Consider the following 144,179-nt stretch of genomic DNA (forward strand, 5'->3'; position numbering starts at 1 on the left):
TGGCACCTCCTCCCTCTCTCTCTTGCTCCTACTCTGGCCATGTGACATGCCTGCTCCCTGTTTACCTTCTATCATGATTAGAAGCCTCCTGAGGCCACCCCAGAAGCAGATACTGCTATGCGTCCTGTAAAGCCTGCAGAACTGTGAACAATTAAACCTTTTAACTTTATAAATTACCCAGTCTCAGGTACTTCTTTATAACAATGCAAGAACAGCCTAATACACCTGTAAAGGAGATAAATGGGAGTGACGTAGAAGAGAGTGACTGGGAAAATAAAGGTAGGCAAAAGGTAAGCCCACCATTAAAACCTGTGACCTGTCTGCTCGGAATGCTGTGCTGCGCTGGGTGTGAAATGGAATTAAGGCCTGGGGATAGGCTTTGACCAGGACCCCATGGTGTCATGGGAACTGTAAGATCTACTAAAGTGATGGATTAGTTGCTAAGGAAAATACTGGGAGAATAAACTCTGGACTAAGAGTCAGGAGACCTGGATTCTGATCCTAACTTTGCCTCTAATTTGCTGTGCAACTTTGTGCAAGGTGCTTCGCCTTTCTGGACTTCATCTCTTCAATGGTGTATACCACTTCCTGACAAGGAGAGTAATGTAAGAAAAGCTCCTCTGTGCCTCTAATGTGCCCCAAGATTCTAAGACTTCCTTTTTCCCTCTCAGTTTCTTTTTGGACTGACCAAAGAGTCTCTCTTCATAGCAGGCTGGGAAACAGGTCATGGTGTGTGCATAATGCTTGCTTTTCCCATGGCTGCCCTAAGCCTCACTCTTCCCGTCCTTTTGCCCTGGTGGCACTGGGGACGCCCTCTCTGCTGTCACTGATAGCAGCTTGATATTAAGCTGCCCCTTTGTCACAGCAGCCTTTAACGCACTCTCCGTTCTTGGCACTCGGTGGCCTGGGAGTCCCCGGCTGCCTGGTCCTCTATCAGAAGTCTCCACACTCTCCTCTCTTTGTCACTCCAATTCCTCCTCAAAAGCTCCGAGTTATCCCTTTTGAGCACATGTGCCCCTTCAAATCTATTTCCCCACTGGCACCTTTTGCTTTGTTGAGAGCAACCTGTTGGTTTTTCCAAGAAGGCTGTACATTGTCCCCGTTGCCCCATAACCTTCCCCACCCCTTGGTCCCCCACTTCCTTCTCTAGCTTGTGTGTTGTAAGAATTCCCCAGGTGGGATTTTTCATTTTCTGCTGCTGCTGGGGCTGGTTCCCGGCTGATGTGTGCCCCAAAAAATCCTGTCCTACTTGGCATTCTCTTTCCTTCTACTGACTTGTCCTTTGTTGTGAACTCCGTTATAGACAGTGGGGTTTTTCACATTGTAATTTGCAGACTTCTGTACTGCAAATTCATATGACTCAGATTTCTGGGCAGGAGCTTTGTGATGTAATGTGTGTGTGTGTGTCTCTGTGTGTGTGTGTCTATAAGAAGGAGAGAGATATAGAGAGAGACATAGATAGACAGAACTTAAACATTAGTGTGTGGATACATGTAAAAGCATTATCTCAGAGCTTAATAGAAATAAAGGGCACAATTCTGTCACACACCTCCGTCACACACCTCCCTAATCCACCATATATAGAGTAAATCACTCCCTCTAACATGCTTTTGAAATGCACACCTCTGTAGTTACACAGTCAACGTGTTGTGGAGCTTGCATTTAGACCTAGGTCTTTTACTTGCTCAATAAATATTTATTGAGCACATCTAGGATCCATGTGCCTTATCTTGCTCCTGTGGGAGGCTGTCTGTTGATGTTGGTATAAGCATACATGTTTTCATGTGTGAGCAGGAAGGAGTGTGGCTCCAGATCTCAGAGCATTGTAGGAAGAAGGGGCTTGCCTGTGCCTCCCACCACACAGACTTGTACATTCTCTGCCATCACCACACATTCACATTCCTGCACAGATTGATGCTCACCCTGGATCTTTGACATGCCAGACTCCCCAATGCAACCATCGATTTGCTGAGGGCAAACATATCTGTATCCCAGCATCCAGCTCTGTAGCTGGTTATGTAACACGTGATTAAAAATTGATGACTTAAAGTTCATACTAAAGAGACCAGAATTTCTTCATTTCTGTACTATTCTTTGAATTCCATAGCAAGAAAAATATTCCAGCATGGGTGCAGTGGTTCACGCCTGTAATCGTAGCAATTTGGGAAATCAAGGTGGGAGGATCGCTTGGGTCCAGGAGTTCAAGACTAGCATGGACAATGGAGTGAGACCCCTGTCTCTACTTAGGAAAGAAAAACACCCTCTAAAAAAATAGAAAAATATTCCAAGTGGCTTCTCTGGCCACTTTACTATGACTAATAACCTGAAACATAGGGATTTAAAGACTTAAGTACTTAGTGGTAAACAAGGCAGACTTGAACACACCCTCATTTAAATATTTTCCCTTCTAAAACTCTAAACTAAAGGAATTAAAAAAGTAAATACTCCTAAGGACAAAGAGAAAAAGAGAGTAGATCATAGCAGTTGAGAGATGGCAACAATTATTTTGAAGATGCGGAGTGAACAGGTAAACAGGAATTGACTTAGTAGAGAAGAGAAAAAGTTGAAAACTGCTCTGTCAGGATGGGGATAGAGTTTGGGGAAGCTATCATGAAGCAACCTTATTCCCACAGCAGAACCCCAGGAATTCTTTGAAATTGTAGGCAGCGGGTTCCTCTGAAGGTAAAAGTGAGGAGCTTTAAGTAGTAAGACATGAAGTCCTTGCCCATGCCTATGTCCTGAATGGTATTGCATAGGTTTTCTTCTAGGGTTTTTATGGTTTTAGGTCTAATATTTACGTCTTTAATCCATCTTGAATTAATTTTTGTATAAGGTGTAAGGAAGGGATCCAGTTTCAGCTTTCTACATATGGCTAGCCAGTTTTCCCAGCACCATTTGTTAGATAGGGAATCATTTCCCCCTTTCTTGTTTTTGTCAGGTTTGTCAAAGATCAGATAGTTGTAGATGTGTGGTATTATTTCTGAGGGCTCTGTTCTGTTCCATTGATCTATATCTCTGTTTTGGTACCAATATCATGCTGTTTTGGTTACTGTAGCCTTGTAGTATAGTTTGAAGTCAGGTAGTGTGACGCCTCCAGCTTTGTTCTTTTGGCTTAGGATTGACTTGGTGATGCAGGCTCTTTTTTGGTTCCATATGAACTTTAAAGTAGTTTTTTTCCAATTCTGTGAAGACAGTCATTGGTAGCTTGATGGGGATGGCACTGAATCTATAAATTACCTTGGGCAGTATGGCCATTTTCACAATATTGATTCTTCCTACCCATGAGCATGGAATGTTCTTCCATTTGTTTGTATCCTCTTTTATTTCCTTGAGCAGTATGGTTTGTAGTTCTCCTTGAAGAGGTTCTTCACGTCACTTGTAAGTTGGATTCCCAGGTATTTTATTCTCTTTGAAGCAATTGTGAATGGGAGTTCACTCATGATTTGGCTCTCTGTTTGTCTGTTATTGGTGTATAAGAATGCTTGTGATTTTTGTACATTGATTTTGTATTCTGAGACTTTGCTGAAGTTGCTTATTAGCTTAAGGAGATTTTGGGCTGAGACGATGGGGTTTTCTAGATATACAATCATGTCATCTGCAAACAGGGACAATCTGACTTCCTCTTTTCCTAATTGAATACCCTTTATTTCTTTCTCCTGCCTGATTGCCCTGGCCAGAACTTCCAACACTATGTTGAATAGGAGTGGTGAGAGAGGGCATCCCTGTCTTGTGCCAGTTTTCAAAGGGAATGCTTCCAGTTTTTGCCCATTCAGTATGATACTGGCTGTGGGCTTGTCATAAATAGCTCATTATTTTTGGATACATCCCATCAATACCTAATTTATTGAGAGAAGGACTTCATGTCTAAAACATCAAAAGCAATGGCAACAAAAGCCAAAATTGACAAATGGGATCTAATTAAACTAAAGAGCTTCTGCACAGCAAAAGAAACTACCATCAGAGTGAACAGGCAACCTACAAGTGGGAGAAAATTTTTGAAATCTACTCTCATCTGACAAAGAATCTACAAAGAACTCAAACAAATTTACAAGAAAAAGCAAACAACCCCATCAAAAAGTGGGCTAAGGATATGAACAGACACTTCTCAGAAGAAGACGTTTATGCAGCCAATAGACACATGAAAAAATGCTCATCATCACTGGCCATCAGAGAAATGCAAATCAAAACAACAATGAGATATCATCTTACACCAGTTAGAATGGCGATCATTAAAAAATCAGGAAACAACAGGTACTGGAGAGGATGTGGAGAAATAGGAACACTTTTACACTGTTGGTGGGACCGTAAACTAGTTCAACCATGGTGGAAGACAGCGTGGTGATTCCTCAGGGATCTAGAACTAGAAATACCATTTGACCCAGCCATCCCATTACTGGGTATATACCCAAAGGATTATAAATCATGCTGCTATAAAGACATATGCACACGTATGTTTATTGCGGCACTACTCACAATAGCAAAGACTTGGAACCAACCTAAATGCCCAACAACAATGATAGACTGGATTAAGAAAATGTGGCACATATACACCATGGAATACTATGCAGCCATAAAAAATGATGAGTTCATGTCCTTTGTAGGGACATGGATGAAGCTGGAAACCATCATTCTCAGCAAACTATCACAAGGATAAAAATCCAAACAGTGCATGTTCTCACTCATAGGTGGGAATTGAACAATGAGAACACTTGGACACAAGAAGAGGAACATCACACACCGGGGCCTGTTGTGGGGTGGGGGGAAGGGGGAGGGATAGCATTAGGAGATATACCTAATGTAAATGACGAGTTAATGGGTGCAGCACACCAACATGGCACATGTATACATATGTAACAAACCTGCACATTGTGCACATGTACCCTAGAGCTTAAAGTATAACATATATATATAAAATTAAAAAAAGTAGTAAGACAGTTCAAAAGTCTTTATAAAGGTCAGGTAGACCTTGCAATTTCTTCTCCCATTCCATGCAGCAGTCAACCAGCCCTGCCCTCCTCCAGCAGTACAATGGAGGTCAACGCTGAAACAAAGAGTGGAAGGACCTCTAACCTGAGGACACCAGCAGTATGAAGGGGTTGCCATGTTAAGAATAGGGAATTGAGGGGAAGTCTACGTTTTGAACAATGAGACTCCATTCTTACCCATCTCTCTTGTGCCACTGAGCTTCCTGAAAACTGGCCTCCAGAATTTGCGCTACCCAGCAGGAGTTTGGTTTTGCTAACTGAAACAACTGACCAATTATTGAGGGATCCTAATAAAAAGTTGGTTCAGCACATTTTCACCTATAGTGAAGTCTTCCCCAATATACTTCATTCATGCACACAGAGCTTCCAGTTGGCTTCCAATACCAATCACATAAATGTGGATAGCAAGCCAAGGATCACCACACATGTAAACCTCTAATATGAATGCTGGATAAAAGAAAATGCAGGAGCAGCAAAATTATAAAAATTAATACAATCAGTGTAATAAAGTAGATTGCATCTACAAAACAAGAACAGGAGAGTATAAAAAAGAACATCCAGAAAACAATAAGGAGCTGCTGGGAATTAAAAATGGAATCATAATGTCAAAAATGTAATAGAAAGTTTGGAATATATATTGATGACATTTCCATGATAGAAGAAGAAATATACAAGGAGATGAAAAATAGGATAAATATAATCAGTCAGGATGTCCAACATTTTATTAATAGGTTTCCAAAACATTTGTTTAAAAAGGAAAATACAGTAAAGGGAAGGGAATCTTCAAAGAATCAACACTGGAAGTTTTTCTAGAACTAAAGGACATAAGTTTCCTGATTGAAAGGGTCCATAGAATGCCCAGTACACATACACACACACCACACAACACCACACCACACAGACCACACACACACACACATCACATACAGCACACATCATGCACCACACACACACACACACACACATGCACACATGTATACACATGCACACATACATGTACATACCAAGAAACATGAATGTTTAGAACATTGTGCATCAAGATGGAATCCTAGAATTTTCCAGAGCAAGAGAAAAAAAATCGAAATCAGAGTGCAGATAGCAAGTCACAGGTCAGAAAAGCCCTTTGATTATTCACCAGGATGTGGCCTCCTGGAGAAGCCAGGAGTCATGAATGAGAAAGATGTAATCTGTGGATTTTTCAATGAAGGGAAAACTGGCCAATTATAATTACTTTCTTATGGACTCACCTAAAAACCCTGCTCAGAGCAAAGGTGCTAAGAGCCCCAGAAGGTCATGCAGTGTCTTCAGTGTTTCCCCAAATAGGCTAAATTCATAGTGTGGCCTTCACAGCTCCCGTGATTTCAGTACTTAGTCATTCACTTGTCATTAACTAAGTTTGGAGGTAAAACATCTCTTTTCTCTGAGGAGGATTTTAAAGTGAGTCCATGAAACAATATTATAATTGGCTCTTTTGCCCTGTAACTTGTGCCCTCATCAAGTTTCAGTGTGAAAAGGTGTGGCTTGGCCTTGGCCTTGCCCTTGAAGCAGGGGCTGTCTGCCCGGTGACAGCAGACTTATTCACAACAGCTGCCTGGGTGCTCCTTACAGAAAACGGACGCTGACGCTGCCGTCGTCCAACCTGTCTTCAATCTACTAGCCCAGGGAGACTTGGGGAGGGCGGGAGGGCAGGGAACGCGTCTGGAGGTGTCACACTTCACCAATGCAGGATCTATGTTTACCCAAGTTCGCCAACTCCCCTGCCTTTGTGGCTGTTCCATCTCAAGAGTGGAACCTTGTCCCCTTCCCCTCCCTACTGAAGATAAACAGGGGCTCCCTAGGTGGTGAACCTAGAGACATGGATCTGAAACTATGCCCTGCCTTTTGCTGTGAGCACATTGGATAACTTTCTCTGAACCTGGGTTTCTTTAGTAGCAAACAGATTTCTAAGGCCATTTTCAAGTCCAGGTCTCTGTCAGCCCTGGGTATTTATAACGAACACGACACAGACTTTTTCTCAAGGGACTCCTAGACTTGAGGCCGAATCAATCAAATAAAAAATTACAACACTTATATGTGACGGGCTGGAAGGGGGAATTCTGGGGGAATGTGTGCCCCCAGGTGGGAAGCACCTGATCATTGATGGGGGGCAAGGCATGCCAGAGGATGGGGGTACCCTGAGATGGATCTCAAAGAGTGAAGAGGACTTGGATGGCTTTAGCAGGATGCTTCTCTCTCTGGATTTCATATTCATTCATCTGGATATGATGTTAATGCCTCATTTAAAGAGGTGCAGTTCTCCACGCTTGTCGACAGTTATCCCTCAGCTGCATTCAAGAGATTTATTTTATTGAGACAATACAACTTATAGTTCTATCTTGTTCTCTGGGCCTTTGTACGTGCCATTTCCCTTTTCTGGAATGCCCTTCCTGTTGAGTTTCTAATTATCCTTTCTGACTAAGCTCCAGCTAAATGTTCTTTGGGAAGGCTTCTCTTAACCCTTCATACAAGTCCTATAAGCATGTTTTGAATGAGTGAATAAATGGATCAGTCTGTGACATCAGTCTGGGAACTTTGTGTTTGTAGGCAGTCATGCCACCTGCCACACCCAAGCTTAACATCATCCTTACCCTATTGGTTAAAGCTCTCTGAAGTTACCTGTCTGGCCCTTATCTCCACTGTCGGGCTTCAGAAAAGTGAAAAGCCTGCTTCTCCAGCTCCTTCCTCTCAGCTCTGAAACCATGGGGCCCAAGAGAGCTGTACCAGCTGTAAGATGACTTGTTAGATCAGCAACTGTAAGAGAAAGAAACATCTGTTGGTACTCTCTGTCACGAATCATTCTCACGGTTTCCATCCCGGCTGCTGACACCTGCAGCTGAGCCCAGAGTTCTGTGATCTGAGGTTGGTGATTGGTAAAATGCCACTTCAAGTCTATGCCTGTCAGACCACTCAATGTCTGCTGCATGGTCTGGCCCCAGGGCACGTGAACAGGCAGGCAGCTGACACAGTTGACGGTGGTCAAATCTACGTCCAGTGTGATGAGCAGGGCTCCTCATTCTCTTAAGTTTTGAGTGATACATGAGGCTATCTCCTGACACCATGTGTCTTTGTTGCCAACTTACACTCTGACAGGCTGTGTAAAGTGACAAGGTTTTAAGGATGTCACCAGAAGAGCAGTCACACCTGATTTATGAACAGCCAGAGAAAAGGGTTAAGATGTAAACATTGGAGAGTCTGTAATCAAAAGCAAATTTCAGTGAAACAAATCTGACAAAGGATTATAGCCTTCATATATAAAAAGTTCTTACAAACCAATAAGAAAGCAATACTACAATGGGAAAATGATCTAAATACATAAATAACTTTATGGAGGAAGAATTATAAATGAACAATAAACATAGAAACATGTTCAACTTTGCTAATAAATACACATACAGAAATTAGAAAATCTTAATTTTCACCTATCAAACTGGGAAAAAGCTTTAAATAATTATCCTTAGTTTTGGTGATAGTGGAATAACATGATTACACATTATTTTTGGAGTGCAAACTGGCATTACCTTTCTGGAAAACAATTTTTCAGTAGGTACCTAGAGACTTCAAAACATTCCTAATGCTTGACTCATAATTTCTCTTCTAGAAATGTCTGCCAAAGAAATAGAAACTGGGACAAAGATTTATGTACAAAGATGTTTATCTGCAAAGTTATTTGGAAAGACCTCAAATGTCCCACCATAGCAGAGTGGCTAAGTAAACTGTTATATAACTACATAGAGAAATATCATGCAATCATTAAAATAATGCCTTTGAAGAATTTCAAATGACATGGGAAAATACTCATAAGATAATTTTAGGTGAAAGAATATGGATAGAAAACTATCTGTACATTGTAAATTCAATTATGTAAATACTGCTCCCATTTAAATTCTATTTTTGGGAAAAAAATGGAAGAAAAATACAAAAATACAGTGGTTATCTCTGGATCATGAGACTGTGGGTAATTTTAGTTTTCTTCTACTCATTTTCTGAATTTTTCAGACTTTCTACAATGAGCATATTTGTAACTTATCCACTCATTCATTTATTCACTCATTCATTCATTCAACAGATTGGTTGGGTGCTTACTGTAACTCTTCTAGGCACTAATAGTAATAATAATAATAACCCTACAAACATTCTGCTTATGTTTGAAGGTGCTGAAAGCAGATCACTGGAATTTAATCCTGGTTCTAATGCTCAGGTCCTTCCTCCCCCTGTGCCTCACTTTCCTTAAGAATAAAATAAAGGATGGTACCAGTACCTTTATCATCCTGTGCTTGTAGGGATTAAACAAACGTGTGATAGAGCTTGGCATGGTGCCCAGGGCACACTAAGAGTGTCTTAACCCCTGGGAAAGCCACACATACAGAGCTCCTCCTCCTTTTCTCTACTTACCCAAATCCCACCCAAAGAATGCAGAATCAAGGGGTGAAAAGTGGGCTCCCCTTCCCCATCTGTGCCCCTCCCTCTCCACACTCACAATCCCACTCCTGTCTGCAGAAGAAACCACAGGAAACAGCTTTGTTTATTTATCCTTCCAAAACATGGTTCCTCTGCATTTCCACAGGCATGTAGATGTGGAGTGCTACAACCCCCTGAGGCAGATCTGATCGTGCCCATTGTCCAATAAGGAAGCAGAGGCTCAAGGAGAGCAGAGTGTCCCCCTCACACTGATGATCACAGCCAGGCCAGGAAGGCTGATTTGATCAATCTAACGCTGGCGCCCGAGCCTTCTGCACTGGCCCTTCAGCTCTAAGCCCAAGCCTGGATGGGGTCTTCAGCTCATAAAGAACGTCACCCCAAGGAAAAACCAGGACATTGGAAACCCAGGACTCAGTATTGCAAACATCAAAGCCACTTTGTTTCCCACTGTCACTTGCATCTTGCTCAGTGAGGGTAGCCTTTCCTTTTGCCCCTGAGGTCAACTTGGCAGACCCTCAACTTTTGTCCTCAATTTTAGTTGACGAAGTACTCCCCCATTGTGATCACAAGCCCAGTCACAGTTGAGGCATTGAGTCTTCTCTTCCCGCTCAAGGACAGGGGAGGGGCTGCTTCTCTCCACATCTCCCCTGCAGCTCCTTCTCCAGCCATTAGCTCTTGTCTCCATGGATCCTGGGTGTGGGAGCAGGAAGAAGAGGAAACAGGCTATGAAGTTTTTTAGTTTCCTGAAGCCTACTGACTTCAGGCTCTTTGTATTTGGCAGATGTCTGTAGCTGCCTCTGGCTTTGGTGGGCATTTTGGGATTTCTTGAGGGACTCCCTTGCTGGGCCCCTCTAAACATCCCCCTAGCTTCTTCAAGTGGCTGCCCTCACATCTCCACAAGGCTAAACTCTTGGGGATGATCCATCCTTCCTTCTTTCCTTCCTTCTCTCCCTCCCTCTCTCTCTTTTCTCTTCTCTTCTCTCTTTCTTTCTTTCTTTCTTTCTCTTTCTTTCTTTCTTCTTTCTTTCTTTCTCTTTCTTTCTTTTTCTTTCTCTTTCTCTCTTTCTTTCTTCTTTCCTTCCTTCTTTCTTTCCCTCCCTCCCTTCCTTCCTTCCTTCCTTCTCTCTCCCTTCCTTCCTTCTTGTCTTCCTTCCTTCCTCTCTCTCTCTTTCTTCTTTCTTTCTTTCCCTCCCTCCTTCCCTCCTTCCTTCCTTTTCCTTCCTTCCTTCCTTCATTTTCCTTCCTTCCTTTTCCTTCCTTCCTTCCTTCCTTTTCTGGGACCAGGTCTCACTCTGTTGCCCAGGGTGCAGTGCAGTGGTGGAATCTCAGCTCATTGAAACCTTCGCCTCCCAGGCTCAGATTGTCTTCCCACCTCAGCCTCCTGAGTAGCTGGGACTACAGGGGTGTGTCACCATGCCTGGTTAATTTTTTGCATTTTCTTTTATAGAAACGGGGTTTCGCCATGTTGCCCAGGCTGGTCGTGAACTCCTGGGCTCAAGGTATCCTCCTGTCTCGGCTGCTCAAAGTGTTAAGATTACAGGCTTGAGCCACAGCACCTGTCTGAGAATCCACTTCAATATGGCTCTAACATTCTCTAGTAACCCAAGATCTCCCCCCAGGATTTATTATATGTATGTACATATGTATGTGTTTGTCTGTGTGTGTATCTATATATTTTCTATTTTTTGCCATGGCAAGGGAGGGCAGCACATATCTAAATCAGTCACTAACAAGGGGATGGAGCATCATAATTGTTTCAGGTATATGTATTTGCTGGGTCTCTGATACATAAATGGAAGAAATGAAAACTCAGAAAGGTGAAGCATCTGGCATAAGACCTTGTGGTTACTTAGTTGTGAAGTCAGAACTCAAACTCAGGTCGTCTGATCTCCTACAGCCAGAACTGCCTCCCTTAAATTACTCCTCTGGCTGATCTTGTTCACCAAGGCTAAGGATCATGGTTGGCTTCACTTTAGAATCACCTCAATCCCAACTTTTGCTGATTGAGGGCCACCTCAGTGCCAAGCACAGGGCTATCCACTTTGTGCATATTATCTCTAAGAAACAACAGAGGAAAAATTAATAGTAGCTGTTGAGAAACACAGGTGGACAGTTTGAGCCTTATCTTCCAGAAAGAAATCAAAGAAAAGGACCCAAATCACATCTGTAATCCTAGGACTTTGGGAGGCCGAGGCAGGCGGATCACGAGGTCAAGAGATCGAGACCATTCTGACCAACATGGTGAAACCTCAGGCGTGGTGGTGCACGCCTGTAGTCCCAGCTATTCAGGAGGCTGAGGCAGGAGAATCGCTTGAACCCAGGAGGCAGAGGTTGCAGTGAGCTGAGATTGTGCCACTGCACTCCAGCCTGGAGACAGAGATGCTCTGTTTCAAAAACAAACAGACAAACAAGCAAAACCATTCATGAACAGTAGCATTATACATAATAGCCAAAAAAGTGGAAACAACCCAAATGTCCAACAGCTGATGAATGGATAAATAAAATGTGGTTTATCCATGCAATGGAATAGTATTCAGCCTTAAAATGGGATGAAGTATTGATACATGCTATATAACATGAATGAATCTTGAAAACATTATGTGAAGTGAAAGGCAGACATAAAATGACAAATATTATTTGATTTTATTTCTATGAAATATCTAGAATAGGATAATACATAAAGAAAGAAAGTAGATGAGGTCTTCCCAGGAGCTGCGGGGAGGGGAGAATAAGGGGTTACTGCCAAGGAGTTTCTCTTTGGAGTGATGGAAATGTTCTAAAATTAAATTGTAGTGACAGTTACACAACTGTGTGAATATACTAAAACCATTGAATTGTACACTTTTAATTCAATGGGTGGATTTTATGGTTTGTGAATTATATGTCAATTTTATGGTATGTGAATTTTAAAAACTCCAAAAAACCCAAATGGCAAAGCCATGAGGATTTTACCTGGCCTGCTTGCCAGGAGACCCAGGAAACCAATTACAGTGAGCGTGTGCTTGTGGTTCTAACAGTCCATCCCTTCTCAATCTCTGTGTTAGGACTGAGGCCTATTAGCTCCATATTGGAAGTCTAATCTCCTGGTGAAGATGTGAGAATAAGTAATTTACTTTCAGTCAATCAAATGTGTTAAAAAGGAACTCTTGAGGCAGCTAAGAGGAGGAGGGATTATTTTGTTTTTCTAGTGTTATTGAAGGCCCCGCAGAGCAACTGGCTGCCTTTTGCCAGCTGGGTGAGGCCTCACAGCAGGCAGCCCAGTGGGCTGGAATCCTCAGCAAATCATCCTGACTGTTGGAACCATGAAATCCAGCCAGACCCCAAAATGGTGACCCCGCAGTCCCCAGCGCCCTCTGAAGCTCTCTGGATAGGCTGGCTTCCATTTCTGGCCCAGCCTGGCCACTGAGGAATGCCAAACATCTCCATGCCTGGCAGCCACAAGGCCACCAGGTGTCTAGGGCCAACACAAAGGTTTAGGGGTAGGGAGGTGTTTCTTCTGCTTTTTTGCCCTGCTGCTCATGGAAGCTTTCCCCAAGCCTCCCACCTCCAACCCTCTCCTATTTCCGCATGAAGCTGGTTCAAAAGTTTGGACAAAGCCACGGCTCTCTCTGTAGGTTGGGGGAGACCGACGCCCATCTCTTTGGGGGTATCATTTCTTAGGGAAATGTTTGGGCTAATTGGAGACAGGTGTCCCCAGGTGCTAACATGCAGACTTTCCCTGGAGAAGTGGGTGCAAAGTGAAACCACATGGGCTACTTACAAATAAGTGAGGTGCGAGCGGCAGGCCCTTGTACCTTCTCCTTCCTTCTCCTGCCCCCGCTCCTCTCCCTGCAGGCTGAGGGAGGAAAGCCCCTGGACTCACACGTCGGGTGGTATGGTTGTGGTTTCCGCACAGTGCTTTGTTAGGTAGAGAAGAGGGAAGGGCAAAAGGCATCCCTGAGCCTGTTCCCTGGCAGGTCTTGAAAGTGGGGTCGTGTAGGGGGATGTGCCTTCTACCTTGTTACCAGAGCCAGAATCCCGAGAGGAGCTGAGGACAGTGAGTGGAAGTGGATCCTTTGAGAAGAGGCCCAAAGAATTGAGGCTGTTTGCTTCAGGAAGCCTGGAGACCCTTTGCACACATACTTGATGAATCCATTTGACCAGTGGGTTTGGAATTTTGAAGAAAAATGCATCCTAATGCTTTCAAGATATCAAGCCCTCCATTGGTATCCAATTTTGCTCTCCATTTTCTCTACGAGAAAACTGAGGCCCTGGTGTGCCAACATCATAGGGGCAGAGCCAGGATAGGAACAGATGCCTGTGGGCTCCAGAAGTCAGGGCTCTATTCTGACTGTGAGTTGAGTCTATGTGCCTTGAAAGACAGGCATGGAGTTCTGAGATAAGATACAGTTGACATGAGGGGAGACAAGCTCTAGAGGATGCATAGCAGAGAGATGGGATGAGTGGGGTCCTTTATTGAGCTACTGATCCAGCCTGGTACCACAAATGCAATGTGTCTTATCCCAGATATGATTAAAATGTCCTAAAGGCCTTTTTTGTTTAAGCTATTCTTAGGCAGGTACTCTATCACTTGCACTCAAAAGTCCAATAATTCTGTATATGTATGATCCATATATAGATGGTAATGAAAGTCTCTGGGGATGGAGATGTGTGTGTGTGTGTGTGTGTGTGTGTGTGTGTGTAGATATATATATTTGAAATTGTCTTAAATTTGTTTGTTGTGGGAATATTAGCTTCTACTACTCCCTTATACTAATTTAAGCTCCAGCTAAACTCAACTCCCAAGGGAAATTTGGAGCTACAATGCTGAGCTCATCATTGTCTCCCTGAGACCTGACCTTTCACCCCTGTGAATGGCACCGTGGGCCAGCCAGGGGTCCACCCAGGAGAGGACCTGGGAGTCATTCTTGCCAGTTCTCTCCATCAGGGCCCCCATCCAATCTGTCTTCAGGCCCTGTACCTTCACCTCCCTCCAACTGGTCCCTTTTCTGGACTTCCACTTCCCTGATGTGGTTTTGGTAATCACTTTTCTCAGACAGATTAGAACCCCGGCCTCAGGGGTGGTTTCCCTGACTCTGGACTTTGCCTGTGGGCCCACCTTCCACTCTGCAGCTAGAGGCACCTTTTGAAATAAAATCATTATCATGCCACTTCCTTGCCTAATCTCTCTATGGCTCCCATTGCTAGTAGAAGGAAGTTGAGGCACCTGTACAGGCTTGCAAGACCCCCATAGCCTGGCCCCTGCCCACATCCCCAGTCTTGTCTCTCCCCCTCCCCTCCTTCTACTCATCTGCACCCAACTGGAATTATTTTTTGTTCCCTGACAGTGCCCTGTGAGTTCTCACTTTTTGACCTTGCAAATTCTGTTCCTTCTGTAGGTAACACTCCCCCTACTCATCCTTGAGCACAGGTAGCGTCTGTTTGTGGGCACTGAGTAGTGTATCCTTGTTGTAACCTCTAGTTGTTACCTATGCACCTGCATTTCTTCCTCACTGGACTGTAGCTCCTGAAGGTTGGGGGCTTCCTCTTTTTCACATACACAAACACACATGCATACATACATATACACACATGTACACACACATACACACACATACACACTACATGCATGTACACACACATATACATCTTTAGCATCTTGGAGTGCTAGCTAGGTCTCTTTGGTTGCAAATGTCAAGAACCTATCTCAAATTAGCTCAGAAAAAGGAAGGGCCTCTTGGTTGGTATTGTACACAATGAAATAAAGAGTTGAATAGTCACCCCTAACGATGCCTGGGTGAGCATGTTCTATGTGAGGCTGGCTGACATTTTCTCTACAGTTAGAAACAGACTCTGGAGTTTCCTAACTGCTCTTGGAGAATGAAGACCTCATCCTGTTAACCCTGTAATAGAACTAATGTAAAAATAAAAACAGATGGTCTTCCCAGAATTCCTATCAGCATCTCAAGTTCTGCATATCAGGGATTCTCCTTCCATGTGTTTTAGGTGGGAGGTGTCCTCTCAGGGGGATTGAGGAGAAGCTGGTGTATATTGGAATGGGAAGATCCTGGGAAACCCTTTCCAGTGGGCAGGAATCTCTCTCCTTGGTCCTTTGGGAGTGCTGGGAATTGGATCCATTACAGAGCCACTTCCTTGTGTTAAGGAATTGCTGTCTCACTACGATATTCCTTCCCTCCTGCTCTTCCTTCTTTCTTATTTCCTCCCTCTCTCCCTCTTTCCCTCCCTCTTTCCCTCCCTTCCTTCCTTCCACTAGGTAGTTATTGAGGGCATTCTATATGCCTTGCTGTCTCACTAGGCTATTCCTTCCCTCCTACTCTTCCTTCTTCCTTAGTCCCTCCCTCCCTCTTTCCTTCCTTCCTTCCACTAGGTATTTATTGAGGGCATTCTATATGCCAGTAGGCTATTCCTTCCCTCCTACTCTTCCTTCTTCCTTAGTCCCTCCCTCCCTCTTTCCTTCCTTCCTTCCACTAGGTATTTATTGAGGGCATTCTATATGCCAGTCTTATGCCAGTCACTGTGGTGGTAATTTGAAACAGACAAAGTCTCTGCCTCTAAGAAGCTTACAACTGAGTGGGTTTGGTGCTCAAGAAATGTAAAGAACCCTAGGTGGCCTCCATGCTAATAGTAGGTGAATGAAAAAATGGATACAGGTAAGTTTCATTGTTAACCTGTTCTTAGGGGCTGAGAACTAAAGTGTGCTGTGCACTTACCAGAGCTAGTCAGTTTCCATACATGTCGTATTTAATTCTGTTGGGTAATTATTATTCTTCCCATTTTACAGATGAGAAAACTGAGGTTGAGGCAGAGTGGTAACTTTCCAGAGGCCACACTGCCTGTCACCTTTCTGATCACCCTTTCTGATGGCTGGCTCCCAAGGGCTGGCACTAGGTCAGCATCACCCCGATTCTCTGGCACGAGTTGCAGGTGAGGCTATTAGACCTACTAAGAAAAGAGTTTCCTGGTCAAGTAACTCTGGGCAGAACTGGGTGAAAGAAAAGTTAAACAGGATTCTCTACTGTAGGACTCCTCAGAGTTTTAAATATGTGTATTAATGAGGCCCTTTTGGCTCAATATAACAGAAACTCCATGCAGTTAGATCGAAAACAAAAAACAAAAAACCCTGCAACTTAGTGTAGAGGGAGAGGCTGAGTGAACACGAGAGGGCCCGGGGCAGAGTTGCACGGGGAGAATCTGACTGGATCTTGTCGGGTCACATGCTTCTTGTGGTCCAATCAGGCACCACCTACTGTGTGGCAGTGCCACTTCCTTCCCGCTGAAGCGGAAAGCGGGTTACTCAAGAGAAAGGCTTAATGAGAGTGACGCAGACACTTTCCACAGTGTCTATTTTGGAGTGTTAGTGAATGTGGGTGAATCTCCCAGAAGGGACTGTGTTAACTTACATTTTCAAAACTGTTTTTGATCACGGAAGCTTCTTTTCATTGGTGCTTTATCACACAACTTGAGAATCAGAGTTTCTTGGGTAGAAAAGGGAGCTGACTAGGAAGAGAGGGGCATTACTGGTCGGGGCAAGTGGTGGGTGGCCTCCGGTAACCCAGGGTACACAGGCAGCTGGGGTGGGTGTTAACAGGGAGGAGGTGGGGGTGGGGTGGTTTATGCACCTGCCTGTGTCTGACTTTGGACTCCATCAAGAAAAAGGTAGTCACAGGAGGCCCCGCCCCTTCATTCCTTCAGTAGCAGCTAACTAAACTAATATTATGAAGACCCTTATGTGCAGGCAGCGTGCTAAGGGTTTTCCACACATTATTGTGTTTAATATTCATAGCACCAGGACATAGGGACGTTTATATCTCCATTTTACAGGTCAGGGAACTGACTCCCAGAGAAGTTAAGTCACTCCTCCAAGGTTCCCCAGCTAGTGAGTGACAGGATGAGGGCTCGCTCTGAAGCCTGAGTGTTGAATCTTGCTGCATACTGTTATAGAATTGGAATGTAAAGGGCTGCACCTTGAAGAATGAGCTCCCGTAAATAAGAATACTGAAGTCCCAGAATGTCAGCACCAGAAGGAAGCTCAGACATCCTCTGTTTCAGCCCTCTTGATTCTCTCTACTTTATCTTTCCCACTAAGCTTTCATTCAAACTTTGCAGCCACCTACATATCACATAATTCTATCTCCGTGTAGAATCTTGGTCAAGTAACTTTATAAAAATCCAGATTGCTGGGCCTCAACCCAGGGATTCTGATTCTGTAGTTCTAGGGATGGAGTTCAAAGACCTGCTCTGTGAGTGAGTCCCCGGCACCACCGTCAGCCATGAATTCTGGTCTGGGGATCCCTTAGACTTTGCCTTGGGGGCATTGCCCTCATTTATGTAGTCTATAACCACAAGGACCTCCAGACTCTCAAGCCAGAGACACTTAAAACTAACAACTGCTCATGTTTAAATGCTCCATCCCGAGAACTACAGAATCAGAATCCCTGGGTTGGAGTCCAGAAATCTGAATCTGAATTTTTTGTCTGTTTTTGAGACAGGGTCTCACTCTGTCACCCAGGCTGGAGTGCAGTGGCATGAATATGGCTTGGTGCAGCTTCGACCTCCCAGGTTCAAGTGATCCTCCCACCTCAGCCTCCTGAGTAGCTGGGACTACAGGCACACACCACCACACCTGGCTAATTTTTGTATTTTTAGTAGAGACAGGGATTTGCCATGTTGCCCAGGCTGGTCTTGAACTCCTGGGCTCAAGTGATGAGCTCAACTTAGTGTACTGAGCTGTTTTCGGCACCAGCCTTGAGCTTCTCCTCCAGTGGGAGAAATAGGGAGAGGATAAAGAGGGTGCGCCTTGAGCACAGCTCCATGGGGAGGTGTGGCTCAGACCTCTCAGCATGACCTGCAGCTTGGCATCAGGCACCATGAGCTAAATGTAGAACTGAAGAGCAAGTGTCTGGAAACGTAGAGCAATTTCATTCTGCTATGGCATCCAAGCATGTGGTTAGTGGGCTTATCTTATTGAATGGGGCATTGACCAATTTGGGTATTGTGAAATTCTGTGCTAAGTGGCTGAATTGCACGTAGCATAAGTTGCACATGGCATACGGAGGAGCATATTGGCCGTTCACTACAGGTGGCTGGGAGGTTGTAGGGCCTATGGGACTATCAGGGATTGGGTTGAGTTTTGTTCCAGTGTGCTTCTAGGAGAATTAGGATTGGGTGTGATGGGAAATCTTTGTCTTGCTTTTATTTGCTATAGTGAGGGATGGATGGTTGACTCTGAATTGTTAAGTCACAGGTTGTAAACTTGGGGCCCACAGGCCAACTGTGGCCCTTGAACCTTCTTGCTTAGCGTGCAATTGTTGGTTCCCATGGTGTTTTGAAAAATTTGAATCAGATTTTAATATTTTCACATGAAAACAGGATGCTGGCTGTCTTGAAAAATCAGTTTACCTGGCAAGCCCAAGCCACATTCCAGCTTGTCTGCAAGTGACTGATGCTAAACAGTGGCTGCTCCTCTAAATAGGGTGTATGCCCCTCAATTTGCCTCCGCCCTATTGCCCTTGTGACCTGGTCTGTTACACTAATTTACATTGCCAGACTTGCCTCCTTAGGCTTTTTGACATGCCTGACTTAGGTCAATTCAGTTTAATTCATTTGAAATTTTAATCAGGCATTTGTTTTGTGCCTGGTACTAGGTGGTTATTATTATTTTAAAATCAGGTACCTATTAAAATCAGGTTCTGTGGAAGATACAAAATAATTTTTTAGCATAGTCTCTCTTGCCAAGAGCATGTAGTCTCCCTCATCAGGAGGTGGGTTGTAGATGTGGGATGCACCAAGAGTCCCAGGCAAGAAGGTAGATGGTGGCAGCAAAAGATACTTCAGAGAAAGGAGCAATTAACAGTACAAATTCATTTATACTTGTATAACATTGCACCTTTTCAAAGCCTTTTTCTACACAGTGGTTGCTTTGATGAGCCCTGGTGAGAGAGACAGGGCACTCATTAGTCCCTGTAATTTATTAAGGAAGATACTGAAGCCAAGCAGTGACTTGACTGAGTCTCCCATCTAGGAAGAAGTGGAAGTCAGGCCTCTGCATTCCCATCCAGTGGTCTTTCAATCTAGTAGACAGAGAGCATCCAGAAAAGCAAGCACGTGTCTTGTGGTAGATTCTACTGAAGGCAAAGAGGGCTCACGTGGTCCAGAGACTGTGGTTAAATGATGATTTCAATATGTAAAAATCATCCTGCCAAGAATAATTCATCAAAGAGGGGAGCAGTTCAGGAATGGATGCACCCAAACTGTGTCATCACCTAGGGAATGAGTTCTCATTTTTCAATACAGGGCATGCCTTGGTTGAGAAGTTTGAGAGAAGTCATTTGGCCTGGCTCATTTCCCGCCATGTGAGGTTGTTAAGTGTCACGATTGGGTGGAAGTCTTTGCTAGAAACATCCTATGTTCCTAAACCCCAGAGAAGTTGATGGAATGGATACGGTTTATGCCAAGTACCTAAGAAAATGCAGCAGGATTTGATGAGCCAAATCTCAAAGGCAGCCAGCTTCTCTCTTTTAGCCCTAGTTTTTCAAGTCAACTTTGAGCAGCTCACTTTGCCTCTCTGAGCCCAGCCTGAAAAATTACCACCAGGCTGCTGCTTCCTCTTGGGGAGGGAAGATAAGCTCAGGAAACTATGTTCCAGAGACAGTTCTCTCAGTTTAGAGGCAGAGAACGCTAATAGCTGGGTAGTCACAATGCTGGAACATGAATGGAAAGGCATACAGGATGATCCACCTAGCAAAATATGTCACGTCTTAAGTGCTTACCTCAAGTGACTTTCTCTATGTATATTATAGATATATGTAATCTCAATTTAATTTCAAATAAATCCATTGAGGATGGTGTGAATATCTCCATTTTACAGTAAAGGAAATAAAGCTTCTATAAGATTAAATATTTTGCCCAGGGGTGGACTCTAGGATATGAATGCCAGGTTATTTGATTCCAAAGTCCTTATTTCTCATCTACCATCCTCCAGACCATGCTGTGTCTCCTGATGGATGATGGAAGTTCAAGAAGTTGTGTTACTTGACCATTTCTCTCTTCCACCCACGTGACACTTGTTTGGAGGAGTGGGTCTAAGGCATTGCATTACAATAATCAGACTGTAATAACAATACAAAAAATATAATAATTAGATTGTAACACTGAGCCATTTTTGTATCTATAGCCCTTATGTTTGTGTCTGAAATGGCCTATAGAATTGAAGATGAGCAGGAAAGGAAATAATTACAAGTTATCTGAATAAAATTTGCAAAAAATTACCTATAAAACTATAACTATCCAAACAGGATGACATTTACTTTATAAGTTCATGACTTCCTTACTTTAAAGTTTGCTAAAAAGAGAGCAAAGTAATTACAGTTCTCTTCTGATTGATTAAACGTGACATATATGCTAATATGAAAGTAACTCTTGTCCTTTGTTACTCCATTGTCTGGCTCACAGCAATTTAGAAGGTAGCAGATATAGTCATTTCAAAGCTGCCAGTCTGGACTTTTTTTATACTAAGATTGGAATCTTGGGTCTCCTTTACTTCAACCAAGAATTCATACTCCCTCTCTGAGTTTTAAATTTTGTATAGATGTGAAATGATGTTGCAGCTATTAAAGCCTGGGTTTTTTTTCCTCTTGTACATCAGAAAACGCATGTTACCACTGGAAAAAAAATTTACCTGCTAAGATTTACTTTAAAGCAATTATGTAGTTAGTAGTCTGTCAGATGGAGTATTTTTCACTGTCTGAATAAAATAATAAGTTAGACGTGACTGAGAAAAAAACACAAAATGTGGGACATCAATAAATATGCCACTTGTCAAGTTATTGGGGGATAGTATTCAATTTAAAGCAGCAATTATTTGAAAAATAGGTTACAACTACATCTGTCAAAATTAGTCTGTATTTTGAGAAGACTACAATCACTAATATGTAATTATTTTTAAAATTCATAAAAATGAAAGCATTAGAAAAAATATAATAACAGCATACATATATTGCGCTTACTGTGTAGTAAGCATTATTCCAAATACTTTGCACCTATCAACTAGATTAGTTCTTGTAACAACTCTGTGAGATGGATACCATGACGAGCCCCTTTTTACAGATGTGGGAAGAGAGGCACAGAGAGGTTAAACACTTGTGAAATTCTAGATACCCACTTATCTTCATATCATGCTGCTGGAATATTCCATGGAAGGAAATAATCACATTCTTGGTTAAAGAATAGATTCTTTACAGAAAAGTAATGTAGTAAGCCTCACTCTGTAACCCTGCCTCATCCTGGAACAGGATGGCCTATGGACTTTTAATCTTCCCCTGGCTTTGGTAACCCCCAGGAGCCCAGAGACACCTGTGCCTGCAAAGAACAGAGAAACAGGGTAATGGGCCAATAGCTTGCGCCATCCATTCAGGCTCATGGCCTGACCTGGTCCCTCGGGGTTCTCTGCTAAGTTGCATCTCTACCCCAACCTCATCTTTTTTTTTTTTTTTGAGATAGAGTCTCGCTCGCTCTGTCACCCAGGCTGGAGTGCAGTGGTGCGATCTCGGCTCACTGCAAGCTACGCCTCCTGAGTTCACGCCATTCTTCTGCCTCAGCCTCCTGAGTAGCTGGTACTACAGGCGCCCGACACCACGCCCTGGCTAATTTTTTGTATGTTTAGTAGAGACGGGGTTTCACCGTATTAGTCAGGATGGTCTCGATTTCCTGACCTCGTGATCCACCCACCTCGGCCTCCCAAAGTGTTGGGATTACAGGGGTGAGCCACCGCGCCTGGCCTACCCCAACCTCATCTTACTGGATTTTTGGATTTTTTGCTGCCCTTGTCTAGTTGGGCCTGCAGAACTTGCACATATATCATTGACTTATTTGGGGAGAGAAGGTGGCTCAGTGTGTCAAACACACCCTGAAGAAGATACATTAGGGTCTGAGTCCTAGATCTGACAACTACTAGTCTCTGGGTGACTTTGAAAACATTTTTTCAGGGCTCTGTGCCTCAGTTTGCTCATCTGTAAAATGGGGATTTTCAAGGTGTTTGTGAAAATCACATGACACAATGTGTGTCATGCAGTGGGCATGGGGCACATGCTGGAAAGCTAGTTCCCCTTCCCTCTGTCCCTCCTTTTCTTCCTTCTTTTTAAAACTCACTTCTCTCTGGACTTCAGATTCTTATTAAAGAAAGGAGAACTTGACTGTTGACAATCTCTTCAGTTTTATATTCTGTGGTGCAAAACAGTGATTACTGAAGAATCAAGGTATCTAGAGGTCAGTTTGTATTCCAAAGACCCAGTTGTGCCCAGAGTGATGTATCTTTGCTAGATAATAGTTGAGTAGTGAATTAATTTAACACACATACACCAAGTGTGCCCGGGGATGAGACAGACAAACTGGTTTTGCCTTTTTGGAGCTCATAATCCAGTCATGAGGAGCAGGCTTCAATTTAACCTGTCGCCCGCTAGAAGACAGGCCTGTCCCAGGTGCAGTGGCACCGAGGAAGGAGCACTCAGCGGGTGCCTTCCGTTACCTTCGATGCTGCGTCTCCACCCTCCACCATCCTGTCCACTTTGCACAACTTCCTTCTGCAGGCTCTGTGAAGGCAGAAAGCTGAGTGGGATTAGAAGGATTTCCTCAAAGAATGTGAAGCAACACCTGAGTATAAAAGGCAAATAGTGAGAAATTAAGTCCCCGGAGTTGATTGTGGAGAATGACACTGATGCCTGAAGATGCCAAGAGGCCCATGACCTCTAGCTGGAAGGTGAAGGCCATGTTCTTGGCCCCTGCACCCCTTGCCAGTCAGGCCAGCTGAACTTCCTGAAGTCAGCTGACAGAGTGGTGCAGGTTGGCCCTTGAAGAGAGGTGTCCTCTGATTCCCCTTTCTCTGCCTCCTTTTTCTCCAGCTTCTTTGTGAGCCTTAGGGCTCTGTGCAATACTCAGGCCCCCCCCTTAGAACCTGGGGCATCCTGGCCTTTTCTTTTTACTTTTCTAAGCTGCATGATCACTGCCATACATAATTTTTGGCAAATAAGACTCAGGTAATAATAATGATTGCTACCACTTTGACTTTATCTCTATTACATCAACTCTGCATGATTGGAATTAGGGAGGTAAAGGAATTTGCCTAAGGGTCACACAGTTGGGAGGGTGGAGTTTGAAGTTCTATACTCATTCATTTATTCAACAAATAGGGAATAAGAGTGACTACACCCCGGGTACTGGATGGGAGAGGGACAAAGATGAAAAAGATAGGTCTGCTTTGTTGGTCATAGGCTTGCAGAGAAGATGGAGGGGTGGTATTACAACAGGGGCAAGCATAGGTTGCAGCAGCAGCAGGAGCAGCACAGAGGCAGGGAGTTCCGAGAAGACGCCCGGAGGAGGTGCCATGGGACTTGGGAGTTGAGTTGTGGAGAATGGACAGATTTTCAGGTGAGTGCAGGGTGGGGAAGGGCATTGTGGTTCGAGGAAAGGGGAGAGGCAGGGACTGTGTTGGCGTGTCGAGGACACCACAGGCAGCCAAGGCTGGTGTGCCACTGCAGTAGAAGAGGCACGTCTGAGATGATCTCCTCACTCCAGGTAGCTCCTGGCCAGGATGGCTGAGGGCTGGTTCACCGGGGACTGCTGATCAGAAGATTTCCAGCATCCCTCTAGCATGGAGCTCTGTTAAGTCCCTGGTCTTCCTACACAGTGGCTCATGCCTTTAAGAAGGAGTGGTCCAGTAATTAACCAGGACACTGCAAGTCCTTTTCTTACACACTCTTGAAAATCACAGAGGCTGGGTGTGGTGGCTCATCCTATAATCCCAGCACTTTGAGAGGCTGAAGTGAGTGGATCATTTGAGGTCAGGAGTTCGAGACCAGCCTGACCAATATGGTGAAACCCCGTCTCTACTAAAAGTACAAAAATTAGCTGGGCGTGGTGATACATGCCTGTAATCCCAGCTACTTGGGAAGCTGAGGCAGGAGAATCACTTGAACCCAGGAGGCGGAGGTTGTAGTAAGCTGAGATCACGCCACTGCACTCGAGTGTGGGTGACTGAGGGACACTCTGCCTCAGAAAAAAAAAAAAAAGAAAGAAAATCACAGAGACATTCTGCCATATGCCATTGGTCAAGCTCATCACAGGCCCAGGGGGATCAAGAGGGGACAACATAGACCTGTCTCTCCATGGGAGGGTGCCAAAGAACTTGTAGTCATGTTTTAAAACTGTCACACCTAGTAAAACCCACAGGTCCTGAGACCCAGTCTTTTAACTCTGGTGTAGACTCTTATAAACATATTAGTTCAAGATCTTAATGGTATTTTTAACATCAGTGATATTTTAAAATTTCTTTTTCTCTAATGAAAGAAGAGCTGGTGCCATGGTAGGTAAGGGCCCCTGCCCGCCAGGCTGCCCAATCATAGCTTCTTTGCCCCCTAAAACCAGTCTCTAGGGCCCTTTCTTGGAATGCTAAAGGATCCAAGGAGCAAGGTTGCCAATTTACTCTTTTAAAGTGCTGTTTGCCTTTAATAAACACTCCCTGACCAGGCGCGGTGGTTCATGCCTGTAATCCCAGCACTTTGGGAGGCAGAGGTGGGTGGATCACTTGAGGTCAGGAGTTTGAGACCAGCCGGGCCAACATGGTGAAACTCTGTCTCCACTAAAAATACAAAAAATTAGATGGGCATGGTGGCACATGCCTGTAATCCTAGCTACTCGGGAAGCTGAGGCAGGAGAATCACTTGAACCCGGGAGGTAGAGATTGCAGTGATGTGAGATTGTGCCAGTACACTCCAGCCAGGGCGACAGAGTAAGACTCCATCTCAAATAAATAAATAAATAAATAAATAAATAAATACTCCCGTGGGGGAGAGCTGTCTGCAGGTGTAAATCCAGGCACCTTGAGAAGCCCAAGAGGATCTTTCTGGTGTCTCCTCAATTGATGCTGTTCAGGCCAGGGCATATCCTGGTCACAGGTGGGGCCGGCATTGTACAAACCCACAACAGTTGCCTTCCATACTACATTCTCTCAGACCCCTTTTTAAATTTCAGATTTCATTTTTTAAGTTTTTCCCTCCACTATCACCAGCCTTTCTCACTCTTATTTCTTTCTCCTTTTGCTTCACCCTCTTCTGATGCAGTGGTGTGCTACCCTATGAGCACTATGCCTTTCCTCTTTCACTCCCAGGCCTTGTGGGGGCTGCTCATGGTGGTTCTGTCTGCAGAAGGCTATGGGGGCAGCCTTGGCAGACCTCTCACCCAGGCACTCACAGGCCACAATGTGAATAGCAGTGACAGCTCTTTCTGCCCCAGGTCTGTCCAGCCAACCTGTGAATGGCGAAACTTGCAATATTTGTCAGTGTCGTGGCAGGGTGGTGGGAAGCGGTACCCTGAAGGTGGGATTATCTAGGGAGAGGTGAATGAGGAGACTATTTCAAAGGTGTGGGCAGGGAATAGAGAAGTCACAAAGGGAAGTACCATTACCAGGAGGTAGAAACAGAGAGGTCTGTGTGGAAAGGCCCAGCAGGAGTGATGATCTCCTCTGTTGGGTGCAGTTAATCTGTGGGACCCCACGGGGAGGGAGTCTCAGGGAAATGGGTGTCTCAGCCGTACTCTCTTCCCTGCCTCCCATCACCTGCTCACACTTGGCCATCTGTTCACCTTTGGCCAACACAGCTGAGAGTCATGGGCAGGGGAAGTCCTTGCTGCAGGTCAGGCTTCTGGAGCATAGAACGGGGGGAAGGATGGTGTGGTGTGGATCCAGGGGCAAAACAAAGATACCTTGTATGCTCACATGTTTTGAGTGCCTAGCTTGCCATCTCAGGATGGCCCTGGAAGGTGAGGACAGGGGTCTCCATGCTACAGATGGCCACCTGAGCCTCGGAGCGGGTGAGTGCACACAGAGCCTTTCCAGGGAGGTGAGTGGCAGCGAGGTGCTCACTGCCAAGCACTTGGACTCTGGGTCCAGAAGATGCTCCACAGTTGCCCCACAGTTGCCCCACAGCTGCCTCCCCAAAACATTTCCGACACTCATCAGTCATAACCAGATCCCTGCACCAACCTGCTTTCCTAAACGCATGATTTCTCATTTGCCAAGTGTAATTAACATGATGCATTGACTTAGGGCAGCGCTAACAAGCACATATTAATTTTGAAAAGTCAGGAAATGAGTTACTGATGAACACCTACCACAGGAGTTTAAAATGAGTTACTGATGAACACCTACCACAGGAGTTTAAAAGTGCAGGAGCAGGAGTGGGTAATTATGGGCTGGCACAGCCCGCAGGTCTGCGCTTCTGCCCCCTGGAAACACCCTGACAGTGAGTGATGGCTCCCCGCCTCCATGAGGGGGGTGCTCAGGGTCACCCCAGCATTGCCTCCCTGATGCCCAGTCTCCTTGGCTCCCCTGGGGAGCACCGTTGTTCAGCTGGTTTCTCGGTGCAGTTATCTTCCATCAGAACCGGTACCTGGAGCTGTTGTTTGCCTAATTGCTTCCCCTGACTTGGATATTTACACCCCCTGCCAAACCCATCCTTCTAGGGACCTAGGTCACTGGGCAGCCCTGGGCAAACCATGGAAGCAAAACAAAGATGCTTGGATCCTTTTCTGCCATTCACTCAGGGGCTCCTTGACAGCTGGAATTTCCTTTAGAACTCTGGTTTCATGAGCCAGATGTTTCAGCAAATTCCCCTCCCAATCTCTTCTCCCAGTGGGGAGAGGAAACTTCTCTACACACCTTTCTGTACTAGGGTTGGACACCAGGATGAAAACAGTTTTCCATCATACTGCTGTCTTGGTATGTGGGGAGACTGTTTTGCCATAGGGTCCCATTCTGTTCTGGGACCCTTTCCCTTGTCCTGGAAAGTCCACAGGAGAGTCAGGACTGGGGTAGGAACCAGTTCTGCCACCTTCTAGCCCTTTACCTTGGATAAGAGTGTGGGGTCCAGGGGCTGCTGCGGCTGCCCTGACATTGGTATTTCTTGGGAGATGTGAGGAAACCACTGCATACATCTGTTTACATACTGATTTTGTGGTTTCCTGGGTTATTTATAGAGCCCTGCCTGTTCTCTTCCCCACCTCTTTCCTCCTCACTTCATTCCCACTCCACGTTGCCCATGTTTTGCATCTCTCCTTGCAGACCATTGTCCCTAAAGGATGGTGGATGCCTGTGAGGGGCCTTGTTTCGGGTCCTGTGGTCTCAGATGATCCTCTTTATGTTGACAGGGGTCTCATGGCTGAGTTCCTGCTGAATTTTTTTCTCCACTGGAGCATTTTCCCCTTCAGCAGTAAGGAAGGCTTGCTCTGCTAGTGAACCTCTTCCTCCCTGCTCATTTTCCAACCCCATCCCCAAAACTGCTTTTCTCCTTGTGCCTGATGAGGCCAGATTTGATGACTGAGCCTTGACCCTTCCCAGCAAGATTTCCAATTCTGGGTTACTGGTTGGAAATTTTTTTCTTGTTACCAAAGTTAACTCCCTCCCAACTTTCTTTATCTTCCAGCTACCTAACCTAGCTTCTCTCTGTTCCACTTTGCTGTTCTGACAATCCTTCTTCACTGAGTGCCTCCTAATATAATGAACCACTTAACCTTATTTTCCAAGGACTTCAAGGACTTACTCTCTATCTGGCTTTCTGTTAAGGCCTCTGTCCTTTGGTGGAACTTCATTAAGGCTGGGTTCCGGTTCAAAACACAATTCTCAAGCCTTGGAAATGGGCTTGAGCACATTTTCTCCAGACTTAACATCCTTGCATTACTGGCAACCTCATCTCAGCTGAGGTCTGAGACTAACCTTTCTCAGAGGATCCACTGGGTAGGAGAGAGGGGTGCTGTGGCTTCTCCAGCCAGTGGAGCTTTGGCTCCATCTGAGATTCCAAGGCATGGATGCTGACATTCATTCAACTTCTCATCTTTGTACTGGTTCTGAGGACATGTGGGAGTAGAGTATGACCATTAATTCTTTTAACTCCCTTGCTTTAATAGCTATCAGATGGAAACTGGTTTGTTTATTAAACTAGACTGGATGTCACCCAGAGAACTACTGTACTGTGTGGTGGGAATTTCTATCCCAGATTCATCTTGTTGGTTGACTCCTTTTCCCCATCTCGGACTCAGTTTTAACAGCGGCATTCCCAGGAAAGGCAGCCCACCAGGCTGGTTCCCAAATCCTCCAGCAAATCATTTGATAGAGAAAGCATCTTGAGTCTTAAGTCAAATTTGGAGAGAGATTCTGATCACACCTTTAAGAGACTGCATTTTAATTGTGCTGAATTTCATCAATTATTTTGAAAAATAAGCAGCCGCTGTACTGAACTCAGAAGACAGAGTTTGCAACAGGTTTCTTTGCAGCCTGTGTGGCAGAGGCTTTTGTGTTCCTGCATTGTGAACACATGAGTCTGTCTTGTCTTTCTTTTCTTTGAACAACCCACTTCTCATCTCCCGGCAGAGGTGATGGCAGCATCATGCCTACTCCACAGTGCCACCACCTGCCTGCCCCATTGCTGTCCAGGGGGCACCAGTGGGGCTGAGAAGCCTAAGGGTCAACATGTTTATGCCCAACAACATCAGGGCTTTTCAGAGGGGAAAAAAGAAAGGAGACTGGGTGCAGTAGCTCACACCTATATTCACAGCACTTTGGAGGCTGAGGTAGGAAGATTGCTTGATCCCAGGAGTTTAAGACCAACCTGGGCAACATAGTAAGACTCTGTCTCTTTTTTTTAAAAAAATTAAAAATTAGCTGAGCATGGTTGCATGCACCTGTGGTCCCAGTTACTTGGGAGGCTGAGGCAAGAGGATCACTTGAGCTCAGGAGTTCAAGGTTGCAGTGAGCTATGAGGACACCACTGTTCTCCAGCCTGGGTGACAGAGTCAGCGCCAGTCTCAAAAGAAAGAAAAGAAGGGACACCAACTTTCATAAGCATGCCACTGTGCCAGCCACAGTGTAGGAAGCTCCATGTCTGTGATCATTTTCTCCCCACGAATATCCCTGCAGAAAAACCACTGCTGCTCTGTCTTTACAAGTGGCGCTTCGTGGGGTTGGCATAGGTTCTCCAAAAGCAAGGTGCTGGAGTTTGGGGTGCAGATGTTTGTTGGAGATCAACACCTGAAAAAGGAAGAGAGAAGAAACAAGGAGGAGGCAATTGCAATGTAGTTCCAATGAAGCACTGGCCAAACTGCATAGTGCTTGCCCGTAAGGATATCTTAAGTCAGGCTGAAATGACTAGGTCTTTGTATCCATACCTAGACCAGTTACCAGATGTGGTTGCCCCAGGAAAGGCATGACCCCCAAAATCCTTCTGTGAAGTGGGGTCTTGGTGGTGCACCTCTCCATTTACCATGAAGGTAGCTAAGCCAGACTTTTAAATGCTGGGCCTGGAATTCCTACCAAGGTCTGATTGCCGGCAAAAGCCACACTCTCTCCACTACATCAAACTGAGCCTTCCTTGAGGATGGAGAGTGAATCTTCCCATTGGGTTGGAAGTTATTTGACAATGTAAATTGTAGTTTTTCCTTCCTTTGCTCCCCAGGTAGGGAGACACTTCAACTCATTTTGGGATCTCCTGATAGAGTGGTCAGCAAGAGCTTGGCAAGGCACCCAGAACTATCTGTTAACTAAGGGACATTGCTGAGGGCCAGCCAGACATTTCCATTTTATAAATCTAGTGCTGGACTCAATTTGAGTTTCCAGGCTACAACAGTCGAGTCCCTCTACCCACCATGGAGTGTGCCAGGAAATGCCCACTAGCTGTCTTAGTTTTCTTCCACTTTCAATCCACACCTCCACTGTTATTTCCCTCCCCCACCCCTCCCCCCCCCATTTTGGTGTTTCTAGCTGTCTTCAGCACAGATCACTCTGTTCATTTTAAAAAGTCAGCCATTCTTTTAGTGGGCCACGGAATGGAACATGAACCATCAAAGTAGCTATGTGTTTGCTGATCGATTGATTAGTCATCAATAATGTGAGGAGGGTGCTGGAGAGAATATGAGGGGGAGGCCTAAGAGTGCTGCTTTCAAGATGTGCTAGCTGTGCCCTGTTAAGAGGACATGGGGTTAATTCTCTTTCCTCTGAAGGGAATATAGGAGGAAAGATCTTCTCCTATGGACTTTTGTTTACCCATATTGCAGCATGAGTGTTTTATACTGGAAAGCACAGTAATGGCTCCCTTGGGTCAGCCTCATGGATATCCGGCTTCTTGGGTGAGGAGGGACTCCTGATTGTTCTGCTATAACTTGGTTTGTGACCTTGGGCCTGCCACTTAGAATCTCTCGGCCTTGGTTACCTGCATTTACTTCCACAGCACAATAGGTAGGGGCAGTATATTTGTTTCCCAGGGTTGCTATAACAAAGTGCTAAAAACTGAGTGGCTTAGAATAAAAGAAATGCATTGTCTCACAGTTCTGGAGGCTACAAGTCTGAGATTAGGGTGACAGTAGGGCTGATTCCTTCTGTGGGCTGTGGTGGAGAATCTGTTCCATGCCTCCTGCCTAGCTGCTGATGGCTTGGTGTTCCTTGGCTTGTAAATGTGTCGCCTCATGCTGCCTTCATCATCACGTGGCTTTCTCCCAGCTTGCATGTCTCTGTGTCCAAATCTCTTTTATAAGGACACTAGTCATGTGGGTTATAGCTCACCCCAATAACTTCATTTTAACATGATTACCTCTGTAAAGACCCTGTTTGTAAGTGAGGTCACATTCTGAGATAATGGGAGTGAGGACTCCAATATATCTCTGGAGAGGACACATTTCAATTCATACCACAAAGTTAAATGACATGGCATCTTTAAAAGGCCATCTCAGCTCTCACACTCTGGGTTTCTGTCTGTAATTGAAGCACCCAAGAAAGACGTTGGGGAGAACACAGTGATCCCCCTTGATCATAGTCCTGGAAGTTAGCAATCTGTTCCAAATAGCCATATGGCTCTGCCATCCCCGAACCAACAGAAATTTTTCTCAAGTAGTCATGCCCCCATGGATACATACTTTGGAGATCACATAATTGTCTTGGTTTCCCATTCCTGATAACTATCTTATTGAAATCTTAGGTTATTAGACAGGGTGAGACAATAGCAATCTAGCAATCAGCTGGCGTTGTGGTTTTCAAGTATTTTTGAGCTGGAGAACTTTTCTCTCATACATAATTGCTTACAGAATCCTCACCGGTAAAGCAAATAAAACTCAAGCTTCTCTTACTAAAGTCAAAGCAGAGGTACTTTGAAGGCTGAAGGATTAGCAGGAGAGATTCTGCTGGGGGAGTTTCCGATATTGGGATAAAAGTTGTTTTAATGATTTCTTTTTCTTTGCGGGATGTTGGTGACATCAGTTGTATCAATCACTTTGAACTTTAGCACTTGACAAGGGATGAGGGGATTTATATGATGTCAAAACATTGGCCATCATGGATGTAATTGAAAGGTTTTTAAAAACTCGGCCATCAAAGCTATTTTTTTAAAAAAGTAAAAGTAAAGGATGGAGCAAAACAAAATCACTTTTTTTTTAAAACTTATTTTAAGTTCAGGGGTACATGTGCAGGTTTGTTACATGGGTAAATTTGTGCCATGGGAGTGTGTTGTACAGATTGTTTCATCTCCCGGGTATTAAGCCTAGTACCCATTAGCTATTTTTCCTGATCCTCTCCCTCTTTCCAACCTCCACCCTCTGATAGGCCCCAGTGTGTGTTGTTCCCCTATATGTGTCCATGTAGTCTCATAATTCAGCTCCCGCTTATAAGTGAGAACATGTGGTGTTTGGTTTTCTGTTCCTGCATTAGTTTGCTAAGAATAATAGCCTCCACCTCCATCCATGTCCTTGCAAAGGATATGATCTGATTTTCTTTTACGGCTGCATAGTATTCCATGGTGTATATGTACCACATTTTCTTTATCCAGTCTACCATTGATCTGCATTTAAGTTGATTCCATGTCTGTGCTATTGTGAATAGTGCTGCAGTGAACACACATGTGCACGTGTCTTTATACTAGAATGATTTATATTCCTTTGGGTAATGGGATTGCTGGGTTGAATGGTATTTCTGTCTTTAGGTTTTTGAGGAATCGCCACACTGTCTTCCACAGTGGTTGAACTAATTTATATTCCCAGCAACAGTGTATAAGTGTTCCTTTTTCTCCACAGCCTTGCCAGAATCAGGTTTTTTTTGACTTTTTAATAATAGCTATTCTGACTGCTGTGAGATGGGATCTCATTGTGCTTTTGATTTGCAGTTCTCTAATGATCAGTGATATTGAGCTTTTTTTCATATGATTATTGGCAACATGTCTTCTTTTGAAAAGTGTCTGTTGATGTCCTTTGCAACAAAACCATTTATATAGTATATTGTGTTTGTGACTTAATTTGCTTTGGCTTACTTTTCATTATGGAATCATCTGATCTACAGTTTGGCACTTATTCTTTTATTCAACTAGCATTTATTTGGTATTAACTGAACATATAGGACTGATGAACACACAGAGAGGGTTGAATTGTGTTCTTTTATAAACTTTCTCTCTGGGGAATTATTTCCTTTTTCACCTGTCTACATCCATGTCTTTGTCTATGTCTTCATCTATATTTATAGTGAAAGGGCACGTTAAAGGGAAGAATTCACTTCCCAGGGTATGTCACACACCTCTTTTGCATCCCTTCTGAGCCTCTGGGCCTCACCTTCTTCTTGGTCCAGCCTTGTAAGGGTCAGTAGCATCTGGTCCCTGAGAGGTGGTTCTCACCTCTCGAGTGCAGTGCCAGTCTTCCCTATTGATATTTTCTTGGGAACATCAGTGCTCATGCTCTGTGCTCATGACCACACACGCACAAACCAGAGTGCAGAAGCAAGTTTTCTATCTAAGGCAGTTGAGGTCCAGTGGATACATTTGTCCTCACTTCCCCCATTAGAGATAGTCTGGAGACCAGCCTATGTGACTTCTAGGGGTCGCAGTCCCATGGACAGAGCAAAGCATCAATTGGCCCCTTCATCTTAGTGATATACCTACATATGTACTGTGTCTCCTTTCCCAATTTTATCTCCATATCCCTCCACTCCTGATCCCTTGGGTTGCAGTCTTGGTAAAGCAATAGCCGGTAAGCCTTCCCCTAGGCTTACCTTTGTGGAGAACCCAGGCTAAGACTTAAGGTAACTTAGTGGGAGAGAAGAGCTGGAGCTGTGCCCTAGTGATGGCCCCAGGTGTGTGAGTCCTTCACCTTACCTCGGTGTTCTGGCCAGGTGGGGCTTTGTTTGAGTTTTTCTGGGTTGGATGTGGCAAGAAAGAGGACTTACAGATCAATTCACTTGTCAAGCTGGGTTAGCAATCTCTGGACTTTCTTTTCTGGTACAGCATGGAGACCTCTGTCCCTCCTTTTTCCCAATGGTCATCTTGGGTGAAGCAGGAGAGGAAGGAGGACTGGGCAGGATATCAGGAGCCCTGGCCTCTGGGCTTTACTCTTCTACTAACAAGCCACGTGACCTTGGCTGAGTCATGTTACCTCCTCACATGTCAGTTTCATATCTGAACGATGAGGGGCTCAGCCTAGATTATTTCTATGATCACTTCCAACTCTAAAACCTTATGATAAACTGTAATTCCTGCCACATTAGCTGCATTTGTAGGAAAGTTACCTCAATTCTTATTCAAAAGGTCAAAACTGAGGCCTCTGTGAGAATTTTCAATACGGTAGTTAATGCAACAACATGTTTTATTGGTGTTTTCTAGAGAAAAAAAGAATTTGGTCAGAGCCACTCTTACTTGTCCATCACAAGGGAGAAATGGAGACTCCGTGCTGACAACTCACTACTTTCAACTCCAATTGTGGGTCTTTTTCTCTTGCAATTTAATCCACCACAGCTGAGGGCTGGTTTAGGGACCAGAGCTCAGAGACAACTGTAACTGGAAGGGAAGAATGGATCTCTCCCCTCTAACACATATACCCACACTCCCCAGCTCCATGCCAACGTACTATTCACCTCTTTCTGCATATCCCACTCTCCCCTCCCCTTTGTGTGGGAGAGAAATTTCTCTGTGTCTAAGGTCAAAGCCATGATCACACCCAGCACTATGACCGCAGTGGGCGATGGGGAGAACTTCACATCCTCTTTGGGAACTCATAGAGGTCATTGCAAATCACTTTTGGTCATTGCCCAAACTAGAAAGAACATATTTTCCCCAGATTATTATTAAGAATTTTATATAATCACACACTGTCTTCTCTCTCACATACAGACACACATTCCCAAAGAGAAAAACTCATCTCTGAGTATTGGGTCATAAATTATATGAGGTACATTTCATTATAAAGCACATTTCTTTAGTCTTTATGAATGCTCTCCATTTACCCCAGGGGGGTTGTAATGTACACTGACATCTTACTTTCTTCCAAGAAGCATTCCCTCATTTTGTTTAGTATGTGGGGCCTAGCTGGGCAAACAAATCCTGCGCTGGAGAATGAAGGCAATCGACTCGTATATAAATGGGAATACAATCATGCGTCTATGCCTGGGCTCCAGGGAGGTCACATATAATCTTTAGGAAAAGTGGGTAAGTAAACATCAGTGAAAGAAATGTCTGATGGAGAAGGGGCTGCATAAACAGTGCAAATGCATAATTGCCATGGTCCGGAAAAAATTGGAAACCAAGTGATTCTATAGTCAGAGAGACGGGAACAAGTATTTTATAACAAGTCAGTCCTCATTATTTCTGATTTTTGATTTTGATGCTTTACCATCTCAGTACATCCTCCCAGCCCCCATCCAATTCTTCCTAAGGCACTTTGTTTTTTCATAAGTAAAGAACCAGGGAAAAGTAAAAAGTTGAGCAAATTAGAGACAACATTGCCGTGTCTTCATTTTCTTCAATTGACAAAGCCAGCAGCAGCAGCAGCAGCAGCAGCAGGGTCTTTAGAGCACTGGGTTTTTTTTAAAGCTTCAGTTTTACCTTGCAGAAGATCAGAAACCAAAGCTCATAAAATTGAACTCAGATGAAGAACACTGCCGTCTTTGGAGTGCTACTAAACAATCTGCAAATTATTTAAATTAAACCAACCCGGCCCTCAACATCTGCACACAAAATGCTTAAATTCCAAGTGCGACTTTACAGGCATAAGAAAATAATAAGGGGAGTTCAATTTGTGTCAGCATGGCTCAGGAAAATAAGATATCATGTCTTGCTGTCTGCTTGATGTCAACTTCTCAGATGCGAGCCCTAATGCCTCATCCTAGACTGTCCGCACCAGAGCCTGCCAAACAGAGAAGTTCAGCCAAAGTTCACCAAGCTACTACCAAACAGCGTTTTTTCCCCTCCTTTTTCAATCATTAAAAACCTTCTGTTTTATATTGTGCACACGTGATTGTATCTACCACTTAAAACATATATAACTCTATTAGCGTCTCCTATTCTCTGGGAATACTGTAAAATCTTTTCTGGGATGAGTTTGTTCTCTGGCTTACAGTTATTCAGTGTTTTAACTTTCACTGTATATACTAGATTCTATCTGGAATTCTTGGTTAGGATACCCAGATAAAATCTGTAATATTCAAAATGATTTTAAAATAATTCCCTTTTTTTTGGAAAACAAATACATAAAGTGAAAAAGAAATAAAGCAGACATTGATCAATTACTCTCTTGAGATGGACTCAGAAATGCATTACTAGCTCTGTTTCCCTCCTTCTGACCCAAATTAGTGGCTTAATCAGAGTATGCCAGAGAATCTGCCCTAAAACTAGCATCCACCCCTTGGAAATATCCCCAGCTCAGACCTTAGTTCTAATCTCCCCTTCAGCTGGGATACTGAGATGACTAAACAGGGCAATTGCACAGGCCATTTTTCTCATTTTCCTTGTTTAGTCTTGATTTACTTTAAATGGCTCGCAACTCTTATTCCTCCCAGTGAAATTGTGCACCCACACTTCTAATCATGCAAAACCAACATTTTAATGCTGCTGGATGATATATCAATTTAGGGTCCTGGGATTGTCAAAGAGCTAGAATTTCACTAATCAGCAGAAATACAGGTTTAGTAGGTGTGTGAAGACAAAAATAAGTGCAGTGGAGTCTTTGATCTACCACGTGGTCTTCACAAATACCTTTCCTATAGTGTAACGTGTCACATTTAATCTATGTTCCACCTTTAGCATCTTTTTTCCAGCCATAGCTTGGTCCCTTTCAAAGACCCAAACACCAGTGCTCAAAGCAGCCTTGTGGAAGGGGAATTGTCTTGTTTCCATTTGGTGGTAGCTGTCGGGGTGGGTGTGGAAAATCCCCACCCATCAGGAAAAAGAGCCTCAGTATCCTAAACTTGTAAACTCATTACTAGGCCACTGCCTTCTTACAGCCATAACTCTCTCAAAACCAGTTAAAATATGCCAAAATTCCCATTTTGGGTAAGTTGCAGCTGATTATTGTTATAAAAAAGCTTCCTTTACATTTAGTGATGATTCAGATAACCTTCAAACTCATGCTAAATGTTTGGTCACCAATAGCTGAGTATGGCTTAATGAAGCAATGTGACAAGCTATTACAAATAAACCTGGTCTGAATACAAACATTAAAATAAAACAAATCCTAAAATATAGGAATATTCTTGTCACATAATGATCACTATTATCTTGATTTCTTTTCATCTTTTATATCATAAAATAACTCAGCTTATAGAATGTCTTTAAAGAAAGTTGTCTGTTGATTCATATTTCAGTTAATCTGGTATCAATTACTGAAATAGATTTGGAAATTCAATGTCTGTGCAGATGAAATGCTTTAATACCTTAGATAGTAGCTGGTTTCTGGATGCAGCCTAAAATGGCATAGTCAGAAAAGTTTAAAGTATTTTTGCTAGATTCAAAGACGAGCAAGATTAAAAATTCCCAAATGTGTATTCTGGAATCCTTCCAAAACATTCCATCTTTATTCATTATTGGATATTGTCTTGATTAAAATTCCTGTTGGTTTGTTCTATGGTTAAGTAGTAATCTTGTATCTTAGCATTTGGAATGTATTGGTATCATGTGACGTGCACAGAGCCCAAATGAATATAGAGAGATCTCTTTCAGAAGTCAACAAGGAGAACTTACAGCGTTCGGATTTCAGCAAAGCTGTTTGGGGGGAGAAGGGGGTTATTTGTTCAGCACATTCTTTCAAACAAGTGAGTCAGAAAGAGCTGTTCAAAAGCAAAATGATTTTTCCTATAACACCAGTGGTCCTGAATCAAGGCAGATTTCTCTGGAGGAAATAAGAATTTTTTCTTTTTTTTTTTCCCCCTTTCTTTATATCTTTTTGTTCTATTTCTAGCATTTGGTGCCCTTTATTGCTAACTTCACCCAGTAACATGTGAAAAATGTACTCGACAATGCAAAGCAGATGACGCGGTCACCATCTTCTGAGTCACCGTCCTTTTCTCTGCATTCCTGCAGAGCCCTTTCAAACCTAGAGAATGATTTGGTTAGGAGCCACTGAGAAGGGAAATAAAAATGAAAAAATGGGCCTGATTATGCAGCCACACAGATACTTTCATGGCTTATCCCCTGCTGCAAGCTGCTTGATGCTGGGCATCCCCAGGGATTCCAGGCCAGGTCTTAGAATATGGACAGACCTAGGGGGCATGGGAGGCCACACAACTTTGGCAGACTTGGCTGGCTTTTTGTTTTGTTTTAGCTCATAATGGCCACTTGGAAGTAAACCCTGTGGCAGAGAGGAAAGGGAGAGGATGCTGGCATAGGTCGGGGCCCTTGAGGTGATATAATTTGTCACCACCTCTCATTTGCTGGAAATGCATCTGTCACTTAGGAAAAGTCAGGAGAGCTGACTCAGAACCACACTTAGGATAAACCCAACTTTGGGGCAAGCTGTCAGGGACACCAAGTCACCTCCAAGTCCTCCCCCATGGTTGGTGGGGGCACCGTATGGGACTGGATAAGCACATGACCCCAGTGACCAAGTCTCCTGGAGCAGAGTCAGATTGCTATAGTGGCCGCAAAGGAGTCCACGGAAGGCGCTTGCTACCTTTCTGTGCATCAGGGAGCATGCCTCCCAGGGATCTGATCTTTGCCTTGGAGAAAGTGAGTGGACTAGAGAGTGTCTGGTAAGGCCAAATCACAGGATGAGTCTTCTGGCTTTTACCAATGAAGTTGCTTACCCTCCACATGTGGAAATACTGACCAAAGCCAAGAAGCTGTCCAGTTTGTTGAATGGAAGCTCTCTGATGACCAAAGCTTTGTTTGTTTTGTTCACCACCATATGACCAGTACTCAGAACAGTGGCTGCACATAAATATTTGTGAATGAATGGATAGTATCATATGAAGATTCTGAATCAAAAATCAATTAATGCAATAGTCGAGTGGTTTTTGAGCACAATGATCCTAGAAAAACAGTCATTATTTTAACAAATGAAATTTTAAAAAGACTAGAGCAAAGGAAGGGAGAAAACTAACAATTGTTGATCCCTTACCGTGCAACAAGAAATTTCTTGTGTGCTGGATGAATAGGTATTGTCCCATTTTTAGGGTTAGAAAACTGAGCCTTGGAGAAGTTAAATCATTTGCCTAAGGTCATGTGGCTAACGAGTGGCAGAACTGTGGTTCAGACTTAGGAATCCCATGTTGGAGTGATTTTAAAGATTTAATTATTGTGGTACTTTATTATTACAGATCACTGCAATAGCATTTTGAGGTTTTAGACATGTGACACTAGAAAAAAAATTGATTAATTAATCTTCATGGGAAGTTTTTAGAGTTTTGAGATTCAAACCAGATTAAGTAGGTGAAAGTGCTTTTTTAGACTGCTTAGGTAGACACTAAAAAATTTGTGCTGAATCCAAATCCCATGTAAATGTATTAGCTTTTTCTAGCCAAGAGCTTACAGAAGCAAGAAATCAGTCAACATGGCTTCAACCCCAGAGGGTGAAGTGGGAGAGTAAGATGGATGTTTGATCACAGAGAGCTCAGACTTTAGTAGCAACCCCATTGTTAAGCAACTGTGTGATCTTGGGTAAGTCACTTTACCTCTTATGATTTCAGGTTTATGGGTGGTTAAATAAGGGACTAACTCTTGCTTTGCTTACTGCTCAGATATTATTGGAATCAAGAGAAATAGTTGAATTAAAATTCTTCGCAAAATTTATAGACTCCAATTGACAAAACTTTTATGTTTGTGATGAAATTGTCCTATATTCTGTAATGACGGGAGTTGAGTCTTTCGCCATCTACCTACCTAATTTTATTAATATAATTTGCATCTTAAATAACATACTTTTCTCACTTATAATTTCACTCACCTTTTCATTAAGTTAAAACTTAATGAAACTTTGACATCTGTGAATATTTTCCTGATTTTTAAAAAGGTTTAGATCAATAAAGATTTACTGTTTTCCTCTAAGACAAGTTTTAGTACCTGCATTTACCTCAGAGGGCACAGAGAGTTGTGTCATTTCCCTCTGTACATACATTTTTAGGGTTGGCCGAAAATATGAAATATAATTATGGTGCTCTCTTGTCTGATACTAGACAAGTCTGAGGAGGCCTGGAGTACATTCCTTGGGCTCATGAGTAATTATAGTGTTGATGATAATCAGCTACTTTATAAGATCTCAAGCTGCTGGGATTCTGGTTTTTCTGTAATGCATACATGCCCCATGAATTTAATTATCACTGTTTTGGTGCCTGACAAATATGCTTCACTTATAAACCTTTCATTTATGTTCAGATAGAAGTGGAGTATGCATGTTATACTCCCACTACATCCCAGACATTCAAGAAAATAGTCCTCCAGATTCAGAATGGCTTTTCAGTTTAATGATCCATGTATTTGATATTATTTTCTTTGTTTGAAAATTATTTCTCAAGTTCTGTTTTCTCCACCCCCTATCTTCTCCCTTCTTGCCTCTCTCTAAATTTTATAATGCTGTGTTTCCTTTTAAAAGATTAGGTAAGAGGGAACACGTGTGTGAAAGTCATGGCCTGCTCCCATGTGCTGGGGGCTGGTGAGATGAAGGCCAAAGGCCAAATGACTTCAGCACCTGAAAAGTGTGTGGATCTCATTATGGCCATTGAGTCTGGTGGGCTTTATTAAAAAAAAAAAAAATCAGTGGACTTGCAGGAGTCATGGTCAACATTTGGTGAAAAAGCAGGTCTTCAATATAATTGCTGAGGCCTTCAAAATAATTGCTAAGGCCTTCAAATATTATTTTTGTCTCACAGTTGAAAATTTCCCATCTATCCCATATATTTAGTGATTCATAGAGTTTGAAGAAGCATTTGAGGTTATCTCATCCAATCTCTTCATTTTGTAAATGAGTAGCATGAGCTCAGGAAGGAGAAAGAGAGTTCCTCAAGGCCTTATCATCAACCAGATTGTGTGACTCTATTCCAGTCTCCCTATTTCACACCTGCTGTCCTAGTCTCAACCTGCATATCCACATATCCAGTGAGGACCTTTGAACACTTGTTCTGTACTTGGCGGTAAGCTGCTTGATCTTTAAAGCAGTGTTGGTCTTCAAGGAATTTGTTAGCAAACTGGGGAGTCACACAGACACAAGATCCTCATTATAGTAAATAGCAGCTTATAGTTCAGAGGTGATGTGAGTGGAGCAGTGGACCAGTTCCTCAGAACATCAGAGTGTGCAGAACCTGGGGAAGTCTGGTTTACTTAGAGGATATGAATGGAAGAAGTAGAACTTAAAGCAGGTTTTGAAGGTGCAGAGGTTTGAAATTCCAGGAAGGGAGTCGGACTTGAGAAAGGCTCAGAAGCCTTAAGGAAGAGCATGTGAGGAGGGTGTAGGGTGAAGAAAGAGCAGCATCACAGTCCATGTATGTAAAGTGTGGGGATGGAGTGGCCTGTAGGGAAGGGGCACAATGCAGATGGCCTTTAATGCCAGCCTAAGGTGTCTACTTCCTCACGCAGGGGATGGAGCTCCACTGAAGATTTAAAATAGGAGAGTGAGGAGATAAAATAAAGATAACTTGGTTGGAAGAAGGATTGGAGGGAGTTATGATCAGAAACAGAGCGCCAGTTGGGATATTTTGAAGAAAAGTCCCAGGATGAGATGATGATGTGGATTGCAGTGCAGCAGGTATCCAGGGAGCCCCTCAACTCTGCAGGGGCTGCCTGGAAGGGAGTGAGGTCTACGATGCCAACTCCTGGAATGACTAACATTTTTGCCTTCAAATATCTTGAGAGGTTTACCCTGGTTGTCCATGTGGCTTCTCCACAAGAGCCAGTGAGAGATATGATTCTTCACCAGTTAGAGGGGCAAAGCTTGAGGCAAGGAAAGAGAGGTGGCAGCCCCCCGCCAACCAGGATGCCTCACGTTTACACCAAAGTGCCCATTGGCTGGGTAGAGTCTGACTCAACCTCTTCCTAACTCCAAGGCTTTGGCCAAGCTGCTAACATATTCTGAACCTCAGTATTTGCATCTGCACTTTACAGGTATAATAATGCTTGCTCTAGCTACCTTGTTGTGAGGATCCAATGAGAAAGTAGACATGAACCACAAATAAACTATCATCATTATCATGTCACAGAGCTCTTGCTGCTGGGGTGGTGGAATATCTGATGCAGGGAATAACCACATAAGAGTAAGGACAGATTTCCTTCTAAGAAAGATATCTTAGAATACCAGGAAGGGAGCAGGGCTTAAGGGTTGTCCCATAGGGTAGCCGAACAGTGCAGATGTCTTGTGCCTTGTCACTGGGAGCATTCTTTGACATTGTATTTTCACTTTTTGTTTTGTTTTGTTTTCCCTTTAAAGAAGACATGGATATGAAAGTAGTTTGAGGATTCTGTTCAAACTGATTACTGGGAGCCACCCTAAACCAGAACTGATCAGACTGCTGCTAGAGACTTTACAACTTGGGTGGCCCCATTCAAAGCTGAAAAATCAGCAAAAAGGCAGAAGATGGGGTGAGATGCTTATCCCTGAATAAAAGGGTGATGGTTTTAAAACTATATTTTTAATATATTTTCTAAATTTGATGACAACTCTGGCTTAAGCCATAGCCATTTCTGAGGTTCTCTGAGTAGCGTTTCCCTTGGAGATTGGCTTGATTATTGGTTTAGGTCTTGACTCCTTTCTAAATGTATATAATCAGTTCTTCTAGAACTCCATAAAATCCCTCTTCCCAAAGGAAGAGGTCTTTGCTGGAAGCCGTGATGGGCTGCAGAGAGAGACAGACTGGGAGCTCTGTGTCAGGAAACTCCCAGCCTAATTGGACAAAGGAAAACATTTGGAACATATTTATGAGCACCAACAGGTCTAGAGGGTGAGAGATAAAAATGTGTGTGGAAGGGACATTCATTGAATGCTTGCTATGTGCCAGAACTTACTTTTAAATTTGGGGCAGAGGAGGCTAGGGACAGAAGACCAGTTAGAAAACAGTAGAAGTCCCTTGAACTAAGGCAGGGGCAGTAGGGAGTGATACAATTTGGGAAATAGTTTATTGCAAAAGCCCTTCAGAAAATGATGCGCATAGCTTTTGGTCCCCATGAACCCAGCATCTGGCACTTATGAAATGCTCAGGCTTTTTGTCCTGGAATTCTTATTGATTAATTGCTTGGTTCAGTACACATCCTTAGGAAAAATTTTACTGTTTATTCCATTCAGAAATCTGGAGCAAAATGTAGCTATAAGGATGTTTATCATAATATGTTTTTTAATTGAAGTATGGGAAAAATATGTCAAAGTAGGGGATGGCTCTTATGTTGGATGAAATGTTTGCAATTATTAAGAATTATTTTTTCAATGGACACTTCATGACAGTAAATTCTCTTGACATAACGTTAAGTGTAAAAATAATACAAACTAGGCTGTGTGTGTTGGCTCCTGCATGTAATCTCAGTACTTTGAAAGGCTGAGGAGTATGGATCACTTGAGGTCAGGAGTTCAAGACGAGGCTGGCAATGTGATGAAACCTCGTCTCTACTAAAAAATACAAAAATTAGCTGGGCATGGGGCACACGCCTGTAGTCTTAGCTACTCAGGAGGCTGAGGCAGGAGAATTGCTTGAGCCTGGGAGGCGGAAGTTGCAGTGAGCCGTAATCGTGCCACTACATTCCAGCCTGGGCAATAGAGTGAGTGAGACTCCATTTTTAAATAAATAAATGATAATAATAATAATGCAATTACATATAAATGGTATTCTCCTGATTCATACCATTAAATACTTTTTAACATTCTGTGTTAAAAAATATACACAGACAATAAATAAGAAGATACATCAGCATGTTAATCATAATTATCTTGAGTTTTAAGAGTACAACCATCATTTATTTTCTTCTTTCAACATTTTTATATTTTCCCGATCTTATACCATAGAGAGGTAAAATTTTTCGAATCAGAAGAATAAAAATTATTGTGAAAAAAAAAAAATCCCAAGAGGAAACCACTTAAAGGTTCAGAAGATTATGCTCAAGTGTTAGTGTTGCCTTATGATGTAGGTAAATCACTTAACCTCTATGGTTCACAGTATCCTCATCTGTAAAATGGCCATAATGACATCTGCTTGGTAATTATCAGGCTACTGTAAATGTCAAACAAAATAAGGGATGTGAAAATGCTTTGTTACTAATAAGTTGCTTCAGGAATGTGCAGGATCCTGGTTGTTACTATATTTGCTCCCCTTAATGAGATACAAAAGTGGATGCTAGAGGTTACCTCAGGTAGGTGTGGGCAGCTGGCAACCTAATCTGGAGAAGGAGGGAAGGAGCTTCTCCCAGCTTGAAGCCATTTTGTTTGAATGGGGACTAACAAGTCTGGCCAAAGATAATTTCATTGTGCTGAAGAGAAAAGGAATAAAGCTATTCTGGGAAAGATAAAAAAGTTGGAGTAAGAGGGCCCCAGAAAGTATAAACCTGCTGAGATGACACTTCTCATTTTCAGTCTGTCTGTAAGACTGGATTCTCCTTCCAGCACTGTGACTTCAGTCTTCAGCAACCTTGAACCAACCCTGACTTCCTCTGGGATCCTGGTTCCTGTGGAGCCAATGAAGGCTTTTAAGGGCTGGTCTCTAAGCTGCTTTTCCTCAGCACCTGTTCTTATGTTCTATGGGTTCTTTAATCAGCATTGTAATAAAGAATCGATGTGAACAATTCAAATGAAAGAAGATGAAGGATATGAAGAGAACTCACACAAAAAGGAGTGGGGTGGGAGGAGAGTGGGCAAGCCAAGGGATGCATATTACAACCAACAAACATATTTTGTGCCTGTATTAAATGAAGGTGCTCATGATTCATGCTGAGAGTTCAAAAGCATTGGTCATAGTTCTTGCCTGCCTTGGAAGACATGAGAAAGACATGCTCAATTTCTGATTGCCAAGAATGCATCCAGGGAGTGAGCACCCAGGAGATCTGAGCAGGCAGGTGAGGGCTCGGCTGATTAGGGAAGGTCTTAGACGTCAGGGAGCTGGGTAAGGTCTCCTAAACTGGGAGAGAGCAGGAAGCACAGGAATGAAAATATGATTAGGGAACAAGAAATAAACAACTTCCTTCAGTTTGGAGGCTTCTCATTGAGTTATCTTGAGCAAATCACTTAAATCAATTTCTGTTTCTTCAGTTGTGCAAATGAGGTTAATACTACTTCTTAGGCTGTTGGGTTGATTAAATGAGGGAAAAGAGATGAAGTTTCAGGAATATAGTAACTATTGAAAAAAATATTAATTTCTTTTCCTCTTTTTTTTTCTTCTTTTTATTCCCTGCTATCCCTGCTAGGTAGATGATGTCTAGTCTGGAATTAGACACGATTGCAAACTGGTGGCCCATGAGCCAGACTTAGTCTGTAGATATGTTTTGTTTAGATCACAGGATTCTGGCTTACACTATGTTTTAAAAACATTTCGAATTACTTGGCGACACTTGAAAATTAGGAGATTTCACATAAAAATCCAGGTTTCTGGCTTCTCTTGAAAAATCAGATATGGCCACTGGGGGTCTGTGTTACCACTTGGCACCTACTGGCTGGCGCTGAGTCAGGGCTGCTGCTGTGGGTGGGACTTGCATTCCCCACTTCTCCACAGTCCCCACAATTCCCTACTGAGCCCCTGCACTGAGGCAAGTGTCAGTTGCAATTTATCATTGTTTGAACTATTTTGTTTTTATTCTTAAATTGAGTTAAAAGTTGAGTGAAATTTCTTTTTATAGCAAAAGCAGAAAAATGAAAGGTTGGCCAAGAATGTCATAAGTTTCCAAAACAAAGAGAAAAGGAAAGGAAGAGGGCATATTTCTTTGGGGAAGTGAAGAAAATTCCTGTGTGTTTCATATCCAAGCAGCGCATGACTGTTATCAAAAGAGTACACTTGGCTTGCTTCACTTTTTATGTTACCTGCCTGGCCTTCGCAGTCATTTGGCTTTATTGCTGTCAGCTTAGACCACTTGCTCTTATCAGTATAGGCTTGTGGAAAATATCAACCCCTCATTGTAATTTTCTCCCAGCTATGAAAAGGAAATTCAGGCAGAACTGAAGGGAACCACACAGACACCATTGGTGGTTGACATGAAGTCCATCGAGTTGGCTACTGAACAAGGCAAGAGGCCTTGATGAATCTATATTAATTTTCTATGCAAGTGTATACTCTGGGCCTTGAGATAGTTGGTCCTTCAAGAGCTTCCTGGTAACCATGCCCAAAGACCACAGGTAACTAAGCAGTTGAGGTGACAGTCACTGGCACTAAGGAAAAGTATGGTTTGGAAAGGCACTGGCCAACAGAAATATAGTGTGAGCCACATGTAATTTGTACTTTTGTGGCAGCTACATTGTAAAAAGTTTTTAAAAACCAGTGAATTTAATTTTAATATTTTATTTTACCCTATATATCTGAAATATTGTCATTTTAACATTTTAATATGTAATTGATATAAAAAATAAATGAGGTAGTATTACATTCTTTTTCTTCTCAAGTAGGTCTTTGGAATTTGGTGTGTATTTCACATTTACAGCACATTCCAGTTTAGGCTGGCCACGTTTCATGTGTGCAATAGCCCCTGGTGGCTAGTGGCCACCTGATTGGACAGTGAGGATTTCAAAGATAGATGGGAGCATGAGCATTATGGAAGCTTTACTGGCTTGCTTCTAGTCTTTGCTGATAGCTGGCCTTGATTTCCCCCCTCTCAGGTACCCTAGAGCTGTATATCAGTCAGTGACCACCGGCTTGAGAGAGGTCTTACATTATTGTCTGTAAGATGAATCTACAGCTTTCTTCCTGACTTTAACAGTGAGCAACTTGAAGACAATCCCATTTTTTTTTTCTTTTCTTATAAACTCTCCTGGATGCAGGATGTATGGGACACCATATAGCAGGTGCTTACTATATTTTTCTTGACTGGCTATGCTTTTCTTTCAAATAGAGTTTGAGTTCTTCTATAGTAGAAAATTCACAAGGTTGAGGTTTCCATTTTGATACATGATATTGGCTTTTTCTCCTCCAAAATCAATATCCAATTGAATCTGACTTTGAGTGTCAACAGACATTCATTCATTGGCTCACAGGTTCATTAACCACGTCAGTCATATTGCTAGGCACCAGGAATTCCACAGATCACAAAAGCATATTTATTACTCAATAAGTATTACTTGATATATATATATATTTTTGTTATATATATAATATAACACATACATTTTTGTTATATATATAACATATATATTTTTGTTATATATATATAACATATGTATTTTTGTTATATATATATAACATATATTTTTTTCTTATATATAGAACATATATATATAACATATGCCGTTCAGTATGACAGATCTAGTAATAAACGTAGAGTGAGAAAGAGTGAAAGAGTGAGGGAACAAATGGAGAAGTGGCCCATTTGTGTAGAGAGATTAGGGAAGGCTTCACAGAGGAGGTGATGTTTCAGCAGGGCCCTGAGGAATGAGTATTCATCAGGCAGGAGGAAGGGCATGAACTTACACTTCTGTGGCCAGCACATGCAAAATTCTGGAAGACAGCCCCAAATAAGGGCTGATGGCCAAAGCAGATGCCCCAGCTGTGTCTTTTCACTGTGGGTTCATAGGTGAGCCTGCAGTCCCCTAAGTTTGATATTCACTTAGCCTTCTGTTTTATCCTGACTTTGTCACGATGCTGCAAGGTGTGAAATGCCTAACTCTATGACCAACTTCAGAAGGCTTCCATTTCCCCGGCTACCTCACAAAAATTTAGACAACTTTACTTGTTTTTACACAAGGACCTTTTGGGCCCCAACTAAAAGCCACTTCTATAGAAGTATCTTAAATGGACTTCTGAAGAACCTTCAAAATTAACTACCATTAAACCGTAACCAAAATGTACACGTGGATTTGAGATGTGTCAGCATGTGTTTTGCATCTTTCACTTGTGAAATTTATGTATCTTTCATGGCCTTTGGACAGACCCCATGTGTTTCACATATGGCTGGTACATTTCTTATTAGGAATGGTATAAAGAGGGTCAGGAGAATCAGACTACTGTATTGGTAAACATAAGGTTTGAGATCCACTGATAAAAAATGGCTTTCAAAACACCCGCTTTAATGGGAAGAACATTTATCTTGGGAACATAGAATTTTATGGCTGGAAGGGATCTTAGAGAGAACCTGGTTCAACCCAGTCATTTTACACATAGAAACGGAGACTGTGAGGGGTTAAGTGAGTCACACAAAGTTCCCAGATATTAGTGGCAGATCAAGAATGAGAACTTAAGCTGTCTGATTTCCAGCCCAGTGCTTTTTACTATTTTTCACCCTGCTTTGCTGATGATTCTCATTAGAAGAGCATTATCATTTTCCAGTTTAAAATGATTTCTGGATAGCAGTTCTGGAAAGTTCTCCAGATTCCAACTATGAAGACATAAGATGAAAATTTGTGGGAACAGAGGCATGCATTGTTGGCTCAGAATTGTAGCCCCAGGGTCTAGCACAGTGCTTGGCTCATTGTAATTTCTTAATTAGTATTTGGGGAATGAATGAACCACACCAACAACAAAGATGATAGCCAATGTACTATCAGAATCTGTGAGAGTACCCACAAAGATTACAAGACCTATAAAACTAAAATGAGAACTGCAGTTGGGGACCAACATATGCTTTGCCCGTGAAAACAAAGGAACCCTGATCTCCTGTAGAATATGTTTCTATCCAGGGGTGATATTCAAAATATTTAACGACCATGACCACACAGTCACCAGCCCTCAAAGTAGAGGCTGCTCTGAACAATCAGAACCGGAGCCCACCACCTAAACACCTATCTCTTCTCCTCTTTGACTGTTCTTTGAGATGTCAGAATGTGGTTTCCCTCTTCTCCCACCCAATAATTCTCCTTTCCATGTCTCCTGAGAGAATAAAACTCCAGTAAAACTTCAGAGAAGGAAGGAAATATGGATAATGGATGTTTATATTATTACATGGAAGAAGTAGTTTCAGAGAGTAAAGCTCTGCAGGTAGGAAGAACTAGTAGCATTGCATGCTGGACTTAATTTGGGCATACTTCATTATTTTAGAGTCTTTATGAGCCAGGAAATAGAAAAATGGCATTTCTGCAGTATGGCTGTACTAGGTGAGCATCTGCTACACCCATGGAGCTCTGGATAGCTGTGCATATTTTCCTGCCTTCTTACTATTTAATATATACTAGGAAGGGATTTTACCAAAATCAAGGTTGTCAGCAAGTGGGGTGAAGGGAATTACACACACCACACCTATTGTCAAACACTAAGTCTGGATGCATCTCTTTTAATTTTAAGACTGGAGAACAGGAAAAGCCCAACATGGAACATATTAAAAAGATTGCATAAGAAGTGATGTGGAATAAAACATTGAGAAACTTCTTGAAATCCTCTGAAGGATGCATGAAGTTTTGGCTTCCATGAAACAGGAACAAAAATTACGAGGAGGAAATAGCCTGAAATGGTAATAATGAGAATGCAAAAGAAATTAAACATACAATTGAATAATTTAATCCTCACTGAAGACAGAAAATATCAAAATTGACAATGCAGAAGACTGAAGCAATGATATTGATGACAAACTAGTTTGTTTTTTCCAGATTAGAGAGAAAAAAGGACACAGCGATAAGTAGAGAATCAACATAGGTAGAATCAAGAGTATGGACTCTGAAGATGTACTCCCTGGGTGCAAATCCTGACCCTATTTACACTAGCAGTGTGACATTGGGCTAGTTACATAACTTCTTGGTGTTCTCAACTGTCAAATGGGACTAATAACAGTACCTGCCTCAAAGGGATTTATATTTAAATTAAATCAACTACTATTGGTATAGTGCTTAAACCAGGGGTTAGCATATAGCAAATGCTATGTTTGATAAATACATAGAAACAATGAATAAGAAGATTACAGACATGGAAGACAGAAGATGACAATTAAACTCAAGAACTTAACCATCAGTAAGAAAAAACTTAAGTAATTAGATCAGCAACAATCTTAAATACAATTACTATTTTTAACTTCCCAGTTCCAAGCAGCCTACTTTGTTCACCACCAGCTCTCCAGCCTAGGGCTTATGTTTCAATGGTTTTCAGTGTCCCCATCTGAGAGAGTACTGCTGCTCTCATTACTATCTTTTCCTCTACTCTCTTCATTTCCCTTCATCATTTATATCCCCACTTGAAATTATATAAGTTACTGTTTTGTTTACTATCATTTGAATATGAGCGCTGTGAGTTCAAGGCCTTAATCTCTCTTTGCCATTGTCATAGACCCTAAAAAAATGTCTTGGATAAATGAAGAAACTCCCCTGCTGAACAGAAATACTAGAATGGACATATCAGAGGGGCTTGCAGTATCCGGTAACATTAACTAAGAAAGCCATTCTTAGATATGTATTGCCAAACTTTTGGAAATGAAATATCCGAAGGCATCCATACCTTACCCCCACACAAAATAATCAGTTTTCCTGACTACAAGTAAAAAAAATTTTTCTGACTTCATCCTTATTCTCTGCTGTAGTGGATGACAGAAAACAATGAACAATGTTTGTACATCTTTTCAAGGAAAACATTGTAAGTCAAGAATTTTAATGTCCATGTACTAGAGAAATTAGACAATATAACCACTGTGTCTTTCTTTTAAAAAGCGATGAATCAAAAATAAGACCTTGGTAATGAGGCAGTCAAGATATAAAAGGAGGTTTTGGGTATTCATACTCTTTTGCTGTGCTTTAAGGGGCATCCTTATGGACAAGACTCCCACACTGAGATCTCTGGCCCTTGTAGCAGGCTGAATAATGGTCTCTGATAGATGTCCATTTCCTCATGCTTGAAATTTGTGAATATAGTACTTTATTTGGTAAAAGGGACTTTACAGATGTGATTCAATTAAGAATTTTGAGATGGGAGATTATCCAGGCCTAATGTAATCACAAGGATCCTTAATAAGAAGGTGGCAGAAGAATCAGAATGAGCAAGAGTAGTAGGAGATGTAACTCAATGCAAGCAAGAGGTTGGAGTAATGTGAGATACAGGTCATGACTCAAAGAAATGTAAGCAGTGTCTGGAAGCTGAAAAAGGCAAGGAAATGATTTTCCTCTAAGAGCCTCCAGAAGGAACCAGCTCCTCTGACAACTTGGCTTTAGCCCAGTGAAACTGATTTTGGACTTCTAACCTCCACAACTACAAAATAACAAACTTGTATATAGTTATTAAAAATTGAGATAAAATTCACATAACAGTTAACTGTTTCAGAGTATATAATTAAGTGGCATTTAGTGCATTCACAATACCATCTCTAATTTCAAAACTTTTTCATCACTCCAGAGGAAAATCCCTTGCCCATAAAATAACAGTTCCCCATCTTACTGTCTTCTACCCCTTGCATCCCCTAGCAACCACTAATCTGCTTTCTCTCTATAAATTTGTCTATTCTGGAATGTTTCATATAAAAGTATTGATACACTATGTGGCCTTTTGTGTCTGGCTTCTTTCACTTAACATAAGGTGTCTGAGGCTCATCTATGTTTTACCATGTGTCAGTACTTTCTTTCTTTTCATAGTTGAATAATATTCCATTATATGTTTATACCGAAATTTGTTTATCCATTCATCCATTGATAGACATTGGAGTTGTTTCCATCTTTTGGCTCTTATGAATAACACTGCCATAAACATTTATGTAGAAGTTTTCCTGTGGACATATTTTTATTTCTCTTGGATACATACTCTAGGAGTAGAATTGCTGGAGCATAAAATAACTATGATCCATATGCTTATGCTTATTCTTAACTATCTCTTTACTTTTTGAGGAACTGCCAAGCTGTATTCCACAGTGGCTGCATTATTTTACATTTGGCCAGCAATGTACAAGAGTTCAAATTTCTCCACATCTTTGCCAACACACGCTATTTTTGCTTCAGTTTTTTGGATTATAGCCACCTTAGTAAAAGTGAAGTGATATATTATTGTGGTTTTGATTTGCATTTCCTTAATGGCCAATAATGTGTAAAATGTTGAACATCTTTGTGTGTGCTTGTTGGCCAGTTGGAGCAATGTCTATTCAAATTCTGTTCATTTTAAGTTGGGTTGTTTATCTTTTTGTTGGTGCATTGTAAGAGTTCTTTATGTAATTTGGATATTAACCCCTTATCAGATATGTGATTTGCTAATATTTTCTCTCGATCTGTAGTTTGCCTTTCACTCTGTTAATTGTGTCCTTTGATGTACAAGTTTTTTCATTTTTATGATGTCCAGTTTATCTACTTTTTTCTTTCATTGCTTGTGCTTTTGATATAAAAATCTAAGAATCCATTGCCAAATTTGAAGTCATAAAGATTTATTTCTACATTTTATTCTAATAGTTATATAGTTTTAACTCATATTTATATACTTCAGGGACAACAGGACTCACCGGTCAAAGCTTTGAAGTAAACCTTGCTTCCAGGGAGAGAAACAAAGTCCAGGCTGTCTCTGGCAGTTCTTCCTTAAGTCAAGATGTTATCTTTCTTAGGAAGGACATGAACAAGGCTGGGCTTTTTCAGGTAGTTCCTGCTTCTCTCAGGATATTGCCATTTCTAGCACATTCTACATTTATTCTGAGAACTACATATATGAGGGAAATAAGGAGGAAAACCAGGTTGGCTATCTGGGGACTATCTAGAGTTAATTTTTGTATGTGGAGCAAGGTAGGGGTACAGTGGCATTCTTTGGCATGGCATTATCTAGTTATCCCATCACCAGTTGAAGAGATTATTCTATTCATGAATAGTCTTGGTGCCCTGGTAAAAAAATCAACTAGTCATAGATGTTTGGTTTATTTCTGAACATTAATTCTATTTCATTGGTCTATATGTCTAGCCTTATGCTAATATCACATGGTTTTGGTCACTGTATTTTGGTAGTAAGTTTTGAAATCAAGAAGTGTGATTCCTCCAACTTTGTTTTTCTTTTTCAGTGTTGTTTTGATTATTTGGGATTCCTTGCAATTCCATATAAATTTGAAAATTAGCCTTTTTATTTTTGCAGAAATGGCCTTTGGAATTTTGATGGGGTTGCATCAATCTACAAATATGATTATTTTATCATTATTAAGTCTTCTATGAAATTCATATACCTTTCCATTTATTTAGGTCTTTTAAATTTTCTTTTGGAAGTGATTTGTGGTTTTTAATATACAAGTCTTTTACCTTCTTGGTTAAATTTATTGCTAGGTATATTATTCTTTTAGATGCTATTGTAAATGGAATTATTTTCTTAATTTTCTTTTTGGATTGTTCATTCCTAATGTATAGAAGAACAACTGATTTTTGCAGCTTTGCTGATTTTGTTGATTGCCTATAGTATTTTGTGTGTATATGTCTTCTTTTGGATTTTCTATGTGTAGAATCATGTCATCTATAGGTAGAGATTATTTTGCTTCTTTCTTTCAAATTTGGATTCCTTTTATTTCTTTTTCCTGCCTAATTGCTCTGGCTAGAACTTCTAGTAAAATGATGAATAGCAGTGGTGAGAATGAGCATCCTTGTCTTATTTCTGATCTTATGGGAAACACTTCAGTCTTTCACTATTAAGTATGATGTTTGTTGTGGGGTTTTGATATATGCCCTTTATCAAATGGAAGAAATTCCTTCCGATTGCTAGTTTGTGGAAACATTTTTAAAAACCACAAAATGGTGCTAAATTTTGTGCAATGTTTTTTTCTGCATCTACTGAGATGATTATGTTTTTTCCATTTAGTCTAACATATTGTGTTACACTGATTAATTTTTCATTTATTTAGAGATAGGGTCTCATTCTGTCACCCAGGCTAGAGTGTAGTGGCCTGAACATAACTCACTGCAGCCTTCAACTCCCTGACTCAAGTGATCCTCCCACTTTAGGCTTCTAAGTATCTGGGACTACAGGTACTGCCACCATATCTAATTTTGAAAAAAAGGTTTTTTGGAGACAGGGTCTTGCTATGTTGCCCAGGCTTTTCTCAAACTTGAGGCCAGCCTCACGCAATCCTCCTGCCTCAGCCTCCTAAGTAGCTGGGACTACAGGAGCACACCATCACACCTGGCTTGATTAACCTGTCCTTAAGTTGAACCTGCCTCACATTCCTGGAGTAAGTGCTATTTGGTCATATGTATAATCCTTTTAATGAGCTGTTCAATTAATTTGCTAATATTTTCCTAAGTCCTAGATTTTTCATTTAGCAGAGGTTTTTAAATGCTAATTTTGATTACTCATTCAATGTCTTTGCTTATCATAGGTCCTTTGATATTTTCTATTTCTTCTTGCATCTGTATTGGTAATTTGTATGTTTCTAGGAACTTGTTATTTCCTCTAGTTTATGTACTTTTTTTGGTCCCTAATTGTTTATAATATTCTAATTCTTTTAGTTTCTGTAAAGTTAGTAGTAATATCCTCACTCTAATTTTTGATTTTAGTTATTTATGTCTTCTTTCTTTTTTTCTTCATCAGTCTAGCTAAAAGTTTGCCAAATTTTTATCTTTTCAAAGAACCAGCTTTTGTTCTTATTTTTAAAAAATCCTCCCTATTATTTGCCTTTTCTCCATTTCATTTATATATGCTCTAACATTTATTATTTTCATCCTTCTGCTGGCTTGGGATTTAGCTTTTTCTTTTCTTCTAATTATTTCAGGTGTAAAGTTAGGTTGTTGATTTGAGATCTTTCTTTTTTAATGTGGGCATTTACAGCTATAAATTTCCCTCTGAGCATTGTTTTTGCTGCATCTCATATATTTTGGTATGTTGCACTTTCATTTTTATTCATCTTTAATTTTCCTAGTATTTCCTGTTTGACTCATTTGTTGTTTGAGTATGGTTTAATTTTTATATGCTTGTGAATTTTCCAGTTTTTCTTCTGTTATTGATTTCTGGCTTCATTCTATTGTGGTCAGAGAAAATGCTTTTTATGATTGTCTTTTTAAATTAATTGAGAATTGTTTTATGGTCTAACATATAGTTTATCCTGGAGAATGTTCCATGTGTACTGCAAAAGAATGTGTTTTCTGCTGTTGTTGGGAGAGTGTTCTGTATATGTGTTAGACACAGTCAGTTTATAATGTCTTAATTCCTCCATTTCTTTCTTGATCATTTGTCTAGATGTTTTGTCCATTATTGAAGTGGAGTATTAAAGTCTTTAAACCCTATTGGAAGAAAAAGAGGAATTACAAACCAAAAGTACAATAATATTAGCTTTATTTATCTATGTATTTATCATTATCAGATCTTTATTTCTTTACGATATTGAGTTACTTTAGTGTCCTTTCATTTCAACCTGTAGGACTACTTCTAGCTTTTCTTATAGAACAGGCCTACTAGCAATAAACACCTTTAGTTTTGTTTACCTGTCTTAATGTCTCTTTTTAAAAAAATTTCTAAAATTGACAAAATTATACATATTTTTATGTATATGTATATGTATGTATGTATATGTATATACTTCAAAAAGTATATACCTGCATAATACCTAAATAAAACTAATTAATATATGCATTAGTTTACATACTTACCTTTTTCATAATGAAAACACTTAAAATTAATTTTAGTGATTTTCAAGAATACATTGTTATTATCAATAATCACTATGTTGTACAATAGATCTCTTCAAATTATTTCTACTCGCTTTCATTTTTGAAGGATAGTTTTGTCAGATATAGAATTCTTTGTGGACAGTATTTTTTTCTTATAGCACTTTAAATATATCATCCCATTTCTTTCTAGCCTCCGTGACTTCTGACAATAAATTTCACTGTTAATCTTACTGAAAATCATTTGAACAATATCATTCTCTTCTCTCTTGTGCCTTTCAAGATTTTTTCTTTGTCTTTGTCTTTTGACAGTTTATTACAATGTGTATTGGTGTCAATCTCTTTGGGTTTATTGTACTTAGAGTTGTTGAAGTTCTCTGACATGTATATTCATGTCTTCCATAAATTTGGAAAGTTTTTAGGCATTATTTCTTTAAATATCTTATCATTTCCTTTCTCTATCTCTTCTCCTTCTGGGAGTCTCAAAACCCATATATTAGTATACTTGATGGGTCTCATAGGCTTTGTTTATTTTCTTCATTCTTTTTTCTTTCTACTTCACATATCAGATAATTTTAATCACCCTATCTTCAATTTTGATGATTCTTTCTTTTGTTTGCTCACATCTGCTGTTGATCCTCTATAATAATTTTTTATTTCAACTACTGTACTTTTAAACTTAAGAATTTCTATTTGATTTTTTAAATAGAAATTTCCTACTTGTTCATACCTTGTTTTTCTAATTTTGTTTAGTTCTTGTCCATGATTTTCTTCAATTCTTTCAGCATATTTAAGACAGTTAATTTAAAGTCTTTGTCTAGTATGTTTAATGTCTGGGCTTCCTCTGGGATATCTTCTGTTGGTTCCTTTTTTTCTTATTTCTTTGTATGTTTTGAATTTTTTGCTGAGAACTGGACATTTTGAATACTGTAATGTGGTAACTCCGGAAATAAGACCCTCCTTTCCAGATATTGCTGATGTTGCTTGTTAGGGAGTACAATTGCACATGTGTTTAGTGACTTTTCCAAACCATTTTTGAAAGGACAATATTTCCTCTCATGTGTGGTCACTAAAGTCTCTTTTCCATGACATCTGCAGTCAGCCAGTGACATGATCTAATAAGAAAAGAGAAAATAAATTTGAAACATGTTCTGTCTTTTAAAATTCTTGAATAGACACTGACCGGGAAGCTGCTCAGCCCATGGGAGTTGGAATAACGGCCAGTCACTGTGCCAGCTCCTCAGTGAGCCATCAGGCAGATTGAAACACACAACACTGCTTCTTAGAGATCAAGGTTTTTATTGCTCAACCGGCATCAATAAGCTGCACTAGAGATGCCAGCCACCATCCTCATATCTCATTGTGCTTTGACCTTATTGTCTTTTCTTCTTCTTTTTCTAAATTATGCCAGGCTGTCACTTACTCCTCCGTCCTGGAAGTTCTTCCCCAGATCAACACATGACTGGCCCTTTTTGAGAATTCAACTGACTGCTCAGATACTATCTTCTCAAAGAGGTTTTCCCAATCATCCAAGTTAATGACACTCTAGTTCTTTTATTCCATTATTCTGGGATTTTTTTACTGTTGTTGTTCCTTCACTGCAGTAATCATTAGATAGATTATTTTGTTAATTTAATGCTTATTACAAATATATTGTCCATCTTCACCAGAATTTAAGCTCCATGAAGTCAGGATTTTGTCAATCTTGTTAACTGTTTTATCCCCACTACTTGGTCTATAGTATGCTTTCAGTATATATTTATTGACTAAATAAATGAATTCATGCAATCAGGTTTAAGTAGCTTTTATAAACCTCCTGGCAAAACTGAAAGAAAATGTAAAGAATGATTGTGTCTAAACTCAAGACTATATAAAAGATTGGAAAGTGGAAGTGGGGTGCAAATTCAAGGCAGTAAATACATAAATTTTTTTTTTCTGAATCAGGGAGTCAAAGGAGTAAAAATATTAATACAGATGCTTGACTGTTGTTATTGAAAACACTAAAGTGTATGTTTGACTTATGATATTTTCAACTTGCAATGGGCTTATCCTGACCTAACCTCATCATAAAAAAGGAGCGTACTGAATGCTATATTTTAATAACTTTCAACATCGACTACTAATTGGTTTATTTTAGTTTTTATTATGTACTTATGGTATGATTGTGTTATTTAAAATCAAGCTAAAGTGATATAGCTTTCACACCATTGTAAAGTTGAAAAATTGTAAGTTGAACCATTGTAAGTCAGGGACCATCTAAAATTAGAAACACATATAGTGAAAAGATCGTCTAAAAAACGGTTAAAGGTAACTATTGATATAAATAAAAATAGCATGTATATCATTTATAATGTACTAATTATAATATATAATCCTAATAACAAAAAGTTTTTCTAAAAAGTTAAAAAAAGTGTAATCCTAATAACAAAAAAAGGGAAAGAGTAAAGGGAATGCAAAAGCAAAAGCTGAAGTGTCTGCAATGGCAGATGACAAAGCATATCATTTTGACTATAAAAATAAATGACCTACCTTCTATTAAAAATAAAATATCATCAAATAAAATTAAAAAAGGGAAAAGATTTACCAGGGAAATGTAAATCAAAGGAAATCAGGGTGGCAATATAAATTTCATACAAAGTAGATTGCAGGGCAAATTGTGTTACATGGGATATAAAGAGTCCTTTTATAATGCTGGAAGGTGAAATTTGCAATGAAAATATAAACGTAACATATACCAGTATATACCACATGACTGTTATGAACTATAAAAAGCAACAATGGGAGATAAAGTAGAGGAACACAAGTTTCTAACTGTGAGAAATGCTTCTTCTAGTATTTAGGAGCTACTGTGCAGTACAAATAAATATATTGAAAGTCTTTACAATTTAAAAGACCACATTAATTTGTATAATAAATGCTTTTATACCTTACCAATAGGTTGCATCTTCTTTTTAAACATGCATAAAACATATCAAATTGATCATACAATAGGCCCTTCAAAACAAAAATAAATTAAAACCTTCTCAAAGGCAAAAATTTTGCAGTTACATTGTAGAAAAACTAAAAATGTAGGAAGAATGGGGAACACACACAGAAAGAAATATGCAACCAAAACCCTAAGCTAGCAACTGAAAAAAAACACATACATCTAAATAATTATTTATTCAAAAAGGAAATCAAAGCAGGCTATTTAAAAAATAATGAACAATCTTTTTAGAAAATAATAAATATGAAAATATTGCATTTCAGAATATAACATGACTAGTTTTCTCTATAATGATGAAAGGTGAAATCTACAATGAAAGTATAAAATATGTACCAGATTATGAATGACATGACTGTCATTCATGGCCTTAAATAACATAATAACAGCTAAATTACATAATAAAACTAAGCTAAATCAATCAGTAATCAATGTCAAAAGTTATTAAGATCTAACAAGTAAAACAGCCCAGGAAAGAAAGATTATAGGATTAAGAATGAATAAAAGACACGAAAAGTAAATATAATCGCTTGTGCTTTAAAAAGGAGACAAGTTTCTCATAAACATAAGTAATACAAATAAAAGAAAGGTGATAAATCAAAGGATACAGATATTTTTTAAAAGATTAAGCAAATATTGTTTATATTTCTTTGTCAACAAAAATCTCAAAGAAAATGATAATTTTTTCAGAAAAATATAAAAGGTCAACTTTAAAGAAAGGGAAAATCAGAAGAGCTCAATAAACATGAAAATAATTTCTTAAAATACTATTTCTTAAACAATGGGACAAGAAACTTTTACCAGTTTGATACTTCAGTCTTTAAAGGAGCATAATTCTCATGTTATATAAACAATTCCTGAGGGAAAAAAAATGGGAAAGCTAAGTAATTCATTTTATGAAACTAGTGAATATATAAAAAACCCTGTAAATATAATACATAAAAGAACCACAAAATAATATCATAAGTGATTACATTTTAAAATGCCACATTAAAGTTGAACAAACCAAACTCAACAACATAATAAAATAAAAAGCACATTTCTCCTTGAAGTAGTAGAGCCCATTCTTAATGGTTTAATATTGAGGACATCTATCTCCATTCTAAAATGTACCTTTCTTTTTCATGTTTCAACATGTCTGAAATTACAGTGTATTTTATAAATCAAGGAAACATGACAGGATAGTATTACTTGTGCTAATCTCACTAGATGTTAAGAGGTCAGTAGACAAAATTAAACAACGACTTCTGCTTTAAAAATATTTAGGAAGCCATGAATCATAGGATACTTTTTAATATTATAAGAATACCGTGCTAATACCAACATTTTATATCAGTTAATAACAAAGTACAAAAAACATCTCCATTAAATATCAGAAATAAAACAAGAATGCCCACTCACAGTGTAAGAACAAAAACAAACAAAAGAAAGTAGTGGAGTAACAATCTGATAGGAGGAGGCGTACTAACCACCGTTTGCAAATGGTGTGATTACATGGCTAGAAAACTCTAGATAATGGATGGAAAATCTTTTAGAATTAATAAGAAAGTTCAGCAAAGTTGCCTTATATGACACAAATTGGCAACAATCGCTAGATTTCCCAAATGCTAGCCATATCCTGTTAAAAACATATAAAGCAATTAAAAAAAAAAAAAATCTCAGCAGCAGAAGGAAACAGGGTCCTATGCTCAACAATAACAAGAAAGGCCTGGGACCTATGGGAAGAAAACTACCTAATTTCATGGGGAGATGTAAAAATTCTGAATAAACCCTATGGTTTTGGATAGAATGATTATACATGACAAAGATGTTCATTACTTTCAAAGTAGCTCCTAGTTTTAAAATAAATCTCCTTTTACAAAGGATAAATGTACATAGATATAGAAGACTGTGAAATGAGAAAAAATATAGACAGACATTTAATTGATGTGGGAATCGAAAAACTTTTCTTAAAGTAAAAAAATAAAAAATAAAAAAAGCAAAAAGAAAAAATTTGATTACATGGAAAATTTGGAAGACAAATGACAACTTGAGCAAAATAGTTTCAAGATTATTGAAGCACGAATATTTTATATATAAGAAAAGCTTTTAAAATTAGTAAGTAAAACATTAAAAATACAATAAATTCTTAGGCAAAAAACATGACTGCTATGAGGCTAGGCACCCACCTCCTCCTGTAATTCCAGAGTTTTGGGAGCCTGAGGTGGGAGGATTGCTTGAGACCAGCCTAGGCAATATAGCAAGACCCCATCTCTACAAAAACTTTTTTAAAAAAAGTTAGCTGGCCATGGTGGTGCACTGCTGTAGTCCCAGCTACTTGGAAAACTGAGGTGGAAGGATCGCTTAAGCTTAGGAGTGCGAGGCTGAGTGAGCTATGATAGCGCCACTGCATTCCAGCCTGGGTGACACAGAGTGAGACCCTGGCTCTGGAAAACAAACAAACAAAAACAACAACTTCAAAGAGCCAGGTTGGGTGCGGTCACTCATGCCTGTAATCCCAGGAGTGATTGGGAGGCCGAGGTCAGTGAATCGCTTAAGGCCAGGAGTTCAAGACGAGCCTGAGCAATATAGAGAGACCTTGTCTGTACACAGTTTTTTTGTTGTTGTTTTGTTTTTTTAATTAGCTGTTCATGGTGAAATGCACCTTGTAGTCCTAGCTACTCAGAAGGTGGGGCAGGAGGATTGCTTGAGCTCAGGAGTTTGAGTCTGCAGTGAGCTACGATCACACCACTGCACTCCAGCCTGAGTGACACAGCAAGACCCTGTCTCAAAAACAAATAAAAATATGGTTACATAATTGGTGAAATAAATTAAAGGGACCAGATGCACATATAAAAATGTCATTCTTGCTACTAGTCAATGAGATGGAAATTAGCACAGAAGCCAAATACCAATTTTCTTTTTTATACTAGAAAGAATAAAATAATCTGTCATATCAGTAATGCAGGATTGAAAGGGCATTATCACATATTGCTAATTGAAATAGAATGTTGTACTTTTCTCAAGTGTAATTTCTTCACATGCATCATGAGCCTCAAAACTTTTTATATCCTCAGGTAATTCCATTGTTTAGGAATACTGCTTCATGAAATAATCACAGACACAAAGGCTTATGAACAAATATTGATGGCAGACATGCAAAATGACAGACATATACAAATAACAGAGGGAAAGGTACAACTGAAGATGGAATATGATACAGCCAAAATAACCAAGTTCTCTTCATGAAAATAGGACACAAAATTACATATACAGCATGTTCTCAATTTTGTTAAAAATATGTGTGTGTGTGTGTGTGTGTGTGTGTGTGTGTATAAAGCGGTTTCCTCTTATATTCTGGGGATATTTTCTAAGGGCCCCAGTGGATGCCAGAACCCCTGGATGGCAATAAACCCTATCTATACTATGTTTTTCCTATACATACATATCTGTGATAAAGTTTAATTTTTAAATTAGGTACAGTAAGAGATTAACAATAATAACCAATAATAAAATAGAATATGGAAACATATTGCAATAAAAGTTACAAAAATGTATTCTCTCTCTTTATTTCTCAAAATATCTTATTGTGCTATGCACTGTAACTGAAATGTGGATAAGGGCAGACTATTGTATGCAACATTGTATATGTAGAAACAATAAAGTTCTGAAAGGAAATATACTGAAGTATTAACAATATTAATTTTGGATGATGGAATTATGAGCAAGTTTTATTTTCATTCTATTTCTCTGTGTTTTCCAAAGATTCTAGAATAAAACTAGAATGGTTGTAGGGAACCCAGAGAACACAGATAAGGAAAAGCCATAGATCACTTTTGTCTCTATTCCTGCCCACTTCTTCCCTCTACCTCCCTATCCATGGAAAAAGATTAAAAAGCAACCTATATTTGTTAAAGAGAAACATAACAAAATGACTTGTCTTCTATTCTATTCCTGGGAGATCATTAAGCACCAGGTGGCCTCCAGAGTATGGGAAGACAGCAGGACCCAACTTCAGCCTTTTGTCCCTGTCAGGTCTTCTCAGCAGGTAGGGAGCTCTGCTCAGATGATGATGTCCCACCCGTGCAGAGCATGAGCTGGGAATGGGGCAGAATATGTACCAGGAATGGAGCCACCCTCATGGGTGGGCCTAGCTCCAACTGACAAGCCAACAAAGACAATTCAGCTTTCCAGGAGGTATTAGCTTACCAAGGAGGTATTAGGAACAGGTCTATTTTCTGCAGTCTGAAACGTTTCACAGTGACTTTCTTATCATTGAAATTAAAGATCCACTCCTTTCACTTTGAATGCATATTCAAACCCTTAGCAAAGGCAAGAACCACTCTCCACTCACAGGAGAGAATGAGGGATAAGAGAGTTCAGTTAGCCAAAAAGAAGCCAGTTAAGGAACCAGGAAGAAAGGAGGACACACTCTTTCCATAGTTTACAGTACAAAAGAAACTTGAAGCCAGGGGCTTTCTGACCTGGCCATTTTCCCCCCTCATTCAAATTGAAAAAAACCTACTCTGTCTGGAAATCAAAAGGTTTTTAAGTCTGGAAGAGTCATTAAATATTTTCAGGTTTGAGTAATATCAATTTTTCAAGATGAAAAGACAAAAAAACAGAAAAAGAAAAAAGAGGTCCATGGTCTGATACATTTGGAAAACTTTGTATACAATATTGTCTTTTTGGAAATTTCCCATAAGCATTTTAAAACCTTTGAAAATTCCTTCAAGTAAAACAAAGCAATCAACCTCTTTTCTTTGTTTAACCACTTATTTTCTAAATTTCTTTGATCACTGTTGTAGATTTGTTGATTATTGGCCATTAATGATCCCTCTTATCCTTCTATACTCAGGACACTCCTCCCATCATGAGTTAGACTCTCCTCTACACTTAAACCTAGACCGACCATCGGGCAGAAGTGACACTGTGTTCGTTCTAGGCTGTGCTCTTGGAGGCCTGACAGCTTCTGCTTCTGCTCCTTTAGAAGCCGCCTGCTATTTTGTAACGAAGTTTGGTCTAGGTTCCTAAATGATGATGAGTCAAATGAAGGGAGGCTCTGAAGGATAAGAGGTCGCCTTGGGTGTTCCAGGCCCAGCCACATTCCCTGGTGAATGTAGATACATATACAACTGGAGTCTCTCATGAGGCAGAAAAACTACCCAGCTGAACCCAGCCAATCCACAGAATGTAAGTAAACCAAATCATTGTTATTTTAAGACCTGCCTTTCATCAGGATTTATTACTCAGCAATAGATAACGATACAACCTTGGAATTACTTTTTTGTCTCACATTTATTATCATCGGTAGATCCCACTGCAGACCCACTGGGAAATGATGATATAACTCATCACCTTTATCGTATACAGTTGACCCTTGAACAACATGGATTTCAAGTGTGTGGGTCCACTTATATGTGAATTTTCTTCTGCCTCTGCCACCCAGAAGACAGCAGGGGTCTTCTTCCTCTTCTCTTCCTCCTCCTCCTCAGCCTACTCAATGTGAAGATGATGAGGATGAAGACCTTATAATGATCCATGTACACTTAATCAATATTTTATTTTCATTAGGATTTTCTTAGTAATATTTCTTTTCTCCAGCTTACTTTACTGTAAGAATGCAGTATATAATACATATCACATACAAAAATTATTAAGCGGTGGTTTATGTGACCGGTAATGCTTCCGGTCAGCAGTAGGCTGTTAGTAGTTAAGATTTGGAGGAGTCAAAAGTAATACACAGGTTTTTGACTGTATCCCTGACCCCTAAATTGTTTAAGCATCAACTGTATGTGAGAAATATGAAGCCCAACAGATAGGGATTGACTCACCAAGGAACACTCAGCTAGTAAGAACCAGAGCTGGGTACCTTTTTAAAGTAGAAATTTACTGAGACTCTTCTCAGGCATTAGCATTTAGGCACCGGGAATATGACAGTGAATAATACTCAGTCTCTGCCTTTTAGGAGTTTCCAGTTTTCTGTGTGTGTGGGCTCGGGAGAAGGTGGATTAGAAACCAGCAGTTAGGCAGAGAGCAAAGCGTGGTGATAGAGGTGGGCACAGGGTGCTGTGGAAGGCCAGAGGACAGCCCTAAATCCCTTGATGTTTCTGCGTCAGAGATAGATTTCTGGCAGTGAGGTCCTTTCAGCTGAAACCTGAAGGATGAAGCATGCAGTGATTTTAAAATATGCCCACTCATCCTTTGACAATCATCCCCTCAAAAGGTAGACGAATTCCTCTCCTCTTTACTGCATTCAGCTTAGTAACTTAATTCTAACTAACCAAATGCAGCAGAAGTAATGGTCTATGACTTCCAAGGCTAGTCTAGGTACTACAGCTTCTCACTTCTCTCGTCACCTGCTCTGGAGAAAGCCAGCTGCCTATTACAGACACTGAAGCAGTCCTGTGGAGATTATGAGGAACTGAGGCTTACTGTCAACAGTCATGTGAATGAGCCACCTTTGAACTGGATCCTCCAGCCCCAGTGAAGCCTTCAGATGGACGCTGCTCTAGTTCATGTCACGGCTGCAACCTCATTGAGAGACTCTGATGAAGAACTGCCCAACCAAGCCACACTCATGAATTCCTGACTCACAGAAACTATGAACCAACAAATGTTTGTTGTTTCAAGCTGCTAAGTTTTGAGATAATTTAATAGGTAACAATAGCTAATGAATACAAGCAGAAAATACTCTGTTCAATATAGTTAGAATATACAGGCAATTGGTGAGTGGCGTGGCCTAGGCAATAGCAGACCCATCTGACTTCTTACCCAGTTGTCTATTGTATCAGTTGTGAGCATTCTTGCAGGTTAAAAAGAAAAAAAAAACCTGACTCAAATTGGCATAAACAGTTTCTTAAAATAATATGCAATTTTATAATCTCACATAAGAAGTCTCGTAGTAGTTTCAGTTACAGGCATGCTTTTGATCAGGGTCCTAGCTCTGCTCTTCCGTGGGTGGGTTCTGTCCACAAGCTTTTTTTTTTTTTTTTTTTTTTTTGGCATGGGGGACAGACAGGATTTCACTCTGTCTGTGGCATGATCATGGCTCACTGCAGTCTTGAACTCCTGGCCTCAAGCAACCCTCCCACCTTAGCCTCCCAAGTAGCTGGGACTATAAACACACACCACCATACCTGGCTATTTTTTGTAATATTTTCTGTAGAGATGGAAAACTCACTCTGTTGCCCAGACTGGTCTTGAACTCCTGACTTCAAACAATCCTCCCACCTTGGCCTCCCAGAGTGCTGGGATTACAGGTGTGAGCCATCACGCCCAGCCTACAAGCTAGCTTTTCTAATGATAATAAGACAGCTGACAGCAGCAACAAAGATCCTTGCTTGTGTCTAACAGAAGAAAAAAGACAAATTTTCTATTATCATGGACCTTAAATACTTCCCTTCAATCATATTAGAACACCTTAGATTGCATTTGCAACTTTCTTAATTCAGCCAAATTAATTTCATGAGCAGATTGGCTTTAGCCTATCTAATCCTATAACTGGCAAGAGAGATGAGATCCTCACTAATCAGGATACACATCCACTGGGGCTGGGATGGGGTCAGCTTTTCTTCAGTTCCCATCGCACATGCGATGGGAAGGGTATGGATTTTTTTAGGAAGAACAAGGAGAAGGAGAATTGATGCTGGGAAGGCAATCTACACTTTCTACCACAGCTAATTTTGGCTTATTTCTGGACATTTGGAGATATTATTCCTTGGCAGTTTTCATGTCTGGATCTACTTCTGGACTTGGCAGAGGTGTTGGTTTCAGACTCCCAGGGCTCCTGACTCTGTACTATCACCAAGCTCAGGGGAAGGATCAGGATGAGCTGGAGGAAGATATTCACCCTGAAAGGTCACCAGCCTCTTCCACTATACCCCAATAATTTGCCCAACTCAACCACTGCTGTCCATATCCTCGGCCTCAGTCTCTACCCACAAACTGGGCCTTGACCAGTTGTTCTTCCAGCAGTTGACCCTGAAATGCACTGGCCCAGCTTTCCTAGAACGAGGCCTCAGACTATACTATAGGACCCCCAAATGGACTGTGTACTTCAAGATGCTGTTAGAAAAACTACTATTCCTTTTGAAGCCTCGCCCACCACCCCTGCCAATTGTCTGAGGTTATCGATGGAAGGAGAATATATGTGGGGGGGCTGACCCTCACCTCTCTGACTTATTATTCTTGGGACTCATTTTCCCTTCTAGGACGTTGAAATGAAGATCCTCTTGCAAACCCTAAACTAGCCTTTCATGTTCAATCTCAAGTAGGACACAGCATGTTTATTTTCCTAAGGTTTATATATTCAAGTAAGTTTTCTCAAGAGGAAATAGATACACACGTAATAGATAGTTGACTTAACTACCTTCCTTTTGGGGTCTCCATGCCACTGTCACCATGCCTGGCTGTCAGCCTGATTTCCTGTGGCAGATGCTACCTTTGAACTTGACACCTCAAACTTGTCCAGACCTCTACAGGCAGATCCAAGACCATAAAGCCCAGAAAGAGATGACAGTTTCCACCCCAGAGGTTTAAGACCAGCCTCCAAGTTGCTGAGATGTCCTAGCTGAGGGTCCATCTGTATCCTGGAAGACTGACAGTGAGAATAATCATACATCCCTTCCCCACCCTGGGAAACTCTACCTCTTACCACTGAATTGTAACTTCACTCTATGTCAGTCATTTCAACCTTGGCTGCATGTTGGATTCACCTGGAAAGCATTCTAAATTCCAAATGCCCAGGTCAAATCCCAGAATATCCAGAATAGCAGAATCTCTGGGGCTGGGGCTGGGTCCTATGCATCAGTATTTTTAGCCCTCTCCTTCCCCACTTACCCCACAGGTCATTCTAGTACATAGCCAAGGTTGAGAACCACTGCCTTATGCTCTTAACTGGGTAAGCATTTCCCAGCCAAATAGGGGGGCTGGGGATTTTTCATTACCAGAGATGTTCACATGAGAGCAAAGAAAATACGAGTTCCACAGGTTTTTGTGGGGCTTAGCATCTGCAGATTTGTGGGCCAGGAGGCTCCAGGCTGTCTCCTGGCTCCTAAAACCAAGCATGCAGGACTCTGTGGCACAAAGAGTGTTCATCTCTTAGGGATGTCATCTCTTCTGATTGTAACAAAATCGTCAATATTTATCCAGCATTTACTTTAAACAAGCACTGTTCTGATTTCTCGATGTCTTAGCTAATCTAAGACTCATAACATCTTATCTCATAGATGAGAAAATGTAAACACAAAGAGGTTAAGCAATTTGCCCCAGCTAATACAGCCAGCAAATGGCAAAGTTGAGATTATAATTCAGGCATCTGGCTCTGAACCCACTGCTCTTTTTTAACCTTGGCATACTGGACCGTTGGTCTCAAACTCTAGGGTGCATCAAATACACTGGATTGGGTGAGTGAATATGGATGGAGGGGAATGGGGGTTAAAATGCAGACTCTTGAGCTCCATGCCAGGTTCTGACTCAGCAGGTCAGTTAGGCTAGGAATTGTTACTAGTCAAGAGGGTCTTGACTGCACGTTGTCCAGGTTCTTGGTGTTTTGAACGAAGAACTGGACAAAACACCCTGCAAAGCAAAGAAACAATGAAGCCAAGAAAAAAACAAAAGCAAGGATTTATTGAAAACAAAAATACCCTCCACAGTGTGGGAGGGGGCCCCAGCAGTGGCTTAAGGGCCCAGATACCGAATCTTCTCAGGTCCAAATACCCCCAATAGATTCCCCATTGGCCACTTCACGCTCACCTCATGTACATGAAGTGGGAGCCTGCAACTGGTCTGATTGGTGGTTGAAAGCAACCAATCAGAGGCTGAAGTGGAGTTACAAAGGTCACACTCCTGTGCAGACATCTGATTGGTTGCAAAAAGCCACCAATCTGAGGCTAAGGTGAAGTTACAAAGTTGCCAACGAAGAGTTGGCCTGCAATCAGTCTGATTCATTGCAGACAGTCAACTTCCCATCTGCCATGCAGAAAAGGTCGGGGGTTTGCAAAGGGAGTAGCCTCTGGTCCTTTTGTTACTTAGGTGTGGAAAGTTAGGGTTTTCTTTCAATTTAGTTATAGGAAGTTGGTATGAAACAGCCTTAGGTTCCCTGCCTCCAGACCCTCTTCTCCGATCTCAGAATCTGCATTTTTAGCAAGCTTCTTAAGTGGTTCATAAGGTCCTTAGATCATGCTTTAAAAACTTAAGTTTAACATCATCAAAGCACAGGTTGTCAGCTGGAAGGTACGTTGAGGTTCATCTAAGATCGCTGACCTTTTATAGTGCTCTTTTAAGCCAATTGATTTCATTCCACTTTATATTGTTCCTTAAGGCAAATGCCTCTGTCTAGGTACCCTGCTTCTTGACACAAAGTCCAAATCTTCAAGGAAACCACCCTGGTCTTCTAGATTTTTTGTATTCATCCTCAAGCAGCTGCTTCCTGTTTAGTGAATAAATGGGCAAAAAACTAAATGGCCTCTGTTGCTGAGCTCTGAGAAGTATGAAAACACTATCTTTTGAGAAGTGTCTGTTTATACCCTTTGCCCACTTTTTGATGGGATTGCTTGTTCTTTTTCTTGTAAATTTGTTTAAGTTCCTTGTAAATTCTGGATATGAGACCTTTGTCAGATGGGTAGATTACAAAAATTTTCTCCCATTCTGTAGGTTGCCAGTTCAGTCTGATGATAGGTTCTTTTGCTGCACAGAAGCTCTTTAGCCCCTAATTAGGTCCCATTTGTCAATTTTGGCTTTTGTTGCAATTGCTTTTGGAGTTTTCGTCATAAAGTCTTTCCCCATGCCTATGTCCTGAATGGTATTGCCTAGGTTTTGTTCTAGGGTTTTTATGGTTTTGGCTTTTATGTTTAAGTCTTTAATCCATCCTGAGTTAATTTTTGTATAAGGTGTAAGGAAGGGGTCCAGTTTCAGTTTTCTGCATATAGCTAGCCAGTTTTTCCAGCACAATTTATTGAATAGGAAATCCTTTCCCCATTGCTTATTTTTGTCAGGTTTGTCAAAGATCAGATGGTTGTAGATGTGTGGTGTTTTTTCTGAGGTCTCTGTTCTGTTTCATTGGTCTAGATGTCTGTTTTAGTACAAGTACCATGCTGTTTTGGTTACTGTAGCCTTGTAGTATAGTTTGAAGTCAGGTAGCGTGATGCCTTCAGCTTTGTTCCTTTTGCTTAGGATTGTCATGGCTAATGGGGTCTTCTTTGACTCCATATGAATGCGGCCAACAAACATATGAGAAAAGTCTCAACATCACTGATTAGAGAAATGCAAATCAAAACCACAATGAGATACCATCTCACACCAGTCAGAATGGCAATTATTAAAAAGTCAAGAAACAATAGATTCTGGCAAGGCTGTGGAGAAATAGGAATGCTTTTACACTGTTGGTGGGAATGTAAATTAGTTCCACTATTGTGGAAGACAGTATGGCGATTCCTCAAGGATCTAGAATGAGAAATACCATTTGACCCAGCAATCCTATTACTGGGTATATGCCCAAAGGAATATAAGTCATTCTACTATAAAGACACGTACACACATATGTTTATTGCAGCACTATTTAAAATGGTAAAGTCCAACACAAATGCCCATTAATGATAGACTGGATAAAGAAAATGTGGTACATATACACCATGGAATACTATGCAGCCATAAAAAATAATGAGATCGTGTCCTTTGCAGGGACATGGATGAAGCTGGAAGCCATCATCCTCAGCAAACTAACACAGGAACAGAAAACCAAACACCACATGTTCTGACTCATAAGTGGGAGTTGAACAATGAGAACATATGCACACAGGGAGGAGAACTACACACATTAGTGCCTGTTGAGGGGTGGGGGGTGAGGGGAGGGAACTTAGAGGAAGGGTCAATAGGTGTAGCAAACCACCATGGCACACGTATACCTATGTAACAAACCTGCATGCTCTGCACATGTATCTCAGAACTTAAATTAAAATAAATAATAATAATAATAATAATAAATCACCATTCCACCAAGCAGTTGCTCAGTGAGGCTGGCACAGAGAAAAATAATGTTACTTACGCCCACAGCTTGCGGCAGCTGCATTCCCCTTCTAGGAAAGCAGTCTTGTCCACTGCTTCTCACATGGCAATTATGTGCATTTGAATCACCTGAGGATCTGTTAAACAGCAGAGTCTGATTAGGTCTTTCTAGCCAGCTCGCAGAGGAAACAGAAGCTACTGGCTCAAGGATGGGGCTTTGAGTAGCAAGGGTAGGATTCCTTTCTAGGTTGGGTGGTGCTGTGTTGAGGGTTATTTTGAACATGAAAGATGAGACTCCCCTGAACATGATCGTGTGAATTCAGGAGAAACAAAGGGCTGAAACACTCTGCATAGGAAGTCGGGAACATCTGTAATTTATGGAGGCAGCTGAGAGGCAGAATGTGGATGGAGAATAGATGATAGTCATGGCTGACATTCCCTGCATTGTTGTAAGTGCTTTGGCTATTTTAACTCACTTAATTATCACAACAACCCCATGAAATCTGTGCTAATATTATGCTCATTTTGTAGATGGGAAAATAGGGTGATGGATAGGTTAAGTATTTTGTTCATGGTCACTGGTCTAAGTAAGAATTTGCTTACAGGCGTTGTAATTCTAGCAGCTGTTCTCTTAACCCAACACCACAGTGCCTCATGGAGGGGGCCTAAGCAATGTGGCAAAAGTACCTGGTGGCCTGAGGTGAGGAAAATCCAGCAGTGGTAATGGCTCAGGGACTTCTAAGAAGTTGGATGCTCATTCAGTTTTTGGGTGTTTGCTGGGCTGAGATGTGCCATAAATTTCTTCTGCTTCCTGATGCCTAAACCTATAGTACAACTCAGCTATACATATAAACTTTCATTTTGGTTGTTTTAGGAAATCAAAGGAAAAGAGGCCATGCTCCAGGCTGGGTCTAGATCAGAATGCAATGGATGCAGACCAGATGCAGGAGGCGAGGCACGGATGTGGAGACAATTTGAGGGAAGCAGGGAAGAGGAGTATGGAAAAGCAAGATGCTAACAACAATGACAAAGAAGTTTCCCCAGATTCTGGGGAATACTGGGAGTAGGAAATGCTGAATTTTCCATTGTAGACAGAATGAAGGTATGGAGCCATTGTTATCTGAATGCTGAAGTAAAGGTGGTTCCTTGAATTTCCTGGGAACAGCAAACCTATGCGAATTCAGGATATTTCTGATTGTCCTGGTTAGGTTAGACTAGGGATAGAAAAAGAGCCAGGGAGATTTTGTATTATTGTCAAGTAGACAGACCTGGGGTTCAGGGGACTTGGATGAAGAAAGGAGACTGTTACAGAAGGCTGTAATTAGAGGCGGTAGCTTTAAACAAGTCGCATGGCCCAGCTCACATGTGTGTCCTGCTGTTTTCAGAGAGAAGTGAGCACAGTCCTGCCTGCTCTGTGAAGGATGTCATCCCTACCCCCAGAGAGCTCTTGAAGCCCTAGAGTCCTCATAAAATCTGAAGCCCTGCTGTTGCATTTATCCAGAGCCCAGGTAATTTGTAGTGCCAGGAACACTTGAGTTTTCTGGGCAGACAAGTAAACCCCTGCCACATTCACTTAGGCTGAGACCCAAGTGAGTTCCTCTGTCTGCGTGCTCCTTTTTTTTTGCGAGAGTTTGGGCCCAGCTGCTGCAGTCCCCATCATCTTTGAACTGTGGATTATAGTTTACAAAACTGCTTCCCACACACACACAGACACACATCTTATTTTATTCTCATGACAGCCCTCTGATGCAGACTGAACAGTTATTGTCTCTATTTTATGAGTGGGGAGACAAGCTCAGAGAGGTTGAATAACTCACCAAGGACACACGGCAGCAGTATGCCAGGGTTAGCAGATCTGTGGTGTTGAAAATAAGGTTTCTTATTTCCAAGTTTCTTATTTCTATGGGTCTCAGTTTGATGCTCCCTTGAGAACAGCAAGCTTTTCTAGCTAAGAAATGCATCTCTGGTTGCATTGGAATCACCCGTGAAGTCTTTGGGTCTGCCCAGTGCTGCTGCTCACTGAACATCTGCCTTTGTAGAGCCCAGTCTCCCAGCCATCTGCTCACCTTGACATGTCCCCAAACTTGGACCCAACATTTACTAAGTGTAGTCTCCCAGCCATCTGCTCACCTTGACATGTCCCCAAACTTGGACCCAACATTTACTAAGTGTATGAGTCAAGTAGCTTCTCCGGGTTCCATTGTGGTGCTTTTCATTACCCACTCAAGCCTCCCTCTTAAACAGAGACAAAAGAGAAGGGTGGGAAGAGCCCCCTGCTGCCAGATCTGCATGCAATGATCACCTCCCTCATTTTGTCAAAATATTTGTTGAGTATCTGCTGCCTGCTTTGCTCTGTGCTTGGCTCCCAGGAACAGTGACAAACTAGGCTGGCACATCTCCGAACCTCCTGGAGCTCATGGTTTAGAGGAGTAAGGCACCATCACACAGATAATTTTAGGTCCTTGGAAAAGCACGATAAAGAAAAAGGAGAATATAACCAGATCTAACCTCTTTTGCGGGCCAGGGGAGGCTGCCTGGAGGAGGAGGTTTCTAAGCTTAAATCTGAGCGATGAACAGTAGTCTGGAGTAGGGAGGAGGTGTAGGGTAGAGAGAAGGAGGGACTTGGGCAAACACCCGGAAGCAGAAAAAACCTCGGTTAAATTAAAAAACCTGAACTGCCTGGAACCAAGTAAGTGTGTGTGTGGGAGGGAGTAGGGACAGGATAGGAGGGACTGGAGGGAGATTGGGAGTGTTACATAATGAGGCTGAAGAGGTCCACAGAGGCCAGATAGTGCAGGGCCTTTGGCCTTTATGCTAAGGGGAGTGGGATGAAATGAAGGATTTTGGATGAGAATAGCAGGCTCTGATTTTCACTTTCAAAAGATCTTTCTGTCACAGAGGATGACTTGCGGCACTGGGGATACAGGCCAGGCTGGAAGCTGGAAGCAGGCTGTGGCAGTGGACTGGGCAGGGACTGGGAGCTGGCCAGGGTGTGGCCCATGATGGTGGAAAGAAGTGGGCTGATGAAAGAGAGAGAGACAGAGAGAGAGAGAGGAGGTGGAATGGACAAGGAGATGCTGGGGTCAAGGATGATGTGCAGAGTTCTGTCTTAGGCACAAGGAGGATTGTGGCCTCTTTTCCGGGGTGGGAAAGAATGGAGCAGAGCAGCGTGGGTGTTCAGGTGGGGCTGTGTTGATTTTGAGAGGCCCACTGAGAAGCTGGAGTCTTGAGTTTGGGATGAGATGAGAGACCTGGGATAGGTCTATCATTCTGGGAATGCCAACCCTATGGTAGAGACTGCAATCACACAGGGTGGATGTGAGTGGGGAGAAGAGAAGGGCTAGGACAAGCCTTGAGAGACCTCTGCTGAAGGCAACTGAGAAGCACCTGCTGGAGAAGCAGAAAGACAACCAGGGTGGGGACCTCGGTGGGCAGGGGTGGGGCGGGGGCGGGGTGTGGCGGCAAGAAGGGGTGTTTCCAGAGGAAGAGTGGTGAAAGGTGCCAAACGCTCACAGCAAGTAAGATGTAGGCAGCAAGTTGTCCACGGTGGCCTGGAGGTCATCATAGGGAAATCCTTAGGGGAGTCCATGGGCTGGCTAGGGAATGGGAGGTGGGGAGGTGGAGTTAGTGCACTGAATCAGGTTCAAGTTTGATGTTGTGATCCTGCAAAGGTGCTTTCCCTTTCTGGGTCCCAGTGTTCTCACCTGAAAAATGAAGAGGATGAACTGTCCGCTCTAACAGACATTCTCTAATCCCAGCAAAATGGGATTATTCCCATTAGCAGCGTGTAACTGCGAGAGCTTTTTAATGACATGCACTTCCACTGGCTCCTCGGGGCTGTCAAGCCTAGTGTGACAGACCAACTGGGAAATTTCCTGCTCGGCTCCACATTTCCTTCGCTTGATTTCAGGTCATTGCCCCTAGCGACGTTCCTCTCCAGACTATCAAAGATTCTGATTTCTGCACCTCCGGAACACTTACTCAGTGGCATAATACTTTCCTCTTTTTTTTGTCCTTTGCTCCATCTCTTTCTTCCTATGACCTTGCCAAGTACATATATTTAAAAGCCAGTTCCTGAGCATTTACCTAACAATAGTTGTGTTCTAGGCACCAGTCCATGTGTGCGCACACACAGTGATGGCGATGGTGCAGCACTGGGGCTCAGCCACAAGCGTAGAGAGTCATAGAGTCTCATGGGCTTTCGAGGGCTAGTTTTTAGGTTGAATTATTTCGAGACAATTCTGGAAAGGAGGAAAAAGAGAGAATTTTATAATTAAAAATTAGTTTTAGGAATCTCTCAACCTATTCTGGTTTGCAGGAGCTGCCCGATAAGAATAATCTAAAAAAAAAAAAATTAGTTTTAGGCGATGGCTCCTGCCAGTTCAGTTTAGCAGGAAGTTGTTTACTAGCATCAGGCCATTCAGAGATGGAGGAGACATCAAAAATCACTCTTTCTGTTTTTGTTTTTTCATCTTGCATTGTCCAGTGGGGTAAACTGTGTCCCAGGCAGTTAAGCAAGTTACCTAGCTAATTGGTAACATTACAGACAATATAAGATTTGTGCGTGGGGCTCCTACTGTCTTCTCTGAACACAACAGAGCATTGACTATGTGCTGAACACTCGGTTGGGCACCATGGAATGCAGGCAACCTTGACCTCCATCGAATCTGATTGGGGAGCCAAAAGGAAACCCTTGTAGAACAATTGAGAGCTGTATTTACAGATGACCCTTGACTTACAATGAGGTTACATCTCCATAATCCCATTTTAAGTTGAAAACATGGTAAGTCAAAAATGGATTTAATACACCTAACCTACCAAACATCATAGCTTAGCCTACTCTACCTTAAACATGCTCAGAACACATACATTAGCCTACAGTTGGGCAAAATCATCTAACACAAAGACTATAATAAAGTGTTGAATAACTCATGTAATTTGTTGAATATGATACTGGACATGAAAAAGAATGGTTTTGCACATTGTAAGGTAAACAAATCATGTCAGGATGATATGTGTACTCATTATATGTTAAGTACAAAAATGCTGTAGAAAGAAAGGCACCCTGTGTGTCTTGAAGCCCTGAATTTTCAAACAGAAAGGATGAGGAAAGGGGCAGAGGGGCCCTAAGCTGAGAGGTATGAATTGCAGTGGGGTGAGGTGACTGGTTGGAATGGTCTCATTGGACCAGAGACAATGTGTGAGGAGAAAACAGGGAGAGATGGAAGAACTGGAAATGTGGGATCAGGTTAGAGGGAGATCTGATGTGGCAGGCAAACCAAGAGATATTATAGAAAAATAGTACACTTATCAATTTTGTGTGTGTATTATATACATTATTATGTATAATATATACAGAGATGTATGTATACACAATATGTGTATATACATGTATACACATTTTATATTACATACAATATAATATATATAATACACACACACACAGACACACACACACAATAGTAACCTCAGAAGTTTCCCCTTCCATTCCTGCAACAGAACTCTTTGGGAATTGTCCGCTTTGCTGCTCCCTTCTTCCCTTCTTCCCTGGAGATAGAATCAGGATCAAAGAAGATCCACAGTCCCCAACCTGGTAGGGGTAAGAGGTGGAGCTAAGTGGTCAAGATGATGTGAGCAAGATAGCCCAGAAGAGAGCTTCTGTGGCAGGTTGAGAGGCTCCCAGGTGTTGGGGACCACATACTGAATCCTTGTAAAGAGTTGGGAGAAACTGGAATTCTACTTTAGAGAGGTCATTTTGTGTGTCCGTAATTTAAATTAGGCTGTACGATATACCTATCCCTTGCTTAGCATCCTTTTTTTTTTTTTTGAGACCGAGTCTCACTCTTTCACCCAGGCTGGAGTGCACGTGATCTCAGCTCAATGCAACCTCCACCTCCCAGGTTCAAGCAATTCTCCCTGCCTCAGGCTCCTGAGTAGCTGGGATTACAGGTACCCACCACAACCCCTGGCCAATTTTTGTATTTTTTAGTAGAAACAGGGTTTTGCCATGCTGGCCAAGCTGGTCTTGAACTCCTGACCTCAGGTGATCCGCCTGCCTCGGCCCCCCAAAGTGCTGGGATTACAGATGTGAGCCACCGCACCCGGCCTAGCATCTTTAATTTGTTACCCAAAATGTTATCTCTAAGAGAAAAGCTATTGAGTGAAGGAAATATTTCCATTATTATAGTGGGAAACATTATGGGACATTTCATCTCGACAATTTTCACAAATAGAAAAATATATCAACTAAACAATGAAAATAAATTTTAGTAGTAAGAACAATTTGAAAGTAAATACATGCTTTTTATTCGTAAAGCGAAGAATTATTGTACTCACCAAAGAAAGAATAAATGGCTTGATGGTAGGTGATGGTGGAGGCCAGGGAGCCATTCTTTAGAAAATGCTCTCTCTTTTTCTGCGCCATTTCCTTAGATATTTTATAACTCTTTTATAACTCTCGGGCAACTGTGGTTATACTCAAGCTGCACTTTAAAAAAGTAATAGCACAGAAAAACACCTCTAAACAAAATAAAAATTAATTATGCCAGTGCACTGAAGCACGTGGAAATAACACACTCTTAACAGACTGAAAACTTATAGAAGATGCTACCTCTTTATCTCGCTTGCATGGTGTATGTAAAGCAGAATGCTTTGGCTTTATTCAAACGTGAATTCAAATTTGTCCCCGATGATATTCTTTAACTAGAAACTGCAGTGTCAAGTAAATTGGTGAGCGAGTTTTTGCCTGAAACCACAATGTCAAAATTTCACTTCTTATATTGTATTGATTTCGGGTGTTCTGGGGTAAACAACTTGTTATGCTGAATCAAAAGCAGGTGTTATCTGAAATGGTATCATTTTTAAAGAGCCCTTGTGGTGAAAAGTCCTTAAAAGGGAAATAGTGAATAGAGTAAACCAGACTGTTACTTCCAAGCTTTTGCCTATGAGGTTTCCTCTGCCCAGGACAACTTCTTTCTCCTTTTTAGCCTGACAAACTTGTATTCAACTTTTCAGGATTAACTCAGATGTCAAATTCCATGGGGAAGCTTCTTGGGTCTGCCCCTCATTGCCTTCACCATCTTGATTTGGTCCAGTGCTTTTTCCTCCATGCTCCTGGAGTCCCCGAGTTTCCAACTATCACAACACTGCTATCCACTTTCATCATTGTGGTCTGTTTTCCTCATTAGACTGTATGTTTCATACAAGTGGTGACTGGATATATTCAGTGTCAATAGTCCCTGGCACAGTGACTGGTATAGAGGAGGCATTTAGTAAATTTGAAACAGTTAATGTGTGTACAACATCATTCAGGAAGGAATTAAGAAGTCCATTTTCAACTCGGTGGGAAGTGTATTAGTGCTTTTAGTGCAGTAGTAAATAATCCCCATATATCAGTGGTTTACAAAGTCCATTCCTCATATACTTTAATGTGGGTTATGGGTAGACTAAGAATCTGAGTCAAGCTGTGTGCAAATGAGGACTGGCCCAATGTGTCTCCTCATTTGGGACCCTGTTCTTAAGGCAGAAGACAAAGTATGCCTAGTTAAGCCAAAAGACATCTCTGGATTGAAAGCTTTGGCTTAGACATGGATTGGGAAGTATACTCTGCTTACAGGGGGACGCTGGACAAGTCCCATTTAAACGAAATGGAGACATAGTCTCTCCTAGAAGGGAGAGATGGTTAGTTGTAAATAATAATATAATAATGTTATATTAACCATGGATAACAATATTATTATATTGTTATATAACAATGTAATATACAGGAATTTTGTCTTTTCTCACTCCCTTTTAAAAATACCAGCTTTGCCGGGTGTGGTGGCTTACACCTGTAATCCCAACACTTTGGGAGGCTGAGGCGGGCAGATCACGAGGTCAGGAGATCGAGACCATCCTGAATAACACGGTGAAACCCCCTCTCTACTAAAAATACAAAAAATTAGCCGGGTGTTGTGGTGGGCGCCTGTAGTCCCAGCTACTCGGGAGGCTGAGGCAGGAGAATGGCGTGAACCCGGGAGGTGGAACTTGCAGTGAGCCAATATTGCGCCGCTGCACTCCAGCCTGGGTGACAGAGCGAGACTCCATCTCAAAAAAAAAAAAAAATAATAATAATAATAATACCAGCTTTGCATAGGCACGGTGGCTCATGGCTGTAATCCCAGCACTTAGGGAGGCTAAAGTGGGTGAATCACTTGAGGCCAGGAGTTTGAGACCAGCCTGGTCAAGATAGTGAAAACTGAGCTCTACTAAAATACAAAAATTAGCCAGAATTGGTGGTGCATGCCTGTAATCTCAGCTACTTGGGAGGCTGAGGCAGAAGAATCGCTTAAACCCAGGAGGCAGAGGTTGCAGTGAGCCGAGACGGGGCCACTGCATCCTAGCCTGAGTGACAGAGCAAGGCTCTGTCTCCAAAAATAAAATAAAATAAAATAAAATAAAATAAAATAAAATAAAATAAAATGCCAGGTTTATTGAGGTATAATTAACATATAGTAAATTGTATGCATTTAAAATGTAGAATTTGATAAGTTTAGTACATTTTTCACCTATGAAACCATCATTACAATTTAGATCAGTGATAAAGATACTATAGCTTGTAGGCCAAACATAGTCTACCATACGGTTTTGCAAATAAAGTTGTATTAAAACACAGTTATGCCCAATTGTTTATATATTATTTATGACTGCTTTTGCTCTACAGTGGTAGAGTTGAGTAGTTGTGACAGAGTATATTGTCGCAAAGCCAAAAATGTTTGCTATCTGGTATTTTAAAGAAAAACATTTGACTACCTTGATCTAGATAATGAACATAAGCATTACTCTTAAAATTTCTTCGTATTTCTTTTAATTCCTCCTTTCCATCTCTTTCCACAACCCTCCCACCCAGGTATCCACTAGTCTTCTTTCTGTCACTATTCATTTGTTTGCTTTTCTTTTGTATTTTCACCTGCAGCATTTAAGAGTTCCAGTTCCTTCACATCCTTGTCAACACTTGGTGTGGTCACTCTTCATAATTTTAGCATTCTGATGAAGGTGTAGTGGTATCTCATTGTGGTTTTAAATTGCGTTTCTTAATGACTAATGATACTGTCTTTGTTTGCTTGGGCTGCCATAACAAGATACCATAGACTGGGTTGCTTAAACAACAGACATTCATTTTCTCACAGTTCTGGAGGTTGGAAGTTCATGATCAGGGTGCCCGCATAGTCAGGCTCTGGTGAGAGCTTTCTTCCTGGCTTGTAGATGGCTGCCTTCTCATTTGGTCCTCACGTGGGCTTTCTACAGTGTGTGCACATGGGTGAGAGAAGGAGGGAGAAGAAGAGACGGGGGAAGGGAAGAGGAAAAGAGAGCTCTCTTGCTTTAATTATTAAGGCACTAATCCGATTATGAGGGTTCCACTCTCATAACCTAATCTAATTACCTCCCAACAGCTCAATCTCCAAATACCAACATGTTGAGGATTAGGGTTTAAATATATGAATTTTAGGAGGATACAAACATTCCTCCATAACAGATATTAAGCATTTTTATGTGCTTATTTACCATTTATATATCTTCTTTGGTGAACTGTATGTTCAAATTGGAAATGTAATTTATTATTATTATTTTTTGCATGTGGATATCCAGTTGTTCCAGCACCATCTGATCCAATTGCCTTTGCAATTTTGTTGTAATTGTCCCTATATGTATGAGTCTATTTCCAATCTCTCTTTTCTGTTCTGTTTATGCACTTTTGGTATGCATTACATCCCATTTTCTTGGTTACTGTAGCTTTGTAATAAGCCTGGAAATCAAATAGTGTTAGTCATCCAACTTTGCTTTTTTCTTCTTAATCAAAGTTCTTTTGGCAACTTTGATAAAAACTTTGTTGTTTTGGCAAAGTTGTTTTTGTATTTCAATAATAATTTTAGAATTGCATTGTCAATTTTTATAAAAAATCACCAGTAGACTTTCTGTTTTAAAAATTGTCAAGCTAATTTTAAATTTTATTCAGAAATTCAAGAGACACACAAGAGCCCAAACAACTTTGATAAAGAAGAAAGTTAGAGGAATAACACTGCCATATTTAAGGGCTTACTATAAAGGCATAACAAACAAGACACTGTAGTGCTTTATAAAGATAGACATAGTGCAATAGGACAGAATGGAGAGCTTATAAATAGACATACATATATTTGAATAATTAATTTTCAACAAAGATATCAAGTCAATAGAGAAAGTATAGTCTTAAACAAATGGGCCTATAAGAACTGGACAACCATAAGGAAAAAAAGTTCAACCCCAGTATCATACCATTTACTGAAATAAACTTGAAATGAATTAGACCTGACTATAAAAGTTAAAACTAAAACTTCCAGAAGAAAATATGAGATAAAATCTTCACAATCTTAGGGGAAAATATGAACAATGCATATATATGTCAAAGGACTTGTGTCTAGAGAATATAAAGAACTTTTAAAACTCAATATGGAGACAACAAACAACCTAATAAAAATGGGCATACATTGCAGGTGGGAGTATGAAATAGTACAGTCAGTTCAGAAAACAGCTTTTCAGTTTCATATAAAATTGAATATATATTTGCTATACGATTCAGCATTTCCATTTCTAGTATCTGCCCAACAGAAATAAAAACACATATCTATGCTAAGACTTATACAAGACTGTTGACTATTGCTTTGTCATAAGAGCCCCTAACTGGAAACACCCCAAATGTCCATCAGCAAATATAATGGATATACAAATTATGGTACATCCATACAATGGAATACTACTCTCCATTAAAAGGGAACAAACCCCTGATGCACACAACAACATGGATAAAATGTTTTGTTGTGCAAAAGAAACCAGGCATAAAAGAGCCCATACTGCCTGATTCCATTTATGCAAGCATCTAGAACAGAAAAAGAAGAAAAGAAAAGAAAGAAGTGACTGACTGGTTCTGGGGAAGGATTGACCAACAGACCTAGCATATCTGGCCCATGTGAATCCAAAGTTAATAGTTATCTGGAATGTGCCCTTTCATTGCCTTTTTATGTTGGAAAACAGGTGCTGCCATATTGGACCATGAAGATGAGAGCTCACCCTGCTAGTGATAGCAGGTGGTGAGCTGAAAGGATCCCATTCCCTAAGGGTTCCATGCAGCATAGTTGGCTGCTTAATTCTGGATTTCTATGTTAGAGAAAGTGAGAAATAACCTGCATTGTTAACGTTACTACTATTTAATCGCTTAACTTGCACTTACCTAATATAATAATCTAAAATTCTCCAAGCAAAATCCAAGCCATTATTTAGACTTTCATTCTACTTTTGTTGAGCACCTTCTGTGTATTAGATGTGATGTTTTCATAAATGCTTTCTGTTGATTAGTGTTCAATACAAAGAAGTACGTGGAATTCTCATGCTATTAATAAATGTCTCTGCATCTGATTTCTACCTTGTGTTAAGGTCTGATACCAACTTGGCTGCAGTTACTAGCCAAAGCCATTTAGAGATTAGATTGCCAACGTAGGAAACCTCATTCTATCCTTGATTCAAAGACAGCACCAAATCCAATGTGAGTGTGTTGTTCAGAATTTAGACATCTATCTTTGTTGCCTTGAGTACTATGAAACTTAAGAACTTAGAAGAAACATGTCAGAGAAGTTGTTGTGTGTTGTATGTTGAAAGTTCAACTGGGACTGAGAAAGCTCACAAAGCTTTTCAGGATCATGTCTGGTCTCTGTATTGGGTTGACTAGTGTCTACCAAAAATTCATGTCTCAGAATGTGATTTTCTTTGGAAATCTTTCTTTGGAAAGAGCAAGTGTCCTTGCTGATGAGGTCATGCTGGATTGGGTGGGCCTTGAATCCAGTGATTGGTGTCCTTATACAGAGAGATGTAGAGATACAGAGACTCAGGGAATAAGGCCATGTGTTGAAGAAGGCAGAGATTGGAGCACTGCAGGTACAAGCCAAGGGACACAGGATTGCTGGCAACCAGCAGAAGATGGAAGGAGCAATGAAGGATACTTCCCTAGAGCAGTGGTCCCCAACCATTTTGGCGCCAGGGACTGGTTTCCTGGAAGACAGTTTTTCTACAGATGCTGTTGGGGGTGGTGGATGGCTTTGGGTGGATTCCCTGCAACCAGACAGTCCCATCTGGGGGTGATGGGAGAGAGTGACACCCGAAGTGTCTTATGTCCAGTCTACTGCATAATCTCATTTTAATTGCTGTCACTGTGGAAAACCCTGCTTCACAAAGATAGGGTGTTAGAAACGGAAGCAGGCTTTTCAGTGCTTTGTGGCAATTTCAGGATATTCTGCCTTGATTTTAATCCGGAGCGTAGGGAGATTTGAAGTTGTCTCAAACACATTTTTAAGGTCACCAGATGCAGCTGTATAATTGAAGTACATCAATTCACTTGCCATTATAAAGCCTGCCACCAGATACAGCTTAATTGTCATTTGCCACTCACTGACAGAGTTTTGATATAAATCTGCATGCAATTTATTTATTATGGTCTCTGTGCAGTGAAACCCCTTTGCTAATGTTAATCTGCATTTGCAGCCTCTCCCCAGCACTAGCATCACTGCCTCAGCTCCATCTCACATCATCAGACATTAGATTCTCATAAGGAGTGCACAACCTAGATCCTGCACCTGCGCAGTTCACAATAGGGTATGCGCTCCTTTGAGAATTTAATGCCACCCCTGTTCTGACAGGAGGCAGAGCTAAGGCAATAATGTGAGCTACAGGAGCATCTGTAAACACAGATGAAGCTTCGCTTGCTCACCTGTGCTCGCCTCCTGCTGTGCGGCCTGGTTCCTAACAAGCAATGGACAGGCTCTAGGGAAGCCTGTCCTAGAGCCTCCAGAGGGAGCATGGCTCTGCTGACACCTTGGTGTCAGATTTCTAGCCTCCAGAACTATTAAAAAATATTGCTGTTATTTTAAGCCACCTAGTTTGCGTTAATCTGTTATGGCAGCCCTGGGAAACTAATGCAGTCTCCAACATTTCAAATCACCTTTTCTTTGTTTTGGTGACATTCCTTACATGATTCTATCTCACCTTGGATGTTTGTTCACACCCAATTCCTTGAATAAGGCATTATTCTAAATTTCATTTTCTAAAATTTTCATTTCACTCTGATGCATAAAAATTACTGTGCAACTCTACCTTTTACTGAATGAATGCATAACCTGAATTTTCTTGCTTTAGTGAAGCAGGCCAAATCTGTCCTTTCATCTGGGTAAGTGAAGAAGGTTTGTAGACCCTCTCTTGTCAGTGTGATGCAGGAGGAACAGTGTCTTGTGGAACTCATATTTAAGAAGGATCTTCCACAGCCCTGGCTGGTGTCTGGTTCTGTTGAAATGACACTTCCCAGTCCAGCCCATCTGTTATGCTTCATGTAACTCTAATTGACAACATTGCAACAGAGACTTGCAAGCATTTCTCCAAAACACTTCAAATTTCCTGTGATGCAAATCTCTTTAGCTTAATAAAGCTATAGCAGAAATAAAGACATCCAAATGGATTCTGAAAAAGTCCTCAGAACTTCCTAAGACACTGTCAAGATGCTTGGAAGGCCCCTGGTAGTCATGCAGTCAGACTGCCCTATTTGCAAATAAGTGGGGTAGGTCGAATGCTTTTTTTTTTTTTTTTTTTTTTGGATATTCAACTAGAAGCTCTTTATGCTGCTGACTCTGAACACAAAGGAAAACTATGGACCACTTTGCAATTGTACAGGGCAACCCATTTGTGAATCAGGAGATATCCCCACATGGGCTGTAGGAGAAAACTGCTATAGTCTATGGAATGCTTCCAGATGTTAAAATAATTGATGATATTCTAAAAACAAACACCAGTTGTTACATTTGGTTTCAACATTTTTGTTTTATTTTCTGTAATGGTTGACTTTCCTCAATGAGTGATTTCCATTTCTCCAGGACGCGTAACACTTACCTCTGAAGGTGTGATCTCCCAACACTTCATTCCCTGGATAGGTTTCTTTTTAACAAGCTAAAACAGACATAACTAGGGCACTGTTTCAGGCTGAGATGACAAATGTGGAACTGAAGAATATCGAAAGCCATTCAAAAATTGGTTTGGTAAAAGACAGTGCTATATAATGAAACCAAACGCACAGATCAGAATTTTAAAAGAAATCCTAGTGTGAAGATAAAAGGACATGAAAGATAATAAATGTTGAAATGATACACCACCTAATGGTATCCTGTCAAGGAAGAAAGATAATATGATAACTTACAGAGCATCCCTGAGTCTCTATATGTACTTGACCTATAGTTTGCAGGGAAACAATTTTTTTGTTTCATCTGGCTCATATTAAAAATAGGAAAAACAAAACCAGCATTTTTTCCCTCCACTCTCACACAGATGGTGAAAAAATCCATGCAATTTTTAACTGTCTGAAATTCTTTAAAGCAATATAAGACAGAAAGAATTATTAAATCACTTTTCCATTTCATATAATGAAAAACTGCACTACCACAGAGGGGCTGGGACCATCAATTCTGGAGCAAGTGGGAGCTCCAATTGGTCCTGCAGGCAATCAATCACCTGGCAGTCCTGGGGCCCCTTCTGAGAAGCCATCTTGCTGTAGGAAAAAGAAATTTAGAAAATAATAAGACTAAAGTCAAACTGTTCATTAGCATTTATATAATTCAATTTTGAGATTTTCTTAGTATATAATTTACATACATGACATACATGTGGATGTTTGGAGGTATATCCACATGCATTCACCCATTTATTCTTTTATTTATTAATTTGTTTATTCGCTCATTAAAAAAAAATACTAAGTGATTACTCTAGGCATCAGGGGTCTAAAGATATATAAGGCTTGGGGCCTCTCTTTAAACTCAAAATCCACTGAGGCAAAGATGGGCAAATAAATGACTATAATGTATCCTGATAAATGTGTAATCATTGTTATATATATTTGACCATTTTCAGGTACTCTGGGGCCAAATTCAGAGCTGTTAGTCAACTGGGATTTGTCTTACCTCTTCCGTTAACTTACAGTTTGAGGGAGTGATAAGCTCTTTTATTTTTTATTTCCTTCTGCATTTGGACTTGCCTCCAATACCAAGGATATTTGATGGAGCTTATAGTACCATATCTTCAATATTTGAGTGGATCTGGATAAGAGAGGCCTTTTGCTCTTTGAGGGAGAACCTGGCTAGAAAGACTTACTGAGAGCAATGGGTCATCACAGACTGTAGATTCGTTGAGTCCCTTGCTACCAGTCTCTAGATGGAGCAGGCACTCCCTGATGACAAGGCTCCTCTTTCTAGGATTGATATATGGTTGCGGAAACTGGATGGGTATCTACAACTACCTACCCACATATAAATCATCACTTTATAGTGTCTCAGTTTCGCCATAAGTAAAATGGAGTTAATGCTAATGGGGAGTTAGTTGGAAACAACTGTCTGGCACATAGTAAGGCTGTGAAAGTGTTAGCCATCACTGTAGATATTGCTATCCAAGCCTGACTCGTGGGAGCTGAACATGCTAATGAAGGCACAGCCAGAAAAAGGCAATCAGATTTCTGTTTTGTTTTGTTTTTTTTAAATTTTTTGATTTTTAATGTCTTTATTTGAGATGAAGTCTCGCTCTGCCATCCAGGCTGGAGTACACTGGTGCAATCTCAACTCACTGCAACCTCTACCTCCCAGGTTCAAGCGATTATCCTGCCTCAGCCTCCCGAGTAGCTGGGACTACAGGCTTGCACCACCACGCCCGGCTAATTTTTGTGTGTTTTTTGTAGAGGTGGGGTTTTGCCATGTTGCCCAGGCTGGTCTTGAACTCCTGAGCTCAGGCAATCTGCCCGCCTCGGCCTCCCAAAGTGCTGGGATTAAGAGGTGTGAGCAACCGCGCCCGGCCAGCAATCGAGATTTCTATCAGGCCTCCTTTCACATGTGCAGGCCTTGATGCCCTATGGGTCTTCTGTTGGAATTGGTGTTTCCCAGGACAGGAGTGATTTTGCTCTTGTCTCTGACTGAGCTCCCTGAAGGTGGAGCCTGAACCAGAAGCCTAGCTGTTCCTTAATCTTATAGTTAAGAAACAGTAACTAGAAGGAGGTTGCTGACTGGTTATCCTTCCTGTGGGAAGGATAGGGTTGGAGTTCAAACAAGAGGAGGTTTGTTTAGCAAGAGGTGATGTGAGGAGATTAAATCAAGGTGGGCTTGCGGGGAGAGTTCAGAATAGGAAAGAAGCCTGTTGCTTGGCATGGCACGGCAGCGTGTGTTCAGGGGGCAGGAGCATGGATGAGATGAATCCTCAGTGTCTCCTTTTCAAGCTCTCCTATGGAGTTTTCCTCCCTATTGTGGCAGATGGTGCTATGAAAGTTTTGCTACAGGGAGGTTGTGGATTTTTTCTCCCCCAGCTTCCTTGATACAGACCCACATAAAAGCTGTATCAACAAACGGAAAAGTAGCATTTGCTGCTTAAAGAATTTGGAGTCATTTCTGCATTCTAGGTGAGGGAGAGGTAGAGGAGTGTGCTGCAGAAGGGCATTCTTGGCAAAGGGAAGACTTCTATTTTGTTTGGGAAAATGACCATTGGGGGGCTGCTAGGTGACAGCAGAGTTAGTCCCTGAGCTTTTTCCAGAATAGCAAGAGTTACAGTGATAAAGAAATACATTATTCTGCATGCTAGTCATAAGGTAGCCTGCTCGAGCAGACTGTTTTCTGAATTTGCAGTGATTTTAGGGCTTCTCTTATAGATCAGGAGCCTAGATTTTGTGATTCTGGAACTGACAAGAGAAAAGGGGAGAAAAGACATGCAACTGGGAACAGACCCCACAACATGAAGGCATGAGAGGCTCAGAAGAGAGAGACAGGCTGCAGGATTCCTTGTGGAAATGTACGGGATGGGAAACTTCAGAGACAGAGCTACCGTATCTCCTCTTAACACCCAAGCCTGCATGAAAGTGGTGTTAAATGAGAAGGACTCTTAAGGATGAAGAGGTGCAAGAACCATGCTTTTAAGTGGGGTCTTAGGTCCTTTATTTGGTTATTAAAGAGAAGGGCATTCAGAGGATTGCCAACCTGCTGGACACTTGGGTACGTGGGGCTAGAACACTGCTAAAATGGTCTGAGTCATCCATTTCTTCACGTAGAGAGGAAGGCAGGCACCCAGGAGGCTGTGCTCGAGCCTAGCTTGGTGGGAAGCAGTGTCCACCACATAATGGGGACCCATGCATCAGGGTTGTTAACTTGGTAGCCTGATTTTCAGGGTAGTGGTGGTGGGGATATTTCTTAGAAACCACACTGTGTTCCAGAAGGGACCTCAAGGGCAGATATGTCACCAGACCCTTTCTTTGGGAAGTTAATCACCCCAAGGGGGTCCTAGGAAGGCATAAATGATGCTCCTTCCTCTCAAATGAACACTTACATCTAAAATGCTAATCACTGGTTAATTCAAAAGTGCCCTATTCATCCTTTCAACACATATTTGATGAACACCTACTATGTGCCAGACATTGGGGGTGCAGAGATGACAAGACACCATCGTTCTCCTTGAGGAGCTCCTGTCTAGCTGGTAATGATATGGGGGAGGGTCCGATGCTGCCCCACACGGTCTAAACTGTAACTGGAAGAAGGCCAGGCTTGATGGGGGCACAGCAGGAGGTGCAGGGGCTGGGGTCAGGGAAGGCTCATTGAATCTCCAAGGAGGGTAGGAGAGAGCCAGCTGGAGGAGTGTATAGTCCTCATTGGTGCAAGAAAAAGGAAAGAATGTGGGGATGAAGAGGGGCTCCTAGCCCAGCAAGCTCCCTGTGCAAAGGCAAGAAAGGAGGTAGGCTGGATGGGTACCTACAGGGGCCATTTCTCATCCGGATTTTCTTGTGCTCCCCAGTCTGTTTCTCACGAACTCCTCACCACCAGCCTGGCCTACTGTGAAATGCACGTGCCGTCTCAGGCTGCCTTTATCTTGGCACGCGGAGCTCAGGGGGATAAATAATATCAAGAGCCAGGGCTGTGCTGGGGAGATCTGGAGAAGCCTTGCATACGGCCGGTGTTCAGACTCTACAGCAGGGCTGCTTTCTGTCCCTATTGTCCCCGGGTGCTGAGGAGTCACTAATCCGCAACAATTGTGTGGGCTTCACACCTGCCTACAGCTCTGCCACTGCTGCAGTGTGATTGTGTTCTCGGGGCCTCAGAGCGCCCAAGACACAGGTAGGAGCAGAATATTTCTGCCTTTGCTTGCGGAGAAAGATAATAACCCAAAGGAGGGGAATTCACAGCTCTTTGAATTGAGTTGCATGTTTGCTCTGGTTATTTTTTCTTAGTTTCCTAATATAACGCGTTTGCTATTGAGTAAATATCGATCCTGTTGCAGTCAGCATTAGCGGCAGAAGATGCCAAAAAATAATCAGCCAGCTAATCTCGTCTGCTTTCCAGGATGAAGGTGAATGTGGTGTGTTCCTTGTTAGGATGGGGGTGATGTCCACACCACAGACAATTCAATCAACACTTCTGTAATGACTAAGTCCATTTCAGCCCCTTTTTAAATAGACAATTTTTTCCTGAATGTTACTAGTTTTTGAGTGGTGCTAAATCAGTCTGTTGTTTACATCTACATCCTGGTAGCAGAAAGTAGGAGCTTGCTCCCCTTCTGTTTTTTATTTTTATTTTTTTATGGGATGAGGGCTGGCTGCAAATTGAATTGCAATAAGATTATTTGGTGGTGCAATAAAATCCTCATGAGTTAAAATGCCACTAATGTTGAAGTAGTGGTAGTTTTGACCGAGGCTGAGCTCTATCTACACAAAGGAGAATTTATGAAACAAATTAATTATACAATCAATTTGACAAGGGTTCTGAGCCTGTTACTTTCAAGTTCTTCAATCAGTGCGATGATGATTTACATGTCATTTTCCAGAATCATGGGACCTAAGGTCTTTAGGTATGACCACTCCCCCTTAACCCTCTACATTTCCTCCAAATGCCCACCCTGTCTTGGATACTCCAGGGAGGGAAGCACACTACTTTCCAGGCAGTCGACTATTTGCATTGCTCCAACAGAAAGTACTTCCCTGGTAGAGCCAAAATTGTTTCCTTACTTTAAGCTGTGGGCCATACATAACAAGCCTAATTATTCTTCTAGATATTTGTAGGCATAAATATTTGAGTGCTTTTATCTGCACTAAGAATCCAGGATCTCAGAATCTCAAGGAAAAGATCGTAAAAGTCAATGATTACAACCCCTTCCTTCCCTTCCCAACTCCAAACTAATGCCTAAATTGCTGCTTTCACGTCCCATCCAATATTCCTCTAGCCTGTGACTTCAAGCAGTGTTGAAGAACTCACTATCAAATGGTGTTTCTTCAAAGGTTTTCTTTGAATTAGACAAGCCTTTAGTGTAGATGGATCCTCCCCTGAATTTATTAGAATTAGAGAGTAGAATATGACTGATTTTGAGGTGAAAGGATAAAAATCAATTCTAGAATGTTCTATGGTGGTGTTTGCCACACAAGACTGAACCTCCTTGAGGACTCCCTGGCAGAAGATGTATCTAAATACATAAATAAGAAACCTGCAATAACTAGATGGAGCTATCTATCAGACCCTTGTTAATCCAGGAAGGCAGGGCTAACACCCTCACTACTGTTTGGGGCAATTGCTATAGGCTTTCCCTTCAGGCCCATCTCATCCCAACCTCTTTCTCCCATCCACTTGGCAAAAAATTTCACCAGAACTCAATTTCTCCCATTCCAAGTTGCCAATTTTTGTCTCTGAGGTTGACTTTGCTTCTTGCCTTTGATGCTGTTCATCTCTTGGCCCTGGATCCCGGAATGTGGCCTACCCATTCCCCCTCCTCCAGCATCTCCTGTTATTTTAGCTGGGATCTCCCTGCTCCAGCTCTACACCCCCAAACCAAGGAGGTAGTGCCTAGCTGGGGTGGAGCCTGGCCCCCTGTGACGGGAGGGATTTGAGCAGTCACACACATTTTTTCCCATGGTCTGTTGCCAACACAGGAGTGCAGTAGGACACTTAAGGCCTCAGTCTTAACAGTGGCACGGAGTAGGTGTGTGTGCCAGGTGACCCCGTGAGGGTTCCTGCCGCTCCACACTTTCCATGGAAACCACTTTGTCCATTGGTCACTTAGGAATTCACCTTAGTGAAAAAATGGGATGGGGCAAGGCCCATTCCAGCAGGTGTGGTTCAGAATGAGACCCTTTAGGATGTTTGCCTAAATGAGTATAGTTCGACGTTTGTACCATAGGCTAGATTTTTACCAATATACTTCATGTCCATTATCTTAAAAACAATCTCAAAAAGCATGTTGTTGCTGAATTGTTATCCCCATTTTACAGAAGGGGAAATGCAGGCTCCTAGAATTTAAAGAACCTGCATGGGAGTATGCACACATCATTAACAAAAAATGGAAAAAAGGAAGTTTCATGCATGTTTACTTCTAGTAATACATAGCATTATTTTCTAATTTACTCTTGATAAAATCACTGAGATTTACAGCCCAGTTTAGATGGCTTGTGTCGTCTTTATACTTTTCTATAGTCCATGTTTATACCCTACCTTGTTTCAAAAATGTTTTGAAATGGTATCAAAATATAAAACAGTGCCTTCAAATGTACAAACAGAATAAAAAGATGAACGTACAACATAAGGATATAAAATGTGTAGGTCAGTAAATGATTGTGGAGGTGATGGTGGTGGAGGTGGTGAGAATGGCTATTAACAGTAAGCCAGGCAACTGTAGCAAAGGAAAAATGAGTCAGGAAAATGATAGAGATAAAGGAGGAGGGTGAAAAGGCAAAAACTAGCATTAGAATGAAAAGCAATTAGAAAAGTTTTTCTTGGCCTTTCATCAGAGTGGAAGTTTGAAGTAGGCTGGGTTCTGAGCAGCCCTGGCCAATAGGAACAGCTGTAAGGGTAGTGATGTCAGCTCATGTTTACTGAATGCTTGCTATGTGCCAGAGGATACTGTAAGCATCTTAAATGAAGATCTCATTCAGCTCTTATAGCAACCCATGAACTAGGCTTCTGCTACTATTCACACTTTACAGATGAAGAAATGGAGGCACAGAAAAGTTTAAGTAACTTGCTCAGTATCCTATTGGTGGAAAGTAATGGAGCCAGGATTCTGTCTCTAGCTGAGGCTCTTAACAGTTGAGCTTTTGGCAACGTGATGGAAAGTGAGTTGTCTACACAGGGATGACCAGCATGCAAGGCGGAGAGATTGCACTTGCTCTTTCTCTTGCATTATGAAGCCTGCTATAAGGATCTGATGTTAAGGGCACTCAACAGTCTGTAGCCACAAGTTCAACCCATAAACTCTAATCTTCAAGTGCATAAGAAACAGTTTTTTATCTGTGGACCATTTCTGGATGTCCATTCCTTGTCAGGGCAAAGCTGCTGGTATGTGCAGAGCTGGGGTCTGGGTGTAGATAGCCGTAATAAGAATGTGGTCTGGGAAAAAGTTAGCTGCTTTCCATTTTCACAGATTGGGCAACTGGATGCCTTTTAAAAGAAGTTTTGATGTTGCTGCTGCTGTTTGTGGTCTGAGCTGTCAGTTGCTTCCCACATTACCGGCCAGCCACTCTCAGTCCCATTTCGGGGTGTGTCTGTGTGCTATTTCATGGCTTTGCCTTTCTTCTTCTACAAATGCTTCCTCTACCCCATCACAGCCAGCTCTGCGACGGAACTGACACACTGACTTTCACGCATGCCTTTACGATTATCTCCCCTTCCCCCTGCCTGGCCGTGAGAACAGATGGCCCTGATGTCTATTTTTGCTCCTCCTCTTCTGCTTTTTGTAACTTTTGGTCTGTTTGCTTTCACCAATAGACTCTTTCACATTTTCATTTGCTTTTTTCTTTTCTTTTAGAGAAAGGGCAGAAAAGGAGCTGTCTGCCTTACTGTTCTCATCAGCATTTCCCTCCAGGTCCTCTGCCTGGGGAAACAGAAGTTTCCCAGCACAAAGGGAGCTGGAAGCCTGGGACCAACTGAAGCTGCGTTTAGAGGGGGTTGAGTGTCTGTGGCTGGAGTTTAAACAAATGTCATTAGCTTAATCCTCTACCTCACAATCATCATTACAAAACCATTTTGCCTCATGCAAAATGAGTGCCTGGTATAAAATGGAGTGAAAAATGTCACTCCAACACTCACTTCTCACTGTGTGGAAAGCAGGTAGATGCATTAATAATTAATGATTTCGCAAAATGAATGCGTGCTGGCATTTACACCAAAACCCAAGAAAATAGGAAATGTTCTCTTTTTCAAATTTTTTTTTTCTATAATGGGAGTAAAGCCATTGCCTCTTATAGGCATTAATGGGAATTGCAAGATGAAGAACACATGGAAAATATGTTTGCACTTAGCAGGCTACAGGAGTGACGATTTTTTTTTCTTTACCATTGTTTATAGGAATGTCAATATTGAGGAATTTTTAGTATTATAAAAAGTTTAAGATTGTAAAGTTGCTAATAAAGTTTTTATGTGGTAACAATGCCACTTGTAGAACTTGTATTGTAACCTCAAATCTAAGCTTTTCAGGGCAAATCGCTGTATTGGAGTGCCTAAAGAAGATTCCTAAAGCAAATATAGGCAGCTTTTGTCAGAACTGATTATAGACCATTACTGCTAGCTTGGGAGTTTGCGGATGGGGAGTGAGGGAACCCAGTGCTCTGAACAAAGTCCAAGATAATGCTAATGTTAACAGTAACTATCTAATCTTTACATCTGCTGAGGTTCTAGATGTCAATTAACAATTTCAACACCACTAACTAAGATTACATGTCTTACAGCAATTACTATCACAATGAAGGTTAGAAGAACACCTGTCGAAATTTAATAATCATATAGCTTCTATTCTTACCGGGCTTTGCTATCAGCCACAACTTTCTGACTAATCACTGGTGATAGTGCCCATTGACTTACGCTCAGATTTTAATTATAGCAGATGGCAACGAGCATATGAGAAATCGTATCTCTACAAACCTGTCCATTTGCAAAAGCTCTTGTTCAAGTTCGGAGAAGTGCTTAATTCAGAATGTGCAAAGCAATAAAGCGAATTTTAAAATGACTTTTATTGAATTCAAAAATTGTGAGCTAAAAGCACTTGAGTCCATTTAAAAAGCAATTTTATTGAGTTAATGGTGAGTATAAAGAATTAAATCAATAAAACCCCACTTGCCATTAAGTTCAAAAACAGTGAAAGCATTTTATTAACTGTGTTGTTTTAAATTCAACAATATATGTTCCCCTCGGTTGTTTTGTCCTCTCCCTTACATTTCTCTCCAAACTTAGGCCAATTTGCCAAGATTTTTTTTTTATTTGCTCCTGATTGTGGGCTTTAAAAGGGCAAATATGTGTAAACAGATATGTATATAATCTAAACCATGAGCAAAACTAACCTGGGGTAGGCCGTTTAACTGCTCTGCTCAGTTTCATCGTGTGTGAATCAGGGATAGCTATATGTACTTTACATGTGACATTTCTGGAGATGGGGTATGGCATCCCAGCCAGTGGGGTGAGCCTGTAATGGCTTCCTATGCATTTATACATCTATTCTAGAGAAATGAAAGTAAATCCCCCAGATGGTAAATATTAGGTCAGAACATAAAATTGCTGTTTTTGGAGGTCAAAAATAGTTGAATAACAGCAATTTTATATGATGCAAGCTAATACTAATATAGCACCCTGGAATTCATTCATTTATTCTCTCAGTTATTTAACAAATGAAGTGACTGCTCTGCTAAATACTGAGGGTGCAGTGATAAACCAAGAATATCTGGAGCTTAAGATCTAAGAGTAAAAGGCAGCAGACAAATTGACGTTCAAATAAGTAAATAATTCAAGTGTGAAGAACACTATCAGTGGAATTTTTTGGGGCAACAGAAGAATAATGGAGGAAACCAAGGCAGGCTCCTTGGGAGCAATGCCGTGTAGACAGACACCTGCACTGGTGCAAGCCAAGGGAAGCACTCGGGGAGCACTGCAGCAGAGGCAAGAGCATGTGGGAAGGGCTGGGGGATGTCGGTGGCTGTACACCTAACCGGTGGAGAAGGTCCCGGGGTTGGTGACAAGTTCTTTCTTCCTGCTGCTGCAACTTTCCCCTGAGGTGGCTGTTTTAGTTTCTCGGTTTTGTACTTAGATGCCCTCTTTGCTCAGGCCCTGGGACTGAGACTCCATTGCGATGGCCTGGCCAGCTTGGCTAGCCACCTCTACCCCTGTGCTGCACGTGGCTCCCCATGGTGCCTTGGGCCAGCAGTCCCCCATTGCTCTAACAGCCTCTATTCAGAGTCTAGACTCAAAGCCTCAAGATTCAACCTGAAAGTGAGAGGGTGCTGGATGGCTAAGGCAGCCTGATCCGTGGAAGCATTATATTCAACCAGAAACTTATCCCTAGGAAGGCACCTTAAGAACCTATCAAGAACAATATGTTTTACAGGTTAATTACCTATGTGCCAGGCACCAAGATATGTAATTTATTGATGCATTTATTACTCCATTGCAGTCCGTGGAGATAGGCGTTACTATTGCCTCATTTTACAGATGTGGAAACTAAGGCTTAAGGAAGTTGAGTGACTTGCCCATGGCCTCATAATGGAGAGGTGGTAGGGCAGGCAGTCTGATCCCAGAGACCCTGTCCTTAACCTCTCTGCCATGCTGGCCTCCCAACCCCACCCATGCCATAACTGAGCATGTTGCACAATTGACAGGCTGGTTTTCTTCAAGGAATGCTACAGTCAAGCCATGCCCCTGCGAGTCAGAGGTTGGGTTTCCCACAGCTAATGCAGCCTCACTTGTGGAACTCATTTAAGTAACAGGCACATTTTGAGACCAGAACTTGAACCCTGAAGCCTGCAGGTCCTAGCAGGTTGAGGGAACAAGCTCAGCTTCTGACTCTTGATACAGACTTCAAGTATCAAGTGATGTCTATACATCTTCCTAGGTGCTGTGGCTAAGATGGCTTTTGGGAAAGCTAAGCAGGAAGTTGTGCATTGCAGTACACACCTTTGAGCTCCATGCTGCTCAGTGGGATCTTAGTGGGCCAGGCATTAGGAATGTTGTTTGCTCAGCTGGGGCCAGACTGGCATGGCAGGAGGTCATTGTAATGGTGGCAGCAGGGACAGGCAAGGAGGGAATCCAGAGAATGATGAACTTCCAAGTGCAGCCTCATCTCCACTGGGAGATTCTCCTTTCTGGTGCCAACCCATAGAATGATGTTTGGGGGCTGATATATTTCCTTGTCCAATTACAAGTGACTGCACATATTTTACAATCCCATGGGCAGAATTCACAGGCTATGTTGGGTCCACTTCCTGGGGGCTTCTAAGCAGGAAAAGATGCCTGTAAAACTACTGGCACCGGGGAGAAAAGAATGCCCTCCAACTGCAATTGTCTCTCAAGTGTCCAGGCTGCTGGGAGGCCTGTTTCAGGCAGCAGGACTAAGGCACAGCCTGCAGAGACAATTTTGGATGTGGTCTCTCCTGGGATCCCCAGAGCATATATCGATTTCAGGGCCCTGTATGGAACAGCAGATGGGAAGGGGAGGCCTGACACGCTTTGAAATGCGATAAAGCCGGTATGGTTTGGTTCAGGGCACCCAGGCTTTGTGACACCCGCCTATCTGTTACACTGATGCTGTTACACAACTGTCTGGGAATTCATCTGTGTCCTCGTGTGTGCAATGATGCCAACCTGCCCCAAAGTGGGTGGGCACAGGGAGGGAGAGGTCAGACTGGCTCGTGTTCCCCTGCTTTGCTGTGTAGAACTCCCACACCCATCAAATGACATGCTGGCGGAAATCAGCAGCAGGAAGCTAGGCTGTCAATTTCAGTGACGCAGTTAGCCTGACCTTGGCAAAATCCAGGTTACTGGGGTCTTCCTCTGCCTTTGTCACCCTCACAGAAAACTCAAGCAAATTTTGAAGCTCAGGAAAGGAAGTTCTCAAATTTCCCGGAAACTTCTTTCAGTACTTAAAACTTATGAGCAAACAACTCAAATGTTCATTAACAGGTAAATGGATAAAGAAATTCTTGTCCAAATGATGGATTATGATGCAGTAATAGGAAGGAAGGAGCCACTGATAGATGGAACAACATGGATGAATCTTAGCAGCACTGTGCTAAGTGAAAGAAGCCACACTCAAAAGGCTGTGCAACGTCTGGTTCCATTTACATGGCATTCTGAAAAAGGTAAAGTGATTGAGAAAAATCACTCCCACTACAGGTAGCTTTTAACCTCAGAAGTGTCTTGGGGGCCTCCATGGGAGATGATGGTAAAATAGCATTGGGTGGGATCTAAGCCTTTACTTCACTTGGAGCAGCTTCACTTTTATCTGTTTTATGAGTGAAGGTTTGGTTCCTTTGAAAAACTCGTTCTATACTTGAAAAAAGTGTGAATATGTTAAATCAGATGAAACAATATTTGGCATCACAGTGAGGAGATGTTGTCTTCTTTGCTCCTTGCAGGGCCTAACTAACTTGGGAACTCCTGAGGTGAGAGGATCGGATTAATTTTGCGATTTCATTCCCTGGAAAAATGAACATATGCACAGGAACTTACGATTTTGCATGCAGTTTCAGAGACAGTTGTGGACTCCCTAAAGTCTATCCTCAGAGTTCCCAAAAGCCCATGGATTTCCAGTTCAGTACCTTGGCCTTGGAGAGTAGGGACCGTATCCTCTCTTTCTTAAATACAGTCTCTTATCATTGAGTCCAAGTGTATGAGTTATCTACAGTTATCTACTACTGTGTAACAAGCCACCCAAACACTTCATAACTTAAAACAATGCTTTATCATTTCTCACAATTCTATGTGTAGATTGGACTCAGTTGAGTGATGTTTCTATTCCATGTGGTGTTGGCCAGGATTACTCATATAATTACATTCAATGGGGAGCTCGCCTAGGTGCTCTGCTGGGGCTGAAATATCTGAGATTATCTCACCCACATGTCTGAAAACCTGGTGTTGACTGTCACCTGAAGTAGCTTAGTTCTCCATGTAGAGAGAGGACTATCTCTCTCCGTGTGGGTTCTCATGAATCAATAGTTTAGCCCAAGTGGTTGACTTCTAAGTGATGAGCCAGAAGCTTCCAGGTCTCCTAAGGGCAGACCCAGAACCGGCTGTGTCACCTTCACCACATTTTGCTGGTTAAACCAAGTTGCAGGGCCAGCACAGATTCAAAGAGAGAAGAGGTAAACTCTGTGTCTGGACTGGAGGAGTGCTATGGTGCACACTGGGATGGCAGGATTGCTGGTGGCTATCTTGGAAGACATTCTACCACCAGGTTCTTGCAAAATGCAAGATGACTCATCAGTATTAAGGGTAATCCTGTTGTACCACCAAGAGCAACGAGCTCCTGGGGCATCCCCTGTGCATTTACACCCTTCTTTTCAAGAATCTATTTTCTAACATATTTCTTCTTGTATGTTACCATGAAGACAATCAGAAGGTAGGTGTACCCCTGTTCCTCACAATTCATATTGTTCTGCCAATTTCCCAAGGACACATCCACATCACCTGCAAACTCTATCACATATTTGGGACCTTATTATTTAGTTCATTCTGTGTTTTTCTCTTGCCAGAAATATATGTCTGTTTTCTCTAGACAAACTGGAAGCTCTCCAAGAAAAGGAGCCATAGCTCCTATTTCAGGAAGCTGGTATGATTTTAAATGGGAACAGCCATTTGTGTAACCTTGCTATAAAGGCAGCAATTATGTGAAAGCACCAGACCTTCATGGGTGCCCCATTTCTCTCTCAGATGAGAAGGTGGACAAGCTTTGGCTCCTGTGCACACCCGAGGTGGGAGGAGCTATCTTGCAGTTGGCGAAGCTGTTCCCTGTGACTTCATAAGAAAGCATTTCCCATAGGCTGGGATAGGGTTTAGTGGAAGTAGGGTCCCACTGCAAACATTCCTGGGAAGCACTGACTCCACACTCACTCTACACTGTCAAGTCTATAGTAGCTACCCAAATGCTCTACTCAAGCTGGAGAGCCACTTCTGCTTCTTCCTGATGTTTTTGCTGCTTGCCTAGGACACTTCCTCCTCTCTCATTTTGTTGTCCCAGCTTGGCTTATTCTTCAAAGTCCACCTCACGTAGCTCACAGTGGTCTATCATCTAATATCCACAGGTTCTCAGGAACATGGTGTCACAGAACCAGACAGCTGGAAAACATTTCTGAGCTTCTAGTCCAGTAGTTTCAAACCCCCCAAAGACTGGGGTCTAAGGAGGGGCCTCAGAGGCATGGTGATGATGGGTGGCCCTCTAAGCCAAGCTGTGTACTTTCTACTTCCATTTCCACTTCAAGGCTCTCCTGTGATCTGTTTAATCACGACCTTCCACGTAAAATGTTATGTGGTAATTATAAAAAAAGATTTCATGCTTAAAAATTTAAAACCATAGATTTGACCCAACTCTTTGTTTTTATAAATAACAATAACTGGTCTAAAGACTTGGAATGAGTGCCTGGTATTTAGATGAGTAGTAGCGGTAGGTTCAGAACTCAGGTCTCCCTATCTTGGCTGACTACTGTTAATTATTCTGAGATCATTTGGATGAGGGTAGAACCCATCCGGGCCAAAGAATGAGAGTAAATGTCTCCATACGGCTTTGCTTTGTTTTAAGAAATATTTTATTTGACTGGGATCCCGCCTCAGCTTTGCTGGAATTGCCTGTGCTGCAGAACGATTATTGCAGGATTATTTTGTGCTGCGGGACTGTCTCTAGAGCCTGCTGGGAGCTTGTTTTGCTAGCTCAGCTGTTTCTCGGCTTGCCCTGCCTGGATGATGTCAGATGTGATGTTGTTTCTCTCAAGAGTCCCCCCTCCTGCTGCTCACTGCCTCCAAGTCTCTTTTGGTCCAGCTAGCGATGTCTTCATCTTCCCCCCTTTTCTCCTGTTCTCTCTACTTTTGATATCCTTGAGGCTGATAGTGTTTGTCAGGTCTGTCTTTAGCTCTGGGGAAAGAACTGGTGGAGCCATCTGTGGGTTTTGGAGAGCATCCCTGCTTGTAATTATTTTTCCTGGAGCCACCCTTGATGAGGCGAAGGCCCGTTGTTGCATTATTAACAGTTGTCACCTGGGCTTTCTCATCATAGAGTGTGTCTTGGTGGTGGGCGGGGAGGAGCAGCAATAGCATGATGGGTCTCAGAAAAACAGTAGTTGTTGATTTCTTCATAGACAATTGGATGAAGAAGTTGGCTTCCAGGATGATGCTCAGTTTGGTTCTTTACAACATTTGGCCACAGAGTTTCCCTTGATGGGGGTAAGATTTTTGTAACTTCTCCCCATTTCAAATGTCAGGGAGCTGTCAGAAACTGGGCAAAAATAGAGAATGGGCACTTCCTCCACATGGACAGGAAGTCCTTGCCCCAGAATAATGAGCAAAGGTGAAATCATCATAATCCCTCTAAAGCTGCAGTAATTTGGGTTAATTACCTTGACAGACAGTGAGAACTACCAAAAGGGTTAAATTAAATTAAATCGCATTCAACAACTGAAAGAGAGTTTGATATTACAAGAGCACTAGACAAGGAGCTGAAAACCCAGGTTTTAGATCAAATTTTGTCATTCATTTATTGGATAATTTTAGGTGGGATTCTTCCTCTCTATGTGTCTATGTTTCCTGACTTACAAAATGTGGCGTTCTGAATAAATTATCTATAAAGAGCCCTTTCCTTCTCAGAGTCTATCATTTGCATATTTGTCCAGCACCAACCCTGAGCAGGGCAGTGTTTTGGGTCCTGCAAAGGCACATACTGTCTCATACTGTAGTGCACACTGTCAGTGTTTTTGCAAAGGCCTGCTGTTGCATTCAGTTCAAACATAAATGGTTATGTATTAGGCTACAAATCATTGCCAAAAGGAATTGGCTTTATATGAATAGAACGTTAGTAATTAGAACATTAATTGTTTAAAATGTAAATGCTTGCTTATAAAGTGCTTAAAAGGGCCACTTCTGCTAAATAGGTTGAGCAATCCTCTTGCAATTACCTTTGTCCTTTCCAGTTGTTTAGCTAGTGCTTTTTCATAGAATGTTCCTATAACTATTTATGACTTATGCTCTGTCTCCTCCAAAAAAGGATTTGAGGCAGCTTAAAGCAGAAAACACATACAAACCATGGCAATTAAAATTTTAAAAAGGAAAAATAAAAGGCAATAGAAAGTGATTATAAAAGAGGAGATGGGCTTTTTAAATACCTGGGATGAGTTAGTTTCTGTACTTGATCCCCAGGTTGACTGCACTTCCTTTGCTCTCAAAACACAAAGGTAGCCAGGAGGATACAGAGTACAGGCATTCCATAAATACAACCAAATACTTACTATGTGCATAGTCCTATGAAAAACCGGGATTCCTTCCCTTATGGAGAAGTGGAAAGATAGCAGACAAATATTTGGGATGCTATGCAATTAATAATATTTTCAGTGGTCTCCTGATTATTTTGATTAAGTACTTCTACCAGAAAGTTTGGGAGTGTATACTTCTAATGTGTATATTTATTTGTATATAAATGATATATTTGAACTAGTATACTAAGATGTTATGTACATCATGAAACACACACACACAAAATGAATATGTTTGGGAAAAAAATAAACACAAATAGTTCTAACATTTTCTTCCCACATTCCAATGGTGTGGATCTATTTAGATGGAATGTTTATAAGCAGAACATTTGTTGTTTAAATGTTAAATAATTGAATGAATAAGTGCTAATAAAGTACTTAAAGAGGATGTCTTTTAAGTGGGCAAGCCAATTCATCTGCAATTGCATTTTTCCATATACGTTTTTTAGCAAATATTTTCAAAAAATAAACAATTTTAGATTTATAGCAAAGTTGCAAACATAGTACAAAGAACTCATATATAACCTTCCCAGCTTCCCCTAATGCCAACCTCTAGCAAATGTGTTTTTAAATAGACTGTTTTCAACTTAAGCCCACCCTGGGATGTCTGCACCCTAACCCTTTTTGGGGACAATTAAGGAACATTAACTTTTTTTCCTTATAATCTATCTTTTATATAAACATTTAACTAAAGTGTAATATGCATAGATACAAATGCAAAACTCTCGAGTCCCCCAAGGCCAAGGGTAGATTCTTGGGAAGCATGCTCACAGAAATACCTACTAAAGCCTTCAGTGGACTCTTTGCTCCTTGTGAACCACTGGCGGTGAGAACATACCCCGGAAGGTGAAGCTCTAGCTCTCTTGTTCAAGGTGTAATTCCAGGATCTAAAAAAATGTCCTGGAGTGTAGAATAGACACTTAATAAATACTTATTAACTGACTGAATGAGAAAAAAATTTTCTAAGTGTCATAGAAAGTGGAGAGAGACTATAAATAATTATTTTCCTGTTACATGTTCAAATGAAAAGCAGGGCTTTTTTAGCCACAGAAAAGAGTGGAAACCAATGGAAATTTTGCCATCTTTAAAGAATTACAAATTAGCTGGCACCGTACTTCCAACTTATTCCAGTGATGGTTTAGGGTTCTTTATAAATGGGTGCCCTGAGCAGGTGCCTGCCTGGCCCATAACTTACCCTGGGTTAGGTCCCGTGTGACTAGTGTGTGTTTTTTTCCTTTTTTTCTGTCAAAGCTTAGCTCACATGGGAAGGACTCTTCTTGTCCACATGTTACTGGTGCCTGGGGTTCTGGCAATCTCCCAGGATAGAAATCAAGAGATATCACCAAACATAGCAGCAAAGGTCAGTTTAAGTTTATCCCAGCTTGTGCACAAGGGAGCTAGCATTGAGAGAGAAAAAAGGAGTGGACTGCTCCCCGAGGGTACTCTGTGGGGGGGTTCATTTTATAGGGTCTTTTAATAGGAAAAAAAATTACATCAGGGCATGTGTAGAAGAAAGTTTTCTAACGCTTGCACAGTGGCTCAACATGCTGCTTCATACATTGCGTGTAGCATTAGCGTTGTAAATCTCTAGCCCTGGGTGTGAATTTTAGCATTAAAATGAGGAAGAGGTAACTTTAGGTTAGAGTTGAAGTCTAACTGGTATGTGGCGTTCCAGGGAAATCTCTAGCTGCCTGAAATAAGAGCTTGCATTTAACAGCTTCTTGGGTCTCTCATTACTGATTAGCTGAGAGTTAGATAAAAGCTAGCGCTTGAGTGAGGGACTTTGATCCTTTTCCTCCAGATTATTTTAAAATAGGGAATTAACAAGCCTGCCTGTCTCACACATTGTTCTCTTTCTCTAAACTTTCAGAATTTTCCATCTGTACCAACTATCCCATAATTGCATTGTCTTCTATCACCCCTACAGAATCTTGCTTGTGTAGTGGGTAAGGCTGTGTTAACTTGGTTTCCCGTCTGCAATGCTTGTATCACCAACTAGATACATAGGCCTTGAATATAGGCCAGTGTCTTCCCATCTTGATGTCTTGCAGATATTATCACATGGCGATGTCAAGTTAAGATGCTAGAGTTTCCAACTGTCATGTATCCTGGAAAGGCACTGCAGTGAAGCATCATTAGCTGGTCAGTCAATAACTTTCAGCAGACATGAATTGAATGCCTACTGCCTGCAAGACACTGTTCACTGCCCTTATGTGTGTGTTAGAGGGGGTGGTCAGGGAGGGCCTTTCTGATAAGTGGACCTGTGAGCCGAGACCTGAATGAAATAAGAGAATGGGGTATGAGGATAGCTGCAGAAGAGCAGTCAAGGTAGCAAGAACAGCCAGTGCAAATGCCCTGGGGTTAGAAAGCCAGTGCTGAGCTATTGACACCTTCCCTTGATGGACCTAAGAGAGCCCTTCTTCTCTTTGCACTTAGGAGTCCTCACCAACCCATTAAGTGAGTCCATCAGACAAGATTTCCAAGCTAACATTTTTGTGACTTTATGGAAAAACTATTTTTTTAATGGAGAAAACACATTTTTACTACTGCAGCTGAGACACGTATTCACCTCTCACATATTTCACTTCATTTTTCCTCCACTCCCTTCACTCACACATACTTCACTTGTCTTTATTTTAGAATCATGCTAAGTGACATTTTGTGAATGTGTTTAACACAACCATAGAGTCAGGGTCATGCATTAACAACTGCTCAAGTGGCCTAGGTTGAATAATGCCAGTGGCACTTGCCCCTCTCCCCTCTGCCCTCAACACATGCACTCCTGGGAGTCCTGAGATCGCTACACTAGAAGATTCTAATGTGGTCATTTCCCTGGGTGACCTATCTTCATCTTTTTCAAGATTGCCTGGGTATGTGCTAGACAGAGACACCAGGTGAAGTGACCTTTCCTCTGAATCCTGGGATCCACCAGGTATTACTAGAAGTTTTTCACCCTGGATTTTAGATCTCTCTGTCTTCAGGCATGATTTTCTCTAATCTGGAATACTCTATTCATTTGAATTACAAAGGGACATGTCGTTTTGGTTTGTTTACTCTTAGGTCATGAAATGATAATTTAGCAGTGAATGGGCAAAGAAAAAGACCTTCTTTTCATGGCCAGGAACTTTTTGGGATCCTCCGTTTTTAACAGCAGTAACTTGCTCTACACTGACTCTGAGCTGGCCCACATCCCTGAAGGTGTGGTCTTAATGGGATTAGGGAAATCATGGCTGGCAGGGCTTCCTTGGGATGACTTCTCAGCACAAATGTTCTGCCTCCCTGGATCCAGCCCAGAGACTTGACTTGGGATAGGAAAAGAGTGAAAGGCGAACCAAAGACCATAAGCCACTTCTCTATGTTTCCTGTAAATGCTAGGGTGTCTATTATTCTGCATAGTGGGGCACATTAAGCAAATTCTCCTTTTTCAGGATGGCTGAAGCTGAATTTCTGTTTATTTTTGCTTATGCATCTCTGTTAAACCAGGATCATATCCTCAACCCCCAAAGAGGAGCAGGCCACCTTTGCCATCACGCTCAGCCTGGTCACCAGCCTGAGGCTTACCCAGTCACCCAGATCTTCCCCTCACCTTGCTCCTGGAGTGTAGAGATTCCACATTCTCTTTCATCTGGCTCCTGACATCACTTCTCCATATTGACTGTGGGGCTCTTTTTCGGCTTGGATTTTTCTCTTTGTTAAGGTGAGTAGTTCTTAACCTTTCAGGAGTCATGGATTCCTGGACCATCTCTCACCAAAACTGGCCATGTAAAATTTTACAATTTCATGGCGTATGAGGATTCCTCAAATCTTTTCTATGGGCTATGGATTCCAGGTTAAGCAGTCCTAAAACTGGTCTCGCTTTCTGTATTTACAGACCCCGTGGGACCACAGAAAGAAGAAAATAGTCATGCAGGGGAGCTTACTTCCTAACTTCCTCAGCTGATATTGTTGGTATGTGTTTCTTGTTCCTGCTGTAGTACATTACTGACAAACATGGTGGTTTAAAACAATACAAGTTTATTGTCTTATAGTTTGGGGGTTAGAAGTCCTAAAATCAAGGGATCAGCAGGGCTGTGTTCCTCCTGGAGTCTCTAAGGGAGAACCAGTTTCCCTGCCTTTGCTGGCTACTGGAGGCTGCCAGCAATCCTTGGCTTGTGGCCCCTTCGTCCACCCTCACAGACAGCAGTGCAGCATCTTCAAACCTCTGTCCCTGAGCTCTGCTTCCTTTGTTACATCTCCTTCTCAGACTCTGACTTTCCTGCCTCCTTCTTTCCCTTAAAATGGCTCTTTTGATTAAATGGGCTCATCAGGATGATTTCCCATCTCAAGATCCTTAACTGAATCACATCTTCAAAGTTCCTTTTGCCATAAAAGGTCACAGATACACAGGTTTCAGGAATTAGAACATGGACTTCTTTGGGAGGCTGCTATTCTGTCTGCTGCACTATCCTTAAGCCTCACCTCCTAGGAACTCTCTAGTTAGACCACTCAAAATCCACATCAAAGGAGGCTGAATCTCTTCCCTACTCAGGCTCCATTTTGTCCCTAAGGAATTGCTTCTTGCCCTGGTGAATGAGAACCCCCTACTTCCTGCCCTTGGACATTCTCCTTCCCATGGGGGTGAAGGCCTTTGCCTGCCTTATGGGATAACTATAGAAAGACAAATGTTGAGGCCAACATCTGATTAGCACAAACACACTCCTGGCAAATGGTGCATCTTTGCTATCATCAGCTAAGACCTCAGCAACAGGGGAACGAGAAAGGACTGGTTATTCTGTATTTACTGTGTGTCAGCTCTCTCATTGGCAGAGACCATTTCTGGGGTGCCATCCAGGAAGAGGGGTTGGAGGACAATGCTAATATGACCATACAATTCTTCTTCACATCACTGCAACTTTCTTTTCCCTGCATGACTTTAACTCTTCTTTCTACCTGATTCAGTGATCACAGAACCAGAGCTGCAACTGGATGCAAGAGCAGGGATAATCCCTAAGCAGGAAACTGTAACTATACTTTTGAACTTCTATGTCAGAATTCCCAAGCGCCTGATGAGGTAGACTGTGCCTTCAGCCCATCTGGCAAAATTGGTCTTGATGATGAATGCAGTTATATTATTACCTAGTGGTCAAGATAGCCCACTAGTTCTGTATGTGTGTAAACTCACCCTATTAAACAGAAGTGAACTGAGAGAGAAGCACCTGCTAGACCAGTATTGCTATCAGCAGTGTGTATCAGAACAGTGCTAAAACTAACAGCTCTTCCAAAGGTAGAAACGTTTGGATAAAAACCAATGATAGGCTGGGTGCAGTGGCTCATGCCTGTAATCCCAGCACTTTGAGAGGCTGAAGTGGCAGGATCTCTTGAACCCAGGAGTTTGAGACTAGCCCGGGCAAGTCTCAGAGAGACCCCATCCTATTTTTTTTAAACAAAACAAAACCAAACAAAACGAAAAACAATGATAAATGGATAGAAGGAACAATCGTAGCTGAGGGTAAATGAATGAATAGATGGGTTATGCAACAAGGGAATTCCAATATTACAATGGTGCCTTGATAAAGATGATATTGTCTTTTAGCTTCATGCAAATGCCTGAAAGGATGAAGCCATGTGTTGCAAAGGCCACTCCTGCTTTTGGGAACCTGACAAGGTTGAATGGAAACCTGCAAACCTGGGTGGTGGCATTGCTGTGGGAGACATTTTGGTCGTATAATATGATCATGACCTGGACCAAATTGATAATGACTGAGTGAGATTTTAGTAATATGCCTGTATCTTTTGACTTACTTTTCAGGTTACATCTGCAACCATCCTGCAATACGGTGTAGCACTGGCATCATGTGTGAGATTCGTCCCCTTATGTGAATAAGTCTAATGACAGTACTGCTGTTGATGATCAAATATATATCAGGAAGCTAAGTGAAAGCCTCCTCAGGATATAATACTGATGGAAAATGACTGGCCTGAGGAAACACTAGATTTCGTTAATCGTCATCTAATTGCTATGCTAAAGAGTTCTGGCCGGGTATGGTGGCTCACACCTGTAATCTCAGCATTTTGGGAGGCTGATGTGGGAAGATCCCTTGAACCCAGGAGTTTGAGAGACCAGACTGGGCAATATAGTGAGATCCTGTCTCTACAAAAACTAAAAAACTGAAAAATAAAATTAGTCAGGTATGGTGGTGTGTACCTGTAGTTCCAGCTACTTAGGAGGCTGAGGAGAGAGGATCACTTGAGCTTGAGCTCGAGAGATCAAGGCTACAGTGAGCTGTGATCACACCACTGCACTCCAGCCTGGGCAACAGAGATCCTGTCTCTAAAACCAAAACAAAACAATAGTTCTTCACAAGTGTATCACAAGATATAGATGGTAGTAGAACAAGTTATCACATCAGGACAAAAATATGAAAATGTATGTAATGACTTTCTAGATAGATAAGTTGTTTCTTTTTTAAAATTTAATTTTAATTGAAAATAAAAATTTTATATATTTGTTGTGAACAACATGATGTTTTGAAATATGTATACATTGTGGAATGGCTCAATTGCATTAATTAACATGTGTTATCTCACATAGTATGACGTTTTTGTCTACTTTCGGCCAGGCGAGGTGGCTCATGCCTATAATCCCAGCAATTTGGGAGGCTGAGGTGGGTGGATCACCTGAGGTCAGGAGTTCAAGACCAGCCTGACCAACATGGTAAAACCCCATCTCTACTAAATACAAAAAATTAGCCGGGCGTGGTGGTGCATGCCTGTAATCCTAGCTACTTGGGAGGCTGAGGCAGGAGAATTGCTTGAATCTGGGAGGCAGAGGTTGCAATGAGCTGAAATTGCGCCATTGCTCTCCAGCCTGGGCAACAAGAGTGAAAACTCTCCTTCAAAAAAAAAAAAAAAAAAATGCACGCTCAGAGATTTTCAAAACACAATACATTGTCATTAACGATAGTCAGCATATTGTACAACAGACCTTTTGAAGTCATTCCTTCTACCTAGCTAAAGTTGTTTCTTTAAATCTATCCCTACTTCACACTGGGGTCTGCCTCCAAATATTAGGCGTGTTCATACTGACATGACCCCTATATCTGTGATATAAATGCTATAACAAATGCAGACACTAAAACAGATATGATTATTTTTCCACAAGAGAGTCTTGGCCAAAGTGGGGACTTTGGGCTATGTAGTATCAACTTGACGTCCAGAAAGGCTGGAGACTAAAGGTCAGTACCTGATGGTCACATAATCAACCATATCTTCATGACCAAACCCCAATAAAAACTCTGGACACTAAGACACAGGTGCACTTCCTCAGTTGGTAGCATTTGGTGTGTATTGTTACACAGTTCTCAGGAGTAGCCTGGCTGTTCATGGCTCCACTGGGAGAGAACAACTCTGCATGTGGAACTCTCCTGGACTCTGCCCCATGTGTTCTTCCCTTGGCTGACTCTAATTTGTATTCTTTCAGCATATCAACTGTAATTTTAAGTGTACAGTTTTCAGTTAATTCTGTGGGTCCTTCTAGTGAATGATCAAAGTCTTGGGAACCTCAGAACTTGAAGTTGGTGTCAAAGGTGAGGGTGGGTTTGGGGACTCCCTAACTTCTAGGTGCACTCCAATTTTCCTCTCTCTGAAATTTACTCATCCTGAATGCCATTGCTCAGGTCCTGCTCTCAGCTAGAGCTGAGTTAATAGCTGAAAGACTCCCCTTTGTTCCAGGCCAGTTACTGAAACTTCACAAAGGCCTTAGTGACTTCAATCCAAGGGAGAGGCTGAGGGTAGGGCGATTAGGCTATGCTTGGCCATAAGAGAAGCAGCATAGAGGAGGCTTTATATGATGATGGGTAGATAGTTGCCAATTTCATCCAAGGTAGGCTGGCCTTCAGCACCCTGACAGTAGGGCAAAAGCATTATCCAAGTCCCTTGTTTGGTTGGCCCATTTAATGGTACAATGGCCCATTTAATGGTTCTACTACATCAGTAGTATCAGTATGAACATGCCTAACATTTGCAGGTCCCAGTGCGAAGTAGGTATAGATTTAAAGAAACTACTTCAGCTGGATATGAGCAATGACTTCAAGAAGTCTGTTATACAACATGGTGACTAACATGAATGACAATGTGTTGTATTTTGAAAATCGTTGAGAGTAGATTTAAATGTTCTTACTAGAAAAAAGTCATAAATATGTGAGATAATACATTTGTCCCATCTTTGTGGACAATGCTGAACACATCCTGACAGTAACAATAGTAACAGCCATATTCATGGAGGACTCTGCCAGCCACATGACGGTTTTCTCTCATGTAATCCATGCAACAATTCTGCTGCTGTGCATTACTCTTAACTTTCTTCCATGGAGGAGAAATGGAGGCAGAGGGAGCTTTAGCGACTTGCCTGAAGTCTGACTCCATCCAGCATTGGCTCCCATAGTCACTCTGCTCCCTGCCTTCCTTGCACTGTGTTACCTCATCTTTTATGTTTCATTAGGAGCAGAAGGAGGCACTCAGATATCAAAAGGCTACTCAATTTGTCTTCATTGAAACAAATATTTATTGGTTGGTTGACATGAGGAGGCACAGCCCTTGCTGTGGGGTCGAGGAGTCAAGGTGGAATCGGGACAGTGGGAAACAAACTAGGCTTCTAGAATTTTATTCCATATCAGATTCTTGACCTACAAGATTTTGTTTAATATTTATAATCCTAGGAATGATTTTTAACTCTATTTTATAGATGAGGTAAAGTTAACCTCAGGTTATAAACCCCTGCTCTAACTAAAAGTATATCATGGACTGAATTTGTCCTGCAAAATTCACATGTTGAAGTCCGAATCCTCAGTACCTTAGAATGTACAGGGCCTTTATAGAGATCGTTATGTTAAAATGAGGTTGTAAGGTAGGTCCTAATCCAGTATGACTGCTGTCCTTACAAAAAGAGGAGGTTGGACCCAGACACATACAGAGGGTTGACCGTATGAAGCATATGGAGAAGGGAGCCAGGTACAAGGCAAGGAGAGAGAGGCCAGGATGAAGCCACCCCTGCCAACACCTTGATCTCACATCTAGCCTCCAGAACTGTGAGAAAATAAGTATCTCTTGTTTATGCCTCCCAGTTTGTGGCACTTTTTTATGGCAGTCCTATTAAATTGATACAAGGTACAATGGGGGTTTGGACCCAGTTGTGACTAACTCCAAGGCCCTGGCTGGCCCTTTCTGTGTACCATGGAAAAGATTAGCCAGAGATGTGGGAGGCAGTTAGGCAGGAACCAGATGAATGATGTGCATAGTGATTAGATTTGATGGAGGAAATTGTGAGGGCTAGCGTGGCCCCCTGGATGAGTTGAGTATTGGGCTGGGTAGGAACATTTGGACGTCTTAGACACAGATGGGTGGTGGGGAAGCAGAAGGGCATTCCAGGCCACCGAGTGGATGGTTTTGCTGCATCCCAGAGCCACCACCCCTGCTGTCTGGATGGACATCTGGCCAGCCAAGCACACATGTGGCCACGGTGCTGAGGAATGTTGGCCCCGATTGCGCGTGGGGAGATGGTCTGTAAATCAGAAGTTTCTTTTATGGACAACTTCTTCCACTCAAGCCCAGAAGAGGACCAAGAACAAAGAAGCTGGCAGCTTCTCATATTTATTAAGAGGCAAAGAGTATGAGACCAGGAGGCTCTGGCAGAAAAAGGACAGTTAGCCCTAGAATTGGGCCCTGGAAAAAGAAAGCTGACAACAAACCAACCACAGGGTTGCACAGAGCATAGGAACAACCGAGGGGAGGTGTCCCCAGTCTGACACACAATGTATCAAATATAATAAGTCCTGGGAGGCCAATCAAATCCCTTGTCACCCCAACCCCACACTACGCCAAATAGTAAAAGCAGATGTTTTGCAAACTGGTAACAACTCCAAAGCCTTTTCTGGTGATGGGCAAGAGAGGCAGAGACTGCTGGGGAGTTGAGGGGAGCAGAGAGAAGGTTTTTGGGAGTTGTCCAAATATTAGTGGACCTGAAACCTTATTCCAAGCTTCTTCAACAATATAAAAAGAGGGATTCAATTGAGTCTGGGCATGGAGAGAAGATCTGTTGTAACATGGAAGAAATTCAAACATGATAGGAGAACAAAGTGACATTTCAAATTGCTATGATTGATTCAGCCCCATTGCCTGACCCATTTTTTTCAAATACCAAGCTGACAGGGCCAGTTGCAATACTTCATAGTGGTGCGGAGGGGGTGTGGAGAAGAAGACACCCGTTATACCATTGGAAATTTAGTCTCTCCACGCTTCATCCTGAGCCTTTGGCTTTCCTCTCCGTGGCAGGATAAACCATCCCTAGCTTCCAGCACATTCTTGGTAAAGGTGATCACTAGGAGTGGCACAAGCCTCCAAAGCAGCCCTGATGTGGTCTCCAGCCTAAAGGCAGCACCCGCAGAGCAGGCTATGTTTGTTCCAGCTGGTGGCCTTGCATGGAGGTGCTGACACATTGTGCCCTACCCAATACCTTATTCAGGTAGAAGAGAGTCTAAAGCTTTGAAAAGCGCTAGAAGAGGAGCCAGGTAAGTCAAGTCTAGGCTTTAGGCAATTCATGAATCCTCTCTGCTTTGATTTCTCAAATGGGGAAGACATTACAAGAGTTCTGTGTTCTTTACAGAGTTTCTCATTCCATTATTGATTCCACCCACATACCCTGTGGTACAGCAGAGAACACTGCAAAGTCCCTACTTGCATGAGCATATCTTTGATGGAGTGGATGGTGGGGAGATGATAAGTAAGCAAATGTGTCATGTAGTTATGGTGAGGACAGAGTAAGTTTGCAACTATGGAGCGCCTTTGAACAAATTAGGGGCATGACTGTGCCCATGCACGGTGCTGCCCTGATGTCATTGGAGAGCAGCTGGATGAGGAAATCCTTGGAATCCTGGTGTGCAGAAGTGAACTTGATGGAATACTCTCTAAAGGTGAGGAAAAATGAACAAAAATAAGACGATTGTACCAGTTTTGTTGTGGAATCTATTGTGATGATATTTTATGGGAACAATCTGGGCGTGTGCAATATGTTTCAACTTTAATGGCATTAAAACCATTGATCTTCCAGTCACATTCCCATGTGGGTCTGTCATCCTAATGCATGCATTGAGAGCTGGGTTCAAATCTCTGTTTTGTCATTCTTATCGATGGGAAGGGAAGTGACATTTTTTGTTTAACTTCCAAGATAATTCAATACAATAATCAAGACTTTTCTTATGTAATGTCACCTAATTCTCATCTCAACTCTACAAGGTAGATACTGGTATACAACTTTACAGATGAGGGATATTCAATAATTTATCTAGAATTTTGCAGTTACTAAGTGGTAGAGTTGATATGTAAATTTTAAAGACTTTGAGTATTCCTTTTAAACTCATCACTCATTTGAGGTGATGAGAATGGGAATTGAACAGTGGTCCAGGGTAAATAAATTTTTCATGTCATATTATTTCTGGTTTGATGGTGTCTATTTTGTCATCATTGAGACCTTTGCATTCATTTTAATTGATTTCTGGTATTCCAGGTTACCAGATTCTAGAAAAGTGCCTTAATGACTCACCTAGAATTATCTCAAAACAGGCAGAATGCTATTGTTATGTTCAAGTATCAAGTTAATTAAAACAATGACCCCCTTCTTGGTCAATGCTGACCTTACTGTTGGCAAAATAAGAACCTAAGAGTTCTGAGGAAGGGGATCTATGGCGAGGGTGAGAAAAAATGCCAGGCCAGGTCTCATTTCTTTTTGTTGATTAAAATTACTAAACTCATAGGAATTTATATAAATCAGAACTATTATAGATAAGGTATATCTGAATTTCAGGAAGTTGTTGACTAAATCTCTTAGAATCATACCTGCACGTTTAGAAAAAAAAGTTCTTAACCTCCAAAGTTAAATATCTTCCTTTAATCCTGATATCTTAACGCCCTCCTTTATTTATTGAAAAATGTCTTTAAAAGGGTTGATTATTTTTATTATAAAATATTATTAAATTTCTCAGTGACTTTCTATTTAACCTATTTCAATTAGATTGTTGCCTCATAACTTGACCACTAAGATTGTCTATATGACCAATGACCAATGGCCAAAACAAGAAAATATTTCCAGACTCATTCCCTTGACCTCCTTGATCAGTAGTTGATGCTGATGATGAATTCATACTTCTTAAAACTTTTCGTTTCTCCCAAAGGCCTAACCACTCCTGTGTTACCTGGGTAACTCTTGGCAATTCTCTTTGCATGGCTCCAACATACATAGGTTTTGGTTACCACAATTTAGTTAAATAATACAAATCCCTATAACATGATAACACGATTCAATAACATAATTCAAATTTTAGTTCCTATGACATATTGGCTGTGACTGATTGCATAAAATACAAACGTCATTGTTACTTCATCATTCCACAAATTATTACATAAAAAGCAGATATGACCATGATTAGAAATGCACCAGCATGGCACATGTATACATATGTAACTTACCTGCACATTGCGCACATGTACCATAAAACCTAAAGTATAATAATAATAATAATAATAATAATAAAAGAAAAAAAAAAAAAGAAATGCACACCATTTCTTTCAAAGTCTAAGGGGTTTTGTCACTGCACAGACAGCAAAGCATGTAGTTGTGTAGCCTCCTTGTTTTCCAATGATAAACTTACATGATATTTGATAAAAATGAATACTCAAAAGAGGAAATTGGCCAAGAAAGATGAAAGTGCAGCAAAAAACCAAAATGTGATAATACTCAAAATGAAATTTTAGTTAAATGTAAATGGGATTAAAGAAAAAAAATAGTTGATCATTGGGATGTGGACACTGAGGCTTTGCAAGAGACTGTAAAAGTGCAACCAGAGGAACTTAGTGAAGACTTACATCATACATGAGGAAAGTGGCTGTTACAAAAAGGATAAAGATGTCCCAGAGGAAGTGACATAAGCAAAGAGCTTCACATTTAAGGAATGCTCTGAGATATTTCACAACATGGAAGGCACAAAGGATAAAGTGTTGGATACTGATCCAAACTTAAAGAAATATGAAAATTCACCAAGGCTCAGAAAAGATGATCCCCTGTATCAAATTATTTCACTAGAAGAAGGCAAGCACTCTCAATAGGATTTTATTTTTACAATGAAATGAAAGCACTTTAATTAATGCTTCAAATGTACAAATTACAGCGTATTAAGTAAATGTTACTTATACAACTTCTTTTCATTTTTCTATACAGTTATAGCTGACAGTAAAGAGTTTTTAATGTTTTGATAAAAATGTTTAAAGGTCGTGAAACAAATGTAATTTTTCCCCATTGATTACTTAGATTGTTTTGCATGATTTCAGCTTTCCAGCCATCTGTATAACCCTGTACTACCGTGCAAAGAAGGACTACGTGTATTAGGCATTTCCAAGTTAGCATAACTGTAATTTTACACATTACATAAACTCCAAGCTGTCTCTTTCTCCTGAATTCTTGAGTCCAGTTACAGTGACTGGGACAGAATGAGTGGCCAATGAATGTGTCCCTCCTGTTCGATCTACTCATTATTTAAGCCATCTTAGGCCCCTTTTCCCCTTTCCTCTGCTTCTAATTAGCCCCAAGTCCAGCCTAGTCTGTCTCCTAAACTTGGCTTGAATCCAGCCCTCTTCTTCACTCCCACTGTTTGGCCTTAGTTTAGGTCCTTATTTTCACTCTCCTGCAACCACTTCCTAAATGTTCTTCCTTCCACCAGTCTCCGTGTTAACTACAGTGCAACCTTCACACAAATGCCAGAGCTATTGACCTAGAAGAGGAATTTGGTCCCATCCCTCTATTTTGCAAAAACTACTATTGACTATCTGTTGTCCTTAATGAGCGGAATGTCTCAACATTTCTCAAAAAATACTCTGCCCCTTGACTCCTTCATGCATTTTCTTGTGATGATTCCTCTTTCTGGGGCTGCCTTCTCCCTCTCCTTATTTGGGCTAACTCTGCTTACACTTTAAGATTTGTTACAAGTATTTTCTATCCAGGTAGAAGTCTTGCTGGTATTTTAGTCACTGTTTGTAACTTTAGTTACTGCTTTCTCTGTGGTTCCATAACGCTTTAGAATTCTATGGCATGTGTGTCATGGAATGTTATAACATATTTATTCATATAGCCGTATTTCTTAGTAGACTATAACTCCTCAAGGTGAAGACCTTGTCTTATTCCAAGCTTTGGTGGAGTGAAACAACAGCAGCAAGAACATCAACATCAATAATACTCTTTATAATTAAGAAGAGAGAGTTTTCTATGGAAAAGCAACAACAAAATAGTAACCACATACAACCTTGGTAACCTTAATAATTTTATAAGGATGTGCTAGGAAACTTTCAACATACATGTATTTCTCCTAAACTACTAATCAATGATGACCATTCTCCATGTGATAAATCTAGCTAAAGGGTGTGGGCACATATCTAAAGGTATTGTTTGAAATCTAAAAGTTGAAATAGCTTCTTTTAGATATCAGTGACTCCAATAGATGTATTTAACTAATAGATGTTTATACAAGACAATGCGATATTTTGGTAATCAAAGGCACATTGAAGTTTAAACACACCTCTCTAGAATGAGGCCCTGGGTGGGCATTCACATTTCCATGGAAGACTCACTGAGGTAAGTGGCCTCAACCTCCTCTTTCAGAAGATTCCTCTACGAGAGGCCCTCTGTGATCAAGGCCTGATCCGCGACTCCTGCCCAGGAGCATCCCTGGACATGTTTATGTGGTATAGGCAAAGGAAAAGCAGAGAAACACATTCCTGTCTGTTGCTCAGAATATAAATCTGTCATGGGAGCCCTCCTAAGACAGTTTTGCCAAGGAGTAATGAAGTGAGGGAATCTGTAGGTGACCAGGGATGACACAGTAAACTCCAAATAATTCAATATGATTAGGGAATTAGCAAGGGCTGAAGTGAGCTGGTGAGAAGAGATGCGTAAATTTCCCCTGGCGTAAATGAGCCATGGATCAGCCTATCCAGAGAAGAGAGGCTGCTGTCTAAAGCAGGCTCAGGTTTTTAAAGTGATGCATCTTTGAGCAAATCCAAGGGATTGGCCTTTGAAGATGAAGTCAGCGTGACAGAAGAGCGGCGTCTACAGAATCACAAAAGGTTCTTTCTGCAGATTGGCTGGGGGCATGTGTGTGGCTGCTGCCCAAGCCACTGGTACAAGATGGCAGGCTCAGGGAGCAGAAGCTGGCAATTATTCGGTAGCTACATTTTTCTTCTTAGCTCTGCATTAGAAATCCAACAAACTCTTGCTGCACATTCACCTTTATATTACAGGATTTGTTTCCCCTGAGACCAAGTCACCAAAAGTATTATTTGTCATATGTATAATTTAATAACAATGCTTCAAAAAATATTTTTAAAATTTGTTTGCAAAGTGCTTTCATGCACATATATCTTACTTGAGTCTCGCAATAACCTAGTAAAGTAGACAGGAAGGTACAGTAGGCAGTGACCCTGAAATTTTTAAAGTTGTAATTCTTTCTTTTTGCAAAACTCTTGTGTCAATTGAACAAATTCAGAAAATACAGATGTTAAGGAAAAGAATTCAATCGCCTATAATCCTATCATAAAGCTATGTATCTTTCCATTTTAATATACTACTTTATATTTTACTTATGTGTACTATTTTACAAATTTCAATATATTGCTTTTTATTCTTTATTATTCATTCTGAAAATATTCAGACATTAATAAATACACACTTATGTAATCATTTTTAATGACTGCACGTACATACTATTCTACTGTATTAACACAGTTTTATTTATTTAACCTATCCACTAGTGTAAGATGTTTAAATCATTTTCAATGTTAAACTATCGCAAGAACGAAAAACCAACACCGCATATTCTCACTCATAAGTGGGAAATGAACAATGAGAACACATGGACACAGGAAGGGGAACATCACACTCTGGGGACTGTTGTGGGGTGGTGGGAGGGGGGAGGGATAGCATTGGGAGATATACCTAATGCTAGATGACGAGTTAGTGGGTGCAGCGCACCAGCATGGCACATGTATACATATGTAACTAACCTGCACATTGCGCACATATACCCTAAAACCTAAAGTATAATAATAATAATAAATAAATAAATAAATAAAAAGAATCATGTTAACTTTAGGTTTCATGTAAACGTTCTTTATCAAGTTAAGGAAGTATTCCTCTACTACTACTTTTATGAGAATCTTTTTTATAATGAATGAATGTTAAAATTTGTCAAATAATTTTTCTGTGTTGATTGATATGATCATGTGATTTTTCTTCTATAGCTTAATCTTAATCTGGTGGATTATACAGCCTTGCATTTCTAGAATAAATCTCGCTTGTTTGTGCTGTATTAAAAAAAAGAAAATATTTAAAATAATTTATGTATTAATCAATCAAATCAGTTATCATTATATTATTTATCAACACATAATGATTATGCAATTAGTCAAATAGTATTACATTAAATACTTATATTCAAAATCATAATGAGGTTAGCATCCTTGTGACTAACTCATCAGGCACATCCACGATTATTTCCTAAGCCTTTTAAATCAGGTGGATCCTGCATTGATGCAGACTTACCATAACCTGCAGTTGATGAAAATGAACCTCAGATATTTCTGTTCTTTTCCTGGAATTGCAAACGATCTCTCTTTGCACTCATCATTGTTTCTCCTCCTCACTGAATTTCAGCAGCCTTCCAGCTTTTAACATTTTCAGCATTAAGTTGAAAACCAGTTTCCTAATTGTTACATATGCCAGGCATTATATTATGCACTAGTGCATAAGATACAATGCATGGGAGCTGGTCCCCGCCTTCAAATTGCATGCAGTTCATCTGAGAAAACAAACAAGAGGAGGATGATCACAATACCATCTTTAAGTGCTCTGTGATTCCAGAGAGCAGGCTGTAAGCCAGATTGAGTAGTTAAAGAAGCTGCTCAGAGAGCTGATGGGCCACCTATGCTGCACCTGGAGCAATGACTGTGATCAGCCGGAACCTGGTGGGGGATGGGGTAGGGAGAGGGAGTCACTTCCGGCATATGAAAAGCAGTTTTCACAGTATTCCAAAGGAATATTTTTATTTCTCTAATAAAATTCTCAATTATGCCTTTTATCTTTTTGAACATAAAAAGCATAATTATTTAAAAGTCTTTACCTGATAACTCCAATATCTGGACACTCTATGGATCCGATTCTATCATTTGTTGTTTCTACTGGTTATCAATCATTTTGCCTTATATCTTTGTATACCTGGTTTTCTTTTCATTGTGTAGTCTACAGTGTACTAAAAAATTGTTTGTGAAAAGATGTTGAGACCAAAGATGACGTTCTCTTCCTCCAGAAAGGGTTTTGTTAGTTCTGCCAGACTCCAAGGGCACTAACAATTAGGGAACATTTTAATTCAGTTTTATAGCTTGAGATTGTAAGGGCTAGTTAGATCAGGGGCCCCCAATCCTGGGCCACAGACCAGTACTGGTCTGCGGCCTATTAGAAACCAGGCCATCAGGCACGGTGGCTCATGCCTGTAATCCCAGCACTTTGGGAGGCTGAGGCGGGCAGATCACAAGGTAAGGAGTTTGAGACCAGCCTGGCCAACATGGTGAAACTCTGTCTCTACTAAAAAATACAAAAAAAATTAGCCAGGCGTGGTGGTGGGTGCCTGTAATCCCAGCTACTTGGGAAGCAGAGGCAGGAGAATCGCTTGAACCCAGGAAGGTGGAGGTTGCAGTTAGCCAAGATTGCACCACTGCACTCTAGCCTGGGCAACAAGAGCGAGACTCATCTCATAAAAAAAGAAACCAGGCCCCACAGCAGGAGGTGAGTGGCAGGCAAGTGAGCGAAGCTTCATTTGTATTTACAGCCCCTCCCCATTGCTCACACTACCACCTGTGCTCCATCTCCTCTCAGATCAGCAGCAACATTAGATTCTCATAGGAGTGTGAATCCTTTTGTGAACTGCACATGTAAGGGATCTAGGCTGCCTCCTCCTTATGAGAATCTAATGCCTGATATCTGTCACTGTCTTCCATCACCCCCAAATGGGACCACCTAGTTGCAGGAAAACAAGCTCAGAGCTCCCACTGATTCTACATTATGATGAGACGTATAATTATTTCATTATATATTACAATGTAATAATAGAAATAAAGTGCACAATAAATGCAATGTGCTTGTATCATCCCCAAACCATTTTCCTGCCCTGGTGTGTGGAAAAATTGACTTCCATGAAACTGGTCCACGGTGCAAAGAAAGTTGGGGACTGCTGATTTGGATGACTTGAAGCTGTGCATGTTATGGCTGGTTTATTTCCAAAACATCTTCATTTCTAGGGCAGAGTCCTTTAAGGAGCCAGCATAAAATGTGGGGAGTTTACTAGCTCCTTGTCACTACTCATCGGCTGGCTCTGGAATTTCACCCTGGTCTCCTCAGCCCCATGAGGCTGAAGTACTGATCAGCCTCCCTACTTCTCACCCCCAATCAGCATCTGCTCCTAGGGAAAAGCAACCCCTACCAAAATCGACTCTCTAGATTTTGATTTTCTCCTGGATCTTCAGCTGGAAATTCTTTTTTATCTCAGTACCTTTTAAAAACATTTTGCTCAGTTTTACTATCTATCTTCAGTAGGAAAGTCGGTCCTAATTTTCAAGTCTGTCATTGCTAGAAGCCATTAAGTGATAGAGCAGATTTGCTCTGTTTTGTCCAGTGGTCAGATAAAGTCTAATGAATGGAATTCACAAAGAAGCTAATTTCTACTAAACCAAAGGAATAACTTGCTAACAATCACCTAACAGTAACAAATGGACTGTGCCTGAAACTGAGAGCTTTCTGTTTTTGATTTTTCTTCAACATTTCAGCTGGAGAATGAATGCTTCATGATAGAGGAGAGGAAACTTGTAACCCTTGAAAGTGTATAGGTGTGGTGCACATGAGATTTCTTTGAGGTCTCCAAAAGCTAAGAAGTGTCTCAACCTAACCTGGCCAAAACAGAACTTGAAACTTCTCTGCCATTGCTGTAATGGCAATGCCACCCACCAAATGCTCGGGCCTTAAACCTAGGAGTAGCTTTTATTACCCTCTTTCTCTTACATCCCACATCTGATCCATTTGAAAGAACTGCTGACTCTCCTCCAAAACATATCCTGGATTTGACTACGTCACGTTTCACTGGCTTTAGGACACAGGCCCTAGCCTACACCACTGTATTAGTCTGCTCAGGCTGCCATAACAAAACGCCACAGATTGGGTGGTTTAAATAACAGAAGTTTATTTCCTCACAGCTCTGGAGGAACTGGAAGTCCAAGATCAAAGTGTTGTCAGGGTTGGTTTCTCCTGAGGCCCCTCTCCTTAGCTCATTTACGTGGCTGCCTTCTCCCTGTGTCTTCACGTGGTCTTCTCCCTGTGCATATCTGTGCCCAGATTTCCGCTTCTTATGAGGACACCAGTCATATCAGATTAGGGCATTCCCCAGGAACCTCATTTTAACATAATTATCTCTTTAAAGACCCTATTTCTAAATACAGTCACATCTTGAGGTACTAGGGGTAAAGACCTCAACATATGAATTTTAAGGGGACACAATTCAGCCTATAAGAGCTGCCATCTTTTCCTGCTCTGCCTACAGCCACAGCTTCTTTCTCTTTCTTCAGTCTGATCCCTCCACAGTCCCTAAGGCTATCTTCCACACAGCAACCAGAGTGATTTTTCTGAAGTGCAAATTATACCGCATCACTCCTGTGCTGTGAACATTATCACAGCCCCCAGAACTAGATGCCCATGTGGGTCTATGGACCCCATTTGAGCTCCCCCTTCCCCATCTCTCTGATGCCACCTCCCACTTAACAGTGGCTCCACATCAGCTGCCTCAGCCTTTTGCTGTCTCTTCAGATATTCCTGGTTTGTTCCCAGGATTTTGGCTATGCTCTTCTATTGTCTTCTCTTCTGGCCTTGCATGGCTGACTCCACTGTCTCCACTCCTCCCCAACTCCTCCCGACCATTCAGATTTCAATTCATTTGTCACCTCCTCCTCAGTGGGCCTTCTTCAAGCTCAGGCTAAAACAATTATATTTCTGTTCCCACCTTCTAACCCACCTTTATTGTATTCATGTTACTTCTAAGAATCTGAAATTATAACATGTGCTTACTTGTTTATAGGCTTATTTTCTGTCTCACACTACAGAATGGAAGCAGCTTGAGGCCAGGCCTCTGCTTGTCAGGACCCTGCTGCCCTATGCCTTGTGCAGTGCCTGCTGTAGTAGACACCCAAGACAAACTTGTTCACTCACTGATTCCCAAAGCATAGAGACTCAAGAATCTTTCTCCATCCCTTCAACGTTTTAGTAAAGTTAATTACTATGAGCCCTTTCCTCCTTCTATAAATTCATCTACTCCCTTGCACAATTTCTAATCCCTGGGGCTAAACAAATCCTTCTTCCAAAAGCATAGAGAATTAGGTTAGATGTAAAGTATTGAAAGTAATGACAAAAAACTGCAATTACTTTGCACCAACCTAATAGCTAATAGGTTTCTTCCTATGCTGCAACACTGATTATTTGGAAGTGCTCAAGAAGGGTTTTGAGGCTCCACCTGGGCTCATTGGGAGTATTGTGATGGACCAGTCACACCTGCCATTGGCCCTGTATGGGAAAGTGTGGGCTCAGATGCCGAGCGCCTGCTGTCTGTCAGTGAGTGCCCAGAGTCCCCACTGATGGACTAAGAGCCTGTCCTATATTCAGTCTTTAATGGAGTTGCAGGCAAAAATTTCACAAGTATAGATTCATCCAACCATGGAGTTTATTTACAGTTATACTCATTGGCGGCTAAAGCTTTGAGAGAACTTGACATACCCAGCCTCCTATCTAGATGAAAGTAAATAAACTTAAGCATTCGGCATGAATAAGATTTCTAAAATATTTTCAAGAATAGAGTTTTTTCAACTTTTTCAGAAATCTCACTTACATTTTCTGTCTTCACTTGGTCATCATTTCACCAAGTGAAGATAAAAAATGTAGAGCAGAAGTCACTTTGTGCTTAAGTGATGTACACCAGAAACCACTTTTTGGGCCAGGCATGGTGGCTTATGCCTATAATCCCAGCACTTTGGGAGGCTGAGGCGGGTGGATCACCTGAAGTCAGGAGTTCGAGACCAGCCTGACCAACATGGAGAAATCCCATCTCGACTAAAAATACAAAATTAGCTGGGCATGATGGTGCATGCCTGTAATCCCAGCTACTCAGGAGGCTGAGGCAGGAGAATAGCTTGAACCTGGGAGGCGGAAGTTGCAGTGAGCAGAGATGGCACCATTGCACTCCAGCCTGGGTGACAGAAGAAAATTCCATCTCAAAAACAAACAAACAAACAAACAAAAAAAACCACTTTTTGGCTTAAGCATGTGCCCTCTTGTTTAGTTCCTAATGAAAAGAGAGTATCATTTTTCCTCTCCATTCACAAATTCTGAAGTTGGCACACACCCTCTGAGCAGCCACTTGCAGGCCTGTTAAGGATATGGAGGTGAGAGAATGTTGCTGTACTTTGTACAAGCCCCCCGTGCAATGGCAAAAAGACAATTACAGAATCTTCAGGTAAGTTCCATTCTGTGCTAAACGTTACAGACGCTGTTGAACTTGGAGACAGGAATCTAGTTGCTTTTCAGTCTTGTGTTCTACAGGCTAAATAGCACCATTTCCTTTAACCTTTCTTCAAAATCACATCAGCATGATTACCTCCAACAGACCCCATGGCAGACTTCAGCACTGATATTTAACCACACTGCTGGGCATACCCAGCCTCAGAGACACAGAGCCAACCGCAGCCCCACGAGTTCTGACCAAGCCTAAGTATTTTTGCCAGAAGAAATTCCTAAGACTGACTGAATGCTCAAATCTCAAGGCAGCCCTTCAAGGTTTTTGCCACTGAAGATTACATTTGCAGACCAATCAGCAAAATGCAGAAGATTATCCTGTTGGTGGTTTGGTTAAGGAAAAGCACATTCTTTACTATGTAGATGAAAGTTGAGAAAACAGTGGAGTGGGGTGTTCCCATCTGGAATTCTCTGGATCCTATAATTAAGGGTACCTGGGAGTTTTGGAATGCTAGACACTAGCTAACAGATGCAAACATTTTATGAAGTGATTGGGGGAACATCACACATTTTTCCAATTATTTGGCAAAGCATGTCCCTTAGCCTCTTTTTACGAGCAAGATAATCAAAAGACAGGAGAGGCAGTCACTCTCTGCCCTTTTATGTCATTAGAGCAGTCATTGATGGGGACATGCTATCTAGTGACAAGACAGCAGCTGGCTTTCAGTTCCCAGGGATCAGGGTGGAAGCAATGTAATCTGAGCCTCCTAATCAAAATAACCAGGACTCTTGTTTCCAAAAGCCAGGAGGGCATTCCCCAAAGCTAAAGCCTATTGGTACTCCTCTGTGTGAATTTGTCTTAAAGATGCCTGTAAAACAAAAGTTTCCACTCCTGAGGTTATTATTGAATGGGTCTTCGAAAAAAAACCTCAAAGCGTAAAGCAAACTCTTTGAATGTTGAAATACGTGTTGTGTTTGATCCAATATGCCCCGTTTCCCCTGAGTATGCATATGTGGATTATGTGCATGTGTATTTGTGTTTGCACATACATTCATGAGATACAAAATGCATTTGCATGTGGAATAGGGGATACAAAAGGCAGCTTTAGCAAATCAGTAAAGCTGCCGGGATGGAGCCTTGGCATTGACCGTGGCTCACTCCCTGAGCACTGCCTCCACTCTCTACCCACAAACCTCAACCAAAAGCCTGCTCCGGGCCTAGATTTCAGTTCCTGTTATAGATGGAATATTTTGTCCCCTGTCCCCCAGATTCATATGTCAGAACCTAATCCCCAGTGTGAGAGTATTAGGAGGCAGAACCTTTGGAAGGTGATTAGATTGTGGAGACAGAGTTCTCATGAATGGTACCTTTAAAAAAGAGACCCTTTGCTAGGTGCGGTGGCTCACACCTGTAATCCCAGAACTTTGGGATGCCAAGGTGGGTGGATTGCTTGGGCTCAGGAGTTCAAGGCCAGCCTGGCCAACATAATGAAACCCTGTCTGTACTGTAAATACAAAAAAATTAGCTGGGTGTGGTGGCATGCACCTGTAATCGCAGCTACTTGGGAGGCTGAGGCAGAAGAAACACTTGAACCTGGGAGATGGAGGTTGCAGTGAGCCGAGATTGTGCCACTGCACTCCAGCCTGGGTGAGAGTGCAAGACTCTATCTAAAAAAAATAAAGTGAAAATAAATTTAAAAAGTAAAAATAAAAGAGATCCCAGAGAAATCCCTCACCCCTTCTGCCACGTGAGGATGCAGTGAGAAGGCAGTTCTACGTGAACAAGAAAGTGGGCCCTCACCAGACATCCAATCTGGCAGTACCTTCACCTTGGACTTCCCAGTTTCCAATACTGTGAGAAATAACTGTCTGTTGTTTAGAAGCCACCCATTCTATGGTAGTTTGTTATAGCAGCTTGAATGGACAAGGCAGTTCCCAGGGGAAGATTATTTTATCTAGGTTTAATGTTTGCCATCTATTGTTAAGAAAACTGAGATGAGAAGTCCTGAGACCATATTTGAACTCAAGTGTAGACCATATTTGAACTCAAGTGTGTGTGTGTGTGTGTGTGTGTGTGTGTGTGTGTCTGATACGATCACACTAGGTCCTAACAACACTGTCATGTTTACTTTATGGATCCTTACACAAGTCAGCAGCCGGACCTTTGCACACGCTGTGTCTGCTGCCTGTATTGCTCCTCCTCCAGCTTTTCACATGGGGCTCCTTCTCATCTTTTCCTTTTAAATAACACTATTCAGATGGGCTTTTTGTGCCCATACTATTCAAATTCCCAGGTTTGTTTCCTTCAAAACTCTTACAGTAATCTATAATTATTTTACATTGATCTGTTTTGCTCATTTGTCCATCACCTGTATCTGTCTCTCCCAGGAGAAGGTAATTTTCAGACTTACCAGAGGTCCTGCTCTCATCACCCAGCACAGACTGTTTAACCCCCAGTGCCCCACTTCACTGCATCCCCCAGGCCTGGGTGCTCTGTATTTGCAGTCCTGGAGGGCCTGTTTCTCTGCTCTCCGCCACGCTGATTTGCAGTATATTCTGAAGTGCTACTCTATATGAGATGCTCCCATACAGAACAAATTCCTGTCTACAGTATTAGTGGGGAGTTGTGGTTTCATTCACTCACTCCCTCGCCCACGACTAAAAAAGTACTAACTTCCTCTTCTAAGACAAGCTCAGTGGAAGACATTAAAGACTAATATGAATATATGGTCCCTGTCCTTGATAAGTTCATGTGCTAATGGGCGATATGGGCAGGCAGCAGACAAAGTGCTCTGCTAGGGCATCCAGGAGGTCCTGTGCGTGCTCAGAGGATGCTCCCCATACCCGCCTGTGTGGGCAGGGAAGGCTCCCTGCAGTAGGGACCTTGGAGAGAATCTTGAAGTACCATTAGGAGTTGGTCAGGTGAAGTGGGGCTGGTGTAGAAGGGGGAATGCAGAGACCCAGGTGCAGGAGCTGCATGTGCAAAGGCAGCAGGGCAGTTTGGGGGTGGTTTCAGTGGCTTGGTGTAACAAGCACACTGTAGAAGCTCAGCAGAGAGGCTAAAACAAGCTGGTCCTCAGCAGGCAGTGCTTGGTGAGATTGTCTAAGCAATTTGGAATTCATCCTAATCACATGGGAAGTCACAGAAGGATGTAAACAGGAGAGTGACACAATCAGATTTGTTTTTAAAAAGATCGCTCTGGTTACAGGGTGGATAGGCATTGAGGTCTGAGTCCAGTGCTCATTCATTCATTCACTTATCCATTCATACATCTATCTATTCACCCAAGAATCTTTATTTAGTACCTACCATATAACAGGCACTGTGCTAGGCACCGGGGATGAACAATGGTGAGCAAAACAGAGTCACTGACTCTGAAAACATCTAGTCTACTAGTGGGGAAGAAACATATAGTGCCAGAAATAAATAGAAAACCACAAATTGTGAAAACAGCTATGAACAAGAGCAACAAGGAGCTTGGGGGCACATGATAAGGTCCAAAGACTATGAGGGGAAGCCAGACTAGACAGTAGGGAGGCAAAGTCAACAGGACTTGAAGTGGTTTGGGGCAGGAGACAGGAAAGATAGGGTAAAGCGAGAGAGAAACAAGTCGGGAATGGTCTAGGTATCTGACTTGGGCACTCTGAGGATAATGGCATCACTGGGACGCCAAACACGGAAAGAGGCAATGAATAAACTTGTCATAACTTCCAAGCACTTTTTAATATAGATCTTAACTCATTTCACTCTCACAACAGCCTTGTTTGGTATCCCCCACCAGTGAAGTGCCTACTATCTGTCTGGTGCAGTACTAAGTGCTTTGCATGCATTGCTCCTTATAATAATCAGATGAGGTGGGGGCTCCTGGCATATCATGGCTCAGAGACACTAAATGGCTTGATTGGGGCCACACAGCTTATCACTTCTGGGTCCTGGACTTGAGTCCAGATCTGCTGCTCTCCAGACTGAGTGGTAGGAACCACCGTGTCATGGTGAGCTTGGGATACCTATAAGATACATGTTACTCTCTTGTATTTATGTTTCACTGGAACTGTCAGTACCTTAACTCAAAAAGGATCCTTCACTGTTAATATTAAATGGCAGTTGAGCACTGGTGAGCTTTATTTGTCAGCCCTTTAGGGACATCATTAGATTGGAAGCCTAAGTTCTCTGAGCTAGAAGGAATTGCTAGCAATGAAATGCAACCGTTAAAGGGAGATGAAAGCACAGCTGTTTTACCAATTCCCAGGGAAAATTGAGAGTGTTGGGCTCCTTTGGAAGGACGTTGGCCAACCAGAAATCCCCCAGGTGTGAGCAGAACAGGGGACAGGATGGTGGCTGCCATGTGCTGAGTGCTTTACATCTGTTGATCCCCATCCATCTCCTAGGCATTCCTCTGCCACCTTATCCTCATTTCACAGCTAAGGAAACTCCAGCAGAGACCAGCTAAGATCTTGTTAAAGTTACATGGCTAATGAGTCACTAGGAAATAAAGATTCAAATTCAGGCATGTCTGCATCCCCTCCCCCAGTGGAAATGATGTGGCAGAAGAGCTGGAAGGAACTAGGAGAGTTTAGCTTGGAAAGGCAGATGATGAGGTTTTGGGGTGAAATAAAAAATGGATGCCTCCTCCCTAAGGTTCTAAATTCCAAGAGTGGAATTCCATTTCATTATGCAAGCACTGACATTACACAGGTGCCAGGTCCTATGCTGGGCACTGGGGTGCTAGGAAGAAAACCACTTCCTTAGTCTCTTGTAGCTCACAGCTGCGGGAGGGACAGATGTGTCCAAATGCTTCTCCTACAAGCCCCACATCCTCAGTGCAATGACAGACTAAGGAGAGAAGAAAGAGGGCTGATAACTTGAGATTGGTTGGTGGAGAAAACTTGGAATAGATGATCTCCTTTACCCAGGATGGCTGTGAATGAGTACAGTCCTGACAATTAGAGACAGGGGTTAGGATGTTCTAGGGAACAGAGAGAGCAGGAGCAAGGAGACTGAAGATGACATTGAACAGGGTGTCTGGGAAGAGTGAATGACCACACATTATTAGCAGGTGGATTCTATTTAAAGAAATGCAGCCATGAGACTGAAATTCTAGTCTGAAGTTGGACTGTTGGGGAGGCCTTGAAGAGGAGTCTTGCTTTAGGCAAACTTGACAAAGAAACATTGAGATTTACACAAAGATACTCACTGTATCTCTTCACCTTCACTGATAAGGTGATTGTTGCTGTTGTAGTTCAAGATTTGCTACTAGATATGGTACAAAAAAATTTCAACCTCCATCCATCACAAAGAACTCATGTTACTCTCTGGATATGTGCAGCCCCAATTCCTATGGTTTTAAACCCAAGCTTGAGATGACAACTGTCCCAAAGGGATTTGACATGAAGGACTGAGAGCTAAGTGAGGTGACAACTGGGTCAGGATGGGAAGGGAAACTTGGGGAATCAGATGCCACAGGAATGCCCTGGGAATCCTAGCCCATTTGGCATTAACTAGATGTGAGAGGAGTCAAGTGAATGATACCCTAACATTTCCTTTTTGATGATTATCTTGCCCTGCATATTTATGGAGAAACACGCACTAACATATTTTGGCATTTTTTCAAACATATGCCTCTTCATTGCAAAAAATTCTAACAAGTCTCTTAACTACTTAGTTAACTTCCTTAGTTGGGAAGAATGGAGGTGGTTAGAATTATTACTATTTTTTTTTTTACCATCCCCCTTCAACCAAACTCTCCAGTGTTTTTCAAATAGTTGAAGAGAAACAATTGCTGCTCGTTAAATTGAAGTGCGTGGAAGGATGTCTTGGGAGAAACAGCATTTAAGAAGTGAACGATTACTATATATTTAAGTGTTCGAGCCCATCCATCTTTTAGAGCAGAAGTCTTTAATCAGGACCAATGATTACAGGGATAATGGTAAGATAAAAATCATATGTGTTCTAGCATTTAAAAAATTCTCTACTGTAAGTCACTAATAGTAGCTTAGATTATTAGCACAGAGACCATTCTCAGTGTTTAATGGTCTCTTCCTGGTTTCTCTCTCTGGCAGGCCTTGGGCACTGGGCTCAACTTTGTAATTTCTCCTTTGGTTTGGAGTCTTTCTGTGTCTCTGCATGCACACTGATTTGGAAGCTATTGGCCAAATTCATCCTTAGAAGTGACTGTTATTAAGAGATCACATACTGGTTGTTTTCAGGATAACCTGTTGGTTGAATAAAGTAAGAAGCTACAACAAAATGTGCTGAGTGTCTAGCTACTATCTCCATTTCCCTTTGGAGACTGCTATTTGATGGGGTTGTTACTCTTATATTTGTGTATCTTACGTGTTAGTGTCTGTGTTCCTTCCTATTTACAAAAGCATTTTTACACATTCTTGTATTAATTTGTTCAATGAAGATTTGTTGAGTGTTTACTATGTATAGGCTCTGTGCTAGGTGATACATAAAGGAACAAAAGAACCTTTTCCATGACACTTACAGGATAAGCTGCTCATTCATTCATCATTGGTTACTATATTTCACAAATTGCTTACGGAGTATCTATTATATAATGCCATTGATCCAGGTGCTGGGGCTGCAGTGGAGTAAAGTGGCTACTTTCAGGCTGCTTATGTTTTAGGAAGGGATGTTGAAAACTAACTATGTGATATGTCAGGTGGTGATAAAGCTTGGGACAGAGAGATTTTTAATCAAGTTATCACATTTCTTATCTGCTTTTGGGGATATCAGTAAATCCATTTTAAGGATGTGGACAACAAGGCGTAGGATGCACATAAAGTGCCCAGGGTCCTCCAGTGGGCTGCCCACAGATGCCAAACACACCCCAGTTCTCTGGTTTTCTGGGCTTAAGCTCTCTGCACTGGGATGATGCCTTTCACTACAGCCTGATCCTTTCTATTGGAGGATCTACCAAAATGAGGAAACGTTTCTGTTAAGCAGTTTCCGGTTTAAAAGCTGTCTTCCCCCTTCAAGCTGGGTGCAGTGGCTCCCACATGTAATCCCAGCACTTTGGGAGGCTGAGGCGGGAGGATTGCTTGAGCTCAGGAGTTTGAAACCAGTCTGAGCAACATAGTGGGATGCTGTGTCTACAAAAAATATATATAATAAAATAATTTAAAAAATAAAAGCTATCTTCCACCTTCAGCAATTTCCCCCACACCTTGGCTTTATTTCAAAAGGTTTTTGTTTGTTTATTTTTCCAGAAAGGATAACTTAAAAGCATCATTTCTGCTCTTAATTTTAATATCCTCCTCTTTCTTCCAGAAGGGAAACCAGCAACATGAATAAAACTCCAAAAAACCAAAACTGATTAATTTGGTCTGACCTTATAGTCATGTAATCTGCCTCAGAGGTCTAGGTTTGCCACTTATTACACATGTGGCTTGTGGTAAGTTGTTTACATCCTCAGGACCTCCCTTTTTCATCTGAAGAAGGGGATAATAATTCCAGCCCCATGGGTAGACAGGATGAAATGAGGTAGTAAATGTAGAAGTGCCTGACACACCAAAAACTTCAAAGGTTTCTTCTCCTTCCCCTCTTTCTCCTTCCTCCTTTCTTTCCTTTTCCAGAATCTCCCTTTCTGTTTGTACTTGTAAGTGATTATAATAACACCTCTCCCCTGACCCCCAGCTCCCAGGGTTATGGTGAAGACCCCGTAAGATAAAGCCTACAAGTGTCATTTAGGCACAAGCCCCCCAGGTACATGCAAACAAGCAAGAAAATCACCATTAGGGGTAGTAGGAAAAGCACAGAGCCTGAGGGGGAACCCCCTTGGCCTAGATGGAACCCAGCACAGTGGCTGGTGAACTCTCATAGGCTGTGTGCTTCTCCAAGCCTGTATGTTCCAGTCATCGTGGATTAAGCGGAGGCTGACAGCCTGGCTCTGAGGAATGGGCCAGCAATGCCTACATCCTAACACTGAGATTTAATGAAATGCTGATGTTGAAAGGCCTGGTTCTGTGCCCAGCCCAGGTTTCCTGAACTTCAGGCACTGATGAGCAACTTCATAATACTGACCACACCAGCACTTGAGATACTTGCATTTACACTTATGCTTTAACCAGATCTAAACAACAAGGGCCACAAAAATCACAAGTCTTATTTCATGCATATCTTAATATACATTAGAACAGAGAGGTCGTAATTCCCCAAGTCTTCCTAAGCACTCTGCAATGTTATGCTGGGCAATTGTCAGCTGACAGGGGACACATTCCTGTAATTTAATGACCTTTACAATATTTTCATGAATCTTTAAAGTTTTTGCATAGTCTTTTTACAGATGTCATCTCATTTGATCCTCATGACATGCATGACTGAGACCAAGGCCCAAATTATTGTCTTTACTTTGTGGTATAAAGAGCTCAGAGAGAGGAAATAGTTTTCCCAGTGGCACGCAGATTGTTCAGGTTGAGGGGGCCAGGAAGAGAACCCAGGTCTCTGGGACTCTGAGCCTGAAGTGCTTTCCACCCTTTGCCTGAGATGTCCTCACTCATCCCAAGACCCTGGGCCACCCACCCAGTGCTGGCTCCCCTCCCCAGATCTGGCTGAGGCCTCAGAAAACTGTCTGGACTCTCAGAGCCCTGCTGTAAATATCAGGAGGGGTTCTCTTATCTCAGAGTCACTTCTCACTTGCCCAGCTGCCAGCAGCCTCAGCATCCATCAACTTGCAGATTGCAAATCAGTGCCAAACTCAACAGCAAATCCACAAGCCTGAGCTGGAGTGCAAACAGGCATCAACCCCTTGCCTGGGGAATTGCAGAGTGAACTTTGGGGCTGAGCCTAGCCTACAGTCCTCTGTTTAAAGAGGTGTTCTGGGCCCAGGCACATTGTCCTATCTCCTATGAAGAAAGATCACAAGGAGGAAGCCAGGGCCTGTGAACCCAGGCCATTGAGCCACAGTCTCAGTCACAGTGGTGGAGAGAGGGAAGCCCAGTCCCAAGCTTGATACTTTGCCCACCTGACACAGCAGTTCAAATCTAGAGACTCATGCAAAGGCAATGCAGACATCCATATCAAAACCTTAGGCTGCTTGACTCATGCCCAGAGAGGGGGCCTCTGTCTGGCCTCTGTTACCTCAAACCACTCTCAACCACTAAACCTAATGTGGAAATCCTGCCTCCTTGCTAGGAAAAGACAGCTTAGAAACTGAAGAGAAAAAAAAAGGAAATATTTCTGTATTTCCTGAAATTGGCTAAAATTTATTTCAAGACCCGTAAGACCCTCCGGGATGAGGTCCCTGCTCAGTGCCCCAGACCTGACCATCCTGGCTCCCACCTTGTCCCTTTCCACACCCACTGACCATGCAGCCCCCTATGCAAGCCCAACACGCTTGGCCTCTGGGCTTCTGCACCCCATGTTCTTTCTGCCAGTGGCATCATCTTCTCCTATTTCCACCTAATTTCTACTCACTCTTCAAGACTCTGCTTCTTTACAAATTCATTGGTTAATTTAACCAGCATATATCAAGAAATAAATTAAATAAAGCTTGGGTGGCGGGGGCGGGGGGTAAGCCTAGCAATAGAAAAACAGTGCCTGTGGCAAACACCTCAACAAGGCCAGCTCAGAAGGCCAGGGTCCCCCAGGTGCCTTCTCTCTTTCTCTAGCTGCCCTCTCCTCTGTCGCTTGATTCCATGGCTGAGGCAGGGGCCTCCTTGTCCTCCCTACCCAGAGGATCCTGCTGTGCCTTCATGTCCTACCTCACCCAGGAGCCTCCCGCCTTACTAGGCTTGTTGGGGGAGCTGACACTTGAGCCTCTGATGCCTGTTTACAGCTTACAGTAGTTGAGTTTTTCATGCACTCCAGGTTTTCTCCCCAAACAGACTCTAAGTTTCTCAAATGGGCTGTTGTCTTCTACTACCTTTTGTCCATCCCTGCCCCATCCCATGTCCTCCATCCAGCACCCAGCCCTGAGTGGCCCAAGGGGCAGGGTCAAAAATGTCACCAGGTGGCTCACTTTTCTCCAGTAGTGACCAGAGCACTTGTTAAATATGCAGGCCCTCAGTGTCCATGTATTGTTAAAAAATAGGGGTCTTATTGTTTAACAATAGTCTTTTAAAATAAGCCATTTAAAATAACTCCAGCTAATCCTATAGCACTGAGGAATGTTTCCTTCAGGAGCTCAAAAGCAACACAATGGTAAACATAAACAGCTCTTCTCTTCCTTTTGTTTCTTTTACCCACTTTTGCCCTTTAAAGGCTCCACCTTGCAGGTTGGCCAAGGTATAAAGGGGTTAATTTTAACTAGGCTGAGCAAGGAACAGCCCAGGCAGAGCACAGTATGGGTAACAGGTAGCAAAAATCTAGATCTTCAGGAAGTGTGTGTGTATGGTGTGGGCAGCAGGTGAATTTCAGAGGAGCGGGTCTCCTTCCCTACCTCTGACTCCTGAAAACCATCACCACAGACAATTTTGGATGGCTGAACAATTTAAAATCTTTTTGATCTTACACGGTTCTTCTCTTCTTGTTGGCAATTATTGCTGATGGCATGGCATGCTGGTGTCTTGGCAGAATGGAGCCTTCCTGCTGGGGAGAGGGGTTTTGAGTTTTATGTCCCAGTATGACTTTGATGGATTCAGACAAATTTTCTCAGGCTCAGTGGACCTTCGCCCAGGCTGGAAATCTTCCCTGGACAGCAGGAAACATCTGAGACTCAGACCCCAAATGGGGTATTTTGCTTTGCTAATCCCCAGATCTTGGTGGACTACAGCCAAGGCTAGATTTTTGGGGAAGCCAGAGCTGGGTGTCAGTCCCCAAGGTCATAAGTAGTAGCAATGGAGTCCCCCCATTTAGAGAGTTAGGTCATAGTATCTAAACCCTTTGCTAGGTTGGACCATGACTAGTAGGAACTTCCCTGGGCTGAGGAAACACAGAGAGTGAGCTAGCCTCGGCTGTGCTACTAGAAAAGGTCTATCCTGGGACTGGGCCTTTATAGAAGGTCATTACTATCTATAATTAGGTGATGGAAATCATGGATAGAAGCTAGGAGTCAGGGGGCAGAACTAAAAAACTAGAAAATGGACAATGATTCCAGATTGAGGGTGAAGCCAGATATCTGGACGTCAATGCTGTGAAGGCTGGTCCTCCACTATCACACCATACTTTTCCACATGCCTGGAGCAATATTCAGTGGTGACTGTGGACTCAGACAGGCCTGGTGGGGACATGGGATCTGGCATCTGGCTGTGCAACAGAAATTCGGGCTGCACCTCACTTACAGGGCCACACAGGCTGACATTTGTCATCTTAGAGCTCAGGAATGAGTGTCTCCGAGAAGCACGCCAAGCTGCAGAAGCAGCCTCTGTCCTAGCCTGCCACACTCCTACGAGAATGCTATGTTAAGCCTCACAAGCCCCAAGTAGAGATGTGCATTCCTGTGCAGCCAACCCCCTCAGAAGACCCATGCCAATGGAATGCCCTGTAGGCCAACGCCAGTTGTTATTCGCTATGTTATGTGTCAGGTACTGTGCCATGCTTTGGGTTCCAAATATTATCAAAAGATTAGTCCTGCAGCCTAATGACTAGGAGAGAGACCTATCTATGTTTGTGGGCTTTATATTCATGTGTAACCAGGTTCTAAAGTGATCCGGAGAAAGAATGATTCAGGGATATGCAGAGAGGAGCTAATGCCTGTGTAGGGCTTTGAAAGATGAATAGTTCTTCAGGTAGATGGGGGAAGGAAATGTATAACCAAAGAAACCAACAGTTTATGAAAAATACAGAGGCATGAAGCTCCCTAGGGTGTTGAAGGAATTATAGGGGAGGGTCAGTCAGGTCACAAAACCCTTCTTTGCCTTGATAAGGATTTTAGACTCAATCCTGCAGGTGATGGCAGCCACTGAAGGGTTGTGGTCAGGGTGTTCACACAGTGATGCAGATAATCAGGCTGGCTTGAAACGAGGGTGCCTTCTTTTTTTTTTTTTTATTCAAGGTGGAGTCTTACTCTGTCACCCAGGCTGGTGTGCAGTGGCACAATCTCAGCTCACTGCAACCTCCATCCCCCGGGTTTAAGCAATTCTCCTGCTTCATCCTCTGGAGTAGCTGGGATTACAGGCACGTGCCACCATGCCCAGCTAATTTCTGTATTTTTAGTAGAGATGGGGTTTCACCATGTTGGCCAGGCTGGTCTCGAACTCCACCTCACGATCTGCCTGCCTCGGCCTCCCAAAATACTGGGATTAAAGGTGTAAGCCACTGCACCTGGCCGAGGGTGCTTTCTTAAGAAGAATGCTACCAGCCTGACCAACATGGTGAAACCCCATCTCTACTAAAAATACCAAAATTAGCCGGTCGTGGTGGCAGGCTCCTGTAATCTTAGCTACCCAGGAGGCTGAGGCAGGAGAATTGCTGGAACACGGGAGGTGGAGGTTACAGTGAGTCGAGATTGCGCCATTGCACTTCAGCCTGGGCAAAAACGGCAAGATTCTGTGTAAAAAGAAGAAGAAGAAGAAGAAAAAGAGGAAGAGGAAGAGGAAGAAAGAAGAGGAAGAAGAGGAAGAAGAAGAAGAAGGAAGAAAGAAGAGGAGGAGGAGGAAGAGGAAGAGGAAGAGGAAGAAGAAGAAAGAAGAAGAAGAAGAAGAAGAAGAAGAAGAGGAAGAGGAAGAAGAAGAAGAAGAAGTAGAAGAAGAAGAAGAAGGAGGAGGAGAAGAAGAAGAAGAAGAATGCTGCTAGAGCAGGAAGAGGCCGGGAGCCGCAGCCTGGAAAGGCTGACCCGGGGCCCACTGGGCCAATTAGGGCATGACCCACAGGTACTCATTTCTCCTCTGGGTCTTTCCTGCCACATCGGCCAAATCCCTCCTCAAATAGGCTTGCAGTGCTTGTGTAAGCAGAGCATCAAAGGGAGATAATGGATGTGAATGCACTTTGGGAAAAAACAGAACATAGATGCAGCCATCCTATTATTATTTTCTTCCTGAATGATTCAAAAGGATAGCAAACCTACCAGTTTCAAGTGCCCACCCTGCCACCCAGGGAGGCTGAGGCCCACAGCTTCTCAAGATGCACCGTGGAAAATGGGGAGCAACGTCAGCTGCTGGCGTGTGTGCCAAATCGGTTCAGCTAGGGTGTCGGACTGTCTGGTGCCCTCCCCAGCTGGGGGAAGCATTTGCTGGGGCTTTGAGATAGTAGCTTTCCCCCTCCCAGGGCCCACCCTCCACCCTCCACCCTCCACTGAGGCCTGAGGAGTCCCTGCAGATCATAGCTTGGAAACCAGATCCACCTGTCCCAGGCTGAATAATCTCAGGGAGGCTCTGGTGACGGGCAAATTGATCACTGACTGACAGGTCTCCAGGCCAGCTTGGAATGCCTGCTTGGGGTGAATTGGCAGCTTTCCGCTTTCCCAAATTCATGGGAACGTGTTGTTCTTGTACAAACTGCCTGGCATGCATGCAGTCTGGGGAGGGAAGGGGCTCAGGAGTGTTCAGAAGACTGTGCAAAATGCTCAGAGTGCCTGGAAGAACCAAAGGCGGCTCTCGGGTAGCACTTTGCTCCTTGGTAATCTCAGACTCATACTCCCTGAAAACTGTGTTCTATTTTCAGTTGCTACCAATGGCCACCTTTGGACAGAGTTTGGGGACTTGATTCTTTTACCAACAAGCTGAGTAGCCATGGGGCATTCACTTTTCTTCTCAGGATCTCAGTTTCCTCATTCCTAAAACAAGAATAGATAATTCCAGGGATTTCTGGAATCAATAGAATGGTGAAAAGGGAAGAGCCTGGGTTTAACGTCAGCAGATGGGGACTTAAACTCAGCTCTGTGCGTCCTGGGGAAGCTGGTTTCTGTCTTTGAACTTCCACTGCCTCGTGTAGCATGGTGCTTGCTATTGTAGAGTTTCTCCATCATCATAAGAAATATTAATATCTTTTACTTAGGCATAACCATGTTTCTGAACATCCATAATGTTAATCAGCACAACCACATTTATTAGGACAATTTCAGGGGAATAGGCTACAAGTAATGAACATCATATAATCGTGCTAGACAGCCGTAGCTTGCAATTCAGTTTTGCCTTCAGAAAGAGTCAGGGCCTCCCAGGCACTCGCCCAGGCCAGGCCTCATCACAGGCCACTGAGACCTGCCCCGGGTTTCTCTCACAATGTAGGAGTAGAAAGCTTTTTCTACATGGGTTTCTGGGACACTGGTGCAGGAGCCAGTGGGCTGGGATCAACCTGCTAAGGAGCCAGGAGCAAATCACTGAGATCCTGTCTTGAGACAGGACTGAGCAGGAGACAGCACATAGATGACATGATCAGCCAAGCTGGGTCACCTGGGTGGACTCAGGAGAAGCCCTTGGGGGGCATCCTCTGACCCAGCAGTGAAGATGCCTGGTAGATTCTAAATCAAGGGTCTCAGAGCAGCGGCTGTCAGGACAGACAGGTCCTATGTATAGGCCCAGACCTCAGATAAGCAAAGCACTGGTCATCCACTTGTATGCAGACACTGAACACTTCTTCCTGTATTCTCTGGGTTGCTTCTGGATTTGGAGTCCTGAAGAAGAAATAGTAGAAAATCAGAGTGACAACAATACCAATAATTGACAACAGTAAGGAAATGCAGGCCTGCATCCACTTAATGGGACACAATGCAGCTATTCACAGCAGTGTTCATAAAGAGTTATCCAGAATATCTGAAGGTACATGTCTTACAATGTCAAATGAAAACAGGTATATTTATTTGATTGCAAATAAGTAAACTCTAAGCTTAGGAAAAACCATGCTAGAAGGAAATCAATTCTTTGACTCTAGGTGATCCTCAATAGCTTTCTACTTTGATATATTTTCAAATGTTCTACATGGTGCATGTGTTATTTTAAAATAGAAAACATTTATTTTTTAAAAAGCATACTTTTTTTTGCCATTGTATTGAGACAGACAAGCTGGCATGCTTTATCTGCAAGTTTAAACTGCACAGCAGCTTGATCGTTTCAACACGATGGCAAGAAGATTCTGAACCATGCAAATGCCAGGAGGAGAGCCAAGAGAGAAAAATCTCCAACCACCACTGGGCCCTGAGTGTCACACAAATGCCTTTCATTCTCAGAGCCTCCCATGAGAACACAAATAACAACAACCAAAGCAAAAAGACACAAGTTAAGAATATAAATTAACGTGCCTTATTTTTTTTTTAACAAACACCCAGGAATTTGTATGTTCCTTCAAATAGATGCTAGTCCTGCCAAAAAACAAAGTCATTTAGATAGACAATACATTTATTCCCACATTGTTGTTATGGCTCAGAAAAGTCCTAGTCTCCACTTTGGAATTGTCCCATGGATCCACAGCACAGGCTTGTGGATTTGGGGAGTGTAGCCAAATCTTTGCCTTTTCAAGATGGATTATGATTTTCCAAAACAGTTTGAAAACCCTGTCTGCCCTTAAACTGGGCAATTACTTGGGGAAATATTTTCGGGAGAAAGTGGAATGTGGCTGGAAAGATCAGAGACTAATCATCTCAGTGCTGATAAACAACTCTCAGCGATGCTGCAAACCAGGCTCGGCCCTAAGATCTGCAGGGCTGCATCTTTGGAATAATTGCACAGTCTGCAGGAGACTATTGGGGGGCCAGCACTCATTGCTATGTATTAATTTGCATATGTTTGCAGAAAAAAATTAAATCTTTAAATACTGATGGAGCATTTATACCATGGAAGTCACAAAGCTAGAAAATGGAGAAAATGCAGCACTGTCCCTGCCTGCCTTCAAGGAGCTCACCAAATTAATCTCTTCACCATTGTATCTTGCATATATTTATTTTCTTGTCCATGTATTTTAATATTGGCATCCAGAAGATGCACAGGAAACAGCTATGTCCCAGTGCATCAGCATTTTCATAATGAGTGGGGAGAGGCCCCGAGGGTAAGAGGTCGATTTTTGGACAAGAGGAAGATGAATCTGTTCTCCCTGTCCCTCTGCTGCCTGAATCACCTGAAGCAGACAGACCTGGACTTTGTTACAGGTAAATAATTACAGTTGTATCTGCCATAAATATCTTGCTGAAGGGGCCATTGCAAAAATTGAGATTGTATCTCCAAGCAACTGTCAAATGGCTAGAATAAATTCAGAGGACTTGAAATACTGATGTACATTTTCTATCATAGATATCTCTCGGTCTAGACTTTCAGACTGCATCTTGACAGAACACCTAGGATGGCTGAGAAATTAAGGAGTCAGGAACAAAAAAATTACATAGTGTTGGTGTTCTGTGGTTTGTGTCTTCTTTATCTGTGGTCCAGGCAAACAGGAAGTCCTTGTGAATTGGGGGGCTCGAGCAGAAATGTTAAAGCCACAGATCCCTGGGAATTTAAAAAGCCAGGGAGGTAATAAATCTCAGGCCAAAATGGAAAGCCTGAAGAGGTCAGTGAGCTACAGCCAACCTAATGTCTGTACTTCTCAGGGCCGCCATAAATCTGACACTGCTTCTTCTGGGCTCAGCTGGCTTCTGTGCAGCCGGCAGATCAAAAGCCTCTCCCGGTACCCTCTGCAATTGCCTGTTTCTCATTGGGCCTGTTGGGTGAGGCAGGCAGCCTGCGGAGGGAAGGATGATGCTGTCCTCTTCTTCTCTGCACCATATGGGGGCCATATTTAAACATCTGCACCCTGGGGTTTAGAGAGAGAACTGGGGGAACTAGATGCACCACCCCAAAGCTTGAAGAAGTGAAGGGTCAGCTTCAGGAAGGAGTAGCAGCCTAGCCGACCAAGATTTCCTATCTGAGGATGTTGTTTTGTTTTAGTTAGAAGGGAGAAAGACTATTCTTTAGGTTTTCTGAATTTCAACAGAGGAGAACTCCCACATGTCACTTCCAATATAGCTGGATCTTTGTCTCACACATTCTCTCTGCATTATTCACTTTTTTCCAAAAATACCTATTAACATGCCCATTTATTTATTTATTTATTTATGCAAAGAACTATGCCAGGCATCTTACCTATGTTCTCACCAAGTTTCCTGAAAGGGAGAAATTATTATTCTCTCTCTTCAGATGAGGAAACTGAGGCTCAGGATGGTTAAACAACTTGGTTAAGGTTATGCAACTAGTGGGTAGCTGAGTCAGAATTTGAACCCAAGCCTCTGAGATTAAAAGTTCCATGCAATTCCTACTCTGCCACAGTAAATCTACTGGGACCAGGGCACTACTAAATCCTGCAAAGGATGTAAAAATAAACCAAAGGAGAATCCTAGTTTTTAAAAAAATGGTCTGAAAGTTGAGATTTGACATATCTATAAATAATAGTGATACAAAATAGAGTGTGATAAATGCCTAGAGAGAGGTACAAATAAAATATGAAGGGATTTAGAGAATCCAGCGATTGCTTCTCGGTAGCATGGGCATTTGCAATGGGACTCGGAGTATCAGTAGGATTTGGGTCTTTGGCTCCAAAAGGAAAGAACTCTTCTGTAAATAAATGGAATGTTCAAAGGTCCCAGCCAACACAACATGAGGTATGTTTGTAGCTGAGTTTGGGATCAGCTACCCAAACAGGGATACTGAGAAATGAATTTGGACAGGTTCAGAGTTTAAGCTACATATGTCTTCTAATATCTGATGAAGAGTGGAGCTGTTTATTTCCCTGTAAGCAACAAAGAGTTAGTGGAAGTTTCTGAGTATATAATTGGAAAGCTTACTTTTGTTTTTTGTTTGTTTGCTTATTTTTGTTTTTTTGAGACAGAGTATCTCTCTGTCACCCAGGCTGGAGTACAGTAGCGCAATCTCGGCTCACTGCAACCTCTGCCTCCTGGGTTCAAGTGATTCTCCTGCCTCGACCTCCTGAGTAGCTGGGATTACAGTCATGTGCCACCAGAAAGCTTACTTTTGTGACAGTGTAGAGGCTATTTGGGAAAGACAGGGAGAAGAGGCAGAGGACAAGCTAGGCGGCTATTGTGGTAATCCAGTTTTTGAGGATCCTGACCTCGTAGATTGTTTGACTTCTGTACATTTTTTGGCTTTGCTGTTGGGGGTGGATGACTTTCTTAATGTCCATTAACACAACTGCCTGAAGTTTTAGGCACCCTATGTCAGTTACTTTAAGTCATTCTTTAGAATCCAGCAAGTCTCCAAGGGCTAAATAATACCAAGCATCTGGGTACCCACCAGGATGTGAACAAAGCAAGAGGTACCGCTTGCTTTTCTCCAGTGGCTCATCCAGAAGCCTCATCTTTTCCAGACCAGTGCCTCCACTTCAAAGACTTGCTCCTCTTAGGGATGTAGAATCCCTCTCTGCTGTGGAGAGAGGAATGGAGAATATATGAGAAGCATAGAGGGCTGGGAGGCAGGGCCGGATTCCAGGCTTTGTGACATCAATTCTCTTTGGCCTTGGACACACCACCTGACCTCTTTGGTCAGTTTGACCATTTCCCAAACATAGAGAATATAATTTTTGTTCATCTAAATCTGGGCAGGATTATATAGTGCATAGAATCTAGGGTATCCGTTTTCAGACTGGGTCCTAAAAGCTCCAGGTTTCTTTGGAGATGCTTCAGGGACTCCCCATGGATAAGAAGTGTCTGAGCAGATCCCTTTTAATCCATTGTATTGATACATATTGGGCTTCTGCTGCAAATACATAACGAGTGAATGAATGAATGAAGATTTAAACCACTGGTGATGTGTAAAGAGATTCAACTGAGAGCCAAAACATATAAGAGAGTCCTGGATCTGTCCCAGCAAGCTGTGAGATTTCTAGCAAGCCATTTATCCTCACCTGGAGCCCCTGCTTCTTCATCTGTCACATGCTTGGCTTTGAATAGATGATCTGTGTCCCTTCTAGTGATGAGGTGATATTTCTTCATTACATGGGAATTATAGGAATACAGATAAAATGTATTGTGGCAATGATTTAACTAATACTTAAAAAGCAAGTCCCAGTATCACATCAGCTATGCAGACTACAACCAGGTACAGGGAATCAGGCCTCCAAGCCATTGCTACAGGCATGAACCCAAGTTCTTGCTCAGACCTTACTAATTCTTAGTTTGTGTACAATTCCAACATGCTCGGCTAATTGATGTCATAGCCTGCAGCAGAAAACCCTGTAGCAGGCAAGAAACAGCTAGGGCAGGTACTTACGCAGCTGCACAAGTGATAGTCTGACACCAAGCTAGTAGAAATGCAAAAGGTGAAAAGTATTAAGAAGCTGGCATAAGAATTTAAAAGTACTTGAAGAAAGGGATCATTGACTATAGAAGCAAATATTTTTATACAATCTAGTTACATCCATCTTCCTCTCTGGCAGGAGTTTAGCTCATGTGAAATCCAGAGGAATCCAAGACAGTTAAAAAATTGGCTCCCAAGTTAGAATAGATGAGTTAGCCAAGAAACAAAGCAGGGGATACACCAAATATTTGTTTCAAAAAGCCAAGCTATCAAATCTGAAGTCTGAGAGAAAAATGGACTTGAGAAAAATGGACTTAAGAAAAGCACAAAGTAAAAAGCACACGTGGAGCCAAGGGACCCAGTGTTGAGAGGATTGTTCAAGTGGTTCAATTAGATGCACTCATTCATGTTCCAGTGATGACCCTGGGCCATGATGATCAAAATAAATGACGTGTGTAGGCTCTACTGAAGGAAGGAAGCCGGAAGTGCATATTCTTTCTATCTGGGAAGGTTTCTAACAAAAAGAGTGAATCTGTGGAGGGGAGGGGTTGTCAAGCTTTGGTTCTTAAAGGGTTAACACTTAGTTATCTGGAAAGTCTTCTTGAAATCCCCCAAAACATGCGGTCTTCCCCTGGGCACTCTCCTCCCACTAGCGGTACACCAGATTCTGGCCCCAGGGGTCTCTGGGGTGTGTTCCATGCCTGGAATGGCCAGGCATCTGAGTGAGGCTGTGATGCTGTCAGGGATTCTGTCTGTCTCTATTTGGTGCTGCCTTGGGAAGATACACAGAGAAGGCAGTACTGAAACCCCAGCCGCCTCATGCCAGAGAGTGCTTGTCACTGCTTTTCCTCCCCATCATTCTGCTGCAGAGGCCAATAATTGGCAACAAAGCTTATGGATTTGATTATGAGGGGGGTTGCAGGATGGTGAGAGTGGGCAGGAGCCTGGGCCTGAAATCCTTTGCAAAAAGCCAAGAAAACACCGGTTTGGATTCCTGTTACCTGTGGTAACACTTTCCTTCAACAAGTGCCTGTAAAAGAGGAGAGGCATTCTCGGCACGTGTCCAGGAGAAAGTCTGGACACCATGTCACAGATGCAGCGCTGGGAGGAAGCAATGGGAAGACTCTTCAGGGAAAAAAAATCAGCTGATGTTGCTACGTTAGCACTCAAGGAACCTGTAAATGTCAAAAGGTGAGAAACTCTCAGTCTGATGTCTGCTTGGAGGTGTGGCCTCATGGTGAGGATTCATCCCACATCCTTCCAGACTCTTGGGAACTGCAGGATGGCTGCCCAGGGACGGAGAGGGAACCAAGGACTGTGCTAAGCCCTTCAGCTGCATTTGTTCCCTAAGTCCTGGCAACAGCTTGTGAACCAAAAGTATCTGAGACAGGTCTCAATCACCTTAGAAAGTTTATTTTGCCAAGGTTAAGAATGCACCTGTGACGCAGCCTCAGAAAGTCCTGACAACATGTGCCTAAGGTGATTGGGGACAGCTTGATTTTATACATTTTAGAGATACATGAGACATCAATCAATATGTGTAAGATGTACATTGGTTTGGTCTGGAAAGGCAAGACAACTTGAAGTGGAGGGTTTCCACATCACAGGTAGATAAGAGGCAAATGGTTGCATTCTTTTGAATCTTTGGTCAGCCTTTCCCTGAACACACAATTTATATGTGAGAAGGGAGTAGAGGAATAGTTACTTATGCCTTAGTCTGGCTCAGTGAATTTGCATTTTTACATAAACAATAGGGCATAGGAAACAATCACATACACATTTGTCTCAGTTGAGCCGAGAGATGACTTTGAGTTCTGTCCTTTGTCCTGCACCTGTGAAGATAAGCCATCAATTGACACAGCTAGGGTGAAATCTAACAGAACTGTTTTAGGATAAAGTTCTTGAGGCCCACAAGGAATTCCCTTGTGGACAATTTGTAAGGCAGGTATGCAGCTTTTCTTTTCTTTTTTTTTTTTTTTTTTTTATCTTTGTAGCTATCTTATTTGGGAATAAAATGGGAGGCAGGTTTGCCTGACGCAGTTCTCAGCTTGACATTTCCCTTTGGCTTAGTGATTTTAGAGTCCCAAGATTTATTTTCCTTTCACAAGCTCTATGACAAAAGGTTTGACTAGGCCCATTTCATTGACAATCACACTAAGGTTCAGGATGTTTAGGTGGCTTTCCCGAGGTAACTTTCCTTGTGTGACAAATGAGGTTTCAGATCAGGTGTGCCCAGTACCACCAAATCCCCTGCTTTTTTTTTTTTTCTTTTTCTTTTTTTCTTTCTTTCTTTCTTTCTTTTTTTTTTTTTTTGTCTACAGGCTTCTTGAGAAGACAGAGGGTGGGCATTGCTGGAGGATCTCTCCCCAAGATTGAGGTTGGAGAACAGAACCCATAGGTCCTGCACCAACAGCAGCACCTGGATCTTGTTAAGAATGCAAATTCTTGGGCCCCACCCCAGACCTACTGAATCAGAAACTCTAGGGACAGGTCTGGCAATTTGTGTCTTAATGCCCCTTCCAGGTGACTCGGACTGCAACCAAGCTTTCAGAACAGAACCACTGCTCTAAGGCCTTGCTATTCAAAGTGTAGGCACAGGACCAGCAGCAAGCCGTCCCCAGGGAGCTTGTGAGAAACGCAACATCCCAGGTCCTATCCTGGCCCCTAGATCTGAATCTTCATGTTCATAGGAATCCCAGAAATTCAAGGGACTATGACAGTTAGAGAAGTACAGAGCTCTGTTGGTTGAAGGTATTGCTGAATCCATATTGTAGTCTGTGAGCCGAGCTATAAGCAGGTTCTTCCCAAGTTCAATGAATGGATTCATAC

General features: G+C 41.9%; 1 long non-coding RNA gene across 1 annotated transcript; it reads left to right on the forward strand.

The window, feature by feature from the left end:
- The first annotated feature begins 37,853 nt into the window (after positions 1-37,853).
- LOC103889937 (uncharacterized) lies at positions 37,854-107,131 on the forward strand. The gene is made up of 5 exons (XR_654300.4): positions 37,854-38,446; positions 39,227-39,376; positions 104,120-104,333; positions 104,508-104,584; positions 106,425-107,131. It is a non-coding gene; the product is annotated as an uncharacterized LOC103889937 (long non-coding RNA).
- Positions 107,132-144,179: the final 37,048 nt, after the last annotated feature.

The sequence above is a fragment of the Pongo abelii genome, chromosome 11, assembly GCF_028885655.2.
Source record: "Pongo abelii isolate AG06213 chromosome 11, NHGRI_mPonAbe1-v2.0_pri, whole genome shotgun sequence".
Lineage (NCBI taxonomy): Eukaryota > Metazoa > Chordata > Mammalia > Primates > Hominidae > Pongo > Pongo abelii.